This window comes from Podarcis muralis, chromosome Z (assembly GCF_964188315.1).
Source record: "Podarcis muralis chromosome Z, rPodMur119.hap1.1, whole genome shotgun sequence".
Taxonomy (NCBI): Eukaryota; Metazoa; Chordata; class Lepidosauria; order Squamata; family Lacertidae; genus Podarcis; species Podarcis muralis.
Window position 1 is genome coordinate 13,529,078 of NC_135673.1, and position 142,711 is coordinate 13,671,788.

At 45.3% G+C, this 142,711-nt stretch overlaps 5 protein-coding genes across 17 annotated transcripts in view; 3 read left to right on the forward strand and 2 right to left on the reverse strand.

Annotated features, from left to right (window-relative positions):
• SLC2A6 (solute carrier family 2 member 6) overlaps nt 1-8,681 on the forward strand; it is a 15,594-nt gene extending 6,913 nt beyond the window's left edge. The window contains exons 5-10 of the mRNA XM_077922328.1: nt 1,302-1,513; nt 3,495-3,647; nt 4,724-4,832; nt 5,502-5,675; nt 6,405-6,550; nt 7,939-8,681. Of these exons, the coding sequence (XP_077778454.1) occupies nt 1,302-1,513; nt 3,495-3,647; nt 4,724-4,832; nt 5,502-5,675; nt 6,405-6,550; nt 7,939-8,079 (935 nt within the window). The 3' untranslated portion in view covers nt 8,080-8,681. The remainder of the gene's footprint in view (nt 1-1,301; nt 1,514-3,494; nt 3,648-4,723; nt 4,833-5,501; nt 5,676-6,404; nt 6,551-7,938) is intronic.
• A 1,384-nt stretch (nt 8,682-10,065) lies between these two features.
• Nucleotides 10,066-22,744, reverse strand: CACFD1 (calcium channel flower domain containing 1). Its single transcript, XM_028715351.2, has 5 exons — nt 22,437-22,744; nt 18,482-18,554; nt 15,366-15,491; nt 13,828-13,935; nt 10,066-13,701 (listed from the first exon to the last, which is right to left on the reverse strand). Exons 1-5 carry the CDS (start codon nt 22,570-22,572, stop codon nt 13,605-13,607), a joined length of 540 nt encoding a protein of 179 aa, XP_028571184.1. The 5' UTR covers nt 22,573-22,744; the 3' UTR covers nt 10,066-13,604.
• A 2,067-nt stretch (nt 22,745-24,811) lies between these two features.
• ADAMTS13 (ADAM metallopeptidase with thrombospondin type 1 motif 13) lies at nt 24,812-61,359 on the reverse strand. Of its 11 annotated transcripts, none has more exons than XM_077922780.1 (32): nt 61,176-61,357; nt 59,270-59,336; nt 58,556-58,839; nt 57,730-57,871; nt 57,010-57,149; nt 55,420-55,503; nt 53,609-53,721; nt 52,720-52,866; nt 50,486-50,620; nt 47,770-47,920; nt 47,123-47,227; nt 46,681-46,832; nt 46,109-46,172; nt 44,456-44,585; nt 44,182-44,330; nt 42,335-42,455; nt 41,170-41,250; nt 39,571-39,752; nt 39,284-39,419; nt 38,396-38,525; nt 36,876-37,055; nt 36,103-36,292; nt 34,665-34,782; nt 33,519-33,648; nt 33,068-33,247; nt 32,695-32,877; nt 31,780-31,984; nt 30,239-30,575; nt 29,415-29,561; nt 28,315-28,491; nt 26,906-27,108; nt 24,812-25,493 (listed from the first exon to the last, which is right to left on the reverse strand). In XM_077922780.1, the coding sequence occupies exons 1-32, from the start codon at nt 61,248-61,250 to the stop codon at nt 25,341-25,343; spliced, it is 4,791 nt and encodes a 1,596-aa protein (XP_077778906.1). In that variant the 5' UTR covers nt 61,251-61,357; the 3' UTR covers nt 24,812-25,340. The 11 variants fall into 11 exon arrangements, 9 of the variants coding, with proteins under 9 accessions (XP_077778906.1, XP_028571035.2, XP_028571036.2 ...); XM_028715202.2 differs by having other exon boundaries at nt 53,597-53,721; XM_028715203.2 differs by having other exon boundaries at nt 26,924-27,108; nt 53,597-53,721; nt 61,176-61,355.
• An 18,790-nt stretch (nt 61,360-80,149) lies between these two features.
• Nucleotides 80,150-88,258, forward strand: LOC114589280 (telomeric repeat-binding factor 2-like). The gene is given in 10 exon segments (XM_077922664.1): nt 80,150-81,460; nt 83,042-83,256; nt 83,846-83,863; nt 83,865-83,948; nt 84,305-84,451; nt 84,943-85,331; nt 85,528-85,703; nt 85,757-85,909; nt 87,148-87,227; nt 88,049-88,258. Coding segments are annotated over 10 exon segments (1,746 nt in total). The 5' UTR covers nt 80,150-81,159; the 3' UTR covers nt 88,232-88,258.
• Nucleotides 88,259-96,520: 8,262 nt separating this feature from the next.
• Nucleotides 96,521-142,711, forward strand: part of LAMC3 (laminin subunit gamma 3) — a 65,333-nt gene continuing 19,142 nt past the window's right edge. Inside the window, exons 1-15 of one of the 3 annotated variants that reach the window (XM_077922583.1) lie at nt 96,521-97,006; nt 106,261-106,565; nt 110,141-110,271; nt 111,228-111,394; nt 111,715-111,903; nt 112,671-112,788; nt 114,154-114,252; nt 114,899-115,035; nt 119,174-119,287; nt 120,257-120,458; nt 121,776-121,888; nt 122,910-123,128; nt 138,545-138,733; nt 139,640-139,885; nt 141,487-141,640. In XM_077922583.1, the coding sequence (XP_077778709.1) occupies nt 96,634-97,006; nt 106,261-106,565; nt 110,141-110,271; nt 111,228-111,394; nt 111,715-111,903; nt 112,671-112,788; nt 114,154-114,252; nt 114,899-115,035; nt 119,174-119,287; nt 120,257-120,458; nt 121,776-121,888; nt 122,910-123,128; nt 138,545-138,733; nt 139,640-139,885; nt 141,487-141,640 (2,756 nt within the window). In that variant the 5' untranslated portion in view covers nt 96,521-96,633. The other 2 variants (XM_077922584.1, XM_077922585.1) reach the window with 2 other exon arrangements.

Genomic DNA, 142,711 nt, shown 5'->3' on the forward strand with positions numbered 1-142,711 from the left:
TAATAGTCAGTAGCTCCAGGTAGGGCTGTGAAAGACTCCAGAGGAGAGGAGAGTGCCCTTGATCTTGGGTGCTGCTTGCGGGCTACCCATTGGGGCATCGGGTTGGCAACTGTGAGAACAGTATGCTGGACTAGAAGGGCCATTGGCCTGATCCACCAGGCTCTTATTCCTTTGTCTGAAACTCTTGGAGAACTGCTGCAGTCAGTACAAACAGTAATGAGCTAGATCAACCTTTCTCAACCTGTGTGTCTCCAGATGTTGTTTAACTACAACTCCCATCACCTCTAGCTAGCAAGGCCAGAGCTCAGGGATGATGGGAGTTGTAGTCCAACAACATCTGGGGACCCACAGGTTGAGAACCGCTGAGCTAGATGGACCAATGGGCTGACTCAACATAAGGTGGTTTCTTATATTCCTGGAAAGGGCCATAGCACCATAACAGAGCATCTGCTTTGCGTGCCATGTTCAGTCCCCAGCTTCTCCAGTTAAGGCTAGGAGAGACCTGCATCTGAAACCTTTCGAGGTCTGTTGCCATCCAGTGCAGGCATTACTGAGCTAGATGAACCAATGGTTGGAGTCACGAAAGGCACTTCCTGTTGGAATCAGATAGATTTGAACCCTGGCCTCCCAGGTCGTAGTCCAACTCTTCAACCATTGCAGCACACAGGCTCTTCAGGTTATTCTTTCAGGGGCCAGGCAACCTTTTCTGTAAATGTTCAGGTTGACATTCAAGAGGCAAGGACTGCGTAACGCAAGAGCCAGGAAGTGCCCACGGAAGACCAAACACACTGGACAGGATTGGGGAGCCGATAATGTCTCAGTCAGGCTCTTGGTTGCAAAACCCGAGATCGAAACAACAGATTGGGTAGAGATAATGCAGTCGCTCAGGGCGCCTGCCAATTAAGTCAGAACATGTAAGGTTTTTGAATCAGCCTGCCTGGTAAAGGAATGGAGAGAGAAAGGGGATCCAGCAGTAATGTTGTAGGCCTTCCCAAGATGATAAAAAGGACCGGAATTACCGTACATTTAAGCTGTTGTGCCCAAAGCTGGGGCAATCACCATGGTGTCTTCCAGCTGATAATGGACTACAACGGGCATGGGTAATCTTTGGCCCTCCAGATACTCTTGAACTATATCAGCCCCAGTCAGCATGGCCAACAGCCAGGGATGATGGGAGCAGTAATTCAGCAACATCTGGAGGCCCAAAGGTTCCCCAAGTGTGGACTACACCATCTCTGAACATGGGGAATAGAGGGGTATGGTTGTTTATTACTGTTGCAGCTGTCCTCTTCCCACTGCAGGCCTCGTTGTTCCCTGGCGCTGGATGGCGGTGGCTGGACAGGTGCCCGTCCTTCTCATGATCGTACTGCTGTCTTTCATGCCTGACTCACCTCGTTTTCTGGTCTCCAAGGGGAAGGAGGATAAGGCCCTCGATGCCCTGGTATGGCTGAGAGGAGCAAATGCAGAGTACTGGTGGGAATACGAGCGAATCAAGGAAAGCTTCAGTGAGCAGGTGTGCAATGGAAGGATGGGCGAACATGTCAATTTCAGTTCCTTTGTTCCAGTCGTAAATTCAGTTCTCCACATTTTCACATCCTTTTGCAACTTACAAAAAAAAAAAAGCTCCTGTGAAAATTTGTCAGCATTTTTGTGTGAATTTCTCTTACTGTACACATTTTTTTTATGAAATGTTGCCTAATCCCCCCCCCCCTTTTTGGCAAGGCCAATTTTCTCTAATTCAATGCATTTTTGAACCAATTTTCACCCATATATGCATTTTTATGGATGCTTTGCCTGGCATTTTCATTTTTATACATCTTTCTTGGCTGAAGTGGAGCACTGCAAAATTTGGCAAAGTGTGAATTTTGAAGGAGGGCTGTGTTTTAGTTTGTACAGTGGTACCTCAGTTTCAGAACAGCCCTGTTTACGAACTATTCGGTTTATGAACTCCGCAAAACTGGAAGTAGTGTCCCGGTTTGCAAACTTTACCTCGGTCTAAGAATGGAAGCCGAATCGTGGAAGGGCGCCAGCTGCAGGAGGCCTCATTAGGGAGAGAGCACCTTGGTTTAAGAACAGTTTCGGTTTAAGAACAGACTTCCAGAATGGATTAAGTTCGTAAACTGAGGTACCACTGTATATTGTTTTGGAAACAGTGAACTTGGTAACCAAACCAAATTTCTCTCACTTGCTGTACTTTTCCGGGTATAACACGCCCCCGTGTATAAGATGCCCCCTATTTTGGGGGACTAAAAATTAAGAAAATCCCATGTCTCCGCTAGGCACTACCCATGTGTAAGACAACCCCCTATTTCTAAACATAATTTTTCAGTAAAAAACATAGTTTTATACATGGAAAAGTACAGTACTTAATCCAACCCAAGAGGATTATGACCAGGGGCAGGTCAGTGGCCCATTTTAGAATCTGCAGTCTGGCAGATTCCTTTGCAAAGTGGCCTGGAGTTTTAAAGCTACAATTACTTAACATGGTAGTCGTATTGCACACTCTCCCCAGGGGTGTCTTAGCCATAAAGGCTTGTGGTGTGGGGCTCTACAGCACCAAGTTCTGGAGGGTGCAAGGGAAGAGGCAGAGGCTGGACGTGGCGCCTCCCAACATCAGCTCGCCGCCCTCACCTGCCTCCGCCATGCCGCGCCACACCAGGAGCCTCCGCCCCGCCGGAGGAGCTGCCCTCCAGCCACTGCCTGCCTAGAAGGAAACGTGGGGGTGGGGGCAGCGGAGGGATCCTTGCACCATGGTGCCAGATATGCTTAAGACGACCCTGGCTCCCCTGGACTGTCTTCCCCACCTTTGAAGCTATTGAAATAGCCTGCCGAGCTGCCTACGCTTGCTGGGGCTGGTGGGAATTGTAGTTCAAAACATCTAGTAATATTAATAATAATAATAATTTATTATTTATACCCCGCCCATCTGGCTGGGCTTCCCCAGCCACTCTGGGCAGCTTCCAAAAAAATATTAAAATACTGTAATACATCAAACATTAAAAGCTTCCCTAAACAGGGCTGCCTTCAGATGTCTTCTAAAAGTCTGGTAATTGTTGTTCTCTTTGACATCTGGTGGGAGGGCGTTCCACAGGGAGGGCGCCACTACCGAGAGGGCACGAGGTTGGCCAAGTCTAGAATATACCCCTGAATGGAAATAGTTTCCCACAGCAATTCCTCCTCTGTTCATCTGGAAGGGAACGAATCCTCAAGTGCGATGTGAATCTGTCTTCTTCTTGATGTAGAACAGGTGTGATGAGCCATTGACCCTTCAGGTGCTGCTGAACTGCAACTCCCAGGGGAGAATGGTACTTCAGCACTTTCTGGAAGGCCAAAGGCTCCCTACACAGAGGAGCAATTGTCTATCGAAAGGGAGAGCCAAGCAAAAGGGAAGGCACCATTCCATTCCTTGGAGGCCATTCCACAAAATCCTGACCTTGTTCCTGGATGTGTGTGAAATGGGTCTGTCTGAGTCGTTTGTATCCATATTTCCTTAGAACAGACCAGTTTCTTGGAGAGAGATCAAGCAGCCCTACATCTGGAAACCGCTGGCTATCACCTTGTTGATGAGGTTCCTGCAGCAGCTCTCAGGGGTTACCCCCATTCTTGTATACTTGCAGGTGATATTTAACAGCACAGAGGTCATATTGGTAAGCTAGCCACTTATCCAAAATTCTCCTCAGGACCTGTCCCCACCCCCATTCCACCCACTGCCTTCCTTTTTTGGCTTCCACTGAAGTATCCTGCGAACTCTCATTTGTGAAGGGGCCTCCTAATAACAGTTCCCAGGATGCTTTGGGGGAAGCCATGACTGCTTAAAGTAGTAAGAGAGTGATTTAAATTTATGGAGCAGATGTAATTTAGTCTTTAAAGCATGCCTTCCAACGTTCCTCAGATGAAAGGAGAGACATTCTGTTCTACATCAGTATCACTGCCCAAGGGGAGGGTGTTTCCCCATGTTTTTATTAAAGTTTTTCATTATACAGATAGCCCCTGCCCCGCAACTCACCTGACCATTACCTATGCTGATGGGCTGATGGGAGTTCTAATTTAACAGCATTGAGGGAATCAAATACCAAATCAGCCTACAGAAGTGAGGGCGCTGCTTGTTCACTGTGTGTTTAGTTTCTACCATTGTGGCACAATGGTTAGAGTGTTGGACCAGGACCTGGGAGACCAGGGTTCGAATCCTGACTCAGCCATGAAGCTGCTTGAGTGACCTTGCGCCAGTCACCATCTCTCTGCCTAATTTACCTCACAGGATTTTTGTGAGGATGAATTGGGGAGGAGGGAAACGATGTACACCACCTTGAGAAAAGGCAGCATATAGAGGTGATAAATAAAATAAAATACCTTTACAACCTGTACGTTCCCCACACCCCAGCACCAAACTAGACATTAAGCTAAATGTGGCATTTGGAATCACCATAAAAAATTGCTCCTCATCCACATCCGCTATTGATTAAGAAAAAATATAATATCATTCTTAGTTTATTAAATTCGTTCTCGTAACAGAAAAAAAAACAACTCTCATTTTCCTCAGGCTTACAACCTAAACAGACACGAGAAAAAGGGGAAATGGGTTGGGGGCGGGGGAGGATTTATTATCATGTCCAGTTTGGCCAGTTATCTCCTGTTCGCTGTGTGTGTCTGTTTTAAGAAAATGTTGACTCGGGGAAGAAGGAGCCTCAGATACGCTAAATTGTTTCTCCTTTTACCTTTGCAGGAGCCGCAATATGATGCTGTTATCGTGGGGGCCGTACGCTTAGCATCAGTGGCAGTTGCCACCTTCTCAATGGACAAAGTCGGAAGGAAGGTTCTTCTGTGTATCTCAGGTGCAGGTTTTGTCCACTCTTATTACACCCCACCTGGTGCATCTATAGATCTATTTTGCAGAGTCAAAACCAGCTTTGGGGAATTGTTTGGCTCAATCATTGGGGGGTGGGGGAGAGAGGGGCGGGGAGAGAGAAAGTATTAAATTGAAAGCACTGAACATGTGGGGTGCGGGTGGGCATTCTCTCCCCATCACCCCCCAAACCAGATACCCAATAAAGTAAAATGGGCCGCTGGTGCTTTGCAGCATTTGCCTTTGCCAGCCTAGGCCACATTCATACCACACATTTAAACCACTATGATACCACTTTAAACAGTCATGGTTTGCACACAAGAATTCTGGGAGCTGTAGTTAAGGGTACTGAAAGCTGTTAAGGAAACCCCTTATGGCCTTCACAGAGCTACAATTCTGGAGTTACTTCTGAAGAGAGATTGGTCATTAAACTACACTAGGGATGGTAGGTGTAGTTCAGCAACATCCATGGGGTAGGCCAAAGTTCTCCTACCCCAAGCACTTTACAGGGGGGAAAACCCAGTAGGTTCTTAGCCACAGGGCCATCTCCCTAGAATGTCAGGATCCAGAGACTGGGTGTGAAATAATGAGCAGGTTGAGGAAATTCCCAGACATAAAAAACCTCACATCTCACACTGTTGTTCTTCTTTTTTGACAGCCATCATTATGCTTGCCTCAAACTTGACTTTGGGCTTCTACATCCACTTCATACCTCAATATTCCCATAATTCAGCAATTATGGTTAACAGTAGTAGCCACGAGGGCCTGGCTACCAGCTGGATAAGTGGCCTCACCGTCATCCCTCTGATCGCCACCATGGTCTTCATTGTAGGTATGTTATTGTCAAGAACAGGAAGCCACCCAGATACCCTCTGAATGTTTTAAGCAGTAGCTTGATGTGGCTTATTATTATTGCAAATTAAATTTATATACCATCCTTCAACTGAGGATCACAGGGCATTTATAGTATAAAATTATGCAAGGTGTGGAGAATGTGGAAAGAGAGGAACTTTTCTCTTGTCTGTCATAATGCTGGAATTCATGGACATCCAGTGAAGCCGAACGTTGGAAGATGCAGGAGAGATCAGAGAAACACAGTAAGATAATTTAACTATGGAATTCACAAGAGGCAATGATGACCACCGGCTTGGATGACTTTAAATGAGTACTGTACAAATTCATGGAGGAAGAGGAGCCTGTCAATGACTACCAGTCATGATGGAAGTGTATTACCTCCAGTACCTGTCACTGAGGAACATGAGTTGGGAGAATGCTGTTGTGCTCAGAACCTGTTTGTTGGCTTCCCTTTGGGGTATGTGGTTGGCCACTATAACAACAGGATACTGGATTAGATGGGCCTTTGCTCTGAGCCAGCAGGGCTCTCCTTATGCCAAAGCTTCCCTACACCTGCTATTATAGAACAGAACTAAATCAAAATTGACATTTATAGCTGTTTTGGTTTGCCACACTAACATGTTTGAGGAAGGACTAGTCATTAAGCTTTGCCTGAGGCCTCACCTCTTCCAGGTTTTTCATAGGGGCTCCTCTTTCCTGTCTCTAGGTTATGCCATCGGTTGGGGCCCCATCACCTGGCTGCTGATGGCTGAGATTCTCCCACTGAAGGCCCGAGGGACAGTGTCTGGGCTGTGTGTGCTTGTGAGCTGGTTGACTGCCTTTGTCTTGACAAAAGTCTTTCTGTTGGTTAAGGTAAGTAGAGGAAGAAGAGCAGGGTCATCTTACTCATAGGTGAAAGGGGTGCGGGGCACTCAGGCGCGGGCTCTCAGGGGCGCCAGGCCGAGAGTCTGGGGCCGAGATTTGGAGTCCGGGGATTGGGAAGAGCCGACAGCCGCTGCCGAGTGGAGCAGAGCCCGTCAGAGCGGGCAAGCGAGGTGCTGAGGCAGCCGGCTGACTCCACTCTCCTGCGTGCCTGGGATTGGTGGGCCGTCAAGAGGCCCGCCCAGAGCACGCTGCTCACACAAGGCGCCTGGCTTCACTCAGTCACCGCCACCTCGGGCTCGACTGTTGTTGTGCTGGGCTCTCCTTGCCCACCCCTCCCCCCAGGCGCCTGGCCCCAGCCTTGCTCTGCCGCCGCTGCCGCCTCAGGCTCCTCTGTTACTGCTGAGGTGGCCGGCCCAGCCAGCTCTGCTGTGTGCACCTCGCCAGCCCGCCCTAAAAAATGTCAGCAACTTTGGGGTCCCCCCCTAAAAAAGGTCGACTTGGGGGGGCGCCAGGTGGATCTTTGGACCCCAGCGCTGCATATGCTTAAGACGGCCCTGAAGAAGAGACTTCATACATGTTGCAAGATATGCCACAGAAAGGGGCTGTGTACGCACCCCCATTCACCTTCAGTGCAGCCCCACCACAATCTGTATCTATCGTGTCATTTCTTATGGAATATTATGGTTTGATGTGTTTTCCCCACAAACCCAGCTTCAGGTGAAACTGAGAAAAAGGACCTAGCGGTGTTTTAAGCTGGTAACATTTACACAGTCCTAACCTGCTTTAACAGTCTGACCCCTGATCCTGGGAACCTTTAGCACCCTTAACAAACTACAGTGGTACCTCGGGTTAAGTACTTAATTCGTTCCGGAGGTCCGTGCTTAACCTGAAACTGTTCTTAACCTGAAGCACTACTTTAGCTAATGGGGCCTCCCACTGCTGCCGCGCCACCAGAGCACGATTTCTGTTCTTACCCTGAAGCAAAGTTCTTAACCTGAAGCACTATTTCTGGGTTAGCGGAGTCTGTAACCTGAAGCGTCTGTAACCTGAAGTGTATGTAACCTGAGGTACCACTGTACAACCCACAGAATCCTTTGGAGGAAACCATGACTGTTTAAAGTGGCATCATAGCACCACCATGGCGCATAGTGGTGTGAATGAAGCCAAAGTTTCAGTACCCTCACCAGGGTCTAGAGCAGGGTTGGGAAATGTTTTTTTTTTACCACAGGGGCCACATATGACTAGTGGGCAAGGCCACAGTCAAAAGTGGGAGCAGCATCTAGGAAATAGATTTAATGCATAAATAAGTACTTTTCACTCTGCCCCATGTCCTCTTTCTCTGCTTGTCCAAAGGATAATTTCTTTTTCTTTTCCAGGCACAGTATGGTCTGGAGGTTCCTTTCTTCTTCTTTGGGGCCATCTGCATAGTGAACCTTATCTTCACGTTTTTCATTCCCGAAACCAAAGGAAGGTCCTTGGAGCAGATTGAATCATACTTCAGGACTGGGCAGAAATAATTTATGGAATCTTTCCACCACCTTAAATGGACTTTCAACATCAATTCAAGTCCTTACAATATAAGCAAATGAGAGACTTTTGAGGCCATGACAGGTTGACCACTGTGACAACTTATTATCCAAGTTTCCCCAGTCCTTAAACTGGGATGGGAGGTGGGGCGGATATAGTGAGATCTTGCTCATATGCATTTATTAATTTCCTTAAAACTGACAGATGCCATGGCAGCTAAGAGGTTGCAATAAACAACAGAAAGTTCTCAGCTGGAACCTTGCCTCAGTCACAAACTTATTAAATGGTTGAAGGCAAGCCACTCTCTCTTTATTAGCTCCCTCCGTCTGCAATATGAAAACAATGATACTGACCTACCTTGCAAGGTTATTGTAAGGGCTGCTATTAGGATGTGTGGGAAGCATTTTGAACATTATAAATCAGGGGCCGCTAACATCTGTGAGCCAGTGAGCATATCTGGAATTTTGAGAAAGTGCCATGGGTGCAATTAGTCATTTGTTCATCCCAGGCTTTTCAATGGACTTCTCCATCACTATTCAAACCACACATTCCATTCCCCCCCCCCTTTTAAAATGGATTTATTTGAACTAGAGCAACTGAGTTCTTTATTTAAGCAAATCTGACATTTCAGTATGTGTTTGAAATCCCTCCTACAAAATATTGGCTAGAGGCACCATTTGTCATTTCCCCATGTGCTCAGCATGGGTCTAGCAGGTTACCTGACAATCACCACACCTATTTTCCTGGTTCATGAGAGACAATGGAAATGGAAAAGAACACTACATTGCTATGGGCCCCAGTCCTTAAGATGTTTAGCCAATAGCATTTAAGAAGTCTGTCAAGGACCCAAATCCCACTGGCAGAAATAAATAGGGGTTTCTTTTCATATCATGGAGAGCAAAGTCAGAAAAGCCATCTGCTCAGAAAACTGAAGTGAGAGGCACAGCTGCAGGAACCAGTTGAAAAAGTTGGCAGCCCCAACGACCACACCATGGAATCCAACGCCAAGCATCAGAATGCATTATGTGCATTAACCACAGGCAGCTTTAGCTTTTTTAACTGCATATTGGTTTCATACTACTTCTAAGGAGAAGAGGAAGCCCCAACTATTAATTGAACTAGATGGAGAATGTTTATGTATTTAAAATGTCAGCAAATGGCATTGCATTCTGTTCCTGTATTTGCAGCCCAAGCACACATACGCATATATTTGCTTTAATAGTGCCATATTTCAAATAATGAATAATTGTTTGGCAAAGAAGAGAGCGCAAGAGGGGAATGGAGAAAAGGGGGAGGGCTTTATGGACTAGGTCAGTGGTGTCCAAACTTTTTTCAAAGAGTGCCAGATTTGATGAAGTGAAGGGCCATGAGGGCCGACCAAAGTTGTCAACCTTTTTTCAGGATTGAAGTTGTTGAGGGTTTTTTAGGATTTTACCCCAGGAAATAAATTGGCACAGGGGCAGGATTAAACCGACTGGCGGGCCAGATTAGGCACCCAAAATTGACTTTGGACATGCCTGGACTAGGTTAAGCTCAACAACTACAGAAGAAGTAGGAGCTTTTCAGTAGTACCAAGACTCCGCACAACCCTCATAGCTGGATGCCTCCCCCTCACTTTTGGTCTTTTGAACATTCATCATCCATGTCAGCATACTTTCAAGCTATCTTCTGGAATCGTGATGGTTAGAACCTGGGGTGATTAAAAAGAAAAGCTATGCAAAGCACCCAATTCTGTACTGGGGAACTTTCAGAAAAAGTGAAACACGTGCAATTTTCATGAGATAGGAAGTAGCTCCTCTAAGTCTGAAATAGCTCTGAAAAGATCAAAAGGGTCAGAAGCTCTTTAATCCACAGGAATCAGCTCTATAGAATGTATCCTGCTTTTTCTGTTTCCAGAGTACATTCTTTAGCAGCAGGAAGCACATACATACACAAACACACACATTCCTCTGTAGTAAGTAGCTTTTGAAACTGAATAACTTATTACCAGAGGTAGAATGGTCTTTTTATTCACTGCATACACAAAAAGAGGATCAGTGACAGGCAGGTTCAGTAAACTGGTGGTTGTCAAGGATTCTACACAGAATAAAAACTGGTTTACTCAGATCAACCCTTTCCCCGTAGACCAGTGATGCAAGCCAGCAGTCTCAGCTTCACAGAAGTGGCCCATCCCATTTTGCCAACTGAGGAGAAACGGGAAGATGCACCCTTGCAGCAGCACCCCCTCAAAGCCTCACTGGAGTTGCATGGTGACTTCTAGCGAAATCTCCCTGGAAGCCACAGCTGCACAACCCCAGCACTAACCCATGGGATTCCACTGCCTAAGCTGGGCTGCTTCATTTGCCTCATGGGCCCTAAAGCTTCACATCCTTGAAAAGGAGGAGGCCACCTGCCCATGGTTGCTTATCCTGTAGGCCAGAGATAACCAGCCAGTTGCCTTCCAGAATCTTACTTCCAGAATCCCTGGCCATTGGCCATGTTGGCAGGGGCTGATGGGAATTGTAGTCCATGAACATCTAGGGGACATACTCTACACAAAACCCTCCCCTAGTGCGTCATATAATTCACGAGACAGGCGTAAGGACTTCTTCACACAGAACATAGTTGAGCTATGGATTTTACTCCAGAGAGTTGTTCTGTGAGGGGCACCAAGCAAAGATGGCTTTAAAATGGGTTAGGACAAATTTGTGAAGGGTAATAAGGCTACTGGCCACAGCCGCTATGATGTTGTTGTTGTTAATTGAATTTATATACCACCCTATACCTGCAGCTCTCAAGGCGGTTTACATCCTGCCTCTAAGTGCCAGTTACTGGGAATCACAAGTGAGGAGAGTGCTGTTGTGCTTGGGTCTGTCTTGTGAGCTTCCCACAGGCACCTGGTTGTTCACTATAAGACCAGGATGCTGACATAGATGGGCCTTTGGTCTGATCCAGCACAGCTCTTGCTGAGGCCCCTTAACAGCAGGGGTGGAGAACCTCAGGTTCAGGGGCCAGCTGTGGCCCTCCAGGCCTCTCTAGCCAGCCTTCAGAAAGCTCCCCAAGCCACACCCTTCAGCAGCTCTGCATCACATCCTCAGGTGGTTTTGCCAGGCTGAAATGTGTCCCAGGGTCCTGAAGGTGCCTCTTGCTTGCTTGCCAGGATGGAGGAAAGTAAGGCGTGTGTGAGTGTGTGTGTGCTGAAACTCGCCTACTGTACAAATGTTACACCTGTCATTTGGCCCACTTTTGCCTCTGGTATGTGGCCCCGAAGGTTGTCAAAAAGGGAATGTGGCCCTCAGGCTGACAAGGGTTCTGTGCCCCTGTACTAGGGTGCATGCACTGTCTTTCAAACAATAGCTTTTCATTCCGCCATTAATTACAAGATAAATTAATTTCAGAAGGGACCCTAGAATTAAATTATTGCATTTTCATCTGCTTGAAAGATGGTGTTGGTGAATACAAGTGGTATGTTTGTTGCATGCTAAAAAAAACACCTGAAGGGAAAAATCAGACAATACTGTGCAATATGCACCCTAGAAACAAGAAAATATTATCCGTTATACAGTACAGTAAAAGAAAAAGAAATTCTTACAATGTAGAATCCAGAGTCTCCAATAATTATTCACAAAAATTAACTACGCCTGAGAAGAGACTGCCTTATTCTTTTATGCTCTTTCAAAATGGCAGTGATCCAGCTTTGTTCAATCTTCAGAGACGGGGTGAGCTTTTTGACAAAGGTCCCTTCCTCTGAAACCTTATCTTTCAACAAGAAACGGGAATCTCTAGCAAAGCATTTCCTCCTAAAGGAAGCCTATAATACCATCACTTCTTGTTGATAATGCATTTGAAAATACTGACCCTTAGCGGTGGGACACAACATTGCATCTGGCAAGTAAGATTCTCACACGCCCTTCTATCAACTACATCTATAGACTTAATTAATTCTTCACACTATTTCTGTGCCCTGCTCAGTTCCCAACTAGCCCCATCTTCCTCTTCCTAAAAAGACAGTGACCTAACACTACTAGACAGAAATTGTTTCCCAGCAAATGAAAGCACCTGTCTCATGTTCTATACCCCAAGAGAACAGATCCCCCACCGGAACAGTTCGAGGAACTCCAAATAAATAATAATAATAATACATTTTTTAATGCTTTCCAAAGCAAATTACAAGGAAAAGGAATAATAAATTAAATTTTAGCTACAGGATATAAATACGGAAAGTGGAATTATCAAGTAGTAAAACAGGTTAAACAGTAGCAAAGAAGATTGCAACTGCATAGCATTTCAGGGCAAGGAAGTTTTTTCCCAGTTATAAAAAGCAGTGACCAGAAACAAAACTGGCCAGCTGCTTGAACCATTTTACAGTATTGCATTATGGAATCTAAGATTTGTGCTTTTTACATGTACAAAAAATGCCTATAATTGCAGCTCAAGGGGACGGGGAAGGGGCTTACCGAGGCCCTTAACTTGAAATGCTTTGAGGTATTGTAAACCAATAATTCTCTCATGCCACCTCTGGCCATCTTTGCTGCAAAGTGAGGGTGACAGTTCTCTCAAGGAAGCAGGGGGTCCTTTGCTAGACTTTGGGATGCAACAATGGCTGCCCTTTCCACCCTTGGAAGCCAGGATCACTCCAAAAAGTTATCCTTTTCCCCCACAGGAAAAGCTAGTCCTCCCCCCGCTCCCACTGCTGAAGAATCCTAAAAGGAAAAATACCAAATGCAAACAAAATAAGGGTTTTCAAGTAATTTCTCTCCTTAATGCATCTCACAAATCAACACACAGTTTGCTCAGTTCTTAAATTACTAAAGAAATGTCAGTTCTAAAATTACTAAAAAAAAAAGGTCTAAAAATTCATCAGGGGAATAATTTTCTGCAATGCGGGGGCGGGGGGGGGGGAGAAACTCTAAAGTAGGAAGACAGCAAGGTCCATCAAGCCCCCAAAGTTTGTAACTCTAAGAGAGAACACCAAATCAGAGACTGGGTTGGTGGCTCAAATATTCAATGCTGAGGTCCTAGAATTCATTTGGTACCACATTTTCCAGCTCCCCAAATAGCTTCCCCATCACCCCAAATGTCAAAATAAAATCAAGGCCCAGAATGTAGCTTCTGATGATCTCAGAAGTACCGTATTGAGCTGCTAAAACTGTATCAAAAGGCTGTTGCAACACAGGCGGCTAAGAGTCCACCACAGTGATGTGACAAATGGGGCTTGTTCACCCTATTTGGTTCCACACCAACCTGAGAAAGGAGCAGGGTGGGAGAAGGGAGGACCCCACATTAAATCCTGCCCCCTTAAAGCTGCAGCATATAAGATTCACAGTGTTGCATAAATGTGTTTTTGTTTTTTAAAAAATGTTCTGGGGACAAAGGAGAAGGTATGTTTTCATTCTGCACTCTCCGGCTTGAAATTAGAAGTTTTGAAAGAGTTTCACAGCACAGGATTCCAAGGCCAGTTTCTAAGGCTGGAGTGAATTCCCAAGCTTTGCTTTTCAATGAGATGGGAATGACTGGCCTCAAAAGAATGGCGATGTCACACGGCCTGTGGTTCGACACTTCCTGTCACCCCTTCTTCGTTTGTTTGCTTCCGTTGCAACTGCTGCATCCTTGCGTACGTGATGGCGTCTCCCCTGCAAAAGGCAAAAGACAGCATAGGAGCTTGGAGTGAGTGGTGGTTTTGACAGGCACAGCACCCAAGACGGACCAGCTGAAACACTGGCTGAAACAGGGAGGGAGGGAAAACTCTTCTCTCTTACTTTTTGCCTAATGCTGAAAGTCCATAAAGCACTCCTGTCGCAAAGGCAATGGCATTGCCTAATAAAGTTGTCAGAGTCAGGCTCAGTATAACTGGGAATATCGCCATCCTGGGGGGAAAGAGAGGAAATTTGTGAAGTTAAGGCAGTGTCGTGCTGCAATCCACTTCAACACAGGATGCCTAGCAAAACAAGGACCCAAATGTGGACCAACCGTTTGCTGGTACAGGATCTTGTGATCTCAGATTTTTCACTTCCAAATGGTCACTGAAATGACCTACTGAAGTGAATGAACCCAAGTTAGGCATACCCATGAATTACAATGCGTTTTAATCACACAACCAGATTTAGGGTACGTTACATACAAACCAGATATTGGAAAGGGGTCTGTGGAGAGGGAAAACATACCCAGCTTCAAGAACCAAAGGCATTCAAGGGGGAAAAGTTTAGAACAATTTGTATATCTGTATTTTAAACATACTGGGTGATGGTCAGTGTCAGACTAGATTCACTGAAAGTTACTGGACAAATGACTGAACAGGTCTACTCCAAATATGAGATATTGCCCATTAACAACTTTTCTAGGAAGCATACGCCAGGCAACACTCATTAACTTAAAAAAAAAAGATTTAAAAGATTTTGGCCACCACATCTGCACCATGCATTTAAAGCTTTATTAGATAAGTTTTAAACAGTCATGGCTTCCCCTCAGAAAAAGAATCCTAAGAATTGTAGTTAGCTGAGAATGTTTAGGAAACCCCCATTCCCCTCACAGAACTACAATTCCCAGAGTTCTTTAATTATCAACCCCTCTTCCCAGGGAGGAGGCCAGCCTCCACTAGGCCTCTTCTTCCTTAACTGTTACTTGAGGGCAGCCATTCCACCCCAGGAAGCCAGGTTCATTTCATCAGCTTTACTTGAGGCCCAGCTTCATCAGGCACCTCCTGACCCTATACAGGACCAGATGGTTAATACAGGACCAACTGTCTAGAAATCTGTGCTTGTGTTTTTTGTTTTCCTCTACCCTCCTTGTCCTTTACCCCTTGTGTGTCATGCGTGTTCTTGTTAGATTGTAAGCTTGTGGGTAGGGACATGTCTTGTTTTGTTTGTATTGCAAGCTGCTCTAGGAACCTTTTTGGCTGAAGAGTAGGATACAAATGTGATATATATATATATATATATATATATATATATATATAATGTGAGAACTCTAGGATAGCTCAGTTGGTAGAGCATGAGACTTTTAACTTCAGGGTTGTGGGTTTGAGCCCCATGTTGGATAAAAGATCCCTGCATTGCAGGGGTTTGAACTAGATGGTTCTCATGGTCCCTTCCAACTCTACAATCCTATGATTCTGTGATTCTTCTCACTAGTCATCGTCACCTTCCAAACTACAAAGAGTATGCTTTGTTGTGTTTATCATGGATTTGTTATGCCAGAGCACTTTAATTGTGCAAACTTAGAGCTCTGGTATGCACTTGAATCCCTCTGGCACAATACTGGTAATCCAGAGACACTCCCAACCCCAAGACACACTTACCCGCAGTAGAAGGCACCTTTCTGCCATGGGCGCAGTTTGTCTGCCCTTGCTGACACAGCGTTTGCAAACTCGATGAACTGGCAGCAGAAGGGGGCCTCGCACAGGAAAAGGACGAAGGCATTCAACCTTTGGGGCAAGAAGTCACACTCAAAACCAGAGAGAACCCACCCCATCCATAATGAAAAGGCCCATCTGGTGAACGCATGAATTTTTTGCTGGATCAGGCCAATGGCCCATCTAGTCCAGCATCCTGTTCTCACAGTGGCCAACCAGTTGCCTCAACAGGAAACCCACAAGCAGAAGCCAAGGACAAGAGCTGTCTCTTCTCCTGTGGCATTGCAAAGAAGCATTGCTTCTTTGGGATTTAAACTTTTTTCTACCCACTTTCTTAATGCCATGCATAATTTTATGAACTTCTACCATGTCAACTGCCTTTTCTCAAAAGTACTAGACACCACAGCCAGTGAAACTCTTAGGCTGCTTTAGGTTCTAAGCTTTTATAACCTTACTGGGGCCAGAGGGCTATTTAGCTAGTACAGTTCGTACCTTGGTTCTCAAACAGAATGCCTTCCGGAATTCCGTTCAACTCACAGAACCGTTCGAAAACCAAGGCGTGGCTTCTGATTGGCTGTAGGAGCGTCCTGCAGCCAATCAGAGGCTGCGGAAGCTGCACCGGACTTTCAGCTTCCGAAACTCGTTCGAAAACTGGAACACTCACCTTTGGGTTTCAATCGTTCGGGAATCGTATTGTTCGGGAGCCAAGGCATTTGAGATCCACTGGAATTGGAATGGGCAAATCTGCCAGTTTTGGTTTCTCTCAATTTCTCATTTTTCTGATTTTAAGTTCAGTTCTCTATGTTTCTACACATGTGCAATATTTTCTTTTGAGAAAAAAAAGTCCACATGAAAAATCACCCCCAAACTTTTTCCTATGTGCACATTTTGTTATGAATTTTTGCCTATTATTATTCATTTCTCTACTGCTTTATACTCTTAATTAAAAAATCTCAAAGCAGCTTAGAACAGACATTGAAACATCAGATAAAACAATCCAGAATAAAACATTACTAAAGAAATTCAAGTATACATTCAAACAATGATATTTAACAGGAAACTAAAATATTATCTTAAAGATTTCAAAACAGAACATTGCAAAAGAAGCCAACTACAGAATGCCCATTTAACGCAGCAATGTTAACAAACAAATTATCTTAAAGATTTCAAAAGAAAACATTAATAATGTCAAATATAAAATGCACATTTAAAACAGCACAACTAGCAAGAGAATAAAAAATTACCTTAAGCATAGAACATATCTGCTGCTGTTGCTGCCAATCCTGCCATTGGTGGTTCATGGCAGGCAGCGGCTGTGGAAGCTCAGGCTCAGTGACCTGGGTCTGGACTAAGAGACAGCCAAGACGGCAATTTCCCCATATACAGTGGTACCTCGGGTTACATACGCTTCAGGTTACAGACTCCACTAACCCAGAAATAGTACCTCGGGTTAAGAACTTTGCTTCAGTATGAGAACAGAAATCGTGCTCCGGCGGCGTGGTGGCAGCAGCAGCAGCGAGAGGCCCTATTAGCTAAAGTGGTGCTTCAAGTTAAGAACAGTTTCAGGTTAAGAACGGACCTCCGGAACGAATTAAGTACTTAACCTGAGGTACCACTGTATAAAGCATTTTTATATGTTACTTTCACTGATCTATGTACTGATAGGCAGACTTTACCTTTGTCTATGCAAATTTGGACACATGAGCTGGCTGGAAAACTGCACTGCAAAATCCAGAGAAGCACAAATTTCAATATTTGGCTGTGTTTCAGTTCTCGTTGTTTCAGAAAGTGTGGGTGTGGTTGGTGTGCCTTTAAATGCAGCCGACCCTCCAGGTACGGTGATTGTTAGCTTGGTCTGACTCAATTATGTTTTCTTGGGTTCTGTGCTTTATTTTACTTCTAGTTTTAAGTGTTTTAAATGTTGTAGTGTTTTAAAAGTTTTCCAGTTTGTAGTGCATTGTTGTTTTAAATCTTCCACCTTGCTTGCCCTGGGGCATTTACTCAGAAAAGTGGCTTTAAAATATTTTCAATTAAAATTGCATAGAATAAACTGGCAGCAGCTCTCTGGGATTTAAGAGCAAGAGACTTCCCAGCCATACCTAGAGATGTTGGGAATTGGACCTGGGACCTTCTGCATGCAAAGCAGATGCTCTACCACTGAGCTATGGCTCTTTCCCTAGAAATAAGGTAAGATTCTAGTCCTCGTGGTTCTGAACAAATGGCCAGTTGACACATGGAATTGCCTAGTCCTCAGTAAGACCCCATGTCCGTCTAGCTCAGAACTGTCTACATTGATTGACAGTGGCTCTCCAGAGTATCAGACATTCCCAGCCCCACCTGGAGATGCCAGGGATTAAGCCTTGCTCTACCAGTAAGCTGTGGCCCTCTCCCAAAGCTACTCTGAACGGTTTTCTATTTTCGGAGCCACAGGGACTCAGCTGCAAATACAGCCATACCTCATGTTACGTTTGCTTCAGGTTGAGCGTTTTCAGGTTGCGTCCTGTGGCGACCCGGAAGTACTGGAAAGGGTTACTTCCAGGTTTCGCCACTCGCGCATGCACAGGTGTGTAAAATGACGTCACACGCATGCGCAGAAGCGGTGAATCGAGACCCGTGCACATGCAGACACACAGGTGCGGATTGCGTTCTGCTCATTTTGCAAACGGGCCTCTGGAACGGATCCCGTTTGCAACCATAGGTACCACTGTATAACGTTTTAAGTGCATTTTAAGTGTATTAAACAAATGTGACACTAGGTGGCACTGGTGAGCTAATGGCAAATTCCATATATACTTTACTACTTTTTTAATTAAAAAAAAGCACTTTCACAGTGTTTTTTATACCTGTGTAGATTCAGCCGGGGGGGGGGGGGGGGCGGGGACTAGCAGGAAGGCCAGAGACTGTGCTGAGTGGGCTGTGCAATGGCCACACATCCCACCAGGACAAATCATTTATTGCCTGCCTCTGCATTTGCAACAGACTTTCATCTCAGCTGGTGTTGACTTGCAGAACCCCGGTACTCGAAACAAATAGTCACCGTAAAGGAAGTCAAGTTTACTTACATCATCCAAACGCCAGCTGCAATGTTGAGAGGGTGGATGGTCACACAGTTAAAGAGGCCAGCAAAGGCACACGCTGAATGGACAAAGCAGGTAGAAAATGTTAAGATCAGCCCTGGTGGGTCAATGCATCCTGTTCTCACAGTGACTGACCTGATTCCTCTGGGAGGCTCCCAATAAGGTCTTGAGTGCAACAGCACACTCTGTCTACTTGCATTTCCCAGCAACTGTTCTGTCTACACTGGTATATACTGGGGTGTATGAGGTGTTAGGGGAGGGGCAGTACCTCTGGCAGGGGAAATAACATGCTACTTCTGGGGTAGCTTGTCCACCTCCCCACCTCCAGCTCTCACCTGTGGCTCCTAGAAGTTGCCAGCATGTGACAGTGGCCACAACCCAGGAGCAGCTTCAACTGGCCAGCTAACCAGGTGAAGGTAGCTGATGGGTCTCAAACGCTTGGTGAGTCAGGGACTTCCCCTGCATGTGAAGACAGGCTCTGGTGGATTGAGTGGATCAGACCAATACTGGGTCCAATAGTCAAGAAGGCGTTTTGCATTCATGTTGTAGAGAGAAGTGAGGGGCAGATGGGGCTCATCAACCTAGGAGAGCCAGTGTGGTGTAGTGGTTAAGAGCAGTAGACTCGTAATCTGGAGAACTGGGTTCGCGTCTCCGCTCTTCCACATGCAGCTGCTGGGTGACCTTGGGCTAGTCACACTTCTCTGAAGTCTCTCAGCCCCACTCACCTCACAGTTTGTTGTGGGGGAGGAAGGAGATTGTTAGCTGCTTTGAGTCTCCTTCGGGTAGTGATAAAGCGGGATATCAAATCCAAACTCTTCTAGGAAGTTAGCCCATCTAGCTGAAGAAAAACTCTGATCCTAAAGCTCCACTGTCTTGTGGGATATCTTCAGGGGGGCGGGAAAGGCTAAGGAGTAAATCCTACACAAATTTGGAGTCCCTAAGATGGATGGATGGCACCTCGCAGTCCTCCTTCTAGCAAATCCTGCAGCCAAGCTGGTGCCAAACATATTGCTCTGCTTTCTTCTGGACCACATCGGCAAGGCTGAGAGGTTTGTAATCTGGGCAACCCAGGACCCCCAAATACTGCCCAGGCTTGCACATCACAGAAGGTCACAGCAGTTTGACTTCACTCCAAGAGGCACACTAACAATGGTATTCACTGCTTCCAGCAGTGGAGGTAGAACATCGGGATCCATACCCTTGTCCTCCACGATTTTGTCTACGAATCTTCTTTTAAAGCCATCCAGGTTGGTTGTCATCACTACATCTTGTGGGAGTGAGTTCCACAGTTCAACCATGGATTGTGAGAAATGAAGCTGCAACATGACATCACATGATGATGATCACAAAATTTTGTGGCTATTCTGAGGACAGGTTCTGACACCGGGGGCTAGTCACCTGCCTAAGGTTACGCTCCGCTTTCATAGCAGAGGAAAAACTTTGATGTGATTCTCCTGGACGTAACCAGACTGGGTTCCGAGAGCTTTGAGAACTGGACATTTGTTCTCTACAAACTCTGACAATGTTTCCAAAACTAATTTTTGTAGGGTTTTTTGGGGGGTGGGGTGGGAGAATTGAGTGCATCTGTGTGCATCTGTTTTCTTTGTGCCATTATTTCTTGTCAACTCAGCTCTGCTGGCCCTTGTTTTTTCATGAGCAGTGTCGCATAATACTGGGATTAAGTTACCTGCTGACGACCGCGAAAGGGGTCTGATGCTGTATCGGATGCAGAGAACCTTGCTGCAAGTTTAATGAGGACCAAATCCCAGGTGGTTCCAAGGCTTATTTTCGGACTGTTCAGGGCATAGTTGCTTTTTTGTGTGGGTGGGGAGGGGCAGGGGGGAGTGCTGCCTTTAAAAGCAGCCAAAGGTCTGAGAATTTTAGCAGGTGAAACTTTCCCTAACAAGTGGGGAGGAGAAGCAGAGAGTGGAACCCAGCCAAATTCTACTATAGCCAGAGCCAGCTCACCCATGAAGCTAGGAGAATAGTGGCTGGGACAATGAATGTGAATTTTTGTACAGTAGGCCAGATTCTACAGCCTCACACACCCCTCTCTAACCTCCATATGTAGACATGTAGGAAGCATTATCAGAGTTCAAGGGGAAAAACTCTCCTCGATATTTGTTTGAAGGGGACCCTGTGTGTGCCGCAGTTTCAGCACCCAGCCTCCGCCGGAGTGCTTGGCCTCCTTCTGAGGACATGAAGTTGCACATGAATCGTGCCTGTGATGTCGGGCCCCCTCAATCTTGGGGGCAACCTGGTGCCTTGGCTCAAGGAGGGGTCAACACTTGGCTGGTGAGGGATGTTGCATGAAGAGAGATCCAAGGAACAGAAAGAGTAGCCTGGGGGTCAGGAATACCAGCTTGACGAAAGATTACTCAACAAGTTTAAACATAGGGAGCAAAGTACAGCAGCAGCAAAGTTCAACCCCGCTATCAGGTGTGCCCTAAACCATGAGTAAGAAATCACATCACAGAGAAGCAACTGGGAACAGGTATCCAGGGCTGGGTGCAACAAGGAAGAAGTTCTTTCAAGTCGTAAGCAAGTGTCTCAGGCACTGTCCCCAACTTAATCAGCCTTTGCAAAACGCTTTTTAAAAACACTGACTTCTACAAAGGTAAACTCTGCTTAGAAATGCAAACATACCAGAGAACGAGCAAATGGGCTCTGCAACAAAATGGTACAGCACAGAGTGCTCCTGTACCCAGTTGGCTGGGCAGCCATGCCCTCCATTCCATTCTTGAATGAAGAGAGGGTGAATGAAGAGTTTCATTCCATCTATCTGTTTTTATTTATTTGAATGTTTCCAGGCCACCTTTTAGAGCAACACTCTTGCAAGGCAGCTTACAGCAAACACAAAATGCAATATTACATTTCGATTAAAAACAAAAACAAATCAAGAACCAGTCAAACCAGGTCCCTTAACTAACCCACAGGCTAGCAAAGGGCCATTGTAGTGAATGAAAACAAACTTAATATTAGAAAAAAGCCAGCAACAAAACTAAAACAAAAGTTTCAGGCCAGTTGCCCTATTAAATCTTTCAAGGAAAAAGATCCTGGAAATGTGTGGTTTCTATATAAAAAGTCCAGCTGCACTGATGGCAGACATATGCAAATAACTTGAAAGGGTGTGTCACAAGCATGGAGTCACCACCAATAAGGTCCCAGTTCTCATGCCTCTGCCTCACAGAGCTACAATTCCAGTGTGGTTTAATAGTTGATCCCTCTTCACAGGGAACTCAGGGAACTGTAGCTCTGTGAAGGGAATAGGAGGTCATCTAACAACTCTCAGCAACCTTAGCAAACTACAGTTCCCAGGAGAGAGACCACTGGCTGAGCTTAGACTAGTTGTTGTCTCCCAGCCTCACCTACCTCACAGGGTTGTTGCGAGGATAAAATGGGGAGGGGGAGAGCCTTGAGCTCCTTTGAGAAAAGGTGGGATATTAATATATATATTTTTTAAAAAACCAATGAAGTGACTCTGAGTAACTCAATCAAACACCAAAATGAAATGCAGAAATACAAACATTTGCTAATGCAAAATAGGCACTACCCTGTTGCACTTTTGATCTGTTTTGCATATTGCACACCCTGATGTAGGTATTTATTTACCTACTAACTATATTTAAACGAAGGCAGTAAAGAGGTTAGTCCTCTTGACAGCTCACAACAGAAGAGTGACAAAACATGTTTTTTTATATAAAAAAAAACCCCACCCCAAAAACATGTGTACAAAAAGTTTGTAGTGCTATTCCCCCGCCCCCTACAGGAGAGAAAATTAAAGCAAAAATCCCCAAAGACACAAAATCAGCCAGTCGGTGCAAAGCAAGCCCCCAGCATAGGTGGCAAATTGGGTCTTGAGACTGCTCTGGAGGTGCGGGGATAGGGGAATCACTGGAGGAAAAAACTGTGGGGTGGGAGGAGTAAAGGAAATACTCACAGATGCCCCCAATGATGCCAGCCAGTCTGCATAACCACTTGTACCACCAGGTCATCCCATCGTCATCATCGGTGGAAGACGGGGTAGCAGCAGCAGTAGCTGCATCTGACTGAGGCTGCTCTTCATGGGAATTCATCCTGCCTTTGGGTATGTGTGTTAAACGACAGGTAAATCCACCTTTCTCCTCTGCTGCTTGCCGCTGTAATTTCTCCCCCGCCCCCAGCACTGGGCAGGATCCTAGTCCTCAGCGCATCGCTGTACACCCACTGCCCACCCACTGTCCCTTTAAAAGCAGCTCCAGCTGACAATGGAGACAGCCCCGCCCACCCCAACCAGCTATCTCCCCCCAAGCGTCTCCCTTTGTATTGCATTCTGGGTCCCCTCCTCCTCTGCAAGAGGATGAAGTGGGAGGGGCTGTCTACATCTCTCATCCATAGACTTAAGGAGGGGAAAGTAGACTGACCTTTGTTTGTTAAGGGCTGCAACTCCCTTGTTAATTTTGAAGCCACTTAATAAAACTGCCTCCAAGTGTTCCTATTTTCCAGGGGTGTCCTTGATTTAAAGAAGCTGCCCCAATTTCTGACTTGATTCCAGAATGTCCCACTTTTCCTTAGGATGTCCGTGTTTTCATTGGAGAAATGTTGGAGGGTATGGAGTTATCTGACCCCCGAGTCGTCTGAAGGCAATCCTGTATAGGGGTGGTTTTTGTTTCGTTTTTTGGTAAATGTTTAATGTTTTATTATGTTTATATATACAGTGGTACCTCAGGTTACATACTGTTCAGGTTACAGACTCTGCTAACCCAGAAATAGTGCTTCAGGTTAAGAACTTTGCTTCAGGATGAGAACAGAAATCGTGCTCCGGTGGTGCAGCGGCAGCGGGAGGCCCCTTTAGCTAAAGTGGTGCTTAATCCGAGGTACCACTGTATATATTGGAAGCTGCCCAGAGTGGCTGGGGCAACCCAGTCAGAGGTATGGAGTATGTTCCTACAGTGTTGGAGGGTATGCTATAGGAAACTGGTAGCTGAGAGATCTCACACCCCTTTAAAAAAAAAGAAAAAGAAAGGGGGAGGAATAGCAGCAAATACATAACGATGTTTATGCTCTTTCTAAGATGTGATGCTGAATTTTCATGTGAAGTTGAATTTTGAAACATGTTAAAATCTTGCCTCTCAGTGCAAATGGAAGGAGATGCTGGTGCGGTGTGATGGTTAGAGCAGAGCTTTCCAAACTGTGTGTCACAACACTTTAGTGTGTCGGCTGCAGTGTGTAAGTGTGTCACGCGAATGCTCCCGCCACGCTCCTCTAGGGGCTGGAAAGGTTTAACCTCTGGTTTGCTAGTAAAACTGAATTACTGTGTCACGAAATGATGCATTTCTAAAAAGTGTGTCACCAACATGAAAAGCTTGGAAAGCTCTGGGTTAGAGTGCTGAACTAGGATATGGAAGTTTTCAAATACCCATTCAGCCATGAAGCTCACTGGGTGACTTTTGGGGCAGTTAATTCTCTTAACCTAACCTCTGCCTCACAGGCTGGTTGTAAGCAATGCTTTTTTTCCAGGGGGTACTCAAGGGTACCTGCACCTCTTTTTCTAGATAAAAAGGACTGGTTGTGAGGATAATGGGAAAAAGAGAACTATTTACACCACCTCACATGGGTACAGCCAGACTTTATGTTGGGGGGGGGCAGAACCAAGTTGTCTGCAATGCAATTGGTCGGTTAGTTAAGCATTTTTATTTGTTTACTTGGTTTAGGGGGCAGCGCCCCCCCCCCGCTACACCCATGCCACCTCAGTTTTAAGAATATTTTTCAGACAGTCTCACTAATCCGCTTCCCAGGGACCACCAGACACACTTTGTTCAGAAGGAGTGTTGGGAGTAAAGCAACACTTGTAATAAGTTGCAGCATTATCAAACTATTTATTCCTTCACTCTGCTGTGTACACACAGAGACTCAAGGCTGTTGCCACTGCTAGTGTTGCTCGCTAATCCCTCCTACCGCCTGCCTGCCCCTCCACCCTCTCACAGCTCCTGTCTCTCTCCATCCCTGCATCCTTCAATTCTTACTGTTTAAAACCACAATTTTAAAACTTCCTTTCTCTTCTGCTCCCTTCCCCCACCCTGACCAGGCAAATCCAGAAGTGTGATGCAGCACTACAAATCCTCCGATGGGAGCTGTATGATGACAGCTTTTGATTTTTAAGTATATAGGAAAATATATACCAAACTCCAACACTATTTGCCTCACATTCAAGAGTTGGAAAACCTGCATTTGCAACTGTGTCTACACATCCTCCAGTGTGCCATGGCCAAGCCTGTATGTGTAGTGAGTGTAGATGCATAACACACACAACTGCAAACATATTTGAACACACTGCATTTTTCAATATACTGTATACACCTCATCTATAAATCACAGGCATTTGGAATAATAATTTCTAGGTAGAGGACAGCAGAGATTGGCCAACTCAGGCTTACATGATACAGTACACAGGTGCAGGGATTATTAATTTCAGGCTAATAACTTTTCAGGTTCACACCCATATAAAGACTTTATTGGCAGATCTCCAAGAGGTATGTGTATGTTGACTTTAGCACATGAGAGGAGCAGGACTAACCCTGCTCAAAAACAACAGCAGCAGCATTTGAAGGAAAAATAATTGAATCGGTGGAGATCCCCACCTGAGACAGTGGCAGAGCCAGGGTGAGTTCAGGCATGAGAAGCCCCTCCCTTCCACAGCAATGGGAACAGGTGCAAAAAAAGAGAAGGGCTCCTGCAACCTCTAAGAGTTTTTCAGTAGATATCACTTTTCATCCCTCTTACAAGACAAACTGTGTTTACTAACTCCCCCTGGCTATATAACCCTTGGATGAACAGTTGCCCTTGAAACAACTTGAGGCTGTGTTTATTTGGGCAAAGTTACCCAGTATTCTGCTTGGAAACCGACGCTGGCAAAGTCTTTGCTGAATTCAATTTCGGCCCTGCTCCCAACTGACTCCCAGTAGAATGGCTGGTTTCCATGGAAAACTGCGGTCTTCATGGCATTGACATCTCGGATCTGAAGAATGGAAGGTCAGGTCAGCCAAAGACCCAGAAACGTGACATCCACAACAGTTCAACTATACTTTGCAGTGCAGAGTTAAACCATGGAACTCACTCCCACAGTAGGCAGTGATGGCCATCAACTTGAGCAACATTAGAAGAGAAGTAGACAAATTTAATGGAAGAGGGGGCTATCAATGGCTACTAGCCATGTTGCCTATGCTCTAACTCCACAGTTGGAGGCAGCAATGCTTCTGAACATCATTTGCTGGAAACCACAGGAGGGGAGAGTGCTCTTGTGCTCGGGTTCTGTTTTCGGGTTTCCCACAGATACCTGGTTGGTCACTGTGAGAACAGGATGCTGGACTAGGTGGGCCATTGGCCTGATACAACAGGCTTTCTTTTATGTTCACAGTGCCTAAGGATTCCTTCATTTCTCCAGTTTTACTTTACGTTCATTTTGATTTGTGCTTATGATGGTATCAGGAGGGTTATACACGACCACACTTTTGCACCTGTAGATGTTTCGAGACGGACCTACTGCTCCATTTCCAGTCAGCACATGTCCCATAAAATTCCTGCTGAAATCATGTAACTTTTCACACCACAAACGTTCTGGTTTATTTATTTATTTTGTCCTACATTTGTTGCATTGGTGGTGGGTTTATCCTGGACTGTTCACACATTCTTCTGCTTTATTGGTTGTTCTGCAATGCTTCCCCAAAATGGAACCACACTATTACTACCTGGAAGGGTAACTCTTCTGCTACAGGGCAACAAATGTGGGATAAAAAATAAACCAGAACATTTGTGGTGTGGAAAGTTACATGATTTCAGGGAAAAAACCAACAACAACCCAAACCTAGTATGGATTCTGGAGGGGTCCCAAGAGTGGCTCTTCCACCATAAATGTCCAGGGTAGAAGCAGCATTTTAATGGAAAAGGAGCAGAGATGGGGGGAGAAAGAAAAAGCAGAAGACAACAACAAAATCTGATTGCATGTTAGAAAATAGCCTCCTGTACAAAGGTAACATTTGCACTCATTGCTCCACACACTTTTGCCTCTGGCTCTGCTCACCATGGGTAAATGGCTCCCAGAAAGTTGTCCAGGAAGGAATGCAACCAATAGGTCAGTGGCGGACTTTCGTAATATGTCGCCCTGAGTGAGAACAAAATCTGGCTTGCCCTTCCCACCTCCCATATTTTTTATTTTCACAATAATTCCTTTTGGTACAGTGGATCTTCTCAGTAGGTACCCATATGAATATAGGTTGTTGTTGTTGTTGGTTTGCACCCCCATGGCTTAGCGCCCTGTGCGGAAGGAACCACCCACACCGCTGTAAATTGAGTGCTGATCAGGTTCCCCACCCTTGCGTCTGATTAATGTTTTGCTTTTATTCTCCTAGTGTGTGACACCTGGACCCTTACTCTGTGCAGTTTTCTCACCGAGATGTAACTGGAGTGTGTTTGGTTGGAGTCAGCTGTTGGGTCCACATATGCAGCGTGAATGGCAATGCGATGCCTTGGAGCCACGTCAACAAATGTCCTGCAAGCCCCTTGTTGTTCCCAGCCTGCCAAAGGCATAGGGGTCACTATTCTCCCACTGGGACCGAACAACTGCACGTCGCAATCTGTGGTTAAGGAAATGGATGCAGAAGAGAGCAATGAGTCCAGGAGTTTGTGGTAGAGTTTTACTTGTGCTTTAAAACTTTAAAAATGTTTTTGAAAGAGAATGCCTAGCTGCCCTGGAAAAATGAAAGCAATCCAGGAACTCTCCTAGACCAGGGGTCAGCAGACTTTTTCAGCAGGGGGCCAGTCCACAGTCCCTCAGACCTTGTGGGGGGCCGGACTATATTTTTTTGTGGGGAAATAAATGAACGACTTCCTATGCCCCACAAATAACCCAGAGATGCATTTTAAATAAAAGCACACATTCTACTCATGTAAAAACACCAGGCAGGCCCCACAAATAACCCAGAGATGCATTTTAAATAAAGGGACACATTCTACTCATGTAAAAACACACTGATTCCTGGACTGTCTGCGGGCCAGATTTAGAAGGCGATTGGACCAGATCCAGCCCCCAGGCCTTAGTTTGCCTACCCATATCCTAGACTATCCCTTCCCAAATGCCTCACTCTGTGAAAGGACCCGCTTTCCCTTCCTCAGAGCAAGGCAGAGACAAAGTAGCAGTGAAAACAGACTGTAGTTGCATTACAAGAACAAAACATTAAAAGCAAGGGAAGTGGTACGCTCCCATGGGTGAGTGCACTGCCCAGTGGTGCGCCCGACCCCTAACACAAGTGCCTGGCCAGGGTGGCCCGTGCACCAACCTATTTTTACACTCTGAAAAAGACACCAGAGGATCCAGCCACAGACCTCATGTCTCTCATGGAAACCTAAGCCCTTCTTAAAAAGGTAAAGGGATCCCTGACCATTAGATCCAGTCGTGACCGACTCTGGGGTTGCAGCGCTCATCTTGCTTTATTGGCCGAGGGAGTCAGTGTTTGTCCACAGACAGCTTCCGGGTCATGTGGCCAGCATTACTAAGCCGCTTCTGGCGAACCAGAGCAGCACACGGAAACGCCGTTTACCTTCCCGCCGGAGCGGTACCTATTTATCTATTTGCACTTTGACGTGCTTTCAAACTGCTAGGTTGGCAGGAGCTGGGACCAAGCAATGGGAGCTCACCCCGTCACGCGGGGATTCGAACCGCTGGCCTTCTGATCAGCAAGCCCTAGGCTCTGTGGTTTAACCCACAGCACCACCCTTAAGCCCTTCTTAGATCTCCCTTTTTCACTTCCAGTGGAGCCAGCTCAGTATGCAACCCAACCTACCTTGATGGTATTTCTTAGCTGCCACTTTGCTGCTGTACCAAAGGGAAACTCCATTCCCAGGACCCAGGCGGCGCTGTCTCACCACCAGTGTGTTGGTCCTGGTGTTTATGGTGGAATGCACCAGCTTCTTACAGCCTGTCCGCCACATCATCCGTGTAGAAAACAACATCACGTCACCTGGAGCAAAAGACAAGGGATGCTGGGGAACATGTCAGACTGATCATCCACAACCATTTTATAAAAAAATGAGATTGTCTGCTGATAGTAGGGAAGGGCAATTAATTCTGTCCATTTTGGTACCTCTCAGTTCCTAATTTTTCCAGTTTTGTGTTCACTGCATTTCTGCATCAGTGTGTAATTTTTAAAAAGGTCCTCATGAACATTTAGCTGCTATTTCTTATAATCTGCTATTTTATCTTTATATGCACATGCTTGTTTGTACTCTTAATTGTAAAAATATTTATAAACCACTATTCATTTTTTAAAAACTGCTATACGTGAAATAATACAATAGGAACCTGGTATAAAGTTAACATCAGAATCAGCTAACTATTCTAGAAATATGTTTTCTTAATCGTCTGTATAAGTCTGACAGAATAGAAAATTTTCCAGCAAGTGCTGAAGCACAAGGTGCCTGCTGAATCTCTATTGGCAGAATATTCCACAATTTTGCTTAATACATGTATATTTTGGCACAGCACCTTTCCCTAATGAAATCCATTTTTGTATGCTATTTTCACTAATATATATATTTATTTATATGTGCACTTCACCCAAAAGCATGTTTCCCTGCACACATTACTTGAGGCTGGAGAACTGCAAAACAGATTTTGAAGGAGGGCTGTGCTTTGGGTCATGCATTGTTTCAGAAAAGGTGAATTATGATAGGTTTGTCTTTCAATGCAAAAATTCAGTTGGATTTCTCTCCCCTCCTGAGCTGTCGGGGACATACATAACTATGCAGGCAGCTGTAATCTCAATTCAGGCCACAGAATAGTGTGGAGAAGCTATTTCAGCCTAGCATCTCCTGGTTGAGTTAAGATTTGAACTGGTGGCTTCCCAGGTCTCATGTCCTCCAATGCTATGAACCAAACACTCACCTGCACTGCAGTTCAGGGAGCTCTCCAGCACTTGGACCCTTAGGACCTCTCCTAAGGGGCGGCCAATGGCAACAATGCAGTCGCTGGCTTGCACACCAGTCATGTTGATGAACCCAGTGGAATTTAGGAACAGCTGCCCACAGGGACCTGCAAAGGAAGAAAGGCAGCAATGCTTCTGAATGCCGTTCCCATTAGTGTATCTGATCAGCAATTGTGAGAAGAGGACTAGCTGGGCCCTTGGACTGATCAGGTAGGCTCTTCTTATGTTCTTAAGAGGGCATAGCTCAGTACCAGAGAACCAGCTTCTCTTACGTTGAAGCCATTATGTCATGCCCTGCAACAGCCATTTTATGAATTTATTATTGTTAAATTATTACCTGCCTTTCTCCTGCAGGTCCCAAGGTGGGTTACAACAATTTGGAATTTATTACTAAGAACACTTAGCAATGATAGGTACACTGTGGGTCCAAAACCACACACAACTCAGGTGTCAACAGCCAGGGTAAAAAAGTACATCTGTACAGCTTTCTCTGGAAGCTGTATAGATCAGAAGCCAGATGGACCTCTGTGGAGAGGGAATTCCAAAACTTAGGGGCTGCCACAGAGAATGCTCTCTTCCAGGCCATCACCACCCCTGAACTTTTGAAGGCTTTTCTGATATTAACACCCAAGAGAGTCTGTAGGGAAAGAGGTGGTCTCTCAAATATGCCCCACCAATCGCACTTCCTCACAAATGTACTTCCTGGCCTAAAAGGGGTTGGCAGCCCCTGTTAAAAGGCGAAATCTAGTGATAATCACACGTAAGTAAATACAAGCTGCGCAACTGTACTCATCAGCGTCCCACAGTATATCCTCAAATCGTTTCATGGAAGGAGCTAGTCCATCAGGCTGTGGAAGGTCCAAAGCTCTATGGTGTGGCTTTTCAGGGCCAATGGTCACTGCAGCCATCAGTTGCTCTGTAGGAGGCGGCAAAGTCCTGAGATCTGTCCTGGAGACCGGACCTGCTGTGGCCTGTTCAAGGCAGGGAGCGACGGAGCAACTTCGCAGCATCACAGGCTTAGGGGAGTGCATGCAAAAGGTGGGGTTCACCCATGCCCCAGTTTCGGGATTGATGCAGAAATCCTGTCGTGTCTGAATACCATTCCCACAAGAGGCAGAACACTGGAGGGAGAAACCCAGAAGCTATTTTTAAATGCACAGTAAGTATTCACAGGTGAGAGGAGCCCTGGAATAATATGGGCAGGAAACACTTTTATACATCACTCCCAACTTTCCCATCATTGGTTTATGACACTTCTATGCTGCCTTTTCCTCAGAGACCACAAGGCAGTACAGATGGCTTTCCCTGTTTTGTGTGAGAAGGGTGGGCTGGGAAAGAATGACTCCCACAAGGGTGGCATTTGGGATTTGAAGCTAGGCTGATCTAGCTCTAGTCGAAGAGTCTAACCCAGGGCTCCCCACAACCAGTTTGGGCTGGAGGTCACATCTGGAAATCTAAGAAAACTGTGGTGGGCACCACAAAATGCCCATTTCACAGAAGAAAAGCTGGTGATACTGAATCTCCCTCTCTAAACAGGCAAAACACTTAACCACTTTCCCAAAAAACAAAGACTAACAAAAAAGCAGGCAATGCCCACAGAACAAGTCCTCACAGTAAAAAATAATAACGAGAGGGGCAGGGGGCCTTGGCAAATGCCAAGGGGGGTTCTTGAGAGCAACCCAGCTCTGTCCTAATTCCAACACATCTCTGAATGCCTGAACCAGGGGTGGGGAACCATTTTTAGCCTGAGATAATAATAATAATAATAATAATAATAATAATAATAATAATAATAATAATAATTTATTATTTATACCCCGCCCATCTGGCTGAGTTTCCCCAGCCACTCTGGGCGGCTCCCAATCAGTGTTAAAAACAGTACAGCGTTACATATTAAAAACTTCCCTGAACAGGGCTGCCTTAAGATGTCTTCTGAATATCAGGTAATTATTTATCTCTTTGACATCTGATGGGAGGGCGTTCCACAGGGCAGGCGCCACTACCGAGAAGGCCCTCTGTCTGGTTCCCTGTAGCCACATTCCCTTCTAGGCAGCCTTCTGAAGGCCACATTCCATGTTGGGGCCAGAGGCATAAGTAGGAGAAGCAATGGATGGAAATTTTGCAGACTCACCCCACCCTGTCTCCATCTTCCATCCAAGCAAGAGGCATTATCAGACTTCAGGGACACATTCTAGCCAGGCAAAAGCACTTGAGATGTGAAGCAAGGCCAATGGGGTGTGTGGCCTGGGAAGAGTTTTGCTGGCCAGATAGAGAGGCCAGGTGACCCCAATGCTTTAGTTCCCCACCCCTGACTGAAAGGTTTACCTGTGTCCATTTGGTGACCCTCCATTCATAAGGGCAGACCCGGATCACACAAGGCACACTGAAGGGGGGCTTCTCTGCTTCTCGGCACTGGCTCTTAGCCAGCTCAATCTCTTGTCCCCCAGAAAGCTGCATGCAAGTCACCAACTGGGTGGCTACCCCAAGTCCACAGGAGGAGGAACACAGACCCATTCTAGTCACTTTCCACCTTCTCAGAGAGAGAGAAGAGAGTTGATCAGTGAGTCAAGTGAACACACACAACTGCCCTCCGCACCATCCCCAGATTTTAACAGGGCCTTCCTATCATTCCACTTTGCACAAAACATTTGGGAATATCAGATTATCTATATCTATCTATACTGCTCTTCATAAATACAGCCCAGAGCAATTTACACACCACATTCAAATTCAATCTAAAACATCTAATCTAAGAAAATTATATGTAGCATTTTACATATAATTTGTTTATGTGTATAATTTGTTTATCTGTTTATGTGTAAAGAGCTGTTGCATGTTTTGGAGCCCTTGACATTTTGTTGTTGTTGTTCTAGTGTCTTCGTCTCAGTCTGAACCATTTGAATATAATTTATGCACAACTAGCAGCCTCGTAGCTGGCATGCCTTGGGAATTCTAAGAAACAAAAGAAAATCATTGAAGATTTGAAAGGTTCAGTCCACCATCTTAATTCAAAATTGCTTTCAACTGTATTCCAATATAGACAAAAACTTGCTCCTTCACCTCAGGAACCATCATGCTAAATTTGGTTGCAATATTCAAATGCACACTGAAAAAACAACTTTCCTAGATATATAGTACAGATAGATAAGCAGTCTATAAATTGGCTAAATAATAACAAAATAATATTTGTGGTGATGAGGAAAAGACTCCAGTTAAATGAATCCACAACTAATGAATGACCTTGGGGGACATGGTTCCAGGTTGCACACTTCCTGCTCTTCAGGGCGAGGCAAACTCTCACAGACCGCGTCTGGTAGAATCTCTTCCTCCGCCTTCTCCCCCATTGCTCGTGCACAGTACAGGACCTTGCGCATCACGCCTCTACCACAACTGGTGCTACACGTGCCCATTTTGTAGGACCACCTGGCAGGTGGAAACAACAGAACCCAGTTGTTGAATCAAAAGCACCCGGGGGCCAACATGTGACTCCCACCCTCAGTTCCACCCACTGTTAACAGGCCAATCCCAGACCTGGCTCTAGAGATTGTGAATTCATCATAAAAGACAAAGAAGGCTCTCCTTGGCCACTGCCCTCAAAACGATTGGCACTTACCTGGCTGGGCATGGCTCCATAGCACATTCTCTGCTGCTAGCTGGCCTGTGTATCCGGCTACATTTCGAGTGAGGAAGAGTCCGGGTTGTGTTCTTGTCTCGCCGGACGCAGCGGACCGAGAGGGGTATCTTTCCTTCACCACAGGTTACAGGGCATGGAGAGAGTTCCTTCACTTCCCAGCTGGAGAGAGCGCAGGAAAGGAGGAGACAGACACAAATCAACTTATTCCATCAACTTCCTTGGGCTTGTGACAAAACCACGGATCCAGTCACCGGTGGCAAGCAGGAATAATCTCCAGGTGACCATCAGGCAAGGAATCGTTTGTAAACGCATGAGTGGATTCTTTTTTCTTTCTTCCGGGCTGCGAATGTGCCTCAAGGGCCTGTGAAAGGAATACAAGGCTAGATCTACAAGATTTATTCATACTTATGCTCATGCTATGCACTTTTACCTTGCTGGACATGGCGTGGGGTTACACAGTTCCAGCTGACTCGCTGGCTTTGGTGCCTGGTTACAACGTTCCTCCTCTGCTTCCTCTCTGGTGTCAAAGACCAGGCAGACATAGCTCAGCCACATCAAGCCTGGAAAGAGAAGTGGCCAGAATGGATTATGTAAAACTCCTTTGTTTCCCGCCAGGAGCCCACTTGATGAGATCCAATTTCTTTTAATTCCTTCTTGCAGGGACACTGGATCTTCCCTCTTTTCAGCTCTCAGCCTGGCAGCAGCCATTCCATCTGGCTGTGAAGCCAGAAGCACAGAAGGGAAGCAGTGCTATTCCATTGGCTCTGCTGAAAGACCAATTGATTTTAGTTCTCTCTCAACTGTCACCTAGTAGCCACCATCCAGTCAGGCTGCAGAAGAGAATAGCTATCAACGTTTCCCTTTTTTTAAGGGAAATTCCCTTTTCCTGAATAGGATTCCTCGCAAGAAAAGGGAAAGGTTGACAGCTATGCAGAGGAGTGGGAAAGAAACAAGAAGCAGGGCTACTCCACCAGTCATCTTTGGCTCCCATACAACTAGTAGTGATCATTCCATTGGACTGCAGCAGAAAAAGAGAATAAAGAGAATAAAGAGAATAACAGAGCTATTCTACTGGCTCTACTAAGACATCAGTTGCATTTGGCTTCGTCTCAACTCTCAGCTGGGCAGCAGCCATCCCATCAGGCTGCAGCAGAGTGAGGGTTGGGACTACATCAGCTCTGCTGAGAGACCAATTCCATTGGGCTTCTCCAGCCTTCAACTGCCATCTAGCCATGGCCTTTGCATTCCATCAGGCATTCCATCTAACATTAAGAACCAGTCCCTGAGCTTGCTTTTTCCTCTTCCCTCCTCATCCCTATTTTCTTTCATGTCACATCACTCAGGATAGACAGTTAGCCTATGGACAGGGATTGTCTTGCTTTATTGATCATATGTAAGCCACTCTGGGAGCTGTTTTGGTTGAAGAGCAGAATGAAAATGCTTTGAAGTCAAACAAACAATTAGTGTAGGATAAGAGTGTTGTCAAGACAAAGCTCCCTTCTGGAAAATGATAATACACAAAATAGTCTTTGATGAGCTCATTAATGCACAAGAAGCACCTAGGAAACCACCTTACCTCCCCCGCAGGTGACAGGGCATGCTCCAGCCAAAGGGCTCCAGACATACACTGAGCGATTTCCAGTCTTATGAGGCCAAAACGGGACCAAGAGCTCTGAGCGGGGCATGTCTTCCTGCTGCAGAAGAGCACAATATCTCATGGCAGGGAAACAAGTTAGGATGTGGAATGTAACATATCTGTCAAGGCTCCCCTTTAGGGAACCCAGGGGACTCCAGTTTTGGCACAGGGATCTTCTCAGCAGCTTCATCGTACTACAGCTCCCAGGCTAATGAAGTATGTAGCGCTGATGCGTCCAGTTTGAGGATGCATCTATGCTACATACTTGACCAGGGGTCAGCAAACGTTTTCAGCAGGGGGCCAGTCCCTCAGACCTTGTGGGGGGCCAGACTATTTTTTTGGGGGGTGGGGAATGAACGAATTCCTATTACCCAAAAATAACCCAGAGATGCATTTGAAATAAAAGGACACATTCTACTCATGTTAAACACACCAATTCCCGGACCATCCGTGGGCCGGATTTAGAAGGCAACTGGGCCAGATCCAGCCCCCAGGCCTTAGTTTGCCTACCTATGTACTTGACCAACTTATTTTAATAGGCTACATTGTCAACACGGTCTCCTCCAGAAAACCATTTCATGTCACAAATATGCTGGGGTTTCTGTCAGTTGCAAAGCTATATTACTCAAGAGTCGATGGAGAGAAAAGCTGAATAAGTGTATCAGACATGGCTTGAGCTGTTAGCATACAGTGGCTACATTCAACTGCAATTGTATCTCCCCCAATATTTCTATTTTCTCTTAAATAATAATAATAATAATAATAATAATAATAATAATAATAATAATAATAATAATTTATTATTTATACCCCGCCCATCTGGCTGAGTTTCCCCAGCCACTCTGGGCGGCTCCCAATCAGTGTTAAAACAGTACAGCGTTACATATTAAAAACTTCCCTGAACAGGGCTGCCTTAAGATGTCTTCTGAATATCAGGTAATTATTTATCTCTTTGACATCTAATGGGAGGGCGTTCCACAGGGCGGGCGCCACTACCGAGAAGGCCCTCTGTCTGGTTCCCTGTAGCCTCACTTCTCGCAATGAGGGAACCGCCAGAAGGCCCTCGGCGCTGGATCTCAGTGTCCGGGCTGAATGATGGGGGTGGAGACGCTCCTTCAGGTATACAGGATTTTGTATGTTCTTTCCACTATTATATGCATTTTTATACACACTTTAATACATGCATATTTTGGTATACGTGGAGAACTGCATTGTCAAACTCGGAGAAGTGCAAATTTTGAACCATGGCTGTGTTTTAGTTTGTATATTGTTTTGAAATGGCAAATTAGGTAGATTTCTCTTCAGACACAAACTAAACTGGGCTTTCCCTGCAACCCTAATTAGACTGACCTTTAGTCTCCTCCTATGCTCTACGTACCGTGTTCCATCCCAAAGGGCAGATGTTCACCATGCAAGACACAAAGGCCAGGGGCTTCTCATCCGCTAGGCACAGGCTGGCATCCACGGTACTTTCCACCCCATCCCAGAGTTGAACGCAAGTCAAATTCACTGGGGCAACCCCCAAGCCACAAATCGCAGAGCACTGGCCTGGCTCTGATTCCTTCCACCTGGATAGGAAGTAACAGCCATTACAGAATGGCCTTGGCCACTTCTGGATTTCTCTGCAACAGATTCTGTATTCACTGTGGGTTCGTGGGTGGAGAGATGGATAAGCTTTCCAAATCTTTCATGGAATATAATGCTATTAATGGCTTCTAACCACAATGGTTCTGTTTTCCCTTCATTTTCTGAGGCAGTCTGCCTCTGCAAGAGGGGAGAGTTGCTGTTGCACTCAGGTCCTGCTTGTGGACTTGCCATTGGAGGAATCAGGTTGGCCACTATAAAAACAGGGTGCTGGACTAAATTTTTTGGTCTGACCAACAGCCAGGCTCTTCCTATGTTCTCCTTGGATTAACTTAGAAATGATCAAAGTTTCCCTGGTGTAGTTGGGCGAGATCAGAAAAAACCCTCAATGTAATTTTGTGAACCAATGAAAAGACTCATGGTTCCAGGTGTATGTGTGTGCCACCACCCATCTTCACCAATCACTGCACACTTCTGCAGTTCTTCCTTGCTCTTCTGAAGAATCACAGGAGGCCAAGACATTGGACAACCCATTGTCCCTTATGGGTGACTTATATGTTTACTTACCTTGGAAGACACATCTCAGTGTTGCAGGACTCGACAGCTGATGGTTTGAGAGCATCCACACATTCTGAATCAGGCAGGGTCACATTCAATCCTCTTTCTTCCTTTGCACAGTAAACCAGTCGCTCCATCACACCACCGCCACAGGGGGCGCTGCAGGGCCCAAAGTACTCTGCTACCCATCTTGGAGAAAACAGGAAGGGCCTGTCACACCCACCCACAGTCATGCAGGAAGTGGCATCAGGAACACAGGAAGCTGCCTTATAACAGAGTCAGAGCTAGGGGTGGGCGATATACCCAGAACTGGTTTGAAGTCCGTATCATATCGGTTTCATAATTCTTGACCTGGCAATATATCACAAATCATGATGTGTGCGTGTTTATGTGCTATACAAAAATCACAATGTGGGGAAAGCCAACCAATGCCTCTACAAAGCTTCATCCTTATTTCAGTCACTGGGATGTATTGGTATATCACCAATGTTTAACTGGTGATATATCACAAGGTTGAAAACCAGATATTGCCCAGCCCTGTTCAGAACATTGATTCGAATAGCACAGTAATGTCTTCAGTGACTGGCAGTGGCTCTCTAGGGTTTCAGACGGGTCTCTTCCAGCCCCACCTGGAGATGCCATTGGAGACTGAACCTGGAACCTTTTGCAAGCAAAGCAGATTCTGAGCTGCTGCAGTTTACTTGAAAAGAAAGCAATATTCTAGTCCTTGTGGCTCTGAGTACAGGGGATGAAATAAAAAAGAATGTTGGAAGCTGCCTTGTATGAGTCAGACCACTGGTCTATCTAGCTCAGTAGTGACTCTCCAGCATTCAGGCAGAGAATCTCTCCCAGCCCAAGCTGAAGATGCTGGGGGTTGAACCTGGGACCTTCTGCATGCAAGGAAGATGCTCTTCCTGGGACTCTGTGCCACCTAGTAAGACCATTGCACCACACTTGCCTAGCCAATTCTAGCAACCAAACTGGAATATTAGGACTAGTGGATTCTTGCAGAGTTGGTCTTCTGAGATAGCTTCAATATGTGCACATCTCCTAAATTAACCTATATTTACTGTTAGGACATAACTAACATAGGAAGCTGTCCTATATTGACCCAGACTATTGGTTACCCAGCTCACTGTCTACACTGACAGTTCTTTGGAGTTTCAGAGGATTCTTTTCAGCCCTACCTGAAGATGCTGGAAACTAAATCTGGGACCATCTGCATGGAAACCATGAGCTACAACCCTTTCATAGAAAGTTGCTTTGTACCCAGTCAATCCATTGGTCCACCTAGCTCAATATTCTCTGCTCACGCTGGCAGTGGTTCTCTTGGGATTTCAGGCATCCCCAGCCCTAATAGGATTGAACTTGGAACCTTCTGTATGCAAAGCAGATGTTCTACCACTGATACCCTACTTTAGCCTTTTCAGTGATGGCAGCAATGGGCTATGCAGAGGCTTTTGAAGATGAACATGCGTCACCTGGGCTCTTCCTTTCCCACAAAGAGAACTAGCAGGACCTTTACTCACTGGGGCTGGCAGGGGGCCACAGCACAAGGCTCTTGCCTGGCAGGGGGCCTTGGGGTCTTCTGACAATGTAGGTCATCCGTCATTTCATTCCTTGCCTTGTCAAAACAGGAGTAACTGACCTTCAGAGCACCTGCAAAATATGAAGTGTAAAGGAGATCAGGATTTGCCAGAAGGAAAGAGGGGAGTCAGTGCTGATTGGACAGAACAGCTATAGGTGACAAGACAGACAATATTAAAACAGATGTCCACAACTAACAGGTGAATTATTTTCTATGGGTCTACTCTAAGTAGAACCTAGCTGGATACAACTAATTGCTTTTCAGTACATACTTTGCCGTGTGACGTATGAATCTTTGTACAAATTTAATCCAAAAAAAGCTCATTTTTGTGCACATCTCAACCCCAAGCACACATATTGCCACTTTTTTTTTTTTTTTTTTTGACTCAAGGAATTTGAGAGTGGCAAAACTGGAAAGTTAATGCCTTTTAGCCCTGAGTAGGGTGGATCAGGTTAGTCCACTTAGAACTGTGGACCAAATGAAATTCTCAACCTTCCTCATCCAACCCCTTGCAGGAGACCTGAGGCTATAACACCCAGTGGTGTCAATTGGGAGCGGTGGGGTGTGCAAGAAGACCAAGAGGAGGTGGAGCCATAGCCAATGACAATAACCCTTGCAACTAAGGAGGAAGCTGACAGGCAGGGCCTGTGGACTAGATTTAAATAAGAAGGTAGACAGAGGTTTTGGTGAGACAGTGTTCCACTTGCCCCAGTGCACCTTTTCTAAATCAGCACCCTGGAGAGCAATCCCACCTCTGCGCTCAAATAACTTCATCACAGAAATGTCCCATTCACAATTGAGTGTGGAGCCAGAAAACAATGTGCCTCACCTTCCCCACAGCTCACGGAGCAGGGGCCAAGCTGGGGTACCCATGAATGTACCTCTTTCTCACTTGGTCTGAAGTAGCTGAAGGCAATGTCTGGGCTAGTGGCAGCCCCATACTCCTTCCCATATTTCCTATAAACCTAGAAGGGAAAAGGAACCAGGGTTTGAATGGCATCCAGAGATCAACCAATGGCTTGGCTGATTTCAATGGGTTTAAGCAGGGAGTGGGAAAACTCAGGCCTACAGGCCAAATGGCCTGCCAGCCCTCTCTATCAGGCTGTAGCGTGTTACCTGTATTTCTATGTCCTCCTGCGTTGGCCCATTCACATGAATCTCCTCCAAGCTTGGCAGGTTCTCCACAGTGAGAAAGACCTTGTATTCTATCCGATTGTCTTCCAGGGCCGAGGGATATGTGATGTTGAAAGAGATTCTGCCTTTCCCTGCCACTACATACTGCCCTTGTACCTTCACACCTAGAAGGAGGCAACAGCAATGTGTCACCACAAGGGATGGGAGATACCCGCTTTTCAACATTGTGATGTTATCACCAGCAAAACATCGCAGTAGAGTAATATATCATGTTGTCTGAAAATGAGGAGGAAGGAGGACTTCAAAGCAGATTTAACTGGCTCAGTACAGTAGCCAGCCAGCCCTCCATAGTCATTCCTCCTTTGCTGCGCTAATGGCGCAGCATATACCGACAGCATCGCCTCGCCTCAGCGCCTCTTGCCACCCTGAAGCAGGTGCACCAGCTCCCTCCTAGCCTACCCCATGGGCCTTGCTGCACCTCACGGAGCACCTGACATTGCCGACGCCCCAGCCAGCCCCGCTACCTCCATCTTGCGGGCAGCAGATTGAGGGGAAACTGGTGCCACTGTCAAGCCACCATGAAGGCCCAGAGGTGAGGAAGAGGAGCCAGTGCTGCTCCCCATGTGCTCCCACCACAGGGACTCAAAGGACGTGGCCCTGCCTTCGCTTCCCAGCACCCAGTGTGAGGCAGAAGGAAGGAGGCAGCTTGCTTGCTTGGCTGGAGAAGCGATGGCACTGGCAGGCGAGAGAGCCTCCCCCCCCTCCCCCCCCCCCCCCGTCTGAGGAGAGCTAAGGACTGAGAAGGCCATGTGTGAAACGTTGGCGACACCTGCTGGCCTTCATTGTATATTGCCTAGCTTAAAACTGAAATTGTCACCGCTATGACCCGTTTCAAACCCAGTTTCGGGCAATGTTTGCCCAGCCCTATTCTCCACATCTAATTGGTACAGCTTTTGCTGTGAATATAAGCATATTAAAAATGGAGCTTTGCGAAAGCATGGCTTAGTAGGCACACTCCCAAGACATTTGTTTTTGGATTGGTTTTTGGTTAAAGGAAACGGGTGGTTGCTACATTGGAATATTGGGGTTCCCACAAAATGATGGGTTTGTTGAGCATTCATCCTGATTTCCTTGGGCAAAGTTTATGCAGAGGCCAGACAACGTACCCTATTAACTGAGCTGCTGTTCAAAATTGTCTGCGGGGAGGTTATACATCAAATGAGAGCATTCATCCTGATTTTCTTGTGTGGTGTTTATTCATTTATTCTACTTTTTAATGCATTTCCCCTAACTTTCATTACCACAAAAAGTCATATTTTTCTTTTAAAAAGTGAATTTGTTGTGCTAGAGCAACAGAGCACTTTAATCCACTTTAATTACGCAAATGTATATTTCTGGTTTGGGACTGATTTCCCCCTGCAAAATGTTTGCATTCTCGAGGAAATCTCGTATGGGTTTGCTTTAGAAATTATTGAGGTTGGTTGTGGTAATCTTAAAGCAACTTTACTATCTGTAGTTTTGTCTTATATGTTTAAAGGATTTCAGTTGTTTTTTTTTAAAAAGCTGCATTACTAAACTCACCCAAATGCGTGAACAGTGGGTTCTGGTTGACCACATGGACCATGGTGGTGTTAGGAGGGAGCCTCAAAAATGTAACGTACTCTGGAAGGGGGACAAAAGAGAAGGGAGAAACGGGGCACATTTATACCAAAGAAGATCCAAGAAAGGAAAAACGAGAGGCAGGAGAAGATGTCTGCAGCTAAAAATGTGTGGGATTGAGGCACAACCAGGCAAAGTGAAAATTCCATTTAAAAATAGAAGCAGAAATTGCTGGTGCTTATTTGCTTGGCCTGTGTTTAGAATGTAAATCAATCCAGCAAATACCAATTGGTAATTGGTGGTGTTTTCAGTCTGCAAAGGATGTGTAATTGATTACTTGCTTTCATGCACCCTCAGTTTAAATTGTGCTTCCTTTGTATTTAAATGAATGATGAGGAAATTATTATGTTGTTCATTGCATTAAATTTTTAACTTACATGTGATATGATAATAATGTAATAATTTATTATTTATACCCTGCCCATATGGCTGAGTTTCCCCAGTCACTCTGGGCAGTTATATGGAAATTATTATTTAACTTACATGAAATAGCAGAAAGCAAGGCAAATAATATATTATCTGGTGGAAACCGAACTGCAGGGGCAAGGAAACAGTGCTGGTTGGGATAATAATAATAATAATAATAATAATAATAATAATAATAATAAATTCTATTTATATCCCGCCCTCCCCAGCCGAAGCCGGGCTCAGGGCAGCTAACAACAATCAAATAATCAAACAGTCAAATAATCACACATTCTAAAAATATTTCATTATAAAAATTAAGAACAGCTCAGAATGGAAGTTGCTGCTTTTTTACAGCCCCAGCCATGTGACATTCAAAACTATGCCAAAGCTATGCCAAAAGATTTCAGCATCCCAGTGCAAAATTTGGTTTTAAATTTTTTACTTTTAATCACTGAACTAAACTTAGATCCAAGCAAAAATTCAGTTTGCAAATTCAGTTTTGAGATAACCTGATTTCTTCCCCATCCCTACCAGGAGCCACTCACTATATTTCGGCTTAACCTACCTTCCAGGCTTGTTATGAATGTAATGAAGAAAACAGTGTGCTCCATTCTTGGAGGAAAAAGAATAATGAAAATGTAACAATTAGAAAAGAAAAGGAGAAGGAGCAGTGCTATACCTCTGGATTTTCCTTCCGCGTAAGAGTCCTTCACACCGAAGCAGGTAGTGTTGTCTCCACCACATACTCGGCACATATCCATCCTCTTCACAGAATCCATCCTACCGTCACAACCAAACATCTGGGCAAAAAAGAAGGAAAGCTGCTTCAGTTGCGCCCAGGGGATGATGGAGCCACAACTGGCTTAATGCAGTGATAGGATATGATTAAGGTCCCCAGCATGGTGCCCACGGACACCATAGGGCCCTCAGTCCATCACCCCTTAGTTTCTGCCCCTCCTTCTCCCTCCCCCAAAATGAGTTGTTTGGACTTTGGGGAGTGTTGTCTATTGCGGGGGAGTTGCTTGCCTGTTTTTTTAATATATTTTTACTTATTGGGGGAGTTGCAGGTTTTTTGGGGGGGGTCTTTTTTGGGGGGTGTTCTAAGCATTGCCATTCCCCCTCCCCCAAGAAATGGATATTCTGTGCAGCCCACTGCAGTTTACTAGATAAGAAGAGTGAAAGGCCTATCTAGTCCAATGTCCTGTTCTCACAGTGGCCAGTGGAAGAACCACTACAGTGGCAGAGCTTCTGCTTTGCACACTGAAGGTCTTAGGTTCTATCTCTGGCATTTCCAGGTAAAGCTGGGGGGAGAACTTGGTCTGAAATCCAGGAGAGTGCTACCAGTCAGTGTAGACAATACTAAGCTGGATGGACAAAGGGGTTGACATGGAATAAGGCAGCTTCCTGTGTTCCTAAGGTCCCTTTCTCTTCTGTGCAACTGGATGATGGGGAAAACAGGGAGGCATATTTTTTTAAAAAATGTATTTTTATTAAAGATTTTCTTGATTTACAGGAGTATGTGTAATGTCTCTCTCTCGTATTTTTTCCATGTAACATTTTTACAAATCAGTTTCATTTGTTGAGACATTAGGAAGAAAAGGGGGAGGGGGAGGGGGAAGATGGGTGGGGATGGGGTCGGGTGGCAATGTTTCTATTTTACTTAATGTATGTAGGGTTTGGTGTCAGCGTTGCTTGTGCAGGTTCTCTGCTGTTCACTTGTGTTCCTTTGGTGGTGAGAGAGGTTGGGGTTGGCCTAGGGTGTGGTTGTTCATTTGTGGTTGGCTGTGGTGGTCTTTGTTTTCATGTGTAAGTGGGGTAGGTGGGTGTTTTGGATCAGGTTAGCTATATTGATTTGTATGCTGTTGGTGGATTTTTGTCATTGTCTTGTTGGGCTGTGTATGTGATAAAGGGGAGCCATACCGAGGTAAAGGTTTCTTCTTCTGTTTGTCCCCGTGTCATTTTCAGTTTATTGGTTAATTTTTCTAGTAAGGCTGTTTACAGCGAAGCATAATTTTCCTTTCAGCCTTGCTCCTGTGCCTTTAACAGCAGCCAAGAAAACTAAACTGAGTGTGTTTAACAGGTTGCTTCTTTTAACGGGTTATTGCTCAGTTCCTCCCCGTAGGATTCCCACTGGGGCATCTGAAAGAACAAGATGCTGGACTGGATGAGTCACTGGGATAATCCAGCAGGGCTATTCTTAAATTCTTATGTTCAATAACAAATCCTTGTTTTCTGATTTTATGTTACGCCTTCAGCTCTTAATCTTTGGAAAGCATATTTTTATGCAGGGAGCAACTAATGTCAAATGAATCATAATAATTACATAAATGCACAAGCAAGGCTTTTCCTGTCCTGGAGATACATTATAGGGAAAGCTTCACTGGGCTGAGTCACTGAGGAGACAAACTAAGAATGGGTGCAAGACAGAAAAAGGCACAGGATAAAAAACAACAACTCCAGGACCTGCCTGCCTTAATGAAGTGCCAGATGTTCTCTGGCACACCTCTGCATGGCTATTGTCCTTACCCTGCAGCTGCCCATCACACACAGGCCAACTGCTGTCTCTTCTGCAGGGCTGCTCAGCTCACACCTTGTTCCATCTGTGAATCGATCCCCTCGGCTCACCATGAAATTCTTCCCAGATGCCCTACACATGTGTTTGCACATGGCGTCTCCTGTGATGGGTAGAAAGTACATAAGAGTTTTAGTGTGACAATGAATTTACCGTAAATGGTTTTTGAGAAAATGTTAGAACTCCCCTCCCCACCACCTTTTCATAAAACTCCCAAATTTGGATTACCTTTGGTGTAGCCAACAGCCGACACCCACTTATAGAAGGATGGGAACTCAAGGCTGAGGTAAAGTGGCTTCATATCTGTCAAAGCACATTGTTCATCCATGAAACCCACCTGGGTTGTCGTTGGGCAGGGCTGTAGAAGAGGAGACAGATCAAATGGCTGAGATCAAACATGCCAGTTCCTATCACCATGACAGCTGGGCTGCCCTTTGCTTTGGGGGAACAAGTAAATGGCTCATTCTTCTAACCACAAGTTGGAGTTGGAGGCAAGTCCTGCTCATTTAAATGGAGCTTAATTCCAAGCAGGGGCTTTTAAGGAATGAATATCATGTCCCAAACCTGAATTTGTGGAGATAGAATCAAAAGAGAGGCAGTGCTTTTAGAGATGGATTGGCAGGTGGGAAGATGGGGTACTTAACCCTTCCTGTGTCCACCAACTATACTTCAATTTAAGCAAGTACACACATACTGTATTCTAATTCTAGTTGCTAATACTCTTATGCAAGGGACCCTGACAGTTAAGTCCAGTCGCGAACAACCCTGGGGTTGCAGCGCTCATCTCGCTTTACTGGCTGAGGGAGCTGGCATTTGTCCGCAGATAGTTTTTCTGGGTCAAGTGGGCAGCATCACTAAGCTGCTTCTGGCAAACCAGAGCAGCGCATGGAAACGCCATTTACCTTCCCGCTGGAGCAGTACCTATTTATCTACTTTGATGTGCTTTCAAACAGCTAGGTTGGCAGGAGCTGAGACTGAACAACAGGAGCTCACCCTGTCGCTGGGATTTGAACCGCTGACCTTCCGATCGGCAAGCCCTAGGCTCAGTGGTTTACACCACAGCACCACCCGCGTCCCGTATGCAAGGGACCACAGCCATGCAATTCCATTATGTAGCCTTTTTCTACCTTAAGACCATCCATTACTATCTGGAGCATGTTCTTTCTCTGTTTAGGGAAGCTTTTAATGTTTAATAGAATATTTTATTTTAATATTTAGTTGGAAGCCGCCCAGAGTGGCTGGGGAAACCCAGCCAGATGGGCAGGGTATATTATTATTATTATTATTATTATTATTATTATTATTATTATTATTGCAACCTCTATACATGCTCCATTGGGAAGAGCTGTATGGCTCAGGGGTGGACAGTCATGTAGAACTGGGAAAGGCTTTTGCCTGAAACCCTAGAGAGTTGCTACCAAAGAGTGTATTGACAATAAGGAGTTAGCTGGACCAATGGTCTGACTTGGTATCAGGCAGCTTTCTGTGCACCTGAGATTTTCTCTACAGCTTGAGGACTAGAAACTTGACACAAAACTAGGAATTAGAGGTCCACATCTGTGGATGCTGAACTAGCCTCCTCACCAATGTAGGAAGAACCTGCTGGATCAGACCAGTTGCTTATTTAGTCCAGCATCCTGTTCTCTACAGCGGCCAACCAGATGCTTATGGGAAGCACGCTAGTGGGATCTAAGTGCAACAGCATTCTCCCCTCCTGTGATTTTCTAGAAACTGGCATAACTGGTACATTCCACATGTCCATGGAATCATGGAAGACAACACAGAGCCTATGTATATGAAGAGTGTCCTGCTATTTACAAAATGAAAAGCTGCCAGGGCTTTTTAAACAGAGGACAGAAGCAAAAATGGCTGCCTGCCTACCTGTTCATTACACATCTTGGCTTGCAAGTCTGCTCCCTCACACTGACGTCCACCAAAAGCAGGTCTGGAAGGAAAGGACACCTTTGTATGTGTGGCAGGAGGAGAGAGGATCTTAATCACACCCACACTGTACATTTAAAGCAAGTCTTGACCCCAATCCTGGGAACTGTAGTTTCTTAAGGGTGCTGGGAATTGTAGCTCCATGGGGATTCTTTGCATTGGGTGAGTGAAATATGCTTTAAATGCATGGTGTGTGACCCATCAGATCCCAGTTTCTGAAGCGAAGCTGCTCTCTGAGCATAGACAAGATGCTGGTCAGCACAGACCCAGGACACACCTGGCCATCAAGCAGCTTTGCCCAGGAGTCACGGAAGGACCTATGAATATGCACTGCGCTACTAAGCAGACATTTACACATCTCGTTTCAATTAAGTGCCGCAGAGGCTGTCCCACTGGGGCGAATGGAGCTTTGCCCCACCATCCTCAGTCCCCTTGCATCCAACTCTCTCCCAGGTTCTATGGCTCCCTTTGAACACAGTCCCCCCCAAAAAACACTGCTTAGACTTACTCACCTGGGGTTGTTGCACTGTCGCCGCCTGGCCACGACTCCCCCACCACAGCTCCGGGAGCAGGCAGTAAAGGCAGTCCAAGTAGACCACTTCCCATGGACCGCTGCAATAGGAATCAGTTCTTCCAAAGATCTACAGCGGCCTTTGGAGCACCACTGGAAGTGAGAACAGCACGGCCATCAAGCACCAGGACAGCAGCACAACTAAGGCCATGGAGGTGTGAACCCAGAAGGGCCACAGAGAAGCTAAGCAAAATGCATGTAGCTGGACTCTCAACTCCCATCACCCATGACCACAACATCTGGAGGACTACAGGTTCCTTAGACTGATGGGACTCCCATCAGTTCAAGGCAGCCTGGCCAACATTCAGGGAGCTAGACATCTAGAAGGCCACAATGTCCTAATCCCCATTCTACTGCCGTTTCATATCAGAAGACCCATTTACCTTGTTGATTCCACATTCAGTGCCATCCAGGAGGGGAATGAGGATCCGAGTGCAGCTGGATTGGTCGGCTGGATTAGTGTGGCAAGAAAGAACTTTGCACATGTCCTAGAAATAGGAGAAGGGGGGCAGGAAGATAGGTACCCTGCTGCTTTATTGGCTATTATTTATTTGACTTAGGGAAAACATGGGAGTGGGGGGTGTAAGGGAAACCACTCCCACAGCCTCAGCACACTGCCATAACACTGGCCTACCTTGCTGGGGTGTTGTCCAATATGACAAAGATAACGTACATGACATGCTTTGAACATGTTAAAACGCAAAGTGAATCTGAGAGCCAGTGTGGTGGTGTGTCAGATTAGGATCTGGAAGACCAGGGTTCAAATCCCCTTCTCAGCCACAAAGCTCAATAGCTGATCTTACGCCACTTACCATCTCTCAGCCTGTCCTACACCACAGAACTGTTGCAAGGATAAAATATGGGGTGGGGGGAGGACGGGCATGAAGGGAGGAGTGGAATGTATGACACCTTGAGCTTTTTGAAGAAAAGATGAGATAAAAATGCAATACGTAACTGAATTGGAAATGCTATGATTATTACTATTTGCATGTAATATCAGCAGGACCCAGCAGATAAATGTAATACATACAATGTCGTGCCTGGAGAAAGTGCAAGCTGTAGCTCCGCCCCCAAAGGCCGTTTTGCACTGCTCATCCACCCCATAATAAAGGCCTGGCTTCCCTCCTGGGATATTGTCCTTGAGGTCTGGCAAGTCATTTGTGCAGCTTGCTTGGCCTGTACTGGGGAAAAACCAAGACAGAAAAATTGCTTGTGGATTAGCTTCAAGGAGTGCCAACTGTTATTAAATGCGTAGCCCACCAATGATCTCTTACAAATACCAATGGGTTCCATCGTAGTCCAGATGCTAGGGCAGGGCTATGCAGATAGAAGAGGTGGAGTCACGAGTGGTGGCCTGTTTTGCTGCTTGAAGCAGAAGGGAAAGTGTTGCCTGGTTGCTGCTGTACTTGCTTCTCTGCCCGCCCTGCTACCTCCACCACTGGTGGAAAAGCGGTCCCTGTATCTGCACCAATTTGCATGAATCTTGCTGAAATCAAAATGGGATATTGCCTTTGGGGGCTTCAACTACCTCAGTCCGCTTAATGGTCGAGCCACTCTGGGCGGGGTCATGTAGCTAGGAGATAACTCAACTCTCAGATGAAGGAGATGGGGCTATGCAGATAAGTCTTACCTCAGCTCTCACTGGCTGTCATTGAGTTCTATGGGGCTGAGCAAAGCCACTCCGGGAGAGGCTGTTTATAATATGCAGATGAAGTGGGATGGGCTATTCAGATAGGAGCTGGCTGAGCTCTCAGGGAGTGCAGTTTAGTATTTGCAGATGAAGGAAGTGGGGCTATGAAGTTCAGATAGGAGCTGGCTGAGCTATCAGGGAGTGCAGTTTAGTGTTTGCAGATGAAGGAAGTGGGGCTATGAAATTGAAGGCTGACTCAGCTTTCAGTGGCTTCCACTGACTTCTATACACTGGCGAAGGAAGAGGAGTGCGGGGGGAGCGCACTGTCCGTGGCAGAGCGATCCCTGCAGGGTGTCATCGCGGCTGCCCCTCCCCCCGCCCACGCTGGGCGCCATGCCCCTGCAGGCGGTGTGCCCCACCCCCAGGACGCGTGCCAGCCCCGCCCCCGCCTGCTCTCCGCCCCCCCCCCCCCCCCTGCCAGAGCATGAAGCTCCGGCACTGCTTCTATATGAATCATTAACTTGCCCTGGGGCTTTGCTATTGATGAGTTAGTAAGATTATAGTAATAATAATAAAAAAAGGATGGAAAAGGAAGATTCCCTTATAGCAGGAGATATTTACCCAGTTTTATTTCCCCACACCCTGTGGAGAACAGATCCTGAAATACAGCGGTACCTCGGGTTACATACGCTTCAGGTTACATACGCTTCAGGTTACAGACTCCACCAACCCAGAAATAGTGCCTCGGGTTAAGAACTTTGCTTCAGGATGAGAACAGAAATCGCGTGGCAGTGCAGCAGCAGTGGGAGGCCCTATTAGCTAAAGTGGTGCTTCAGGTTAAGAACAGTTTCAGGTTAAGAACAGACCTCCGGAACGAATTAAGTACGTAACCAGAGGTACCACTGTAACTTCTCCATGTCTATATGTAAAGGACCCCTGGACAGTTAAGTCCAGTCAAAGACGACTATGGGGTTGCGGCACTCATCTCGCTTCAGGCCGAGGGAACAAGTGTTTGTACACCAACAGCTTTCCGGGTCATGGGGCCAGCATGACTAAAAGCATGGTATGCTTTTGAACTGCTAGGTTGGCAGAAGCTGGGACAAAGCAACGGGAGCTCACCCCATCACGCAGATTCAAACCGCCAACCTTCTGATCGGCAAGCCCAAGAGGCTCAGTGGTTTAGACCAGTGTTTCCCAACCTTGTGCCTCCAGCTGTTTTTGAACTACAACTCCCATCATCCCTGACTAGCAAGACCAGTGGCAAGGGATGATGGGAATTGTAGTCCAAAAACAGCTGGAGGCACAAGGTTGGGAAACACTGGTTTAGACCACAGCGCTAGTGGTGGTCTTCCTGTATATAGACTGATGTGATCCCAGAATCCCATTCTTAAAATGATCTATAAAAAGTGTATGTGACTTCTCTTGCCTGGTGTTTTGTTCCCATTAACTGTGTGCCCAGGACCAAGTGAAGGATGGTCCATTAGGAGGTGCCCTAGGGACACGGGTGGCGCTGTGGGTTAAAGCCTCAGCGCCTAGGGTTTGCCGATCGAAAGGTCGGCAGTTTGAATCCCCGCGGCGGGGTGCGCTCCCGTTGTTCGGTCCCAGCGCCTGCCAACCTAGCAGTTCGAAAGCACCCATGGGTGCAAGTAGATAAATAGGGACCGCTTACCAGCGGGAAGGCAAACGGCGTTCCGTGTGCTGTGCTGGCTCGCCAGATGCAGCTTGTCACACTGGCCACGTGACCCGGAAGTGTCTGCAGACAGCGCTGACTCTCGGCCTATAGAGTGAGATGAGCGCACAACCCTAGAGTCTGTCAAGACTGGCCGGTACGGGCAGGGGTACCTTTACCTTTACCTTTAGGGCACAGCCCTGCCAATCTCAGTCTTCCCATCCTCCGGCATATCCCACCTGCCTGCCTTCTTACTTACAATCATTCCAGGGGGTGGGAGCACTCAGCAGGGCGGATTATGGGGGGAAAACAAAAATTAGTTGGCTCTGCCTGATGTTGGCTGGCTCTCCCTACTGTTGTGCTCCTACCAGTCCCAAGGAACACCGATCCACCACTGCCCAAGAGGTTGCAAAAGACATGGTCCGAAGGGCCCCTTGGCCCTTTTACCTGACAAAGGCTAAGAACTGCTCTCTGCTACAGGCGGACCAGGTCAAATCCACACTGTTGTGGCCACCTTCAGAGCCCATGATGTGCCCATCGCCTGCACATCGGTTCCCTTCTCCATCATGCTGGATCCCAAAGCTGCAATGAAAATAAAAAGGGAAGGAATGAAAGGAAGGAAGTGTGAATAGGTGTGTGTGTATGTGTGTGAGAAAGAGAGAGAGAGAGAATGAGAGAATGAATCTGAACTTAAATTCTGTGGTTTATTACTGCAAATCATGGCATGAACCTTGCTTGACCCTTGTACCTGCCTTATCACAAACATATTCTAAAAGCCAGGCAGGAAGACATCCTGACGCCAGTTGCCACTAAAGTCTGTTCAACACCTGAATGAATGGCATCAAGTTAATGGTGAGATAATTTTAAGGCAGCAGGTAGAAAAAAAGGATGGCCAGGTTTAGTCAATTGCTTACTTGGAACATATTCTTTCAACCTTTTGTTTTAAGCAAAACACAGAGAGTGGGAAGCAGGCAAGAAACTGAGATAAGATCAATAGCACAATAACTCTGGAAATTTAGGAATTGTTCATCTCAAGCCCCCCCCCTTCTCCACTAGAGGGCTTTGGGTGAATTTAAAATTCCCTAGATTTTCAAGTTAGATAGCTCTCATAGCTCCAACAGCAAGGAACTTACTCAGCGCTCCCATGCCTGCTTTGCTTTAAGGTTGGGTGTACTCCGCCCCCCCCCCCCCCGCCTTGCTCTCTGCTTTACTTTCAGTGTGAGTTCTATAGCAAAATTCTCACTTTTCTAGGTTTTTAAAAACAATTGGGGAATCTTTTACTCTTCAGATCAAGGTGTGGACATATGAAAGAATTTGCTGCCAGCTGAATAGTAATTTTGCTGTCTGAAGTAGCATTTATATATTCTGTCACTTTCATTTCATATAACAAACCAAGCTTTATTCTTTTGTGCAAGAACTTCTATGGGTATAGGTTTAAGGGTAAAACACACATTCGTAAATGGACACACATTATAACTCCAGCAAAAGAGCCCAAATCTCTCTGTAATGTGTGTATGAATACATGTGAGTGCTGGATATGTACGTGGGTACAGACAGATGCTTGTAACTCCCCCCCCCCAACCCCCAGTTTTTCCAGGTTGAAGACAGATCATGCACTCTGGCTGTATTCACACCATATATTAAAATAAAGTGTTCATTCTATTAAGTTGTAGGTGGACATAGCAGTCAGCCTGCTTTTATAAGCAGCCGGCTGTCAACATTGTAACAACAACCCAGGGTTTCCCGCCTAAATTAACTTACGTGGACCTGAGTGAAAACTATATACGTACACAATACCCCTGGTGGCCAGGGTGAGAACTTCAATAGATAACACATTCTTTGCTGTTTGAATTGTATTGCATGGTTTTAAATTAGAAAAGTGAAATAAAAGCACCCAGAAGCATAGCTGTCAACTTTCAGATTTGAAAATAAGGGATCAGCAGCATCACCTGTCCCAGGGACAGTCTACGGCAGTGTTCCCCAACCTTGGGTCTCCAGCTGTTTTCGGACTACAATTCCCATCATCCTTGACCACTGGTCTTGCTAGCGCGGGATGATGGGAGTTGTAATCCAAAAACAGCTGGAGACCCAAGGTTGGGGAACACTGGTCTACGGGATATCTAACAATCCGGGATAGCAGCAGGAAGCAGCGGGAAATGGTGCTGAAATAAGGGAATTTCCCGCAAAAAAAGGGAAGGTTGACAGCTATGCCCAGAAATCACAGAAAAAATATCAGAGGCTGTATACAAACAAAGCACAAAGCAGTTTATTCCTTGCAGAGCTACATTTCCAGGCACCCTCAGCAAACAACAGCTCCCAAGATTCTTTGAGCAAAGTCATGTGTTTTAAATGTGTTTTGGATGCGCTTTAAATGTATGCCGGGGATTTGCCCTTAGCTCTGTATGTTCCCTCAAAACACAAGAGGACTTCCAGCCTTCATTACATATCTTTAGGCACCGGGCAAAAACATTTCTCTAAAACCAGGCCTTTGGCTGATTAAACATTCTATGGCCTTTTCAATGCATTTATGAAAGGGGGGGTTATTGATTTGTTTTTGATCATGCATTTTGTGTTTTCATTTGGTATTTTTAATGTTGTGAACTGCCCTGTGATCTTCGGATGAAGGGTTGTATACAAGTTCAATAAATAACAATGGTGAGATTAATTCCTTGCCCACTGACCTGTGACCGATCTCGTGGGCAATGGTAACTCCCAGACCAAATCCAGTGTCCTCGGTGATGATGCAGCTCCATGAACTGGAACAGGCCCCGCCCAGCTGAGTGACACCACGCACTTGCTTGTTTCCATCAGGTAATTCCAGGTCAAATCTAAAGCAAAACAGGTAAAGAGGAAGAACACTAGAACAATGGGGGGGAAGCTCCTCCAGAATGTGTTTTGTGGGAGTGCAAGTGCATACTGGAAAATTTAGGTGTGCACAATCAAAGTGGGATTAAAGAACTCTGTTGCCCTAGCGTAACAAATCTACTTTTAAACAAAGTTTGACTTTTTTGAAGTTAGGAAAGTGGGGGGGGGGGGATGCATTGAAAAGTGCAGCGTTAAGAAATGACTAATGGAAAGACATATAAACTTCCTGCAAGCAAATCAAGATGGATGTTCAATAAAGACAGGCATTGTCTAACCTCTGTGTAAGTTTTGTGCAAGCAGATCAGGGCAATTGCTCAGTAAATATGTTGTCTCGAGGAGCCCAGGCAGATGGAGAGATAGGAAACCAGTGGCTCTCCCCATGCTGTTGGACTACGATTCCCATTATCCCCTTTCCACTAGCTGTATTGGCTGGGGCTGATGGGACTTAAGAGTCTGGAGGGCCACAGTTTTTTCTGTCCCTGGACAAGGCTATCAAGAGCTGCTTTGCAGTCCCATGGGCATTGTAAGACCTACTGAACTGCTAAGTTCCAGCACTGGGTGCTCTCACACCATCCATGTAGGGACCATGTGCTCACGGGAGAGGTTCAGGCAAGCAAAACTTGGAACACACTGGGCCTATGGTCCACCTTCCATTACACATCACTCAAAGAAAGGAGAGAGAGCTTAATTTACCTGGTCACGTACAGAACTAGATCTGCATGGTGAGGATCCGAATCATTCTCAGGGTTGACTTTCCCAGCCCATTTGCAAATGCTGATGATTGAGGAAGTGATGTTGGTAGAGATGTTGATGCCTTCCTAGAGAGAGGGTGTTCACTGAGGCCACTTTATTCTCAGGGGTGCCCTTGTAAAACTCAGCAGGGAGGAGGATGGGCACAAATGAGAATTAGTTGTCTCTGGTTCTCAACGGCTATGGCTCTGCTTGTCATGGACTGGGGCTCCATCTACTGTTTGGGCTCCTTGCCTCCCCCTACCCATCCCAATGGCCAACAACCACCCAATTAGGGACGTCATTCGTGAGTTGGATTCATTTCATTTACCATTCACGAGTTATTGATCCTATCTTGGCCCACGGCCCACTTTAATATTGTAATGTAAGTGCTAGTTTGTTCCTGCGTGACGAGGGTTCTGGATCTGAGTGTACACAGATCCATATGAGCTTAATAGGCCAGGAGGTTCCCAGTAGGGCGCGCTACTGATAAAAGTCCCTAGAACCTGATGCATTTAGGAGACGGACTCACTGTGCGAGAGGTCCCTACGGAGGGTGTCATGCGTCAGGGTCAACTAAAACCTGGAGCTGACTAGGGCTGGGTGATACCTGCTTTTCAACATTGTGATGTATCACCAGCCAAACATTAATAATAATAATTTTTATTTATACCCCGCCCTCCCCAGCCAAGGCCGGGCTCAGAGCGGCTTACAAGCAATAATAAAAACAAGTTGAATGATTACAACTTAAAAACAAAATTAAAATACAACATTAAAATATTGAAACATTAAAATATTAAAATGTAGCCTCCTCGCAGGAGGAGAAGGAAAAGAAAAAAGAGAGGGAGGGAATCAAATTGGCGCCAAGCCAAAGGCCAGGCAAAACAACTCTGTCTTACAGGCCCTGCAGAAAGAAATCAGATCCTGCAGGGCCCTGGTCTCATGAGGCAGAGCGTTCCACATTGTGATATAGTGATATATATATAATGATGTCTGAAAATGAAGAGGAAGGAGGACTTCAAAGTGGTTTGAACTATCTCAGTACAGTAGTCAGCCAGCCCTCCACAGCCATTCCTCCTTTGTACCACATTGTAGTTTCTATCTGCACTGGCAGGACAGCATATACCGACAGTATCACCTCACCTCAGCACCTCTCATTGCCCCCAAGCAGACGCATTGGTTCCCTTCTAGTCTTCCTCACTGCTTCATGCTGCGCCTCATGGTGCCAGCGCTACAACCAGTCCCACAACCTCCATCTTTCGGGCAGCCGCTTGAGGGGAAATGGGCACCGCCGCTACCACCAAACCACCATGAAGGCCTAGGCCTGGAGGTGAGGAAGAGGAGCTAGCACTGCTCTTGCCGCTGCTCCCTGCGTGCTGCCTCCTCAGGGGCTCAAAGGACTCGGCCATGCCTCCGCTTCCCAGCGCCAAGTGTGAGGCAGAAAGGAGGAGGCAGCCCACTTGTTTGGCTGGAGAAGGGATGGCGCTGGCAGGCAAGCGCGCAGGTGGGCGAGCGAGTGAGTGACCACTCCTGTATCTATGGGGATGGCTGGGCAGTGGAGGGAGGGAGGGAGGAGGCCTCAGGTGGCCTTGCATGGCTCTCTGAGGAGAGCTGAGGACTGAGGAGGCCATGCATGAAACACTGGTGACACCTGCTGGCTTTCACAGTATATTGCCTTGCCTAAACTCGTGAATTTGTCACTGTGATGCAGGTTTCAAAACCATTTTCGGGTGATTAATCGATACATCGCCCATGCCTAGAGCCAACACGGTCTTCATTTATTTATACCTCAGGTTCAGTGAGGACAATCATTTGGACTAGGTGAACCCTGAACTGTGCTCCCAGTGACGCATCTCGAAGAAGCTCTGCTCCCTGTTGAGAAAAAGAAAGAAAGCTTAAGGCAAGGGTGGGGAACATGTGGCTCTCTTAGATATTGTAGGACTACAGCTCCCATCAGCCCCAGCATAGCCAACCATCACAGATGGAAGTTTTAATCTAACTTTACATGGAGGGCTACAAGTCCCTGGTTTAAGACAAAGCTATGAGCATATCAACAGCTGTAGATGAATCACAGTGCAGAACACAAGCCATTTCAACTTGTTCTGTGAAGCTTTGGAAGGAAAGGGCCACCTTTTAAACACTGTTTTTTTGCATTCTCTGTTGCAATAAATGTGAGAGCTAAAACAGTCTCAGAAACGCTGTTACATGCTCGGAAAAAGTCAGAAGCCCAAGGCAGTACAAGTTCCTCAACTATGTTTATTCAACATTTGTCAGTGACAACAGTTCACTCATAGGAACACAAGAACCAAACTGACTGGACGATAATAATGCCAAGCATGAACTGACCATTGACCGTTGACCGTTGACAGTTGACAGTTGAAAGGGCATGTGCTTACTTGCCATTAGAACGTTTGTCTACCAGCGCTTATATGATTGGTTAGAACGTGCCTTGTAACATAAAATGTGTTAAACCTAATACATAACAAACGCTTAACTGAATGGAACCTCCAGATCCAGGGGCAAACTATCTCTGGATTCCAGTTGCTGGGGGGAAAGGAGGAAGAGCAAAGGAGGAGGCTTGGCTTTTTGGAAGCCCATGGCTGGCCAACAATGGAAGTGAAAAAAAGGTAAAGGTAAAGGTACCCCTGCCCATACGGGCCAGTCTTGACAGACTCTAGGGTTGTGCGCCCATCTCACTCAAGAGGGGCCAGCGCTGTCCAGAGACACTTCCGGGTCACGTGGCCAGCGTGACAAAGCTGCATCTGGCGAGCCAGCGCAGCACACGGAACGCCGTTTACCTTCCCGCTAGTAAGTGGTCCCTATTTATCTACTTGCACCCGAGGGTGCTTTCGAACTGCTAGGTTGGCAGGCGCTGGGACTGAGCGACAGGAGCGCACCCCGCCGCGGGGATTCGAACCGCCGACCTTTCGATCGGCAAGTCCTAGGCGCTGAGGCTTTAACCCACAGCGCCACCCGCGTCCCATGGAAGTGAAACAGAGTGCTAAAATAAAACAAATGTTTGGTCTGATGAAGCAGGGGTTTTACTGTGGGTGGAGGGGAGGAAGCAAACCTCCAGCGCTATCAGGATGTTGGCAGAGTTTGCTAGATGTTATTGATGTATAGATATCATTGCGTTACTCCTATTTTTTGTGCTCTAGCTACTAGTGTGTTCATGCCCTGCTTGCAAACTTCTTGTTAGGGCATCAGGCTGGCCCTTGGGATCTGAGAATCCTGCTCTTAGATAAGCTTTTCGCCTGATCCAGCAGGACCTTTTAAAAAATTTTAGTGTAGCATCACATAAAAGATACAAACTGCCACAGGAAAAGAAGGGAGAGAGAGGAAAAAAAACCACCTGCATACAGCCAGAGAGCAACTCACAATGTTCACGTTGGTGAGGATGTACCTCTCGGTATCTTCTTTGTGGAAGTGAAAGACATCTGGGCCCACCACAACCAAAAGCTCCAAGTGTTTCACGTCCCCTTCAGCCCCTCTGCGGTATCGGGACGGGAACCTCCGCCCTGCAATAGCACACAGACTGAACCCCTCGAGAGCTTCTGCCAGCCAGTAAATAGTACTGAGCTATTTGGACCAGTGCTCAGAGCCGATATGAGGCTGCTTCCTTTGTTCTCCTAATATACACATTGTTTACACAGTTTTCTCTGATATAATCCAGTTAATAATAATAATAATAATAATAATAATAATAATAATAATAATAATAATTTATTATTTATACTCCCGCCCATCTGGCTGGGTTTCCCCTGCCACTCTGGGAGGCTTTCAGCAAAATATTAAAATACAATAATTCATCAAATATTAAAAGCTTCCCTAAACAGGGCTGCCTTCAGATCTATGGATGTCATTATCGCTAACGTATTTCATACATACTATATGTGATTTTAAAAGTGTTACTTGGCTGGAGACCTGCATTGCGAATTTCAGGGGGTGCCTGCATTTTGACTTGCATATTGTTTCAGAGGACAGGTAGGTTCACCTTTACTGTACTGAATTTCTTCCCCATTCCTACTCTGAACAACATAGACTGACACGCAGACCAGACCCCCTGGTTCTTGACAAGGCTCTGACAAAAATGCCTACCTGTCTGTGTTGTTTTGTTGTTCTGTTGGGTCCTTAAGATGATGTGAGGTTTGGGAAGGAGTGGGCCCATCAGCAGCCCTTGGTCTTGTCTTCTAACTGGCTTAATGTGAATTTTAGCACCATGGACAATGACAAATCCTTGCTACGGGGAGGTAAAAACATAAGAAAGTAAGAAGAATCTCCTTGACCAGGCCAAAGGCCCATCTAGTCCAGCATCCGCCTCTCACAGTGGCCTGCAGGAAACACTCTCCCTTAGGGCAGACTCTAGCAACTGGTATTCGGAAGTACTGTTGCCTCAGCTGTGGAGGCAGAGCCACTGAAAGCCTTATCCTCCGTGAGTTTCTCCAGTCCTCTTTTAAACCATCCAAATTGGTAGCCATCACTGCCTACTCTGGGAATGAGTTCCATAGTTTAACTATGTGATATGATTATTAAATTAAAATTATATTCTTCCCTAGCTGTCAAAGAAGTCCAGGCTGGCAAACCAAAAACCCACCCCAAAAAGTAATACATCTCAATTAACGACATTAAAAAAACATTGTAAAATATATAGAAACAATCACATATCCTCACAGTTAATAATTTCAAAGTTGCCAGAAACAGTATCTATCAGCCAGATGCATTTCACAAATGGAGAACCACCACCGAGAAGGCCCTGTCCCAGGTCAGCACCAACTTGGTAACCCCCAAAGGCAACATCACCAACAGGGCCTCCACTGCCAATCTTGGAGCTCAAGCTGATGTATTTAGATACTTTCAGAAATGTGACATTTGCCTGCCTCGTGGGGGATCTTTGCTTTCTAAAACATTCTGAGACTAAACTCACCAGCTGCCCTTCACAATATGTCATTCGGCCTTCTGCACCTGGAGGACTGAGGACCTGTCCCCCAGCAAAACAGTTGCCCCAGAAACGGCGTAGCAAACTGTTGGATGAGCTCAGCCTTCGGTTGCTCACGAAGGAAGTGGAAAAGAGGGCTTGGTCATCAGGGAATTTGAAGGCAAAGACTTCCCCTGAGGCTCTGAATGAGCAAAGTTGGGTTTTGCAAGATGTCCGTCCAGCATGGCCCTCTTCACAGGAGCAAGTCAGGTATACCACTTTGAACTCTGGCACTGTGGAAATTGGGAGTGGAAACACCTGGCATTAATAAAAGCAATAGATATTGATGAAGAATTCAAACAAGTGCAGTGATTCTTTAACCAGGTCTTTGGCTGACTGACATTCAAATGCTCTTTTACAATGTGTGTGTGTGTGAGGGGGGGTGCTATTTGGTTTTTGTTTCATTTTGATTGTGTATTTTGTTGTGATTTTATCCTGTGAACTGTCCTGAGACCCGTGTGTATAGGGTGGTATACAAATTTTAATAATCATACACACACACGCGCACACACACACACTCAGCGTCCCCTCTTCCCTCCAAACCCAGGTTACAAAGTTGGTAGCCAATAGAAGGCTTCCCCCCTGCAATTGCAGAGCAGACAACCTATTTGAACCCAGACTGGGCTTGCTAAATCAAAAGCAGGGTAGTAGTTAACTTCTTACCTTCAAAAATTGAATTGGTGCCAAAATATGAGGAAGTGTCATGAGTTTCCAAAGAATCCAGAAACGTCTGCAAGGGGCGAGAGGGCAGGGAGAGAGTCAGAAACTATGAATGTGTGGACCTGACTCTTGGCTTGATGGGATGCCCTTTGAAGAAGTGGAGTTGGATGATAGAGCAGCCCCTCCAATGCAGACAGGGAACCTGGGTACCATGAGGGGTAAACCAGAGGGGCCTTCTTCAGATGACAGCCTGCCTGATGAAACTGCAATACGGAGGGTCCCAATCTGAAATATACTCAGAGTCGCAAAGTGCTTTCATGCTCTTTATTCAGCTCATAGTGGTGAGGAGGAATGAATGAAAGTCCCCTCAAAGTATCTGCTTTATATACATTATTTACACAATGGGCTGCACATGATTGGCTAATTCTGGAATTCTACTGTAAGCCAATCAGGTTGTGGATTCACTTATATCTGGAGCATGATTGGGTGGTTCCTGCTGCATTGTTCCAGGACCAATCAGACTGCTGCATTCTGAATCCTATTGTTCTAGGACCAATCAGACTGCTGCAATTTGGATCCTATTGTTCTAGGACCAATCAGACTGCTGCCGTTTGGATCCTATTCAACTCAGTACATAACACAATCCCTACCCACCCTCCTAAGTTGGGTGTATTTGAGGGCCATTTTTAAAAGCAAGAAAGTGTAGTCACATATTTGGAATGAAAGATGTGTGTGTGCTGCTTAAGAGATGGCTAGTTTGTGTGTCATTGATTGTGATTTTAAAGCAGGACTTGGGAACCCATAGTTGTCAAGAGGATAGGGACTGGTCTGGCATGTCCCTATATTATCTGACAGTTGTCTCCTTAACGGCTACCTTTGTGAACAGGCCTTTGTGTAACTAAAGAGGTCAAATACAGGTACCGTGTTGACATAGAAACTAAATAGCCAGGACCCTTAACAAAAAAAATAGCCCAGCTCTAAAAGGAGCCAAGTGTCAGGAGCCTTTACCCCAAAAGGCACCCCTAACATTCTAAGTAAGCTTGTGTTGCTTGTAAAAGGTTTATTTAAACCCCCCCCCCCATAATCCCTTGCAAATCTTTTATATTTTTGGTGTATTTTTCTTTTTGTAAATCTACCAAAGAATAAAATCAAATAAAGATTAAGGTGTTTTTTTCCAGGAAGGTGGAAGGCGTGTGTGCTGTGTCCCATTGGTGAAGTGGTGATGGCACCCACCCTTCTTCTGATAGGAAATGCTGGGGGGTGGGGGGGTGGAATGGGGATTTGAGGAGGGTCACTTGGGAGGTGGGGAGAAATGTCCCTATTTTCATCTGAGGAGTATTGGAGAGCGTGCCAGAACCTCTGCTGACATTGGCTGTAAATAAAAACTGCAGTTGAAAGGACTTGTGCTTGAACTTTCTACTCCTCCCACCCTCTTGTTTTTTCCTTGTGTGCTGTGTGTGTTTTTAGATTGTGATACTTGAGGGCTGGGGCCATCTTAGTGTTTATCTTTGTAAGCTGCTCTGACAAGTCTGTTGTTAAAGAGGTCCAAGTGCCATAATAAATAAATTTTAAGTGTCTTGTTCAGAGACAACACTACAGCAATACATTCCCCCTTCACCCACTGCAATGATCTGGGCTTATATATTTTTTCAACCTAGTATCTGACTGAGTGCTTCTTTCCATGCATGAAACTAGCCACACAAAAACTGCTGACTAGATGGTGCCATTCATAGAGGTGCGGGAGCAGGGAGCAGGCTCAAAGCTGAGGAGGGCAAATTAATGGAGGTTTACCACTGAACTACCCCACAGTTTTATTTAAAGAGCTGGATCAACTCCATCAAGAATTTCTTTTGCAGGAGGAAACGAACTCTTTCCCTTGCAGTCCTGTTTTTCTAGAGGTCAAACTTACCCGTTGGGTTCTTGACAGCCAGCAAACTCCCAAGGGGAACACTGCACAAAATACCACCCAGGTATTTAGGGTCATGATGATACCAGCAGGATCTACAATGTACACCTCGGAGCAAGTGAGAAACTCTGGGCTTCCTTTTGGCCTTTTCGTGTCATGGAGCAGAATCAACAAACGGCAGAGAGTTTAAACAAGTGAGGTGGGGAATTTCAGGGGAAAGGGTATTTTTCTGCTGCAGCTGGGGGCTCTGCCAAAGGAGCTGAAGGGCGGAGGAAGGCTTGTGCAATGTTTGCACAGACTAGCCTCAGCCAAACAATCAGTGATGGAAATAGGAGCTTTGGGATGGGTTATTTTGAAAATGCACACACAGCAAAACAAGACAGAAAAGAGAAGCCCAGGAGTGCAGGGGGATGGAAGAGGCATTTGTTCTACTTTCAAGCAGATTCCCGGTTTGTGTCAACCAGGAATGGAAGGCTCTTGTCAATTTTGGTCATTTCAGTTTCTCATTTTTCCAATCTTTAATCAAGTTCTCCATATTTATGAAGCAGTTTGCAAACTTTTAAAACCCCTCACAAAAATTCTACAGCACTGTGGTGTCAATTTCTTGTATTAAAACACATATTTCTCTGCAGTTTTGACTAGTGTAAACATTTTTGCAAGCATTTTTTCCTAATGTTTCTGTGTTATTTTCACTAATACATTCATCTTTATGCACATTTCCCATCCACCCTTCTCCAGTGAGAGATGGTGAGGCTGGGGCTCCTCACCTTTGCAGTTCATCTACACAGGACTGAAAACTAATTTGAGGTAGCCTCAGTGAAAATTGAAACAGGGCAGTTTTTTATTCTGGATTAGATAACTCAGGACAATTTTGTCTCTCTGGTTTCATATATCATAGACTCCAGTTCTCCACACTGCTGGTAGAACCTATGAATTTGTTCTCAGACTTTGGGGGGGACATTACACCTTACTCCCCTCCCCCCGTATGCTGTGCTAGCAAGAAATACACACACACACACACACACACACGAAATTTATTTTTATCCTTCCAATCATTCTGAAACTATATATTAAGATGGGGAGACATTTAACAAAGCTGGGGTGAATAATGAAAAGAAAAGCTCTGTTAGGATACAAGAAAAGGGATTACCGGTAAATTCAGGAGACATGTGGGATGCATAAAATGAGACTGTGTGTGGACCCTAGGGCCAATGGTTGTCCACATTTCATTTACAGCTTTCAAGAGAACAGCCTGTACTTTGAGTTGGGCTCCGCAATTGAGGCATCAAAAATGTTCTTCTGAGTTGGCCTTTTGAAGGCTTCTAGGCCTAGTTCCTACAACAACTGATGAGGTGGTAAACTCTAGGCTCTACCATTTTGGATGGTAGTTGGGGCTCATGGGACAGAATACACTTCAATATTAAAAACAAAGCCCCAGTGTAGAAAACTGAGTGTTGAAAGAAGAGTTTTAGCCTAGTTTAAATAGGCTGGGAGGATAGGATTTTTTCCCCTTCCAATTTATCCTTTTCAAAAATGTAGGTTTTGCCCCTACAGTTATAGGGAATATGACCAACTGCTGTGTAAAGGGAGCCCGTGATAACAGTCGGGTACCACCAGGAAGAGTGAATTTATTTCTCTTTCTACCCCCTTCCTCCCTGAGTAGTTCTTATTCTACACTTCCATCTTACATGATGGCATCATAATAGTCTCCTTCCTCACAAGTTCCATGGTTGTCATAGAGATGGCAATAAATTATTTTGCATCATCATAATCATTCTGTTGAATCTTCCTGTTTTCAAGAACTCTGAGCAGTTCCTATTCTGCACTGGGATGCTAGGATATTAGATTGTGGGGTGTTAAGTTTCCATGCATGGAGCAGTCTGCACAATATTGCTCAAGTGTAAGGGGGATTCTGATGAACAGAACTCCCTATTCTAAGTGGAATGGGGAATTAATGAATATTCAACACTCCTGTACCTGTGTCTCCTTGGCTGCCTGGGATACCATGTGCACATATGAACTGGACTCTAAACAAGAAATGGTGTGACTATGTGAGGAAATGATGACGACCATATGTTTGGAACAGGAGTGGGAAACCTGATTTTAAGAAATTGTAGTAAATTAAATTAATTTGGTTTGATTTATAATAATTTGGAAAATATTTTTTTTAAAAAAAATGGTAAAAAGGTAGGACCTATTTTTATTGTATATTCCTCCTGAGGTAGTTAATGCTTCTTCCAGTCCATTATTCCTGTTCTTCTTTTTACATAGTACTATGCTATTTCAGTAATCAAAAAAATCTGAGGGGCTGCAAAATTCAGAAGATCCACTTGGAGGCTCCAAATATTAGCTTCAAAAGGTTACCAAAGTTTGCACATTTTATCCTTCTTGGGGAGGATAAACCTTATGCGATCAAGGCTTTAATCAGGTGTATTTGTGTGGCGGCAGTAAATAAAGGGAGAGTAGGTTTCTTCTGCTCTCTATTTATTTACTTCCCCAACACCTCCTGACACCAGAGTTCTGCTTAAGCCCATGCAACAGCAGGAAGCCCTTTCTGCCTCACCTCCCCCTCTCCCATGTTGCTGAGACTTGCTTGGCAGCCACCACTATTCCAATGAAAAAAGTAAACTGGTGTTATTTACAGAGTTAAAAATAAATAAACTTGTCTTGTTTTCTAAGCCTCTTTCCTCTCTTCTCCCCTCCTGTGTGTGTGTTTCTGTGCCCACTCCTCTCTTTTAGGGAACGTTCCATCACCTTACCTTTGATATTTATGCTATTCATTAGTTCTACAGCTTTTATTTTAGATAAAAGCTGCTAATTTAAGAATTATGTGTCCATTCGCCTCTACATAGCTCCGTGCCTATTTCAGACTTGCTGTTATAGCGGTATAGCATGATGTTTAGCTGATGAAATATCACAATGTTGAAAAGCAGACATCTCCCATCCCTGGATGGAGTACATTTCCTTTATCACCTATGTTTATGTAGGATGCTCGTTTCAGTCTGTCAATCTTCCTGCCTTTTCAAGTATCTGTACCTCATTTGTGACATAATATATTACATGCAGGACTTGCTTTTGTTTTAGGTATGTTCCTCCAGAGGTTCTTAACTGTTTCCAGTCCATCATTCCAGTTCTGCTTTATACATAGTGCTATGCTATTTCAGTCAGCCAAAAATCTGAGGTGTTCCAAAATTCAGAAGATCCACTTGGGGGTGCCAAATATTGGCCTTCCAGAGGCACCCTTTTTAGGAAAGATTTCAAAGTGCATCCATGGAGGGCGGTGCTAGGTACTTGCTTGCCCAGGTTTGGGCAGGACAGAAGGGCTCTAGGACACTGCCAGAGCCTTGGACTTCCCTACGCAGAACCAGAGCGCTGCTCAGGTCGCTCAGCCAAGGTGGCACAAAATTGAGAAGATCCATATTGTCTGCCTTTGGAAGGGTGGCACAAGGGTTCTGGGGTGCTGCCACTATCCCACTAAACCTTATGAGATTGCAGTGGGGGGGAGGTAAATAAATGTAGAGTGGAATTCCTCTATTTATTTACTTCCCTAAACTGGGGTTATGTAAAAAAAAAAAAAAAACTTGTCCCAGTTGTTTATTATTATTTTTTTACATTGAATTTTTATTCATATTTGCACATATATACAGAAAAAACATAAACAAAAAATCCACCACATACCTTATACAAATTATATCCACTTCACCAATCATAAATAAAATACATAACTGAGTTAGTCTCAACCAAGCCTTGGACTTCCCTCCTCTCCTTTGGTAAGTATCGAATAAATTATATAATCGCATACTTTTTAACTCTTTTACATAGGCCTTTCCCGCTGTTAGAGTTATTTCAACCCCGCCAGTGTCACCTGAGATTTAGATTCCATATACATTAAATATTTCTTCCAATTATCATGAAATTTCTGTTCGTCTTGGTCCCTTAATCTTCCTGATATTCTATCAAGCTCCGCATAATTTATCATTTTAACCTGCCAGTCACTTATATTGGGTATTACTTCTGATTTCCAATTTTGTGCTAACATAATTTTTGCAGCTGTTGTAGCATATAGAAACAAGATCTTGTCTTCTTTTTTAATTTCTTTACCGACCATTCCTAACAAAAAAGCTTCTGGCTTTTTGGGAAATGTATATTTCAAGATTTTTTTAAGTTCATTATAAACCAATTCCCAAAAGCCTCTCACTTTGCAACACGACCACCACATATGGTAGAGGTCACCTTCTGCCTCTCTACATTTCCAGCATCTTTTATCCTTCAATTTATAAATCTTCGCTAATTTCACTGGTGTGTGATACCACCTGTAGATCATTTTCCACAGGTTTTCCTTTAGTGCCGTGCATGCCGTAAATCTCATATTCTTGTTCCATAGTTCCAGCCACCTCTCAAAATCAATGTTATATCCAATGTCTATCGCCCACTTAGTCATGGCCTCCTTCACCTCCCCATCTTTTGTATACCATCTTTTGTTTTGTTCTTACCTTCTATAACTTCTACATTAAATTTAGATTTTTTATCTTCAAATCCTACTTTCTTTTTGTCCTCTTTTAGCAGGTCATTTACTTGGTGGTATTGTAACCACCCTGTAAATAAATTTTTGATCTCTTCATATGGTCTAAGTTTAATCCCTTGATCTGTCTTCCAAGTTAGTTCTTCATAGGTGGCATTCTTCCCTTCCATGTTTATTTTTTTTTATAGTTAACACCTCTATTGGTGAAATCCACCAAGGTGTCTTCCTTTCCAATATATTTTTATTTCTTTCCCATACTTGGAATAGTGGTCCCCTAAAAATATGATTTAGAAAGCCTCTATGAACTTTCACCTTTTCGTACCACAGGTACGAGTGCCACCCGTACCTGTTATCGAAACCTTCCAAGTCCAAGATGTCCCTATTTTCCAATCTTATCCAATCCTTCAGCCACAATAAACACGCCGCTTCATAATATAAACTTAGATCCGGTAGAGAGAATCCCCCTCTTTCTTTTTTGTCCACCAATATTTTCATTTTTATTCGTGGTCTTTTGCCTTGCCAGATGTATCTCGCTAAGGCCCTTTGCCACTCTTTACACTGCTTTAGACCTTTTAGTACCGGAATGGTTTGGAACAAAAATAACATTCTGGGGAGAACGTTCATTTTGATAACCGCTATCCTCCCCAGAAAAGATAACCTCAATCTCTCCCAGATTTCAATATCTTTCTTAATATTCTTCCAAGTGACTTCATAATTATCCTTATATAGGTTAATATTTTTCGCTGATATCCACACTCCAAGGTATTTCACTTTCTTTGCTGTCATAATTCCTGTCTTTTGTTCTAGTTCTACAATATCTTCCTTAGTTAGATTTTTAGTCAACATTTTAGTCTTATTTTTATTAATCTTGAGGCCTGACACCGCTCCAAACACTTCAAATTTTTGCAAGGCTTCTTTCATACTATTTTTCGGGTCTTCTAGAGTTAATACAATATCATCCGCGAAAGCTTTTATCTTATGTTCTTTAGTCCCTACCTTAATCCCTTTCACTTCCGCTGCCTCTCTCAGTCTCTTAGTAAGTACTTCAAGTACTGTTATAAATAACAGAGGAGACAGGGGGCAGCCTTGTCTAGTCCCTTTAGATATGTCAAAAAATTCTGATGTCGAGTTATTTATTATTAGCTTAGCTTTTTGTTCATTATAGATAGCTTCTATACCTTTTCTAAATCTTTCACCCAGCCCCATCATTTTTAGATTTTCTGTCAGGAAGCACCAGGAAACGTTATCGAAGGCCTTTTCGGCATCAATGAAAATCAAAGCGGCTTGTTTGTCTATTCTGGTTTCCAAATATTCAATGATATCTATCACATTTCTTACGTTGTCCTTCAATTGTCTCCCTGGAAGGAAGCCCGTTTGATCTTTATGGATTCTGTTATTTAATACTTTTTTAAATCTTTCTGCCATTACATCCGCAAACAGTTTATAATCGTTATTTAATAATGAAATCGGCCTATAGTTTTTCACCTCTAATACATCCACATCTTTTTTAGGAATTAATGTAATATAGGCTTCCTTCCAGGTGTTCGGGGTCTTCCGTTCTTTTAAAGTATTGTTCATCACTTCACATAGGGTTGGGCTTATTTGATCACTTAATACTTTATAATATTTAGCTGACAGACCATCTGGCCCCGGCGCTTTACCAATTTTCATCTTTGATATTGCCTTCCTTACCTCCTCCTCTGTAATCAGCTGATTTAGTAATTCTTTTTCTTCGGTTGATATCTGTTGTAAATGATGTTCTTTCAGATAGCGTTCTATATCATAGCCTGTCTCCTTACCTCTTCTATATAAATCCTTATAGTATTTCTGAAACAACCTTTTTATTTCATTTGGGTCTTCCACTATCTTGTCTCCATCCCTTATCCTACAGATCATATTTTGTTTTTTCCTTTCTCTTAGTTGCCAGGCCAAATATTTCCCTATTTTATTAGCAGATTCAAAACTCTTCTGTTTCAACATTTTAACTTTCCACTCAATCTCCTGGTTTACTATCATAGAAAATTGGGCTTGTAATAACTTTATATTTTGTTTTATAATCTCATCACCTGGCTTAATAGTTAATTGTCTTTCATTCTCCATTAACTGTACTAAAATCTCCTCCTTTTTCTCTTTGTCTTTTCTTTGATGGCTGTTTTTCTGAATTAGAAAGCCCCTCATGACGGCTTTCCCTGCGTCCCAAACCGTTTCTAAAGCTGTCCCTTTATTTAAATTCCACTTGAAGTTCTCTTCAATTGTTTCTTTTGCCTTAATCACTATCTTTTGATCATTAAATAGAGATTCGTTCATTCTCCATCTAAGTACTCTAGCCTCTTTACCCTTTAACTCTAAATATACTGGGTTATGATCAGATATATTCTGTGGGAGAATTTCAGATTTGATTAAGTTCTGTATCAATTCCTTGTCCCAGTTGTTTAAGCCTCTTTCCTCCCTTCTCCCCTCATGTTTGTTAGGGAATATTCTCTCATCTTACCTTTGATATCTATGCTGCAAATCATTCTACAGATTTTTTTTTTGTTTTTAGGGAAATGGTGATAATATTCAATTTTCATGTACTGTAATATAAAATAACAGTTGTAACAATATTTAAAGGGTAAGAAAACATTACAAGTTTTAGTCCCCTCAGTAGTAGCAGTTGCCAGCACAGGACCCTGTTCACATTTACATAGATCCATCGGGGGCGGTATTTAAGTAGGGACTTGGGGAACAGCTGAATTCCCTTACCTTTTTTATTAATTTTTTTTTTGTCTGGGAGGACTAGAATGGATATACACCCAATGCTTGATCATTCAGATCATTGTCTGCTTGAATTTATTAACCACATCTTACTTTTAGGTACTGGGCAGGGAAGGTGGCAATCCGACTAGGGCTGCAATAAACAAACAAAATGTTTCATGGTGAGTTCCTCCACTTTATTCTAGAAAAAATGCTCTGGTTCTATCCTTATTTCAGACATGCTGTTGTATTGGTATATCGCAATGTTTAGGTAGTGACATATCACAATGTTGAAAAGCAGACATCGCCCAGCCTCGTTGTATCACCATTTTAGGAAAGATTACAAAGTGCATCCATTTTGTGTAGCCTTTGGAAGGGCGGCGCTAGGGCTCTGGAATGCCAGAGCCCTGGCACCACCTTCCCAAAGCCGGAAATATAGTACTTGCTTGTGCAGCATTGCGGAGGAGGGAGCTGCTCAAGAACACTGCAGTTTCCTTCCCAGAGCCAGAGTTGTGGCAGTATCCCTGGCAATTTTTCTGCCCAGGGCACCCAGACTCTACCTTTGGAAGGGTGGCAAAAGGGCTCTGGGATGCTGCCAGAGCCCCTGACACCAAGTAAACCTCATGAGATTGCAGCTTTGCACTTGTGTGGAGTGGGGGTGGGGAGAGAATAGATAAATAGAGGGTGGGATTCCTCTGCATTCTATTTATTTACTTCCCAAAACTTGGGTTATTTTCAAAAAAATTAACCTACCTCAGTTGTTTGAGGCTCTTTCCTCCCTTCTCCCCTTCTTTGGGGGCATGTGTCTCTGTGTCTCCTTCCTGGCTGTTAGGGAACCTTCTTGAATCTTAGCTTTGATACCTATGGTACTAATAAGTTTTACAGGTTAAATTTTAGAGAAGAGATGATAATTTTAGGATTATCTGCAGTATAAGATAACAGTTGTAACAATATACTAAAGGTAAGAATTTTTTATATATAAAGGTTAGACCCCTATGCAGTAGCAGTTGCCAACAGATCACCCCGTTTGCCTCTACATAGTTCCATCCTTATTTCAGACATGGTGTTATATTGGTGGTATATAGTGATGTTAATTAGTGACATATCATGCTGTTCAAAAGTAAACATCGCACTGCTCTTTTCCGTTCTGACCTATGCTTATGTAAGATGCTCATTTCAGTCTGTCAATACATTGCGTATAGAACCTGCTTTTGTTGTAGGATATATTCCTCTGGAGGTACTTTACACTATTTTCAGTCAGTTTTTACATAGTGCTAGGCTATTGCAGTCATTCCAAAATGTGAGGTGATGAAAAATTCAGAAGATCCAATTAGGGGCGCCAAAAATATTGGACATGCACAGGCTGCCATTTTTGGAATGATTACAAAGTGCATCTATTTTGTGCGGCTGTGGGAGGCCGGCACTAGGGCTTTGGGAGGCGCCGCAGCCCTGGCACTGCTTTCCTGAAGCCAGAATTTAGTAAGGACTTGCCCACACAAAAGTGAGAAGATGCATACTTGAGAAGATCTACTTGGGGGCACCAAATATTGGCCTCCCAGAGGGTGCCATGTTAGGAAAGATTACAAAGTGTATTCATTTTGTATAGCTTTTGGGAGGGTGGTGCTAGGGTGGCCCCGCCTTCCCAAAACGGGAAGTCTAGTACTTGTTTCTGCAGCATTGCGGAGAAGAGAGGTGCACTGCCAGAGCCCTGCAGTTTCCTTCCCAGAACCAGATCAGTGCCTGCAGTGCCTGCAGCCTTTTCTGCCTCCCCTCCCAAAAGCCTGGCATGTTACTGTGGCTCACATGGCAGCCTCCACTACTCTGGTAAAAAAATAAACTGGAGTAATTTAATGCTGAGTTTAAAACAATAAAAATAAATCTTGCTCTGTTTAAGCCTTTTTCCTCCTGTTGCCCCACAAACAATCTGCGTCTCCCTCATCTCTGTTAGGGAACTTTCTGTCACCTTACCTTTCACATCTATGCTGCTGATTTCTTCTACAGCTTTTTTTTAAAAGGTATTATTTTAAAAATTATTGGTAATATAAAATCACAGTTGTAACAATTTCTTAAGTGTAAGTTAAAATGAATAAGTTTTAGACCCCTAAGTAGTATGAGTTGCTGGCATGTAACCCTGTTCGTTCTACATATCTCCGTTCATATTTCAGACACAGACATGGTGCTGTATTGGTATATATTGCGATGACATATCACAATGTTGAAAAGCAAGACATCGCTCAGCCCTCCTTGCAAAATTGAGAAGATCCTCTTGGGGGCGCCAAATTGGCCGCCATTTTAGGAAAGATTAAAAACTGGGTCCATTTTGTGTGGCTGTTGGAAGAGGGCGGCGCTTGAGGTGCTTCTAAGGGCCTGGCACCGCCATATTGAAGCCGGAAGCCTATTAAGGGCTTGCCCACACAAAGGTGAGAAGATGCATACTTGAGAATATCCACTTGGGGGCGCCAAATCCTAGCTTCCCACAGGCCGCAGCCATATTAGGAAAGATTACAAGGTGCATCCATTTTGTGTGGCTGTTGGAATGCGATGCTAGGGCTCTTGGAGGCTGCTGCAGCCCTGGCACTGCCTTCCTGAAGCTGGAAGTCTAGTAACTGCTTGTCCAGTTTTGAGAAGAAATGAAGGGCTCTAGGAGGTTGCCAGAGCCCTGCAGTTTCCTTCCCAGAGCCAGACTGCAGCCTGTAGTTTTTATGCAAAAGGCACCCTGCCAAGGTGACACAAAATTTGGTTGGCTCTTGCAAGAGGAGGAAGCCTTTTCTGCCTCCCCCCCCCAAGCCTGGCATGTTACTGTGGCGTGCATGGCAGCCTCCACTACTCTGATGGAAAAATAAACGGGGGTTGTTTAATTTGGGGTTTAAACCTCTTTCCTCCCTTTGCCCCCCCCCCCAATCTGTCTCCTTCATCTCTGTTAGGGAACATTCTCTCATCTTATCTTTGACAACTGTGCTGCTGATTTCTTCCACAGATTTTATTTTAGAGAAAAGGTGCAGATTTAAGAAATATTGGTAATATGAAATCACAGTTGTAATAATTTCTTAAGTGTAAGTAAAAATAAATACGTTTTAGACCCCTGACTAATATGAGTTGCCGGCACGTAACTCTGTTCGTTCTACATATCTCCGTTCATATTTCAGATATGGACATGGTGCTGTATTGGTATATATTGCGATGACATATCACAATGTTGAAAAGCAAGACATCGCTCAGCCCTCCTTGCAAAATTGAGAAGATCCTCTTGGGGGCGCCAAATTGGCCGCCATTTTAGGAAAGATTAAAAACTGGGTCCATTTTGTGTGGCTGTTGGAAGAGGGCGGCGCTTGAGGTGCTTCTAAGGGCCTGGCACTGCCATATTGAAGCCGGAAGCCTATTAAGGGCTTGCCCACACAAAGGTGGGAAGATGCATAATTGAGAATATCCACTTGGGGCGGCAAAGCTTCCCATAGACTGCAGCCATTTTAAGAAAGATTACAAAGTGCAACCATTTTGTGTGGCTGTTGGAATGCGATGCTAGGGCTCTTGGAGGCTGCTGCAGCCCTGGCACTGCCTTCCTGAAGCTGGAAGTCTAGTAACTGCTTGCCCAGTTTTGGGAAGCAGGGAAGGGCTCTAGGGTACTGCCAGAGCCCTCCAGTTTTCTTCCCAGAGCCAAATCGGAGCCTGCAGTTTTTAAGCAAGAGTCACCCTGCCTAGGTGGCACAAAATTTGGTGCTGTTGCATGAGCAGGAAGCCTTTTCTGCCTCCCCTCCCCCAAGCCTGGCATGTTACTGTGGCTCGCTTGGCAGCCTCCACTACTCTGGTATTTAATGCTGAGTTTAAAACAATAAAAATAATTCTTGCCCTATTTAAGCCTCTTTCTTCCTGTTGCCCCCCCCCCCCATCTGTGTCTCCCTTATCTCTGTTAGCGAATTTTCTCTCACCTTACCTTTGACATCTACGCTGATAATTTCTTCTACAGCTTTTATTTTAGAGAGAATGTATTATTTTAAAAATTATTGGTAATATAAAATCACAGTTGTAACAATTTCTTAAGCGTAATTTAAAATGAATAAGTTTTAGACCCCTAAGTAGTATGAGTTGCCGGCACGTAACTCTGTTTGTCTCTACATATCTCCGTTCATATTTCAGACACAGACATGGTGCTGTATTGGTATATATTGCGATGACATATCACAATGTTGAAAAGCAAGATATCGCTCAGCCCTCCTTGCAAAATTGAGAAGATCCTCTTGGGGGCGCCAAATTGGCCGCCATTTTAGGAAAGATTACAAAGTGCATCCATTTTGTGTGGCTGTTGGAAGAGGGCGGCGCTTGAGGTGCTTCCAAGGGCCTGGCACCACCATACTGAAGCCGGAAGCCTATTAAGGGCTTGCCCACACAAACGTGAGAAGATGCATACTTGAGAAGATCTACTTGGGGCGGCAAAGCTTCCCATAGACTGCAGCCATTTTAGGAAAGATTACAAAGTGCATCCATTTTGTGTGGCTGTTGGAGGGCGGTGCTAGAGCCCTGGCACCACCTCCCGAAAGTGGAAAGTCCAGTAAGTGCTTGCCTAGCTGTGGGAAGGAGGGAAGGGCTCTAGGGTGCTGCCAGAGCCCTGGAGTTCCCTTCCAAGAGCCAGAGCAGTATGGGCAGTTTTTCTGCACAGGGTGCCCAGCTGAGGTGGCACAAAATTTTAAGGATCCTTTTTATCTGCCCTTGGAAGGGCAACACAAGGACTCTGGGAAACTGCCAGAGCCCGAACAGCATCTTCCCACAGCTGAGTAAAACAAATGCGATTGCAGCTTTGCTGTAGTGCAGAGCTTTCCAAACTGTGTGTCGCAATGCGTAAGTGTGTCCTGCCACCCAAACACTCGCTCCCCTTTTTCCTGGGGGGTGGAAAGGGATTCATTTAACCTGTAGTTTGCTACTGTGTCTCAAAATGATGTATGTCTAAAAAGTGTGTCCCAGACATGAAAACTTTGGAAATCTCTGTGTGTTTGTGTGTGTGTGCGCGCGCTCTATTTATTTACTTCCCTAAACTGGGGTTATTTCAAAAAATAACCCTTGCCTGGTTTTTTAAGCCTCATTCCTCACTTGTCCCCTTCCTTCTGTGTGTCTCCCTTGTGCCTCTTAGGAAATATTCTCCCAGTTTAACTTTGATATCCAGGCTACTAATTACTTACACAGGTTTGATTTTAGAGAAAAAGTCTGAATTTTAAAATTATCTGTACCATAAAATAAAGGTTGTAACAATATGTTAAAGGTAAGTACGATTTTATGAATTTTAGATCCCTAAGTAATAGCAGTTCCCAGCACATCATCCCTTCCATTCACCTCTGCATAGTCCCATCCTTATTTTAACCAGTGTTTAGTCGTGTCCGACTCTTCGTGACCCCATGGACCAGAGCACGCCAGGCACTCCTGTCTTCCACTGCCTCCCGCAATTTGGTCAAACCCATGTTGGTAGCTTCGAGAACACTGTGCAACCATCTCATCCTCTGCCGTCCCCTTCTCCTTGTGCCCTCAATCTTTCCCAATATCAGGGTCTTTTCCAGGGAGTCTTCTCATGAGGTGGCCAAAGTATTAGAGCCTCAGTTTCAGGATCTGTCCTTCCAGTGAGCACTCAGGGCTGATTTCCTTAAGAATGGATAGGTTTGATCTTCTTGCAGTCCGTGGGCAGTGTGTTGCATCAGTATATTGCCATGTTTAACTAGTGACATATCATTATGTTGAAATCGCTCAGCCCTAGTTGCAAAATTAGGAAGTTCCACTTGGGGGCAGCGATTTCAGGAAAGATTCTGGGATGCTGCCAAAGTCCTGGCACTGCCTTCCTGAAGCTGGAAGCCTTGTAAGGGCTTGCCCACACAAAGGTGAGAAGATCCACTTGAGGGTGCCAAATATTGGCCTCCCAGAGGCTGCCACTCATATAGGACCTGTTACACGTAGGACCTGCATTCGTTGTAGGGTATATTCCTCTGGAGGTACTTTTACATAGTGCTATGCTATAGCAGTTATTCAAGATCTGAGGTGCTGCAAAATTTAGAAGATCCACTTGGGGGCACCAAAAATATTGGTCTAACATAGCCCGCCATTTTAGGAAAGATTACAAAGTGCGTCCATTTTGTGTGGCTGTTGGAGGGTGGCACAGAGCCATGCACCGCCTTTCCAAAGTCGGAAGTCTATAAAGTTATTGCCCATCTTTGGGGAGGAGTGAACGGCTCTAGGACCCTGCCAGAGCTGACACAGAAAACCTCACACATACACTATGTAAATGAATTAAAGTTTACTACCTTCTTCTTTCCCCCTCCCAATCTATCTCTCCACCCCTCCTCCCGCACCTTATAATTGTATTTATTCTGAATAAATATTGCATGCACCTCAACTAACAAAACAAAACAAAACAAAACACGAGGGGGAGGACACACTACTGTACTAGGCTCCGAAATTATTCATGGAAGTGTTCAAAATGATGAGTTTAAATCTCACACCTCCAAACTTATTACAATGCCTTTCAACTAATCCATTTGATTCACAAACCAAAGGGCAAATATAGAAATTTCAGATCCGGTATAAAAATCATATCATTGTGGGATGACTTTGTGGTCCAGGAGACCATTGAAATCAGTTTCTGCATAAATTAGGGAATCCTCATTAAAACTTCTGCTTAGGTGGCGCTATACACTGGTCATGCTATCCGGAATATTGAAGGAAGCTGATCCTAATTTTCGGAGGGGTTGCACAGTCAAAGCTACATATTTCCATATGTGGTGGTTTTGTGACATCACCAAACCTTTTCGGGGTTGTGTCTTCAAAGAAATAGCTTGTTACATAACAAAACAATTAAATCAACCAATCTCGTTTATTGGCATAGAAAAAGTGCATCATATACATGGATCAGAACACAATACAGTTAACGAAACATAGTAGAAGATAGTTTAGGACAAACCTGTCCAGACATTGTGAGGTTCATAGCATCACTCAAAAATATTTCCACTTTATCCACAATCTACAATTGTTCAGCAGATACGACACCCTGGAAGAATCAGTGCAATAAATCCCCTCCTTCAATAAGGGGCCCAAATACTTATCATATATTTTTGCACAGAATGGGAAATAAAACAAAACGTGTGTGATGGATTCGACCTGTTTTGTGCCGAAAGGGCAGTATTGTATCTTTCAGAGTAGGGGTTTTTCTAAAATCTACCTTGCAAAACTGCAGCTAGTAAGACGTTGAATCTTGCGAGGGAAATTGTAAAGCTGGTGTAAATATGGCATGTCCTGGCCCAAATGAGGGTGGAATTATAGATAACAAAACAATTGAAATGTCTCCTGCACTAGCACTACTTGGGCTTATGATCCCACCCGCTCAAGACTACCCTAATACAGTGGTACCTAAGGTTAAGAACTTAATTCATTCTGGAGGACCGTTCTTAACCTGAAACTGTTCTTAACCTGAAGCACCACTTTAGCTAATGGGGCCTCCTGCCGCCATACCACCGCCATGCAATTTCTGTTCTCATCCTGAAGCAAAGTTCTTAAACCAAGGTACTATTTCTGGGCTAGCGGAGTCTGTAACCTGAAGCGTCTGTAACCTGAAGCGTATGTAACCCGAGGTACCACCGTAATTAGCCATTATGTTGACAGCTGGCTATATGGAGATAGCCAGATGTTGGAAAACTGGTGTTGGGATGAACACTGATTCTTGGTGTACCAGAGTATGGTTAATAATAATAATAATAATAATAATAATAATAATAATAATAGGACATGCCCATTTGGCTGGGTTTCCCCAGCCACTCTGGGAGGCTTCCAGGAGGATATAAAAGCATAATAAATCATCAAATAAAAAAACTTCCCAATACAGGACTGCTTTCAGAGGACTTCTAAAAATTGTGTAGTTCTTTATCTCCTTTACATCTGAAGGGAGGGCATTCCACAGGGAGGGTGCTACCGCTGAGAAGGCCCTTTGCCAGGTTCCCTGTAACTTCACTTCCCACAGTGAGGAAACCGCCAGAAGACCCTAGGAGGACCTCAGTGTCCGGGATGAATGATGGGGCTGGAAACGCTCCTTCAGTCACATTGGCAGAGAAACAACATGTCAGGGCCAAGTGGCAAACACAATCCCTATTCCTTTCATAACATAGGGCAAATGTTTATTGAACACATATCTTGTTCTGACTGTGGCAGGAATCCACCCAACACTCATGGGAAAATGTGGCATGATTTTTTTGGAGCAATCAAATGCAACTTTATTACATAGCATGACAAAAGTCTGTAATTTTATCAGGACAAGTTATTTGTTGTTTACTGTTGGAAATTGTTTTCTCAAAATGTATCTTCTGTACCATGAAAAACAAATGAAAACATTATTTAAAAGAAAGAAAGAAATCTAACTGTGAAATGTAAAGAAAAAGGCTTAGAGAAAACTCAGTCAAGTTAATTCACAGATGGCAGATGGCATCTAAACACCCTTAAGACATTTACATAGACAAAACATATTTGCCAGCATACTGGAGAGATGCAGAGCAACTGGTACAACATTCCCTATAAGGTGGACATTATGGGGAGGAATATTCACTGAAGCCTCCTGCCAACCTAGCAGTTTGAAAGCACGTCAAAGTGCAAGTCGATAAATAGGTACCATTCCCGCGGGAAGGTAAACGGCATTTCCGTGCACTGCTCTGGTTCACCAGAAGCGGCTTAGTCATGCTGGCCACATGACCCGGAAGCTGTACGCCGGCTCCCAAGGCCAGTAAAGCGAGATGAGCGCCGCAACCCCAGCCAGGACTGGACCTAATGGTCAGGGGTCCCTTTACCTATTCATTGAAGCAATATTAGAAATCAGAAAGTGCTGTGTAATCAAAGTTTGGGTTATTAACAATTTTTAAGGAAGACCAACTTGCTTTCTTATATAAGGATCATTATTTTCCTTCTGGTGGCCACACTATTACTTATAACACAGAATTGGAAGAAACATCTGCATATCACACCATGGAGAGAGAATGTAAGAACAATTACCCTAACTGAAAAACTAATGAAGAGGGTACATGCATTGAACAATACAGCTGATGCAGACATTTTATTTGGTATCTCACCATAAAATATTCAAATGAACATCGTGATGACAGGCAGCCACCGACCACACACATGGACGTATGGCAAAATCTTATATATACCGTATTTTTCGCTCTATAACACGCACCCGACCATAACACGCACATAGTTTTTAGAGGAGGAAAATCCGTAGGCATGCCACCCGTAGGCATTTCCTCCATAACACACACAGACATTTCCCCTTACTTTCTAGGAGGAAAAAAAGTGAGTGTTATGGTGCAAAAAATATGGTATATGGTAAGTCTTCTGTTCAGGGGTGGGAGGATGGAGAATGAGGAAAACTTACTGTTTTGTTTATACATTTTTGAAATCATTTAAAAATTATTATTTTTAATAAAATAATAGTTCGCTACTGTTTGTTGAGGATAGTCAAATTACAATGGAATAAAAAGAACCGGCTCCCTCGGCCTGTAAAGCGAGATGAGTGCCGCAATCCCAGAGTTGTCTGCGACTGGACTTAACGGTCATGGGTCCTTTGCCTTTTTTCTTTTTTTACTAAAGCCCTGTCTCTTCGAGTCTTCGTTCCAGATGTCCAAGCAGTGAAATGACTTCCTTTATTGTAGAACCATCAATCCCTCTTAATTCATTTATTTCAGGAGTAGGAACTCTACCAATACATCAGTAGATGCTGGCCAATCCGCAGGTATCTCTCTACTCTGAATTAACATAAGCCCCACTATGTGTAAGTCTCCAGATTTCCCAACAAATAATTAACACAGATCTAGATCTGTACTCTGTTGAATCTATTTTGATACCAATATGTTGGGCCTCCTTGGTTTGTAGCTCTTGGACAGGGTTGCTATATTCCGAAAGGTAAAAACCAGGACACCATGAAAGTTGTTGAGCATTTTTTAGCGGAAACGCCAAAATAAACCCACGACAGTAGTCCTGGAATAGGGCTCATTCTCTCTCTCTCTCTCTCTCTCTCTCTCTCTCAGGAGTTAGCATACTTATGAAAGAGATACTTATGTATTTTTGCACAATGCCCAGAAACACCTTAAGCCACCCACGCCTTGCTCCTTTTGTGTAAACACCTTTGCCTGTGGACTAGGAACTCCTTCCCGACGCCTGCCTGATTTTGACAAGGCTGCCTAGGATCCTACGATGCTGACGCAGCTCCAGCTGGCACTACGTTCCCAGAGAGCCAGGCTTCCTGGCACAGCGGAGATCTGGCCTGGAGGGAGGAGTCTCGGGAGGAAAGGTAGCGGCAGGGCACAGCATTTTTTGCGTTTCCTAAAACACCCCCCGGTTGCTATTTTCGTATCCCGTGTGTGTGTGTACGGGAAAATCCGGACATATGTCAGCCGCGCTCTCGGGCTGCTTTACTCTTGATACATATCTATATTTCCTCTTTTCCCACTCCCCCCCGCCCCCCCCCCCGAAAGCGCTCTCAAGAACTCAGTTGGAGCAATCAGCGAGGACCTGAGTAAGGAGCACGCCATCCCATTCTTACCTAATGTTGAGATATCATAATATGGAATTATGGAATTGGTTCATGCTCTGTCCAAGCAAACTAAAAATGGTGAGCAGGGTTTGGGGTTGGGGTTGTCCTCATATAGTCCTTCTGTTTTTTTTCCTTCCTTTCTTTCAATGACCAATGTATGAATACAATCTGCTGGAGCAACCCTTTGCCAACAAATATCCAACAGGAAGATTTGGAGGTGCCAAGAGTCCAGTGACAGGAGTCCTCTGTCAAATGTCCAAACCCCAAGGGACCCGAAAAACTTTTATGTCTTGAACCATCATGTGATCTTTGGATGAAAGGCTGTATTTAGAAAATTAATTAATTAATTAATTAATTAATTAATTAATTAATTAAAGTAGTAATAAACTGCAATCAAATCCGGAACAGTCTGGAATCTGGAAAAAAACATATGGATCAAAAGGTATGGAAGGAAAAATGCCTGACCAAGAATCAGCAGTAAAGGGGTAGATAAAAATGGATTGCCTGTTTCCTCCCCATCCCTATTCCGTCTTGGTCAGCTAGGAAAACCTCTCTGTAATGTTTCTACCCCTTGTAAAAGTTGTTCCTAACCTAATGTTATCTAAATGTTATAAATAATGTTATCTAAATACAGTGGTACCTCGGGTTAAGAACTTAATTCGATCCAGAGGTCCGTTCTTAACCTGAAACTGTTCTTAACCTGAGGTACCACTTTAGCTAATGGGGCCTCCCGCTGCCGCCGCGCCACCACCCCACGATTTCTGCTCTCATCCTGAAGCAACGTACTATTTCTGGGCTAGCGGAGTCTGTAACCTGACGCGTCTGTAACCCGAGGTACCACTGTACTGAGTGTACCTGAAGAAGTGTGCATGCGCGCTAAAGATCATACCAATAACAAACTTAGTTGGTCTCTAAGGCGCTACTGGAAGGATTTCTTTTCTTTTCTTTCGACTACGGTAGACCAACACGGCAACTAAATATCAACTAAATATCAACTAAATATCTACCAGCAACTAAATATCAACTAAATATCTACCTGCAACTAAATATCAACTAAATATCTACCTGCAACTAAATATCAGGGGCATGGAGGTGTGGTTCCGCTGGGGATATATGAGTGCAGAGGCGGAGCTGGTACCCAGAGCAGCGCACATGCTGTGCACCCGGGGGTGGGGCGATCGTCCCAGAGGGGCGGAGTGGCGAGCACGGGGGCGGCACCGCCTGCCGCGACAGTCCCACGGGGGCGGTGCCACTCGCGGCGAGCATCCTAGGGGGGCCCGGCGGCGATGTCACCCCCACCTCAGGGATGATACCGGGGGCGCATTCCCTTCCTTAGCCAGTGCCCTCGTGCTCCGTCCCATAGCTGTCAACCTTTCCTTTTTTTTTTTGCGGGAAATTCCCTTATTTGAGCGCCGTTTCCCGCCCTTTCCCGCTGCTATCCCGGATTGTTCGATATTCCGTAGACTGTCCCCGGGACAGGTGAGGCTGCTGATCCCTTATTTTCAAATCCGAAAGTTGACAGCTATTTTGCTGATCCCTTATTTTCGAGGCTGCTATGCTCCGTCCTCTATCCTCCCCAAGTCTGATTTCTCTGTCTGATGTCTGTGGGAAGCTGCCCGGCTGCCCCCTTGATTTAATAGACTTGCAGAGTTGCAAGGGTTCCTCAAGGATCATCAAGTCCAACCCTTTGAAATGCAGGATTTGCTCCTCCAGAGGAGGAAAGAGTATTTGGAAAATCAATGTGGAGGGGAGGGCAACCTTTATTGGGTAGCCTCAGGCAAGCCTTGCCCTAGCCTACTTCCCAGGGCTGTCTTGAAACTCCACTCCTGACTCTCAGGAAGAGAAAGGGCAGTATAGCAAACCACACAAAGCAAATCTCCAGGGTGTGACGTTTCTGTAGACCGAGTGGAAGAGGCAGGGAAGATGATTCTCAGTACAGGACTAAGTGGATGCCCAAATTGAAGATGGGGAACACTGTTGGAAGACCTGGACATGGAGGAAGGAATTCGTTTCCTTTAAGGGCTCAAATCACCACGTGTAGGATTTCCCTGGGCAAGCAGCGCGCTGCCCATCGCCTTCCCTTCCACCCTCTGCGCTTTGGGGGCCTCCAGGCAGAGGAGCGAGCCAAGAGCCCCGCTGGGACCGGGATGCGCTGAGACTCCAGGGTCCCGGGCTCTGAGCCAGCGATGCTCTCGGCGGCCCCCCCCCCCGACGCCCTCCTGCCTCGCCCACCGACCACGTCAGGGGCAGGAATCCTTAAAGGGTGCAACTTGCGCTACGCCCCCTTCCCGGCGTGTTGGCGCACGGTAGGAGGGACGATGGAGGAGGGTGGCTGCGGAGCGCCCGAAGGAGCCGCGGAGGCTCGCGAAAAGGCCCTCGAGGAGGCGGTGAACCGCTGGACGGTCCCCTTCTACGTCCACCAGGCCCTTCAGGCTTTCCGGGCCGGCCGCAGCCGGGACTTTCGCCAGCTGCGGGACGTCGTCTATGGTGAGGAGACCAGCTAGTTTTACGAAAGGGGCATTTGGGGAAGATTGGCGCTGGGTGAAAGAATTCTCAAGGTACAGTGGTACCTCGGGGACTTAATTCGTTCCGGAGGTCCGTGCTTAACCTGAAACTGTTCTTAACCTGAAGCACCACTTGAGCTAATGGGGCCTCCCCCAGCCGCCGCGCCGCCGGAGCACAATTTCTGTTCTCATCCTGAAGCAACGTTCTTAACCTGAAGCACTATTTCTGGGTTAGCGGAGTCTGTAACCTGAAGCGTATGTAACCCGAGGTACCACTGTACTTCCTGCTGAGGAACATGAATGTAAATAACTAATAATAATAATAATAATTTTATCATTTATACCCCGCCCATGTGGCTGGGTTTCCTCAGCCGCTCTGGACGGCTCACAGCATACAGTAAATCAGAACATACTAAAACATCAAACATTAAAATATATTGCCTAATAGCCCCGGTTCCACTTATGTCACTATTACGTATTTAATAGTCACATTTAATAGTCACATTTAATAGTCATTAGGTGTTTTCATTTAAGAAAGAGTGAACCTAAAGCAACTTAAAATATAATACAATCTATATCCCTGGAATGTTTGTCATTTGCCTTTAGAAATTAAGGGAACCGATTTTAAAAGAAAAGGCACAACGTACAACTAACCAAGAGCACAGAACCCAAAAGGAAGGTCTGAAAACAGCCAGTTGTGATTCTCAGCAAGATGGTTAGGATACATGCCCCCTTAAATGAATGCCTCCTAAAGCCCATCACAGATGGTCACGAGAAGAGTGAGGATCCCCCCACCCACCCTTAGCCTCCTAAGTACAGTGGTACCTCGATTTATGAACTTAATCCATTCTGGAAGTCCGTTCTTAAACCGAAATGGTTCTTAAACCGAGGTGCACCTTCCCTAATGAGACCTTGAGCCGCCGGTGCCCTTCCACCATTCATATTCCGTTCTTAGACTGAGGTAAAGTTCTCAAACTGAGACACTATTTCCAGTTTTGTGGAGTTCATAAACCAAATTGTTCTTAAACAGGACTGTTCTTAAACCGAGGTACCACTGTACCTGAAAACTTCAGCGCCCTCTTGAAATCTATTTCAAATTGGAGAATGTTGATGCGTATATTAAGAGAATGAGTTTAATGAGTTTTGGGTATGGCCTGTAGTTGAGTGTGATGGTTTCCAGAAGCCAACCGCTAGGAATGGCCTAGCACCTTTGGAATATAGTTTTAAGAAGCTCAACTACTTTACCACCCATTTTCTTACAGTAATTATTTCTGTATGTCTGTAAATAAAATCTGTACATACTGCATTTCTGCCCTACAAAACAGGAGCCCCAACAAAATATCTGACCACAAAGATGAAGACACTAGAAAGCCATGTGTTTGTGTATATATGGATACTCCTGGGCCAAAGGGCATGTTGGGATGAAGTTGGCTGTCTGTATATGGTCAGGGGTATAAGGTATGGGACAGGGCTTTGGTGCCCTGGCCCAAGCCTCATTACACCTGATTTGCTGAACTATCTGATTTTGCTCAGTGACTGTTTGGACTGTCTTGTTCTTCTCCAGCTGTGCTTGCACGGCCCCTAGCAGAAGAGAAATGTATTGGCATTCAGCTGCAGATGGTGCAGTTTCTGTCTAAGATTGATGAAGATTGGACCATTGATCCCGAGACCAAGTTAATGCCTCTTGAAGATGCCCTTGTTATTTTGGATAAGATGAAGGACGAACTGGACTTAAACAGTGAGGTAGCAGAAGAGATAAGACAAAAGATAAAGGAAGCGGTAAGTGTTAGCATTTCCTCTTCTGTAGGCACTGATGACTGTTTCTCAGCCTAGTTAGAAAGTCTGAGGACAGCTGTCTTTAAGTTTCAAAATGCAGTATATTTCAGAAGGGGTTTAATTAAGGTTCTAATTCAATGCCAGGATTAACTCTTCCCTATTTTTCTCCATGCTTAAATTAAGCTTTTCAATAAGTTCACAAAAGTTAGTAGAAGCAAGGAGGCAAGATTCCTATAAGGTGGGATGAAATGAGAGAGAAATATATGCTCAAAGGTGCCTGAGTTTATTGGAACTCAGCATGTTTTCCTTCTTCCGGAAATCCAGGGTAATCCAGGAAAAATTGGCTTCTTGACTGACTCTCCTAAGACATACATTATTCCAATGTTGTTAGCCTACAGATATTTAAGTAGCTTGCCTTACTTGAATGTAAAAATAATTTTCTTGAATAAGTGATCTAATATTACACAATGAAAACCCACTGAGTTGAAAATGTAAAGCAGATCTAGAAAACTGCCGGGGAGTTGCTCCCAAACAGTAGGAACATTCCCCCAAAGTCTTCCTTGCAAACCATTATTTTGTCTTTCTTCTTCAGGCTGTCATAACCAGCATAAAAAAACAAAAAATATGGACAAGCCAGAATGATCTTGAATAAACACATGACAAAGGACCCAAGTTCCCAGGTGAGCTTTCAGCAGGTATGAGTTCATGTTGCAATTGTTGTTGTTGAAATGTGCCTCTTGTAGGGTCATTTCACTACAAAGCAGAGTCATGGTTTGTCCTTCCCACATTCTCCAATTCAGTGAGTGTCTTAAATACTTAGGAGTTTATTTTCCTCTTTACGTAATGAGAAAAATTATATCTGCAAGCAGCACATGTTGCTACCGATTGTGCTCTAGCCATCATTACTTTCATGCATTAGTGACATTACCTAGACTGCTCTTGTGGTTTGGCTTGCTTTGTTTAAACGTCTAATGACTGCAAAAATTGCTTTTATCTCTGCCCTGCGCTGCAATTTGCTTGCAAGTTCTGAAAAACATTTCCCTTTTCTTAGAAAATGAGGTCAATGTTGCAGAGAATCATCCAAAGGAAAAACTTAAGTCATCCAGCCATCTTGAACTTCTCTGACAAAGTTTTCCAGCAGAGAATCCTTCTGTCTTTAGAAAGCTGCTGGAGTGCCCCTGAGCCCTTTCTCCTAGAGGTAAGCAAGGGCATGGGGGTTGTTTGATTGTTGTAGTAGTGGGAGGACTATAGCTCAGTAGCCGAGCATCTGCTTTGCATGCAGAGGGTCCCAAGTTCAATCCCTGACATCTCTAGCTAGGACTGGGAATGTCCCCTGCTTGGAACCCTGGAGAGCCACTGTCACTCAACGTGTGGTGATGGAAAACTATGTGAGCCAGCTTTTTCCTTGGACTAACTATTATGTGTTTGGGAAATATTTTTGTGAAGAGCAAAGTGCCCCACTGCAGAACAGAACAGGGCTGCAATGTCACATTAGACATATATCAAGCTTGTAACCTGACAATGTTTTGGACTAGCAATACCCAACAGCTCCAGCATCCTGAGGCTGTGCTGCCTGGGGCTTAGGGGAGTTGTAGGTAAAGCATCTTCAGGGCACCAGCTTGGGCATGGCTGCTCTATAGAAGTAGAAAAAGAAAAAGAAAGTAACTGTGTTCACACTCTCTGTTTAAGATTGCAAAAATGGATTTGGACGATCAGATGGAGACCGGGCTCAATCCTTTGGAAATGGCCAGCAAGGGGGAAATGGTGGAAGAAACCTCAGAGTTGGCAGCAGCAGCAGATAAGCCTGAATCTGTGGGAAGATCTGATGAGACTTTGGAAGAGCCCAGGCCTGAGGGAGGGCTTAGCAATACAGTGGAAGAAGAGCCAAAGTCTCTGGAGGGAGGCCGTGAGACAGTTGCAAGGCTTTTGATGGAGGCAAAGGGAGCTGTTTTGGAAGTTGCTAAAGTGGTTGATGAGTGCCAGGCAGCTTCAAAGCCAGAAGAAGAAACCAGTGGAGCTGCAGAGCCTGCTCTAGTTGCTGATGCCACTGTCTCAGCAGCTTCCAGTGACACGGACAGGTTAGCAGCCTATGGCCTCTTCCAGTTTTGACTCCTTGGCCATGCTGGGCAGCTCTTTTGCCATACAACTTCTGGCTCTCAGCACTCCAACTCAAATTGCACCTGCTGCCAGGGGAGCAAGGTCTTTGGGGTGAGGTCAGCAACATAAACTGGCAAAACTTGTGGAGCAACCTGCTGAGGTTTCTTTCTTTTGCAGATGCTCGCCTCAGAGGATGGCCTCGCATCCATGTTTGGCTTCTGATTTCCACGCAGCCAAGTGCCAAAGGGAGGAGGAGAACCATGCTGCCTCCAGGCCACACCCTAGTGAATGCTCAGGGTCCCTAAGCACACTGATTATGGGGCCAGAGAGCGGGAACCCCCCAACTTGGTTATGTGTGACATTAACTGATGCAGCTCAGTCCTGTCCCATCTCCTTGTGGGGTAAGTCTTTCCTCACTTGTGTTTCCCTGTTCCATTCAGATTAGCTAAGAGGAGACTAATTTGTCCAGATCAGAATGAAGAAGAGGATCTCCCAGGTGGTGAAGAGGTTCATAGGGACCGGGACCGGCCAGAGACCACCAGAGACCCCCGACACCTGGGTAAGCAGCAACTGTTTGAATCTGCTTGCTCGGGTTTGGGTGCTTGGCATGATCAAGGTTTCTTTGCCCCAAGGCTGCTATTGCAGAAATATAGCAAAGCTACTCTCAAAAGAGCAAAGCGGCCAAGCAGCTGAGGCTCTCCTCTGAATGTCAGAATGCCAGAAGCTTGGAGTTCCCATTGTCTGCTCCATAGATTTGGAACCTGGTGAAGCAGCTAGTATCCTGTACACAGTAAGCAGAGGGGTTTTGGGGTACAGCTCTTGGCTCAAAAAAGTAAAACATTTGGACTGCCTGCTCCAAGTGCACAGCAGCAGCACGGACAAAATCATTGCCTTTTGCCTCAGACTGGCTTCTTGTTCTGCAGGATGCTCAACCATGGCTCTGTGCACATATCTTGAAGAGCAAAAAAGAGGACAGCCTGAGCCAGGGAAAGAAGCGCACCCATGTGCCTCTTTTCCCAGCTTGGGCTGGCAGCAGCAGTGGTGAATAGAGTCGGCCAAGCTTTCATTTACCGTATATACTTGAGTATAATCCGACTTTTTCAGCACATTTTTTATGCTGAAAAAGCCCCCCTTGGCTTATAATCGAGTGCGGTGGTGGCGGAGGGATGAGTGGCCCGAAAAGAGCCCTTTCTAGCCGCTGGTCCCACCCGCCTCTTGCAAGGGCAGGCACAGGAGCTGGGGTTGGGAGAGGTGCTGCGCTGTGCCTCTCCTAATCACGGCTCCTATGCCTGCTCTTGCGAGCGGCAGAGGTGGCGGCAGAGGGACAAGCGGCCCGAAAGGAGCCCTTTCAGGCTGCTCCTTTCTCCTCCTCCGCCTTTGCCGCTGTTGGCGGTGGAGGAACAAGCAGCCCGAAAGCAGCCCTTTTGGGCTGATTGTTCTTCTTCCACCGCTGCCGTCACCACCAGTTTTGTTGTGTGGTGAACCGGCTTATACTTGAGTCAATAAGTTTTCCCAGTTTTATGTGCTGTAATTAGGTGCCTCAGCTTATATTCGGGTCGGCTTATACTCGAGTATATACGGTAATAAAAGAGGACATATCTGGCATGTCTGGCAACCCCAACGTAGTTTCATCAGTAGTTGGCTGCCTACGCATCATGCTGCCAAGGGCTGGGTAGAAATTGACCACTACCCTGGATTTCTGATGAGGGACAGTAGTGGTAAAACCTCCCAATTACTGAGCCAGTAGCAATAACCAGCTTACTGAGTGGTTCCATGCATCCTGAATTTGTGTTTCAGAATCGAAGGGAAAAAGCAGCAGCAGCAGCAGCAGCAGCAGCAGCAGCAGCAGCACTTCCGCCTTGGGTTCTAAAAAGAAGGTAACCAAGCCTACACCCAGTCTGGAGCTGAGCACACCAGTGAGGACAGATAGGTCTGCCTTGATAAGACCCCTCTAAATGGAGGCCAGTTGATGAGGACCCCCTCTCCCAAATGAAGTAACTGATGAAATCCCCATTAATGGGAACATAGGAAGCTGCCATATGCTGAATCCTGGTCCATCTAGCTCATTATTGCTTTCAGGCAAGGTGTCTCTTTCGCAGCTCTGCCTGGATATGTCACAGGTTTGAAGCTGGGATCTTCTGCGTGTTCAACCACGGGACTAAGGGGCATCTCCTAGTTAACTAATCAAGGGCAGTGAGGGCCAGACTTGGCCCTCCAGCTGTTTTGGGAGTACAATTCCCATCATCCCTGACCACTGGTCCTGTTAGCTAGGGATAATGGGAGTTGTAATCCCAAAACAGCCGGAGGGCCAAGTTTGGCCATCACTGATCAAGAGTCTTGGATACCCAGATGTTTCCAAGAAGCCTGGGCAATCTCAGTACGTCATATCTGCTATCTTTGATAGCCTCTTGAACCACACTGTAAGGTGGCTGAATTTTATTACCCACATTTTGCAGAAGGAGAACTAAGTGTGGAGAGTGTGCCATCAAGTTGGGTTTAATCTCTCGAAAAATGGGCCAGATTTTTGCCTGCTGTGAGTCACTGGGCTACAGCCCATGTCAGCGGTAATCCTCTGTTAGCAACAGCCATGGAGCCATCTCCAGAGGGTGGGGTATCTGTCGTTCTGTCATGGGGGCAGGGGGCAAGTCTTGCAGCACTTGATGGTTGCTCACGAGAGCCTGTGCCCTCTTCTTTCTAGATCTGGACTTCAGAGGAGTCTCAGTGGATTAAGGAAGGTGTGAAGAAGTTTGGGGAAGGGAGGTGGAAAGCCATCTGCCAGGCATTCCCCTTTAAGAACCGGACGGCTGTGGCGATCAAGGACCGATGGCGGACGATGAAGAATCAGGGCCTCTTGGGGAATGACCTGGAAGCAAGTGGCTGAGCTTCAACGCTATGTGGACATAGGGTGGGCCAGGAGGCTGGTCACTGTGTATTGCATTGGGCCAGGAGGCTGGTCACTGCAATCTCTTAGCATCCCTCTGCTTTCTCACATAGGATCTGCCCCTCCCTGAAACTACAGATCCAGCCAACAGAACTTGAATAATATACACCGTATTCTATCCACAAACAGGACAACACCATCTTATATTCTCAGGATAGGCAAACATTCTTATTTACTTTTGGAATCAACTAACTTCAATTAGTATTAATAACATACTGTATAAAATCCCACCACACTGCACCAAAGTGATGAGGTCTTTAGATACTACTTTTTGTTTTTGTTTTTTTGTTTGTTTTGTATCTTGGAACACTGTTAAAATAAAAAGATCTGGAGTGAATTCAATTGTGTTCTTTATTATTGTTGTTAGATGTATGTGAACCAGGGACCAAACAACCTGTATACAGGAACAAGTCCACCATAAATGTATATTTGTCCCCTTAGCATCATATCCACACCAATATTAGGGGCTTATAGCTGATGTGATGTTGGGATGGAGTCCTATACCATCTGTGGAAGATTTTAAGTGAAAGTTCTTTAATATTTGCAGACAGACTTGAAGGGTTTGTTCATCCATATGCCTTTCCAAATTGAGTCTTCCGTTGTTACTTTTAGATCATTTTCCCATATTGATTTTAGGCTAGATGAGTCCCCAAATTGGTTCTATATTAAGTGAACATAAATTTTTGATACTATTTCCTGGGTATCCCCATTATCTAGTGGCACCTTGGATCACTCAAAAGAAGTTGCATGTAGTTTAACTTATCAGAATCTTTAGTAAATGTTTAATGTGTAGAATTTGAAGCCTGTTTAAAGTTAATTCCCATTTTTACACTTACACTTAAAGTTACTGGTCTTACTCCTGTAAAAAAAATCACAGTCTGAAATAACCCAATTTTACCCTGTTCCTTATTTTAGCTTTTCAAGTATAATCTTTCAGACTGGCAAATGCCTGCAGAGCACTGAGCAGTGAACAACCTGGGGAGATTCGACTTCCATTTTTCCCATATCCTCAATTTAGTTTGTAAATATGGGTTATTCATTTGGGCAGTAATTTTAAGGATTAAGGTTTTTGAAAGATAAAGCACATAGCAGACCTAGGCCTATTTGTTTTTCTTCTAGCTGATCCATTTCTTACCATCCTTCATAATCATGAAACCTAGCTGTGTCTATTGGAATGCATCATGGTATACCGAGAGGTTTGGTAAACCTCAACCACCTTCATTAAAAATAAAAAAATAAAAATAAGATTTCATGGGCAACCTTGAAGACTTAACTTGAAATATGAAACAATTTTAGTTTGCCATTTGGAAGTTGGAGAAAAGTAGGGAGGACCCGAAAGAGGAACAGAAAACAAGGAATTAACATGATATGTACTGCTGCAAGAGCCTAAAATGGAAACTGTAAATTTGTTCCACTTTTAAAAGTCCGTGTTTATTTTTAAAATAATGGGATAACTCAGTTTAGATTCATGGTTCATGATTTTTAGAATTGGCACACCCAAGTCTCTAAATGCAGAGCAGCACATTGGTGTATTAAGAATATGACAGGTGTGTATTTGAATCAGTGGTGGAAGACTGAAAAACATCAGCATTGATTTTCCAATGTTTACTTTTAAACCTGCCACTTCAGAAAAGGATGTTAATTCTTCCTTTAATGCACAGGCTGACCCCTTAGGGCCTTTCATCATCACAACAATATCTGCATACATTGTCAACAGATGCTCTTTGCCCTCTCTCGAATATCCTTTTACATTTGGATTAAGACATAAGATATTAGTGAATGGTTCAAGAGAGAAGGTGAGGAGCAGTGGGGACAAGGGACAACCTTGTTTTGCCCCCCTCCAGATTGCAATTGCTGAGGAGTCTGTTATTGTTAGGGCAGCTGAATTATTTGAATAGAGTTTAGCTATTGCTATAATAAGGTGATTGCCTAGTTGTCATGTCTGCAAAATGTTAAGAGATAACAGAATTCCAGACCATCAAAGGCTTTGTAAATATAATAATAATAATAATAATAATAATAATAATAATAATAATAATTTATAATATATTATTTATACCCCGCCCAGCTAGCTGGGCGCCCACTCTGGGCGGCTTCCAACAAAACATTAAAATACAATAATTCATCAGATATTAAAAACTTCCCTAAACATGGCTGCCTTCAAATGTCTTCGAAAGGTCTGGTAGTTGTTGTTCTCTTTGACATTTGGTGGGAGGGCGTTCTACAGGGCAGGTGCCACTACCGAGAAAGCCCTCTGTCTGTTCCCTGTAACTTTGCTTCTCGCAGTGAGGGAACCGCCAGAAGGCCCTCAGAGCTGGACTTCAGTGTCTGGACAGAACAATGGGGATATACAGGGGTATACAGGAGTGCCTAAGGAACATAAAGCCAAGAAGAATGGTTTGGTGAGGCACTGTGAATCACATTCAACAAATGGTCTTCTGGTTTAATCCTGCCCCTGTGGCCATCTATCTCCTGGGGTAAAATCCTAAAAGCTCAACAACCTCAATTCTAAAAATGCTCAACAACTTGGGGGTAAAATCATAAAAAAGCTCAACAACTGCAAAACTGCAACTGGTCGGCCCTCACACATGTTTACTCCATCAAATCTGGCCCTCTTTGGGCAACCCTAGGCGTATATTTCGGCTATATGGATTAAATTTCTAAGTACTACTTTTTAATGTGCAACTTCAATGGAGAAGAATATAATCTGGTAATTGGCCTGTATGAACACACCTGTGCTTTATCTCTGCCTGGCCTTAGTAGGACAGCTATTCTGGATCAACTATGTATCAGTGACTGATTCCTCTTGCCAGATGGATAAATAAAGTTGACAAATATAAAGTGTGAGTAGGTCTCTGTATTTCTTAAAAAATGATTTGCCAAGCCCATCGGGTCAATGCCTCTTATTATACAGTACTTCAGTTTGTTAACAGCTTGATCAATTCTTCTGCAGAATGTTATCTTTTGTGGCGCTTTCTTTGTTAAAGGTTTGATACCACGTCTTTTCACTATTATTATTATGATTATTATTATTATTTTAGGTAAAGGGTTATTTTGGTTATATAAAACTCTATAAACATATTTATAAAACTCCATAAACATATTGCTAATCTGATTTTAGTCATGAGTGAAAGTGCCATATTTAAGGTGCATATTTAAGGTACTGTAATTGTTTATGTAAATTGCTTTCTTTTGCTAGTTGTTCTCCCATTAGGACAGACTGTTCCTATCACCACTGTTTTTCCTGTTCCTTTTTTTAGCTGGTGGGACTGGCCACAGGCGGAGCTAGCTGCTGTGCACCTGGGGGTGGGGCAAGCGTCCCACGGGGGTGGGATGGCAATGTCACCTCCCTCAGGGATGACACCTGGGGCAAACCGCACCCCCTGCAACCCCCTTCCTCCACCAGTGACAGAGGGAGATGATGGCCCTGCTACTAACCCATCACAAAAACCATCTACAAGTCAAAAGGGTAACTGAGCATCAAGTTGCCAGGGCAACGTGTGTGTGATGTCACACTGGGGAAAAAGTTGTTATTTTACACGGAGGGTTTTGGACAAGGTGTTGTAGGAACAAGGAGGAGCAAATCATAAGACCTCCGTAGAGGGGTTGAAGGTCAGGACCACCTTGGCAGGCTGGCTGAAGGAAGGGTGGGACAGAGGCATGGAGATGTATTGGAGTCCAGTGCTGCTTCTCCTCCCCACCTCCCTGCCCGCAAGTGAGCCAGATTCTCTCTGGTATCACTGTTCCTCATGAACAAAGATCAACACCCAGCATCCGTATCAGCATTGGTGGCATCCATCCCCCGGTCACCTGGTCGAACATAAATTGATTTCACCTTCTCCTCCCAGGCCAGGGGATGGAGTTTACGGGCATGACAGCAGGCGGCCAGCAGCCCGTGCAGCCTGCACAGACCATGAAACCTAGGGAAGAAGAGGGGAAATAGTCAGGAAATGGATTCTGGTTACTTCCTTGATACTCTCGATCTCTGGACTGAATTTGGGGCACCTGGCAGCTGAACTTGCTTTCAGAAACCTCTAATGGAGAGTGCAGCATACAGTTGAACCCACTGAGGAAGGCATCTTGTCCAAAGTCCCTCCAAAACTGGGAGATGCCCTTCTTGTGATGATGCCCACAAAGGAGAAGGCAAGCCATTTCCCTCAAAGCATCTAAGGTGGCCCTGAGGACAATCTTTAAAAATTAATCTAACCATGACAAGGTTCCCTATGTTTCTAAATCTTGAGGGATAGCAAAAGAAGCAGAATGCAGAAAGAATTAAGAATCCTACTTACACTTTAGATGAAGAGTGTCTCTTCTTTGTGTTAGAAAACATTTTTGCTTACTCACAAACTACCTCTTCTCGCCTGAACTATCCTCAAATAGTTTCTCTTCCCAAAGTCCTCATCCCAAAGTCACTCAGCAGAGGGACGTGTCACAATGGAGGACATGACACCGTTACTTTAGCTACTTTGCTTAACAATGGGCATTGTTCCCCTTAATATTTATTTTTCAAATATATCTTTCGGTAGGTTAAGCAGTCTTATTTCATTTATTTAGAAAAGATCTAGAGCTGGCTCCATCCAGCACGGTGCATTTCTGGAAAGGACAGGAAACACCACACATACACACTTTTCAACATGGTGGGGTCACCAATGGAAAACACTTCTGGCCTAGATTACGCCTGCTGTCTCTCACTTAATAGTTAAAAATAACCCTTCTCAACACCCTGTAGTAATCTGTCCAGTATTATGACTTCACCTTTAGGCCTCCTTAGGCTGCAAGGAAGTGAAATGTTATGAGTTTGTGGGTGCCAGACTCACCTGAGTTTCTGGGTGCCAGACACTGAAGCTCTGGACACTGAACATCTGGGGAATTGATAAGCCTTGTTTAAATGTACCCAGTGCTTTTTTCTGGGGGGACGAAGGGGTATGCATGAATCTATCGGGAGAAGAAACTTAAAATTTTAAAACTGAGAGGTAGTATTTCAATATGAGTAGGAAAATTACTATTTTTCATCATCACAGCCGGCAAAGAAGTGTAAAGTTATTGAGGACTCTGTAAAAATAAAAGATGTTGTGTAATATGAGGTAATGCATGTTCTTTGTACTTTTGTCTATTTACTGTATTTATTTCCCCTGATTTGAACTATAAAATGGTGATTTTCCTGATTCAAAATGAGAGTACCCCTAATCATTTATTTAGAAAAAAAGGACAGGACTAAAGCATTTACCATTTCAAAGGAATGACCAGGCTACACAGAAAATGCAATCAAGTAAGGCATTATCAAGTATCCTGACAGGAGAGAGGCAACACTCTCTCTCAAATTTCTGCTGGAGACCGTCACCTTCTGTGATGCATGTATGATGTTTTGGGGGGTGGTCTTGGGCTACAGGGTGGGCAATTTCAAAAGTCTTTATAGGGGCTTGCGCACCATTGTTCTGAGTCTTTCCTACCTCCATGGAAGGAGGGTAGGAAACTGTTGCAACAGAAAATAAAGATCAGCCTTGCTTTCTATGGATCTTGCCTCCTCCATCCATTCATCTTTAACGGATCATGGACTTGGGGGACTCAGTTCCTTGGGGAGTTGGGCAGCAAAACCCAACCCTATTTCTTTCTATAACAGGCCCGCACACCAATGGGTGTTCTACAGGGATGTTCTCTTTGAGGAAGGGTAGAGAAACCCCCAATTTAACATTCTTCAGCAAAACCTGGCTCTTTTATCTCCCTGACAAAATAGGCACTCACTAATCAATCATCCACCTACCTGCTGCCCAGCACTCTCCTGCCTGAGCTGACAGAGATGGTCTCAGGGGCTGTGCTGAGGAATCCCAGAATGCTGGTTTTGAGGGACTTCAACATCCATGCAGAGGTGACCGGCTCCCTGCTATACTCTAGAGCTTAGAATGAGAAAACAGGCTGGAAGACAGCTTGAACGCAAGTGGGGGGAAACTCTGGTTGTATGCAATTGAATATTGGTGAGGGCTCATCATTGAGCCTACCTAGTGGCAGTGAAGACAGCAAAGAAGCTTTACTCTTCTGCCTCCTTTGCATCCTCATTGTGCTGTCCAGCAGAGCTTTCCCAGGTAGTATGGAGCCTGCTACAGTCTGGCCCGAAGGAGGTGGCAGAACGAATGGCAGCTTGCTGTGACTTGTTTGCAAGGCATTTTGAGGATAAAATTGCTTGCATTCACCAGGATCTTGACTCCACTGTTAAAAAAAGGTAAAGGTACCCCTGCCCGTACGGGCCAGTCTTGACAGACTCTGGGGTTGTGCGCCCATCTCACTCAAGAGGCCGGGGGCCAGCGCTGTCCGCAGACACTTCCGGGTCACGTGGCCAGCGTGACATCGCTGCTCTGGTGAGCCAGAGCCGCACACGGAAACGCCGTTTACCTTCCCGCCAGTAAGCGGTCCCTATTTATCTACTTGCACCCGGGGGTGCTTTCGAACTGCTAGGTTGGCAGGCGCTGGGACCGAACGACGGGAGCGCACCCCGCCACGGGGATTCGAACCGCCGACCTTTCGATCGGCAAGCCCTAGGCGCTGAGGCTTTTACCCACAGCGCCACCCGCGTCCCTGACTCCACTGTTACAGTAGATTAATCTCAAGGGGCCTTGGTGGATTAACATTCTATGTCCCTTTAAATATGCTTGTGGGAGTGGGGCTTATAGGTTTTCTTTGGTGTTTTTTCTTGTTTTTATTATGTTTATTATTATTACATTAAGCAGTCATGTCTTCCCCCAAATAATTCTGGGAGCTCTAGTTTTTTTACATGTGCTGTGAGTTGTTAGGAGAGCCTTAATTGCCCTCCAAGAGTTACAATCTCAGAGTAGTATAAACAATCAATCCTTCTTCCCAGGGAACTCTGAGAATTGTAGCTCTGTGAGAGGAATAGCGGCCTCCTAATGACTCTCAGCACCTGTAGCAAACTACAGCTCTCAGAATTCTTTAGGGAAAGCCATGACTGTTTAAATTGCTATCATTGCTGTTATAAGTAATAAAACTGCTCCTTTCCCCTTATGGGGTACCCAAGAGCCCATACAGAGTCCTGTTGTAGGTTCTCTATCGGTAGGAGAAAATAACAGAGACCAACCAGAGAATATTGAGAAGCAAAGCAGCTAGTAAGCCTGATCTTTATTAACTGTTGCAACAGGGTGCCCCTTTCACACACAGGAGAAGGAGGAGGACCCAGAACCAAGGTATGTCCACCCTTATATAGACATTTTAAATTGCCCGGCCTGGAGTCCAAGACCACCCCCAGAAACATCATACATACATCACAGAAGAGGTGTAGCCCAAGACCACCCCCCCAGATATATTAAATAGTGGGTGGACATAGCAGATGACACAGAGATTTCTCCAAGTAGTTCCTTATAAGTAAGCTGGAACTGAACTGAACAGCAAACCGTTCAGCCGGCCTGCTTTTATAGGCAGTCGACTGTCAACATTGTAACAACAACAACCCAGGGTTTCCCGCCTAAATTAACTGACGTGGACCTGAGTGAAAACTATATACATGATACCCCTGGTGGCCCAATACATAACAAGATGCATCTTACCTACATCACAGAACAGTCAGTCTACAGCAGAAATCTGAGTGCGTTGTTTATCTCCTGTCTGGCAAGTTACCTGATTGCATTATCTGGATTTTGGCCTCTCTTTTGTTATTATAACTACTTAATTCCTGAATCTAGGTCACAGGTCACAGGCTCACACCCTGTTCATATCTTGATTGTGCCCTGAAGACAGGATTTCTGAGGAAAGAGACAATGGGGAGGTTTCCCACTTTGACCTGGCAGAGAAATCTTTGAGGTCAATTTGTTCAGGACCTAATCTGTGGGGTTTCAGACATGTAGTTTATATATACAGTTATGAACATTTTTTAATAATATGAACTTAAAATTCTTATAACAATAGCACTTTAAATTTATGGTGTGAATGTGGCCTTGGAAAGTTGCTAGTACCATAAGATGTGCTGCCTCAATGAAGGGATTTATCTGAGCACAATAAAAGATTTTGGTTCTTTAGGGGCCTTTTCTCTAAGTGTCCTCCCTCCAAAACAAACAAACAAACAAACAAACAAACAAACAAACAAACAAACATCCAGTCCCCTTCTCTCTTTCTTTGATCCTGAGAATTTTGGGAGGCCATTTTCACCCAGCCCTACAAAATAACCTTTGGATGTGGAGTGTGACGTTTCCATCTCCGTCCACAAGATGGAACTGGGAGAGAGAAGATCTGTGGGATTCTCTCTGCTCAGTCAGAGGAGGAGCAGGAGGGAATTGTGAGCGGCTCTTTAGAGCCTGGGATTGTGTAAAGACATTTCAGTGGCTTCTTTGAGACTGATCATGGCTGGGGTTATCTGGTGTCTGGCTTTGGTTTGGCTGGGCCTGCATCTGACCATGGGGGCCATGGATTCATGCTATGATGCCCATGGACGGGCACAGCGCTGTATGCCCATCTTTGAGAATGCCGCATTTGGGAGGCTTGCGCAGGTGTCCAACACATGTGGCTCCCCACCAGAGGATTACTGTCTCCAGATGGGAACACGAGACTCCACCACACTCTGCCACCGCTGTGATGCCGGCAGCGATGTGCTCCACCACAACGCCACCTACCTGACAGACTTCCATAGCCAGGAAGAGCCCACGTGGTGGCAGAGCCAGTCCATGGCCTTTGAGGTTCAGCACCCCAACTCAGTCAATATCACCCTTCACCTGGGTAAGTTAGAGTGACCTTGTTTTTCTCCCTTTTCCCCTCTCCCCTGCAAACTGCAGAAATTATTTTTTAAGATGCAGCCGCCAAACGGTACATTGAAAGCACATTTTCACCTCCCAAAACCCCTGGGAACTGTTGTTTATCCTTCACAGAACTAGAACTCCCAGCACCCTTAAACTACTGTTCCCAAGTTTCTTGGGTGGATGGGTGCTTTAAATGAATGATGTGTACACAGCCTTAATTCAGCATCACATGCAGGCAGGCTGGCAGGATGAAATTCAGGGATGAGTGGGGTGATCTCTCCTACCTATATCTGAAAGGGTGAAACCCTCCTCAGCCACTTTACCTTATTGTTTTTATCTTGGGGTCTCAGCATTTAACCTTTTATTTCTGTTAGGTTAGGGTAATGGAATTATTTAGAAAATCAACTTGCAACAAGCTTCTAAAGTTTCTATTTTAATTCAAATAAACTACCCCATATGTGCCCACTTGATAGCTGCTGTAAGTGGAACTGGCACTTTTAGAATTGCCACATAATGTTCATTCTGTGGCTGCAAGGAATGGGATCTTTTAAGGCCTCCTTTGCACTATACATTTCATTGAGTTTCACACCACTTCAAACAGAATCCTGGAAAATGTAAATTGTTAATAGAGCTGTGTTTTGTTAGGAAACCCCCTTTTCCCTCCCAGAGCAACAATATCCAGAGTGGTTTAACAGCCAAGCACTCTTCCCATGGAACTCGGGGAATTGTAGCTCTGGGAGGGGAATAGGGAGGTCTCCTAACATCACTCAGCACCCTTAAGAAACTACAGCTCCCAGGATTATTTGGCTTTTAAAGCACTATTATACTCCTTGAAATCTGTAGTGCAAATGGGGCTCTAACTCCCTGCCTATGGATGTCAGGTGTGTATCCTTGAATGTTTTTAGCACCTGCTAAAAGTCTTTCGGAGGTTCGAATCCCATTGCTCAGTCCCTGCTCCTGCCAACCTAGCAGTTCAAAAGTGCAAGTACATAGGCTCTATTTCTGTTTTGGAATGCATGTGTTCATGTTGCAACATGTGAACATTGGAAGAGTTTGTGGTATGGTACCAGTGACCCATCTAGTGCACTATCCTGTTCTCACAGTGGCCAACCAGACGCCTCTGGGAAGCCTGCAGCCAGAACACTATTTTCCCTAGCGATTCCCAGCACTTACGATTCAGAGACATTATACAATAAGGTCTTAGAAGTAAACTATGGATAATATTGTAGAGATTAAGACCTAAACCATATTTTAACTGCTGCCATAACTGTTTTGTTTATTGTTATATTTATTGTTAACTTAAACTGAATTTTATTGTGTTTCTGATTTGTTTAGTACGGTATGTGAGTCTGGTCTGGGACCGTAATAAATTCAGTTCAAATTCAGAGGCATATTGCTTCCACCTGTGACAGTGGACAATAGTCAGCCTGAAAAATTAGCAAGTAATTGAAGTGCTCCTTAAAATAATTGTTGTTGTTGCAACTGAAGTGCTCCGTAAAATAATAGCTGTTGCTGCTGTTGTTGTTAATTTATATACCAGTTTATTCCCTGACAGGGACTCAAGGTGGCCTACAAATAAAAAAGAGCTAAAAAAATGTGTGTGGTCCAAAAGAATTCTAGTGAAAAAGCTTGAAAAATAGCAATAATCAATCAAATAGAAACCCATTGTTATATACGGAGCTTATCTCTGACAAAATAATAATTCCTCTCTGCTAAGATGGAGATGGAGAACCTGTGCTGCCCTCCCTCCACACATTACTAGACTCCAGCTCCCATCAGCCCCAGACAGCATGGCCAATAGTCAGGGATGACGGACACTAAAGTCCAGTAACATCTGGAGGTCCACAGGTTCCCTATTACCGTGCTAAGGTCTTACCACCTTTCCCAATATTAACTGACTTGTATATATTGCTATTTCTGGGATACTAGAATTTGTTAGTGAATGTTAGCAATAAATGAATATTGGGCATATTGAAGGGAAGATAACCGCTGCAGCAATTCCCCTGAAAAGTGCCACACATGGAAAATCCTGGGTTTAGCCTAAGCAAACTAGTCTGGATGGGCTGGTTGAATGTAAACCATTATGAAACCAGGGCCAAGCATCCACACATCAAAGAAGGTGTCTGGGTCTGCACAAAACAGGAGTTGCAAAGGTAATGGGGAGGGGCCTGAATAGCAGTTGGCATCCATCTGTCTCGAGAGACAATGGAGTGTACCTCCAGGGATGAAGTCAAATGGCTGTGTTAGAAGCACCGAAGTGACCTCCCTGGGGTGCAAGCCTGGGCAGTGTGTATTGAGGTCCTGAACTGCCTAGATGAGAAGACCACCCTCTTAAAGGTAAAGGGACCCCTGACCATTAGGACCAGTCGTGGCTGACTCTGGGGTTGTGGCGCTCATCTCGCTTTATTGGCCGAGGGAGCCGGCGGCGTACAGCTTCCGGGTCATGTGGCTGGCATGACTAAGCCGCTTCTGGCAAACCAGAGCAGCGTACGGAAATGCCGTTTACCTTCCCACTGGAGCGGTACCTATTTATCTACTTGCACTTTGGCATGCTTTCGAACTGCTACGTTGGCAGGAGCAGGGACCGAGCAACGGGAGCTCACCCTGTCGCGGGGATTCGAACTGCCAACCTTCTGATCGGCAAGTTCTAGGCTCTGTGGTTTAACCCACAGCACCATCAGCGTCCCTAACCACCCTCTTAGCCTTGCCCTAATGCCATACAAGAATATAGAAAAAGGGTGGGGGGAGCTGACAGGAGGTGGTGCAATTGGCTATGTATTCTGGGAAGGTGAAGAAGAAAAAAAGACAGGACACCATCCAGGAGCAGGAGGGCATCAGCTATTAGGACTGGCTGGGGAGCAAGAATAAAGGGGTGGTGCTTAGGATGGCTCTGTCTGCAGTGCTGGGCTGCTATGAAGGACAAATGTCTCTTGAGATGACAATGCTGTAAGATATGCACCCCACCTTAATCTAAACTCAGGTGTAAAGATAAAGGTAAAAGGACCCCTGACCATTAGGTCCAGTCATGGCCAGCTCTGGGGTTGCGGCGCTAATCTCGCTTTACTGGCCAAGGGAACCGGTATACAGCTTCTGGGTCGTGTGGCCAGCATGACTAAGCCACTTCTGCCGAACCAGAGCGGCGCACGGAAACTGCTCCGGGCTGCTGAGACTGCCGCTGCTGCGTTTCCCGGGGACATTTGATGAAATCCGGGGACATTCCAGGGATGGAATTTTCCAGGGACTTATTCACAAATCTGGGGACTGTCCCCGGGAAACAGAGACGTCTGGTAACCCTAATTATAACTCCCACATAAGTGGGGGGATGACTGTATAGTTACTATATATTTGGTAACTATAGCAATAGCAACACACATACCATCTTGGTGCCTCGCTAGCTTTGAGCAATTTCATTATATCCTTATATCCTGTTGCCCTCCCAAATCTTGGCTCCATTGCAATTATGGAATGATCTCTGATGACTGCTAAACAAATAAGCAGTAACTGCTCTAGCCTGAATCTCTGAGGACAAAATTTTATGTGTGTGTCTATTTAGCATGGTCTATGTTTTGGGGGGGCTGTACTGTTGCCCTTCCCAGATAGCAAAACTGGAGGGGGTGGGTGGAGGGTTGGAGGTTCAAGCGATGGCCATCGAGTCCCAAGAGAAGAGAGGCCCTTCAGGCCAAGAGAGTTTGGAACAGTCTGCTTCTGAAACAGGTCACTCCTTTCCCAACCCCCTGTGAATGCGCCCACATCTGTTACAAATTGACAGGATGTTTGGACTGGCCATTCTACTTAGGATGAAAGGAGCTGGCCTAGCTCCAGTCTCTGACACCTCGGTTAAACCAGACTTTCCCCCGCTTGACCCAGTACTGTGTTTCAAGGAAAAGACAATATGTGTTTTAGAGACAGCTTCTCTAAAAGCCCTTAGAGATGACATGACATGGGAGGACGGGGACAGGAATGTGACTATGGTCATACCTCGGGTTGAATATGCTTCGAGTTGAGCATGTTTGAGTTGCGCTCCGCGGCAACCCGGAAGTAATGGAGCGCATTATTTCCGGGTTTCGCCACTTCCGCACGCGCAGACACTCAAAATGACGTCACGCGCATGCGCAGAAGCGGCAAAAAGCGACACGCATGTGTGCAGACGTGCCGTCGCTAGTTACATTTGCTTCTAGATGCGAACGGGGCTCCGGAACGGATCCCATTCATATCTAGAGGTACCACTGTACTAGGAACAAGCTAGTGTCCACTGAAGCAGAACTTGGTTGCCATTTGTTTCTGTTATTCCTCCCTCACAGAAAATCTGTTCCCAGAGGCCACATTTACACCATACATTTACCGCTTTAAACAGAAACAGCTTCCCAAAAAAGATTACGTGAGCTATAGTTTGTTAAAAGTGCTGAGAATCTTAAGGTGACCCCTGTTCCCCTCACAGAGTTAGAATTTCCCTGTGAAAAGGGATTGACTGTTAAACCACTCAGGGAATTGTAGCAGCAAATTGTTTGGGCTTGCCCTGGAGGAACCTGTGGCCCTCTGAGTGTTGCTTGCTTCCAACTCCCATGAGCTCCCACCAACATGGTCAATGGTGAGGGATGATAGGAGTTACAGCCTGGCAACATCTTAGTGTAGGACTGTAGGCAATCTATGAGAGATTGCAATTCCCGCAGGCTCTGTTGGAGAAGTACACATTGTCCTAGCTGAAGAACAACACATTTTCCGGCAACCGGAGCAAATTGCAGTTGAGTCTAACAGTGGCAAAGTAAATACCATTGCTATTTTTAAACAGGATGTTGAAAACTCACCCAAACACACTACCGCCTCCACAAAGGAAAGCCGGCACCTCTATCCCCTGCTAATAGGCTTCTCAGAGTCATCTGTGGACCACTGATACAACGAGGATGCTGAATTCGATGGCGCGATCCAGACCAGCAAAAAATCCTTACCTTCTTCCGAAGGAATCATTAATATATGGTCATTAATAAACAGTAGTATTTAGATAATATTTGGAGTATTGAAGGGGAGATTCCAGGCCAGTGAAAAAATACAGGCTAAGCTCTTTTTCCAGGTCAGGGCCTCACCCAGGATAGAGGCAGTTGACAAGAAGTGTTGATGGCCCATCCCTGAGAACACCTTGGGTCTGTGGTTACTGGGGCGGAGAAAGGTTTGGGATTGAAAATAAGAGAGGAGGCAGACTGTGCTGTGAGATGGCAATGCTGTAAGATCTGCAGCTCCTTCATCTAAACTCAGCTGTAAATATGTGTATTTATGTGGGGGTTACGTTCTGAACCTCCGTATGCATACGTGAAATTGCATAAAATGGGGAGCACCTGGAGAGTCCTCCTGGCTCCCGAGAAGACCCATCCCAGAGCCCACAGAGGACAAGCCAGTGGCTTGCAGTTGCTACTGCTCTACCCCCCACATCAGCTGTTAGGTAGAAGGTCTCAGCAAAGCCCTGCTGTGGCACTGGCTCCTGAAGAGACCCTCTACAGCAACCTAAGAGGACGTCCTCTTTGGGCTCTGGAGAAAGTCTCTTCATGAGCCAAGAGGACCCTTCAGGGTGCAATTACAGGATTCACTTCCAGAATTCTGGCACGGCATATGTGCACAGTCACATGCAAACAGTGCATGTGTAAATGGGAACTTGCCTGTAATTAAGCCATATTTCTTATAGACACTACAGCCTCCTCCACATCTTGATTCTCAACAGAAACACAACCCTAGATGAGAGCCTGAAACCCGCTGTAATTGTGTGTACCTCTCAGCAGAGATTGGGGTCTTCGCTTCAATGTTCCAAATATTATCTAAATACTACCGTTAATTAATTTCCACCATTCACTAACATACTGTGGACCCCTAGATCTATTTCAAAATTCAGCTATTAACCATGAGAGCTAAGGATCAAACTTTGGAAGCAGAATGCATCTAAATACTAGATGCTGAGGGGTGTGGACACAATGTTTGTTTTAAATACTAACAGCAGCCTTGTTGCTCAGAAATCCCAACAAACTCCTTCCAATCAGTTCTGTTTTGAAATCTGTGGTTAAAATCAGTGCAGTTTTGAGGACCACCTGCTTCTTTTTCTGCACGAGTCACTGTTCTTGTTGGGCTCAGAAAATTGACTCATGCAGAGACACAATTCCACTGCATGAGTGGATCAGGAATCCATCAAGCAGGTCTGATTGTGCATCTTCAGTTGTGCATGGGCCAACTGAAAGAACAGTGTAGTAGGCCAGTGGGATCACTTCCTCAGTGACTTAATGCTTAGCACCAGTGTTTTTCTTCTAGAAAAAGAGGTACTGGTACTGCATACCCTTCAGTATCTCCAGAAAAAAACTCACTCCTTAGCACTCACAAGAGCCTTCAATTGCTCATTGTTTTTGACGCAGAAACGCCTACAACAGACATCTCCCCCTCATGTGTTCCAGGGTTACTTGCCAATCCCCTACCCTGCCCAAGTGAGGGGCACAGAAAGTCTGTTGGTGGATTCAAAATCTCTTCTTTTACTTGCTAATCAATGACAGATGCTGACGTCTACCCTTGCAGTAGCCGTTGGATAACTCAACACATGCCTGCAAGGTTCTTGCATTGTCCCAGCTCCTTCACAGACATTTTTCATATGGGTGCAATTAAGTGTTTGTTTTCCCCACCCCTTAGTCCCAGAATAATTGCCTTTTCTCAACATTTTGGATTCATTAGGGTCTCAAATGAGGCTAGCGGATTGTGCCGTCTTTTTTCATCGCAAATAATTTTGCAGCGGGGAAGTGGCTCTTCACTGGTTGCATTCTTTCCCTTGCGGCTGACAAAAGATTTGGTGGTTGTTGTCTTTTTATAAAAAAATAAATAATATGAACGCAGGATGAAGGAACTGAGAAATCCTGTTTCTGCTCACCACAAGGGGAAACAGACACTGTGTCACCTTCTTTCCAACCCAAAAAATGGCTAGCAGTGCACATGTTGATCTAATTCTTGAGGACTATTTTCGGCAGGCTGGCGTCACTGTGCAGCACCCTCAGGCTCTGACGCAGTCCCTTAAAAGGTCACTGAAACTTAGAGGGGGAAATGTCTGTCCCTGAAAGGAAAAGTGAAGTGGATAGGTAGCAGGGAAATTTAGAGGTCCCCGCGAACCAACAGTGGGAATGAAAGGAATTAGTGGTTGAGCTGCGACCTGGCGTCGGTGGCTTTGGCCTTTCACCTGCCGCTATATGTTGTTGTTGTTGTTTAGTCGTTTAGTCATGTCCAACTCTTCATGACCCCATGGACCAGAGCACGCCAGGCACTCCAGGCACTACATACTTCCCACCAAATATTTTCCACTGAAAGAATAAGGCCCCACTCTGCACTATACATTTAAAGCACTATAGTATCACTTTAAACCATGGGTAGGCAAACTAAGGCTCGGGGGCCAGATCCTGACCCAATCACCTTCTAAATCCGGCCCACAGACGGTCCGGGAATCAGCGTGTTTTTACATGAGTAGAATGTATCCTTTTATTTAAAATGCATCTCTGGGCTATTTGTGGGGTCTGCCTGGTGTTTTTACATGAGTAGAATGTTTGCTTTTACAGTGGTACCTTGGGTTACATACACTTCAGGTTACATATGCTTCAGGTTACAGACTCTGCTAACCCAGAAATAGTACCTCGGGTTAAGAACTTTGCTTCAGGATGAGAACAGAAATCGTGCTCCGGGGGCGTGGCGGCAGCAGGAGGCCCCATTAGCTAAAGTGGTGCTTCAGGTTAAGAACAGTTTCAGGTTAGGACGGACCTCCGGAACGAATTAAATACATAACCCGAGGTACCACTGTATTTAAAATGCATCTCTGGGTTATTTGTGGGGCATGGGAATTGGTTCATCCCCCCCCCCCCAAAAAAAAATATATATAGTGCGGCCCCCCACAAGGTCTGAGGGACAGCAGACTGGCCCACCACTGAAAAAGTTTGCTGACCCCTGCTTTAAACAGCCATGGCTTCCTCCCACCCACCAAATATTCCTGGGAACTGTAGCTTGTTCTGTGTGGTGAGAGTTGTTAGAAGAACGCTACTCCTCTCAAAGCTACAATTCCTAGAGTTCCCTGTGAAGATGGATTGGGTTTTGATACCCAGAACATAAAGTCAATTCACATGAGGTGACAGTAAGACCTCTGAAGCCCAACCAGCAGTACCCCACATTAACAGGAACAAGCATTCTACAACATGTCAAAGAATCCTTTGGGAAGTTCTGAGTTTCCTCAGCAGATGAACTGATGCGGGCAAGGGTGTAACTATTTTTTGTTTTTGTTGTTTTAAACCCACTGATTGCTGTAACTGCATTATGGCCCTTAATGATTTAATCCGTTCCAGCTGCTTTTTCCATCTTTTGCTGACACGGAACAGCCCTGATGCCACTGCGCCACGATGCTTTCTGTGGATGAAAGACCTTTGCTTGTTGATTTAGGGCAGAAGAAGGAGAAGAAGAAATAAACATTCACATTTAGATCCAAGAGATAGCGGGGAAAGTGGAACTCTCTGTGTTTTATTCCAAGAACACTAGATGGTCCTGCCGAGACATAGGGATGCTGGAGAAAATTGATTCAGTTCACAGTTAAAGGCAAACTGGCCATAATTTGTACTAACCGTAACTTAGCCATCCTTCAAAATGCTCAAAATCTTGCATTGCAGTTCTCAAACCAAGTTATGGACACAAAAAAACGTGAGGGTCATGTGTGCAGGAAAATGCATAGATTAGTAAAAATATATTTTTATAATGCATTATTTTAAGGGAAATTTATTGCAAAAGTGTGTACATTAGGCAAAATTGTATACAGACAAGTGTATTAGGAAATTTTCTCCCTAAGATGCTGGTGAATTTTCATGGGGACTTGTTAAAAAAAAAAAGATATTCACAAAATGATGTGGAAATGTGGAGAAATGAGTTTAAGACTGGAAAAACAAGAAACTGAAATTGACAGATTCTCCTATTCCCAGCTGATAGGTTTTCCAGGAAAGGAATGAGCAGAATGTTTATAAGCAAGGTAATTTTTTTTTAGAAGAGACAATAGGGCACATCAACAAAAAGGCTGTAGCATGGAGTGTTCCCTGTTCAGGGACAGGGTGATGACTGGCCAAATAACAAATCTCCCCTAGGGATGAGGAGAATTTATCACTTTAACAAAAAGAGCCCATCCAAAGATAACAGTGATTAAAGTGGAGCACTTAAGAATACTTGACCATTCTTTATTTTCTCCCCTTTTAGGAAAATCTTATGAAATCACCTATGTGAGGTTGAAATTTCACACCAGCCGCCCAGAGAGCTTTGCCATCTATAAGCGGAGCCATTCTAACAGCCCCTGGATCCCTTACCAGTATTACAGCGCCTCGTGTGAGAAGACATACAGGAAGCCAGAAGGACAGTTCTTGCGGCCTGGCCAAGATGAGCGGGTGGCGCTCTGTACAGACGAGTTCAGCGACATTTCCCCACTGAGTGGGGGAAATGTGGCTTTCTCCACCCTTGAAGGCCGGCCTAGTGCCTACAGCTTTGACCAGAGTCCCATTCTCCAGGTACAAATCTCTGGGTGGGTGGTCCCTTAACACAAGGACAACGGCCTGGTAGTGTCATCAGGAAACACTGCAGAACAAACTACAGTGGTACCTCGGGTTACAGACGCTTCGGGTTACAGACTCCGCTAACCCAGAAATAGTACCTCGGGTTAAGAACTTTGCTTCAGGATGAGAACAGAAATTGGGCGGCAGCGGTGTGGTGGCAGTGGGAGGCCCCATTAGCTAAAGTGGTACTGAAGGAGGAGAGGACAGGTTAGGATACCCTAAAACCTGTGTAGTCACCCCGCCCCCCAACCAGGCAGGCCTCAAGCCTCAAGCCTTTTCAAAATTACTTTCTCACTCCCACTTCCCTCCCCCGGGCACAATGCTCTTCCCACCCGTCAAAAAGGCCTGAAAAGGCTACAGTACCTCAGGTTAAGAACAGTTTCAGGTTAAGAACAGACCTCCAGAACGAATTAAGTTCTTAACCCGAGGTACCACTGTAGAATAAATCCACCAGAAAGGCACTATGATTTTGTGAAGAACATGTTGCAGAATTTGCCTGCAATAAAAGACCAGCCTGGAGGGGCCTGGCATCTGGAAGGCCACAGGTTCCCCAATCTTGGAACTGTGTTTCAGTTTAACCTCACCCACCCATGCAGGCAGGGTGAGGCAAAACAGGAAGGTGCCGGCCTACCGGTGCAGCTCCCCACAAACCTCCCTTACCTTGGTCAGGCAGCAGTGCCCACAGTGCGATGGTGCTTTCCAGCAAGATTTTGCGGTATGCAGGAGTTATTGCGAGATTTTGGTGAGACCCTGAGAGGCCTTGCCAGAACCTGCTACTGCCACTTTAGGCTCTCTTTAGGTTCTGCTGCCTGAAGTGGCTGCCTCAGTCTGCCCCATAGGTGGACTGGCCCTGCACCTAGGAAGTCCGTTGGTTTCAGTTGGCCACAGCAGTTGTTTTCAGTCAGTGTGCCATGGCAACCTGGGTGCCTTGAAAAATGCTCAGTTGCCGTGAGCAACACTGGCCTCTGATCCTCCCCCCCCCCCATGCCCTCTCACATCTCTGTCTCCCAAAGACTTTCACAGCTGTTTGTTTCATCCCCAGCCACACGCTCCCCTGGCAAATGGTACCTCTGGGGCTGGCCAGGGGGTACTGGTTGCCAGGAGCTAAGGTGACCTTGGAGAAGCAAGCAAGCAAGCGTTTGCTGTGTGCAAGGCCTGCCTGGGAGCTGAGTGCCTGGTGCTGAAGGGGAGCCTTTCTGCCATGCAGGCCTGGCAGTGCCTGCTGCTGCCATTGCTGTCCCCCAAGGTACTGGCCTCACATTCACCTTTGGCCAGTCTCTGTTGGGCCACTAAAGCTGGGGGCATCCTTGTCCCAGGCCCCGGTGGGGCAACGTGAGGAGGCACCTCTTTTGGGTACAGGAGGGGTAGCAGCTGTCCAGGGGACTCCCAAGAAGAGGGGAGAGGAGAGGAGGCTGAGGGAACAGTCCACAAGGGAAAGTGTTTGAAAAGGGGTGAGGGGTTGCTGGCTCCTCAGGCAAGGGGTGACATAACTGGGCTCATAAGCCCCTCAGGGGTGTCACAGAAAGAATGTAATTGGTCACGGGTGCTGTGGACTGAAAAAGACTGTACCTCTGGGGTACAGTCCATTGGGACTGGTAGGGTGGAAGGCAGGGAGACCAACAGTAGGTGGAGCCAGAGAGCCAGTGGCAAGCAAATCCAGCCCATTCTAGTTTTGTCCCTGTCCTCCTCCCTGGTGAGTGCTGAGACTAAGCAGAATGGAACTGAAATAAATAAATAAATAGTCCAGTAGTTGGTCTCTAAGGTGCTACTGGACAATTTTTTAATTTTTATTTATTTATTTTGACTGCGTCAGACCAACATGGCCGCCTCCCTGAATCCAGAATGGAACTGACAGCCACTGACACCTTCTAAATGGTTTGTTCAAGAAATATAACCCATGTAGGAATGTGGCCTTTGAACTCTAAAAAGCCTCTGCCCTTCTGCTCTTCATCAATCAGATGTCCTGCACCCCTACTATTTCCTTACTTTCTCACTTACTATAATTCATTTCTTAATCCAAGGATCACAGGGAAGTTTACAATATAAAAACACAAAAATATATAAAATAGTAACAAACAAAAACTGTTATGTACTAAGCTTGAATCCTAGAACAATAGGCAAGAAAGATCCTAGAATGCAACAACAGATTGGCCTGCAGGAAAAGACCAATCAGGCTCCAGGAGGGAAGCAGAATCAGCCAATCAGACAGGACTCATTGTGTAAATAATGTATATAAAAACCTGAGGTTTGGGGAGCAATTGAATCACTGTTTTACAAGCTGCAATAAAGAGCATGAAATCACTACAGGACTCAGAGTATATTTCAAAAACAATACCCCGTCTGCTGTTCTTGTCTCCACCCTTCAAAGTCCCAGGCTCCTCCTCTTCTCTTAGAATCTGAGCCTTTGCAAACATTCTTGTTGGTCAGTGCTTTCTCCCCTAGGAGGTACAGTGGTGCCTCACAAGACGAAAATAATCCGTTCTGCGAGTCTCTTCGTCTAGCGGTTTTTTCGTCTTGCGAAGCAACCCTATTAGCGGCTTAGCGGCTTAGCGGCTATTAAAGGCTTAGCGGCTTAGCGGCTAAAAGGCTATTAGCGGCTTAGCGGCTACAGTGGTGCCTCATAAGACGAAAAGAATCCGTTCCGCGATTCTCTTCATCTTGTGGTTTTTTCGTCTTGCGAAGCAAGCCCATTAGCGGATTAGCGCTATTAGCGGCTTAGCGGGCTTAGCGGATCAGCTGATTAGTGGCTTAGCGGATCAGCTGATAGGCGGCTTAGCGGATCTGCTGTTAAGCGGCTTAGCGGATCAGCTGATAAGCGGCTTAGCGATCAGCTGATAAGCGGCTTAGCGGATCAGCTGATAAGCGGCTTAGCGATCAGCTGTTAAGCAGTTTAGCGGATCAGCTGATAAGTGGCTTAGCGATCAGCTGTTAAGCGGCTTAGCGGCATAGCGGATCAGCTGATAAGCGGCTTAGCAGCTTGGGAAAAAGGGGGAGGGAAGGAAAAAAACCCTGCAGGAACTTCCAAGACATTTTCGTCTTGCGAAGCAAGCCCATAGGAAATTCGTTTTGCGAAGCACCTCCAAAACGGAAAACCCTTTCGTCTAGCGGGTTTTCTGTCTTGCGAGGCATTCGACTTGCGGGGCACCACTGTATTAAAGGCTTAGCGGCTTAGCGGCTATTAAAGGGTTAGCGGCTTAGCGGCTAAGAAAAAGGGGGGGAGCGAAAAAAATCGCAAGACTCGCAAGACGTTTCCGTCTTGCGAAGCAAGCCCATAGGGGAAATCGTCTTGCGAAGCGCATCGAAAAACGGAAAACCCTTTCGTCTAGCGGGTTTTTCGTCTTGCGAGGCATTCGTCTTGCGGGGCACCACTGTACTTAAGGGTAGGCAGTACCGGCACGTTGTTGTTGTTAAAAAGTGTGGCACTTACTGTAACAACTTCATGGTGAGTACCAACACCTATTTTTTATAGGGAAAAAGCATACATTTCGGTCCCAGTGGATTGTCAATACTGATCCTGTGTAATTCTGTAGGAGTGGGTGACCGGGACGGATTTGAAGATTTCTTTGGACCGGCTAAATACCTTTGGGGATGACATCTTCAAGGATCCCAAGGTGCTGCAGTCTTACTACTATGCCATCTCAGACTTCTCCGTAGGGGGCAGGTAAGGTGGGCGGAAAGAAGAAAAGGACAATCATAAAGGGTAGGTTTTTTTATTGGGAAGGGGTGATTGCTCTCTGGGAAAAAGGAAAGTGTTGCCAACCTTAAATCATGACTTCCTGCTGTCTTACGAATCCCCGCTTCTTAAGGCTCAAGTGTAAAATCCTAACCCAAGGACCACTACCCTTTTTTGGGCATGAGGGGTCACCACATCTGGAAATCAAAGAAATTCTCCTGGGTCCCAGCAAATGGCTATTTTACAATTTCCTGGAGATAACAGGAATTGAACCTGGGACCTTCTGCATGCAAATCATGCTTTACTGTAGTTCATACAGTGTTTCAAATGAGGCCGGATAAGGATTGCTGGTTAAAGAAGCAAAACATGTGTCCTTTGGGTGGAGGGAGAGATAAATAGCGGTGGGGAAATCATGGTCCCAAATGTTTCCCCATTCTACCTCCCCCGTTCCTGGTTTTCTTTCTGCCCATTTCCGCTGCAGTGTTAAGAAAACACACTAGAGAAAAAGGAGGATGGGAGGGTGAGGGTGGTCTTATGAAAGCACAGCAAGGACCACACTGGTTTTATCTGTCTTGATTCTTTCTCCCAAGCAGCTGGGATTTGTTTTCTTCTGAACAGGCCACCCTCAGAGACTCCAAGCACAGCGAGTCCTGGGATTAGGGGTCAGGGATAAGCCCTGGATAAAAGAGGTGAAGGGTGCTATGGACTTGATTTGTGTTCTATCTCTCAAACTTTGCTTAGCATATGTGTTCCCTTGAGGAGAAGAATGTATTTTCCTCATTTTCAGCAAAGGTGCATTCAGGACAGACGAGGGGTCTGGAGCGCAGAGAATGTTGTTGGGTTTGTTTTTGTTTTAAATAGCCTACCCTGCTTTGGAGAAGTTCCTAACTGAAGAGGTGAATAATACTGAAAGGGTCAGTTGTCCATGTTTGGGTCTCTCCTAGGTGCAAGTGTAATGGCCATGCTAGTGAATGCATCCCAAATGAAGAGGATCAGTTGGTTTGCCTCTGCCAGCACAACACCACTGGGGTAGACTGCGAGTTGTGCCAGCCGTTTTATCAGGACCGCCCATGGGCACGGGGCACCGCTGAGGCTGCCAACGAGTGTCTCCGTAAGTGGCATGTTGGAGTCTGGCAACTGTGGTCATTTCCAGCATAAGGAATAGCCTCAGAGCAGAAGGACCACCTATAGTTCCGGGTTCCTTTCCCCCTCGGAAAATTTATTTCAGTGGGTCAACTCTTGAGTATGTTGGAGAGCACCCATTATTATTATTATTATTATTATTATTATTATTATTATTAATCTACAGTGCAATCAGGATACCGTAAGCAAAAATAAAACAGAGAAGTCTCTGCCCCCAAGGCAATAAAAGTTAAGACAATAAGTTCTGGCAAAACAATCTTGTGTTTGTTTGGGTTTTTTTGTGCCCAGCATGCAACTGTAGCGGCCGATCAGATGAGTGCTTTTATGACTGGGAGTTATACCGACGCACTGGGCACGGTGGCCACTGCCGAAATTGCCAGGACAACACGGACGGCCCGCACTGTGAGCGCTGCCGCCAGAATTTCTACCGCTGGGATACCCAGGCGGCATGCCAGCCCTGCAGCTGCAACCCAGCAGGTAGGCAGATTGGGGAGGCAGTATGAAGGGTAGGGGGGCAGGAAGGGGGAAGTGACATAAAACTCCTAGCTATCTTCTTTGACTGGTAGCACATGAATATATATAGAGAGAGGGAGAGAGAGAGAGAGTTTTTAATACAAGATTGTTCACAACAGAGACTCCACCCACATATTATTATGCCACTTTAAACAGCCATGGCTCTCCCCTCCACCCCAAGCATCCTTTGTTCAGGGAGGTGAGAGTTGTTAGGAAACCCACCATTCCCCTCACAGAGCTAAAATTCTCAGAGTGGTTTAGCAATCAGCTGCTCTCCCCAGCTTCCTCCCTGGCATCTCCAGGTGGGGCTGGAAATGCCCTTGCCTGAAACCCTGGAAGAAGAAGAAGAAGAAGAAGAAGAAGAAGAAGAAGAAGAAGAAGAAGAGTAGTTTTGATTTGATATCCCGCTTTATCACTACCCTAAGGAGTCTCAAAGCGGCTAACATTCTCCTTTCCCTTCCTCCTCCACAACAAACACTCTGTGAGGTGAGTGAGGCTGAGAGACTTCAGAGAAGTGTGACTGGCCCAAGGTCACCCAGCAGCTGCATGTGGAGAAGCAGGGAAGCGAACCCGGTTCACCAGATTACGAGTCCACTGCTCTTAACCACTACACCACAATGGAGAGCTACTGCCAGTCAATGTAGATAATCCTGAGCTATATGGAGCCAATGGTCTGACTCAGTATAAATCGGATTCCTCAGTTCCTTTGTTGACACTTTATATCTTCCCAGGTTCATTGAATCCCCAGTGTGACAGCTCAGGGGCCTGTGAATGCAAAGCAACAGTGGCAGGCTGGAAGTGTGAGCGTTGCCGAGATGGATTCCATTCCCTCAGTGAAGGCGGGTGCAGGTGAGAGGAGGAGGAATAGTATCCCCCTGGAACTGTGGCAGGGGCAGGACTAGCTCTACCGTTAGGCAAAGTGAGGTGGCCACTTCAGGTGGTAGAAGCTGGGATTCCTCCTGGGCCCCAAGCCATTGTCACTCTTCAGCATACTCCTCTCCACCTGTTCCCATTCTTCTGAGCTGATGCTAGGAATGGTGAAGAAATTCAATTTTGTTTGCATTTCAGTGGGAAGGTGCACTTCTCAAATCAATACACAAAGCGAAACATGGCTACCTTTCAAAATTAACTTCTCAGAGTGTTTTGATTTGATTCTCCAACCAAAGTGCATGTATTAGGAAAATATGCACATAGAAACGCATTTACTGGGGCAAAATAACATACAAAGTGCACTACATTAGAAGAAATTGTTTGCAAAAATGCATATGTTAACAAATTTCTTGACTGTTTTTACATATACTAGGTGCTGTGCCCTTGTTCACTCCTGTCACCAGCCCTCCTGCCATTCCACCCACATTGACCCCCTACAACTGCGCCTTCCCTCTCCATGCAATTATGAATCCTCTGATGGGGATTATGTAATGACAGTCTTACATTTTTATGTACCGTATTTTTCGTCCCATAGGACGCTCCGTCCCATAGGACGCACCTATATTTTTGGGGGGGAAATAAAGGAATTTCCCCCCCTTTATTTCCCCCCCAAAACCAGGTCAGGGAAACCGAACCAGGTCGAGGAACAGCGGGATGGCGGCGCTGCGCCTCCTTGCTGTCCTCCAAGCTTGTGGGGCTGGCCAATGTCTGCCCGGCACGCGGAGCGCTCTGCTTCAGGGTGCTGTTCGCGCCGGGCGGCAGGCTGCTATCCGCAGCGTGGGGAGCGCACCGACCCCTCTCGCTCTCCAAGCTTCAGCGAAAGCCTGCATTCGCCCCATAGGACGCACACACATTTCCCCTTCATTTTTGGAGGGGAAAAAGTGCGTCCTATAGGGCGAAAAATACGGTATATAGGAAGATATAAAACCTATAATTGCTGCAGAATTGTGGATAACTGAATTTAAGATGGGGGGGGGGAGAGGGAGAAACCAAAACTGACACATTTGTCCATCCCTAGCGGGCAGCAACGCTTTCTTGTTGCAGGGTTGGCTGCCTCCCCTAGTTCCCTTCTTTCAACACTTCTCAGATGTTGTCTGGGAAAGTCCCCTTACTGAGAGAGCAGGCAAAGAGGCAGCCAGGCCAGGCCACACACCCCAGCAGCCAGGATGCATGTGGATACCTTGCTCTGGTCACATCGCACATGCTGGAATTGGCGCTGCTGTACTGCAGCCTTCGTTTGAGTGACACAACTTACCGGTATGTGTCATTGGCCTCCTTTTTCAGACCTTGCGCTTGTGATGCAGCTGGCAGTGTAGGAACATGTGACCCTAACACAGGACACTGCAGGTGCAAAGAGAAGGTAGAAGGGTACCTGTGCAACAGGTGAGTAATCTTAATCTCCTTCCTCTCTTCCTTTCCCTCTGTTGTTCCTAGCCCTGTGCAAACATAAGACTGTAACCTCCTCAGAGGAGGGATCTGTCTTTTTTATTGATGAGAATAAAAGCACCTCCAGATATTGCTAAACTACAGCTCCCATTAGCCCCAGCAATCATGGCCAATGGCTAGGGATCAGAGGAGTTTTAGTTCTGTAACATCTGGTGGGCCAAAATTTCTCTGCACCTGATTTTAAAAACAAACAAACAAGCAAGCAAGCAAGCAAGCAAGCAAGCAAGCAAGCAAGCAAGCAAGCAAGCAGGCACTGTGTCATGAGCCTGAATATGGGGAGCAGCCAAGACTCTCAAAGAACACAAGAAGAGTCTGTCTGGATCAGATCTGCCCCATCTGGCTAGTATCCTGTTCTCACGGTGACTAACCAGATATCCCAATGGGAAGCCCACAAGTACAACCTGAGCGTCCTCCCCACCTGTGATTCCCAGCAACTGAAGTTCAAAGGCATACTGCCTCCAACAGTGGAGGGAGAATTTAGCCGCTGTGGGTGGTAGCCTTATCTTCCATGGATAAAGATACACTGTCAATAAAAATTGGTCTGCTCCATGAAGCTGACTGACATATGCTCTTTCTTGTCCAGGTGCCAACCTGGTAGCTTCAATCTACAGCTCCACAACCCTACTGGCTGCACCAGCTGCTTCTGCTATGGCCATTCAACAGCGTGCACAGTGGCCCAGGGGTATGAGGTTCACAATATCATCTCCGACTTCAGCCAAGGTAGTTGGGGAACTTTTCTATATGGGTATATCAGCACACTACAACGTTATGTTGGGCTTATAGCACTTTTAACAGCTGCAGTTTCCTTGATATCATTCTGGGAGTTGTAGTTTAGTGAAAGTGGTAGGATTTCTGTTGAAGTTCCCTAGGCTCCATTCAACCCAACTATATCCCAGGGCTCCCAGGAGAGACAGAAAAACAGTTAAAGCAGTAGAAGTCCATAGTGTAAAGTGCACAAGGGCATCACATGTTTATGCAAAATAGCAACAAATAAATAAATAGCTGTAGAAGAAAACTAAAGGATTAAAATCTGTACGGGCAGTTTGTGTAGGGGTTGCGTTCAAAGTCAATACACATGGCAGTGGTCATGCTTAAGCCCCTTCTGAGCCCGCCCAGTTCTCGGGCCAAAAGTGGTGTATGCATTAGCACTTGCACATCACTACTAGTTTTTACAAGTTTTTACTGAGACAGGTGTGAATTAGGGTAACACAGATTGGCAGTTTTGAAAAGGCAGCCTTCCTGTCTGTGGGTGGAGTCAGTGCGAGGCATAGGACTCTCTAGAGCAGGGATGTAGGGTTGCTATATTTCAAATATGGCAATATTTGCCAAAGTTGTTGAGCTTCTTTTAGTTTTGCCCAAAGTTGTTGAGCTCAAAATCTCAAAAAAAAGAATTTTTTGAGCTGTTTTTAAGGAAATCCACAAAAAACCCGAGACTTCCAACATTGGTTGCCATACATCCAGATCTTCCCAGACATTTCAGCGGTTTCCGCCCAGACACTGCTTCCGACTGCAGTATTCTGGCTATGTCTGGGAAATTCCGGACGTAGGGCAACCCTAAGGTAAGGTTGCCAGACGTCCCCGTTTCCCAGGGACAGCCCCCGGATTTACAAATCAGTCCCCTGACAAAATCCATCTATCTAATAGGAAGTTGAAAAGTGTCCCCGGATTCATTGAAAAAAATCTGGTAACCTTACCTAAGGGATAGCCAAAGTGATGCCTTGCAGGTGTTGTTGGACTATAGTTCCCATCATCCCTGGCTATTAGGCATGCTAGTTGGGGATGATGGGAGCTGGAATCCCACACAAGCCGTAGGACAAATTGGCTACCCCTACTCTAGAGCAGGAAGAAGCAACCATTTTGCAATTGCTGCATTTTAGCAATTGAAAATCACATACCCCTGTCAGTCTTGCTATGAATCGCTCAGATATCTGCCACTGCATCCCAGTTCACTTACTAATCTCTAAAGCAGCTGCCCCATTGAGCATGCTGCTCAGAGTGAGGAGCCAACCCTGAAGCAACTGTTCTATAAATCCAGCTAGGCCCCTATTGGCTCCCCAGATTGCCTAAGTGTGGCTGGACTGTTGAGCTGCAGTACCCAAATCTGGCCATTATTTGGGTGGCACTGTAGAGCATCGGGGACCAGGCAAATAGCTCACTGTACAGTGGTACCTTGGTTTACAAACATAATCCATTCCCAAGGTCTGGTTGTAAACCAAAACAGGTTGTAACCCAAGGCGTGCTTTCGCCAATGGGTTGTAATAATTGGTTGTAATAATAATAAAGGGTTGTAATCCAAAAAAAGGGACATGCACTTCCAGGTTTGACGTGGTTGTAATCCAAAACAGTTGTAATCCAAAGCAGTTGTAAACCAAGGTAGCACTGTATGTGAAAGCCTCCCCAATGGCACAGCATCAATGGCTCAGCAACTTCAAGATAAGGAAAAAGCAGCTGTGTAAACCCAGCACTCATAATTTATTTAATTCTGAGCTGTATCTGGCTGAGTTATAGCTTTCTGTTTGGCCAGTGGAGAGACATGTGGGCGAGTACACAGCTGGTGACCCAAAGTAAACCCAATGGAGCATATGAGGCCTTCTGTCTCCTGTTCTCCCTTTGCACAGCGGGGGTTTATTCTGCACTGGCTGAAGGCCTCTGTGTGAACCTAGCTTGGACTCTGTGTGAACCTATCAAGTAGCTCGCTCAGTCGCCATCCAGCATCCAAGATGGCGCTGAAGCAAGTTCATAGACCTCTCTCTTGTGTGTGAAAGATCACCCTTTGGTGAGCAGCCCAAGGAACGCCCATTATAGAACCTGTCAAAACCCACAGGGCCCAGTGGTCAAGGGGCTCCTGCTCCGATGGAAAACCTGTGTGAATTATTCTGTGCATAGCTGTTAACGTAATAATCTGAACATGCTATTACTGTCTGCCGGGCCAGGCTACCCATGAGGTGAGGTGGTGCAGTTGCCTCTGGTAGCAGATCCAGCCTCCAGGGAGCACACCACAAACCACTGCCTGCTGCCACTCATTCCTTTCTGGTCTCATTTTACTTCCCCACTGCCTTCGGGTAGGGGGAGCTATGAAGGCGGAGTCAGGAGCATTTTCTGTTGTGCCTCAAGTGGCAGAATGTCCTGGGCCGGCCCTGACAGTCTTTGTGTGTATGTGTTTTATTTAATTGTAGATGTTTATTTCTTTACTATTTGGTGGATTTTTTATTGATAGGGTTGCCAAATGTCCTCCTTTTCCAGGAAACGTTCTCTTTTTCATGGGTAGAGTCGTCATAGCGATCCATAGTTAAAAATAGAAGTTGACAAATGTGTCCTCTTCAAAATATGGCAACCTTTATTCTTGTAATCTATTAGTACTTCTTCTTCTTCTTCTACTACTACTACTAAAATACTAATACTAATACTATTATTACAATTTATTACCCACTCTTCACCCTAAGGTCCCAGGGCAGGTTACAACAATTACAACAATATTAAAAACAGTTAAAACAAGTTACAGTCACAGAAATAAGGTGGATCCTACAGATATATATCTCAAGTGTCAAAATCTGGGGTAAAGAGGTGTGTCTTATCATTTATCACAAGTTGCATAAGCTGCCAGATGCATCTCTATGGGAAGAGAGTTCCACAGCTATGGGGCTGCCACAGACAAATTGACAATTAAGTGGTGTATAAAAAAGGTAAAGGTACCCCTGCCCATACGGGCCAGTCTTGACAGACTCTAGGGTTCTGCGCCCATCTCACTCAAGAGGCCGGGGGCCAGCGCTGTCCGGAGACACTTCCGGGTCACGTGGCCAGTGTGACGAAGCTGCTCTGGCGAGCCAGAGCCGCACACGGAAACGCCGTTTACCTTCCCGCTATAAAGCGGTCCCTATTTATCTACTTGCACTTAGGGGTGCTTTCGAACTGCTAGGTGGGCAGGAGCTGGGACCAAAAGACGGGAGCTCACCCCACCGCGGGGATTCAAACCGCCGACCATACGATCGGCAAGTCCTAGGCACTGAGGTTTTACCCACAGCGCCACCCGCGTCCCTTAAGTGGTGTATACATCAATCAAATAATTAACTGATTAACAATATGTTTTTAAAAACACCCAAATAGGGATGGCATGAAATACCCATCGTATTGGAATCTGTTCCAATTATTTTTAAAATGGAAGGTGAAGCAACACATTTCGTTGTAATGCCTTTCCTTGGTTCATATAGCTTGCCTTTATACCATAACATTTCTTAGTGTCTGGAATCCAGATGCTTTCTCCCCATGGCTATCGTGGTGCAAAGTAACAATTGGTTTGGGGTTTTTTTTTTTTCATTCTTCCAGAGCTCCAGTTCCTGTTTCAACATGAATAGCTCATGAGACTCTCAGTCGCAGGGTTGTGGGTTCGAGCCCCACGTTGGGTGAAAGATGCATTGCAGGAGGTTGGACTAGATGACGCTTGTGGTCCCTTCCAACTCTACAATTCTTTGATTCTATGTAGTTATAGGGTGAAATTTCATCAGGCCTCCATGAGCAAGAATGGCGAAAGAAGGGAAGGATATTATTTGAGTGCCTGCTTTACACACAGAAGGTCCCAGATTCAGCTCCCAGTGGCATCTCCAGGTAGGGCTGGGAATGAAATCCTGGAGAGCCGCTTCCCGTCAGTGCAGACAATACTGAGCTAGATAGAGTAAAGGGTCTCGCTCTGTATAAGGCAGCTTCCTATGTTCCTGTTGGAAGGGCTGTAGCTCATCTGTCTTGCATGTAGAAGATCCTAGGTTCAACCTTGTAGGCAAAAGCGAGCTAAATTGCAAGGTCAGCCAGACTTGCTTTGTCACTCTTTTTCTCTCTTTGCTTGTGTTTTGTTGTTTTTTACCAGGACTCGATGGCTGGAAAGCAGTAAATCCAAGTGGGCAGGAGGTCCCCCTCCGCTGGACTAGAGGAGAGATTTTCCTGGAGCAAGAGGAGGAGGAGGCTGATTTTATAGCGCCAGGTATAGTATCTGCAAAGCAGGAAGTGATGAAAATTCCTTCTCCCAAGGCTGCTAGCTCCTCCCATTGCAGTTTATCATAATGACCCTAGGTCCAAATGGCCCTCTGGAAGGAATTTGCCCTTGGGGCCAGTCCCAAAAGCACATAGCAAGCTGGTCACTCGATGCTCACTGTTCTGCAAGAGTAGCTTGTGGTGCCAGTATCATTCCAGCTTGAGGTCATCACTTTGACTATGTCAGGGACCAGGAGTCAGATTCCTCATCAATGGGTGATGGAGGCAAAGGTGCGGAACCCAAAGTGTTCAATCCACGCTTTAATGGAAGCCTATCTAATTTACACTTCACAGAACAATACCATCAAGGCTATCGTTTGAAATTCACACTTTGCCAAATTTTCTGATGCAGGTTCTGCAGCCAAAAGACATGTGTGTTACAGGGGAAAGTGTACCTAAGAATGCATATTTTTCTGAAAAACAACATCAAAAAATGCATTCCCTTATGGAAAATTGCTTGCAAATCATGTATTTATTGGGCAAAAATGTGTACAGCGTTGACAGATGCTGACAATTTTTTGCAATGTTTTTAAATAATAATAATAAATCACAAACAGCTGGTGGAAAAGTGGCAAACTGAACTTAAAATTGGAAAACTGAAAAACTGATAGAAACCGAAATAGAGATATTTGTTCATCCAGCCCCAGTATAGTGTATTGGTTAGAGCGTCAGCCTAGGATCTCTGAGTCGAGGTTTCAAATCCCCTCTTGGCCATTAAGCTGTCAGGGAGATAGTTGCCAGTTGCTATCTCTCAGCCTAACCTATCCCACGGGGTTATTGTGGAGGATGAAATGGGAAGAGACAAGAACCACGTACACCACCTTGAGCTGCTTGGAGGAAAAGATGGGATATAAATGCAATGTGATAAATAAACTATCTAACTTTTGCCTTTCCTCTGAATTTCCCTCTCAATCCTTAGAGAGGTTCCTGGGTGACCAGCGGCTTAGTTACGGGCAGACCCTCTCCGTGTTCTTCCGCATAGCAAGCACCACACCTGACTTCCATTCTTTCCCCATTGGGCTGGTTTTGGAGGGGGATGGCATCTCAGTGTCAGCCAGTTATGCCGATACAGAAGACAGCAGAAATGGCACACACTGTGAAGAGCACATGATAGCGTTCAGGTATCTTTTTCTCTACCATTCTTCCTCACCTGTTCCTATCACAAGCCAAGGTGTTTTGATCTAACAGCCTTTTAAAAATTCTCAAGCATGCAAACAGTAAATTGTAAAAATTCTCAAGCATGCATTGTGGTGATCAAATGAAAAGTAAAGAGAGGTTCAAGAGAGAATCACGGTCACCCAATTTAAAAAGTTTTATTTTGCTCATGTGAATATATATGTGTGATATTTGTTGTGATATGTAACTAGGGTAGCCAAGCTGGTTTCCTCCAGATTTTTATGAACTGCAGCTCTCATCACTCCCAGCCAGCATGGCCAATGGTCAGGAATCATGGGAGTTGTAGTCCTAAACACCTGGGAGGCACCACATTGCTCATGGTGGTGCTTTCTAGATTTAAAAATGTTATATTTTTATATACATATATTGTTCCATGCCACCCCGATCTCTTAGTGGTGCAAGGGGTTCCAGGTGCTTACCCGAAGTGTATTTCCTTTGTAAATTAGGCATAGCAAAGACTGCAGTGTCTTTATGATACATGGTTTCTTTACACATATATACAACCTGAGCCTACAGTGTACAGAGCATTCACATCACAAGATTCTTTGCTCCTCTCTTAGGAGCAGCAGGCTTAGGTCTACAAACAGGAACCAGCCATGGTGCCTCTCCCTTTGTTACAGCCAACCCACCAAGAGTTTTGGCAGGCCACCCTCTCCTCCGCTTTTCAAACCCCTTGCAAAGTGCTTACATCTTCTAAGCTGAAATCCTAAACCTGAAATCCTGAAATCCTGAACCTGTTCTGAGCTGCTAGCAACAGCTGTATTTGCAGCGGAGGAGTGAAATGCTAGCATGTTTTTCCCCTCCTCATTTTTATCATCACAGCAACCCAGGCTGTGACTGGCAACAAGTCACCCTGCAGCTGAGGAGAGTGTTGAAGCCTGGTCTCTCAGGTCCTAATGTAGCACTCTTAACTAAATAGTAATATTAATAAGTTATTGTTAGGTGCTCCTATAACCAGCTCATTTTTTGTTTGAGCTTTGAGGAGCATATAAAGAAATAAATACAACCAACACAGGGCAGGGCAGTGCACTTTATTACTTTTCAGTTAATTCTAGTCAATTTTTAGTTGGCATCAGAGAGATTTGATTTGTGATCCATTAAAACTTTGGCCACTAAATGGTCAAGTGCTCAGGTCTGACAAGGGAGCAAACAGAAGTCGGATAAGTGTCATTTCACTGGGGGGTGATAAGGCCATTGTTAAAGCTCTCATCCTGCTTCCCCATGAGCCCTTTTGTGTGCTTCCAATCCTGTATTACTCAAAGGCTTCACGAGGCTGAGGAAGAAATGCAACCAGCTCTGTCGGCTTTCCAGTTCCAGCGCCTGCTCTCCAACCTGACAGCGCTTCGGATCCAGGCCAAAAGCAGTTATGGACCAGGTAAGTCATTTGAAAACCTGCTATGTGTAGTTGGTCCCTGGTGTAGGCAGTCATGTAAAATGTGCAATTCCTCAAGACCTGTGGTTTTAAGTGAGCTTGAATTTGAATAAGAGCATAAGAAGAGCCTGGCTTGTTCCAGACCAGAGACCCATTTAGTCCAGTGTCCTTACAATTGCCAACCAGGCATCCATTATGGGAAGTCTGTGAAAGCAGAACCTTTCTCTCCCCTCTTGTGATTCCCAGAAACTGGTATTCAGAGGCATACTGCCTCCCAAAATGGAGGTAGAACATAGCCATTGTGGATAGTTTGTCTAATCTGGTACGCCTCTCCTGGTATGCCCCACAGAGGACCTTAAGGTCCACAAATAACAACACTTTGGTGGTCCCAAGCCGCAAGGTGGCCTGGGAGGGCGGGGTATAAATAATAATAATAATAATAATAATAATAATAATAATAATAATAATGATTATCCTGTTTTAAAGCCATCCAGCATATAGGTTGGTGGCTTCTACTGCATCTTGGATGCATGGAGAGGGGAAGGAAAAATAAGAGTATTGGAAGGCTGAGAACCTAAGAAAAGCCCTGCTGGATCAGACAAATGGTCCATTTAGTCCAGCATCCTATTCTCACACTTAGCCAACCAGATGCCCTATGGGAAGCCCAAAAGCAGGACCTGAATGTAACAGTAACTCACCCCATTCATGGTTACCAGCAACTAGCATTCAGAGACAGACTACCTTCAACACTGGAAGTAGAACATAGGGAAGGGGCTGTAGCTCACTGATAAATATCTGCTTTGCATGCAGAAGGTTGCAGGTTCAGTCCCTGGCGTCTCCATGTAGGGCTAGGAGAGATCTTAACCCTGGAGAGCTGCTGCCAGTCAGCATAAGCAAGAATGGGCTAGATGGACCGAAGGATCTGATGGTGTAAAGGAGCTGCCTGTGTTGCTAGCACAGCCACCATGACTAGGTGTGCAACTGAGTCTTTTCCTCCCTCTGGGTCTCCCTTCTTTCCCCTCAGGTAGGATTCTCCTGAAGGAAGTCCAGCTTACGTCAGCTCACCCAGGCCTCTCTCAGCCTGCCCTGTGGGTCGAAGAATGTATATGCCCGCAAGGATACGTTGGCCAGTTCTGTGAGTCCTGCGCTCCTGGCTTCAAGAGGGAGGTGCCATTCGGTGGCCCCTTGGTCAGTTGTGTTCCCTGCTCTTGCAACCAACATGGCAGCTGTGATCCTGACACAGGTCAGTCCTCTCTCTCTCTCTCTCTCTCTCTCTCTCTTTCTGTCTCTGCCATCCTGTTTGGTATAGTGGTTAGAGTGTCAGACAAGGACCTGGGAGACCAGGGTTCAAATCCCCACTCAGCCATGAAGCTCACTAGGTGTGATTTTGGGTTGGTCACAGTCTCTCAGCCTAAACTATCTCACAAGGTTGTGGTGGGGATTAAATGAGAAGTGGGGAGAACCATGTGCACCAACTCAAGCTCTTTGGAGAAAAAGGTGTGATAGAAATGCAATGAATAAATAAATAAGAATCAATAATTTCTCACATTTGTATTACTTACTTCAGTTTATGAATCGTTTCTGATAAAATATCCCAAAAGCAATTGAAGAGTAAATGAATTTTCACGATGACTCCTTTTTTGTTGCAAACTGATGTGGAAATGTGGTGAGCTGAACTTAAGAAGGGAAAAATTAGAAAAATTTGCAGATTCACCTACCCCTAGTCCCCATACTGCAGGAACATCATTTAAAAGTACCGTATTCCCCCCCCCCCACGGCGCACCGGCCCATAGGGCGCACCTAGTATTTTGGGGGGGAAATAAAGGGGGGAAAATTATTTTTCCCCCAGGCACGGGGCTGGGGCGGGGGAAGCCCAAGGTTCCCCAGACCCCATTCCCCAGAACAGGCTGCTCTCCGCAAGCCGTGGGAGCACTCCCACGGCTTGCTGAGAGCTACCCGAAGCCTGGGCGCGACTACTCAGCGCGCCCAGGCTTCGGGATAGAAGCAGCTCTGCACAAGCCGTGGGAGGGCTCCCGCGGCTTGCGCAGAGCTACCCGAAGCCCAGGCGCGACTGCTCAGCGCGCCCAGGCTTCGGGATAGAAGCAGCTCTGTGCAAGCCGTGGGAGGGCTCCCGCGGCTTGCGCAGAGCTACCCGAAGCCCAGGCGCGACTGCTCAGCGCGCCCAGGCTTCGGGATAGAAGCAGCTCTGTGCAAGCCGTGGGAGGGCTCCCGCGGCTTGCGCAGAGCTACCCGAAGCCCAGGCGCGACTGCTCAGCGCGCCCAGGCTTCGGGATAGAAGCAGCTCTGCGCAAGCCGTGGGAGGGCTCCTGCGGCTTGTGCAGAGCTACCCGCAGCCCAGGCACGACTGCTCAGCGCGCCCAGGCTTGGAGATGCAGGCAGCTCTCCGCAAGCCGTGGGAGCCCGGTGGGAACTCTTGCGGGCTCCCAAGGCTTGCGCAGAGCTACCCGCAGCCCAGGCACGACTGCTCAGCGCGCCCAGGCTTGGAGATGCAGGCAGCTCTCCGCAAGCCGTGGGAGCCCGGTGGGAACTCTCGCGGGCTCCCAAGGCTTGCGGATAGCTTCCTGAAGCCTGCATTCACCCCATAAGACGCACACACATTTCCACTTCATTTTTGGAGGGGGGAAAGTGTGTCCTATAGGGCGAAAAATACGGTACTCCCAGGATTTCTCCAGTACAGTCATACCTCGGGTTGAATGTGCTTCAAGTTGAGTGCGTTCGGGTTGTGTTGCGCGGCTACCCGGAAGTAACGGAGCGCGTTGTGCAAGCACTCAAAATGACATCACGTGCATGCGCGGAAGTGGTGAAACGTGACTTCCGCACGCGTAGACTCGCCGTCGCGCCATTGTGTCTTATGTTCCATTCAGGATGTGAACGGGGCTCCGGAACGGATCCCGTTCACATCCTGAGGTACAGTTGTACAAAGTTAACATGGACAGTAACATTCAGACTGAAAGGAAAATATCACTGGACATGTCCACACAGTGACCAAGTTAACCCAGTCCAGGTATGGCTGTTGTGTGTGATTCTACAAACCACACACACATGTGCTTAGAGGCTGCCAGCATCTGGCTCGTGCTCTGTTACTGCAACATATGGGCTGCTTCATGGGACATGACTGAGATGCACAAAGGCTTGTATTGCTCCTTTTTATATTAAAAAAATAGGAAAATTCTTAACAAGTTCCTTTGTTTTACCAAATGGAAACAGCACAACGCTTTGCTGTCTTCTCCCACCCCCGCCTTTTTTTTACTGAGGAATTCCACTGCGTCTGGTCTCCTCCTTTCTGGTTCCACGCAATCCTTGGATGCAATTCCAGGGCTTTGATCTTGCAGCTCTAATTTCCTTCAATCAAGCTGTGCGTCCGTCAGATAGGCTCTTGCCAGTCATTTGATTTCTTCCAGCCCTGCCACATCCACCCTCTTCTTCCTTGCCCCCATTTGCCCGGCTCTGTTTGCAACTCCGTTTCCCAGAGCAAACTCCAAGCCAGCCAACACAGCCTTGTTCCCATCTTGTGTTGCTTGCTATACTGGTTAGATGCACCTTTGCAGGAAATTGTGAACTGAGCGTGTTCAGTGGGTGTAGAACACGAGTGAATGGTGGGTGGTGGTGTAAATGAAATGGATTATCTTGGTAGAGAACATAGGTGACTGAACCCCTGAATAGAAGCTCCTAGACATGTTGGGAAATCCTGCTGCAAAACAGGAGCGGAAATTGCCACAATGTGCTTGTTCATCAAAGTTCAGAAATTAAAACCAAGCAAGCAAATATGAGCACTGTTGTTTCCATAAATGCTACAAAAATAATTATGTGATTGTATGCATTGCTTTTTTTTGGGACGCGGGTGGCGCTGTGGGTAAAAGCCTCAGCGCCAATCCCCGTGGCGGGGTGCGCTCCCGTTGTTCGGTCCCAGCGCCTGCCAACCTAGCAGTTCGAAAGCACCCCCGGGTGCAAGTAGATAAATAGGGACCGCTTATTAGCGGGAAGGTAAACGGCGTTTCCGTGTGTGGCTCTGGCTCGCCAGAGCAGCGATGTCACGCTGGCCACGTGACCCGGAAGTGTCTCCGGACAGCGCTGGCCCCCGGACCTCTTGAGTGAGATGGGCGCACAACCCCACAGTCTGTCAAGACTGGCCCGTATGGGCAGGGGTACCTATGCATTGCTTTTAACATTTCCTTCCACTAAAATCAAGTAAAATATTTATTGTTACGGTCAGCAACTAGCATCAAGGAAACAAAATAGAAATCACATAAGACACATTATCCAAATGCGTTATCATGTAAATCAATCACATAACTAATCTTGTTTGTTTCAGTTGTAGTGGCTAGTGAAGTGAATGAAATAGGCTCTAGTGGAACTTGAACTGTGGGGAAATGGAAACAGCACTGATTTCAGTGAATGGTGGATGGGATGGAAACTGCTACCTCCTTACATCCCTAAGAGGACTTCATGCTGCAACATTTTCTTGCAGCTCCTGCTACTATAAATGATAGCTACTGCTGATCCAAAAACTTTACTGTTTTTGTGGCAGTTCCCCCACAGTATTTGCCATCACTTGGAACCTTTTCTTATGGCTTACCAAATTTCAAAAATTAATAATGGCAATTGTGTTTACAGTTGTGACATATCACTCCTAACCACATGCAAAAGTGTGTTGCTCTACACTCTTTTCTTCTACCAATTCTCTTTTGATTTCGTATTGGAAACAGCTTTTCTGTCTACGTGGAGCGGTCTCTAAGAAAGGGCATTTTGAATCTACAGACACGGCCCTTCATAATCAGAGGTTCTCTGGCTATGCTCTATTTGAAGTTTAAGACCTTTGCAAGTCACCTGCATCCCATTTTGAAGCTTGCATTTATTTCTTTATGCTGTCTCCACTTTTTATGGGCTAAAACTGCTGATGGTTAACAGAAAACCAAGCAGCATGGAAATGATGAGCCGGTGTGATTTATTGGTGGTTGAAACTATTTAAGCAGGCTTACTAGCAACAGGCATCCTTTCTCCAGTTCCAGGAAGCTGTTTTCTTGTGTAATGCCCATTCATGTCAATGGAGCTTATTCAACAGAAATACCTGATGGTTTATGTGCAGATAAAACAGGGGTGAGAAATCTAGGACCTGGGGCTCAAATGCAGCCCTCCAAACCTTTTTGTTTGGGCTAGGGCTGGGTGATACCAGACCCTCCAAGTGTCCCTATTTTCCAGGGATGTCCCTGATTTTGAGAAGAGGGGGGAAATCTTAGATTGTTCAAGTCTGCAGGAGAGAGAGTAAAGAAAGATAAATTTGTACCGTCTTGAACCTGGGAACGGGCTGCCAAGAAGACAGACGTTTTGGGAAAGTTCATTGACTGTGAATAAAACGTACGTTGACAGATAGTTAAATAAGAGAAACATATTGATTCCAATGTTTCCTTTTGCACTTAAAAGGAACAAAATATTTGAAAAACGAAAGTAATTTTGTTGCTGGATCTGCTTTTAAAAGGACGGATACAAATAGAAATTGTTTCCCCTAGAGGGAGCTTTTGAAACTGTTGTTGGAGTGGACCTGGGGAACTCTACAGCTGTAGAGATTAAAGATCGTGAGAACTAGACATTGACCTTGAACAAGACCTTGAACAGAAGAAGCCTTAGTGATTGCTTTTTGCAAAACAAGTGCCTTATTGGAACAGCTTCATGAGAAGATGGATTTGATGACTACTGCAATTGATAATTTTGGACAAACAGTGAACACCTACTGTAGTGGTTTGGAGTTACTCATGCGTAAACCAACCCCGTTTGGGTGCTTGGTTGCCTGGTTAAATCCTTCGGACTGCACAGCCCATCTCCGCTTGACTGCCTCAGTCACTGGCAGAATCTGTCTGTGGGCGTTTCTTAAACCTCTGCCAGCATAAAAGCTGTTTGACACCTAATCATCTCCGCCTCTCATTGCGCGGGAGTCTCCTGTGCAGTGTGGGCGTGGGTAGCGGAGTGCCTGGGCTCTCTTCACTGACTTCCAGGGAAGAATCCCGGAGCCCTTCCACCTCCTCTCCCCCTTGCTCTCCTGGACTCTTGGTGTAACGCGTATTTCCTTCCCCTTCCACCGAGCTGAGTCTCCCCCTTGTGCTAGGACCTTCACCTGCAGAGTCTGAGACCCTCTCCTTCTCCCGTGTCTCTGATGTCAGTTCCCTGACACCTACATAGAACCTTCTCAGGAACTGACCCAGGAATCTGCTTTGACAGGGCAAGCTGCGGAGAAGACAAAGGAGGAGGTTGTTGTTGAACCTCAAGTAATACAAGTAATACAAGTGGAGAGAGCCGCGGCCTTGCAGGAACATAAGCTGTTGTTTCTGATGACCGAATCTGGAGTGAGCCAGACTTGGAGATATGGAATCCCGTCTGGATTGGAGATGGGAAGTTGGATAGATCCCCCTATGCAGGGATGTTCTGGCTTTTGGGATCTGGTTTTGGGCCAGGGGGAGACTGGAGTTGTGGGGGCCTTTAACTTTGGAGGGACATTGAAGCATGCTTTGAAATATCTTTTGGATTTTAGTGCTGACCATGGAGAATGGGCTGACCTGTCGAGAAGGGATAAAGACATTGTTAGGTTGGAGTCTCCCCGAGATCTACTCCTCAATGACAAAGGAAGGAAATTAAGAACAAGATCAGCAGAAGACAAAGTAAAGTGCAGGTATAAATATGAAGAAGATTTGCAGAAGGGACATGGAAAAGAGTTAAGAGCCTCGGACAGAAGATCACCAGGTTGATGGACTAGATGGAATAGATAGAAAGGACTGACAGAACCTGAGACCAGGAAGAAGAGACGGTGGATGAAGATTGGAAGAAAGTTTAAAAATTCATTTAGAGAAATATTGTAAAAGTAATGAGTGTTAGAAAAAATGTTGGAATGAAACTATTTGGCTTTAGTAGAAATGCTATAAGGAGTTATGTACAAATAAGTTTTTAAATTTTAGGGCTTTTTATGATAAGATAAGGTTAAAATAAAATAAGACAACCAAAGGACAGAATATAGTGAAAGATGGAAAGGATTTGCTGAGATAATTAATAATTAGAATACAAAAAAGGGAGGTGTGAGGAGGTTGATGAAACAAGTTAATGAAAGATAAAGATATGGGAATATTGGATTTGTTTTTAATTTTTTTTTTTGCTTTTGTTTTTGATTTTGATGTATTGTGTGTTTTGTACTCTTTTTTCTTTTTATTGACTTGTATTGTTTAATTCCTTTTTTCTCTCTTTTCTTTTTCCTTTTTTTCTGTAATTCTAAATTCTCAATAAATATCATCTTTTAAAAAAAAAGATGTTCATTTTAGTCTGTCAATCTCCTTGGCTATTCAGATAGCAGAATCTCATATATGATATAATATGTTGCATGTAAGACCTGCTTTTGTTGTAAGGTATGTTTCTCCAGAGGTACTTAATGCTGTTTTGAGACCATTATTCCTATTCTCGTTGTTGTTTTTTTACATAGTACTATGCTATTTCATCCAAAAATACTTGCAAAGATCCACTTGATGGCGCCAAATATTGGCCACGCAGAGAATGCCATTTTAAGAGTGATTACAAAGTGCATCCATTTTGTGTGGCTTTTGGAAGGGCGGCGCTAGAGCTCTGGGTGATGCCAGAGCCCTGGCACCGCCTTCCCAAAGCCGGAAATCTAGTACTTGATTGCCCATCTTTGGGAAAGAGATAAGGGCTCTAGGACCCTGCCAAAGCTTGAATATTCCTTTCCAGAGCCAGACATCACCCAGCCCTAGTTGCAGCACTTTTCCTTTCTGACCTATGTTTATGTAGGATGCTTATTTTAGTCTGTTAATCTCTATGCATTTTCAAGTAGCGGAATGTCATATATGCCATAATACATTGGATGCAGGACCTGCTTTGGTTGTAGGGTATATTCCTCCTGAGGTACTTAAAAGTGTTTCTAGTCCATTATTCCTGTTCTCCTCCTTTTTACATAGTTCTATGCTATTTTAGTCATTCAGAAATCTGATGTGCTGCAAAATTGACAAGCTCCACTTGGGGGCGCCAAAAAGCTGCTGTCTTTTTAGGAAAGATTAAAAAGTGCATCAGTGTTGTGCGGCCTTGGGAGGGTGGCACTAGGGCTCTGGAGGCAGCCCTGGCAATGCCTTCCTGAAGCCGGAAGTCTAGTAAGTGCTTGCCCACACAAAAGTGAGAAGATGCATGTTTGAGAAGATCCATTTGGGGGCGCCTATACTAGCCTCCCAGAGGTCTCCATTTTAGGGAAGATTACAAAGTGCTTCCATTTTGTGTGGCTGTTGGAGGGCGGCACAAAGCCCTGGCACCGCCTTCCAAAAGCCAGAAGTTTAGTAAGTGCTTGCCCAGTTTTAGGAACCAGGGAAGGGCTCTAGGAAGATGCCAGAGCCTGGTTTTCCTGCACAGGGTGTCACACCAAGGTGGCACAATATTGTACCTGCAGTTTTTATGCACAGGGCACCCAGCCTAGATGGCACAAAATCTGAGGCTCTTGCAAGAGCACAAAGCCCTTTCTGCCTCCCTTGCCAAAAGCCTGGCAGGTTGCTGTGGCTCACATGGCAGCCTCCACTATTGTAATAGAAAAATAAACGGGGGTTATTTAATTGTGAGTTTAAACCTCTTTCCTCCCTTTGCCTCCCCCCCATTTGTGTCTATCTCATCTCTATTAGGGAACATTCTCTCATCTTATCTTTGACATCTGTGCTGCTGATTTCTTCCACAGATTTTATTTTAGAGAAAAGGTGCAGATTTAAGAAATATTGGAAATATGAAATCACAGTTGTAACAATTTCTTAAGTGTAAGTTAAAATGAATAAGTTTTAGACCCCTAAGTAGTATGAGTTGCTGGCATGTAACCCTGTTCGTTCTACATATCTCCGTTCATATTTCAGACACAGAAATGGTGTTCTATTGGTATACATTGCGATGACATATCACAATGTTGAAAAGCAAGACATCGCTCAGCCCTCCTTGCAAAATTGAGAAGATCCTCTTGGGGGCGCCAAATTGGCCGCCATTTTAGGAAAGATTAAAAACTGGGTCCATTTTGTGTGGCTGTTGGAAGAGGGCGGCGCTTGAGGTGCTTCCAAGGGCCTGGCACTGCCATATTGAAGCCGGAAGCCTATTAAGGGCTTGCCCACACAAAGGTGGGAAGATGCATAATTGAGAATATCCACTTGGGGCGGCAAAGCTTCCCATAGACTGCAGCCATTTTAAGAAAGATTACAAAGTGCAACCATTTTGTGTGGCTGTTGGAATGCGATGCTAGGGCTCTTGGAGGCTGCTGCAGCCCTGGCACTGCCTTCCTGAAGCTGGAAGTCTAGTAACTGCTTGCCCAGTTTTGGGAAGCAGGGAAGGGCTCTAGGGTACTGCCAGAGCCCTCCAGTTTTCTTCCCAGAGCCAAATCGGAGCCTGCAGTTTTTAAGCAAGAGTCACCCTGCCTAGGTGGCACAAAATTTGGTGCTGTTGCATGAGCAGGAAGCCTTTTCTGCCTCCCCTCCCCCAAGCCTGGCATGTTACTGTGGCTCGCTTGGCAGCCTCCACTACTCTGGTATTTAATGCTGAGTTTAAAACAATAAAAATAATTCTTGCCCTATTTAAGCCTCTTTCTTCCTGTTGTCCCCCCCCAAAAAATCTGTGTCTCCCTCATCTATGTTAGGGAGCTTTCTCTCACCTTACCTTTGACATCTAAGCTGATAATTTTTTCTACAGCTTTTATTTTAGAGAGAATGTATAATTTTAGAAATTATTGGTAATATAAAATCACAGTTGTAACAATTTCTTAAGCGTAAGTTAAAATGAATAAGTTTTAGACCCCTAACTAATATGAGTTGCCGGCACGTAACCCTGTTCGTCTCTACATATCTCCGTTCATATTTCAGACACAGACATGGTGCTGTATTGGTATATATTGCGATGACATATCACAATGTTGAAAAGCAAGATATCGCTCAGCCCTCCTTGCAAAATTGAGAAGATCCTCTTGGGGGCGCCAAATACTGGCCTCCCATTGGCTGCCATTTTAGGAAAGATTACAAAGTGCATCCATTTTGTGTGGCTGTTGGAAGAGGGCGGCGCTAAGGATGGGATGCTTCCAAAGGCCTGGCACTGCCATACTGAAGCCGGAAGCCTAGTAAGGGCTTGCCCACACAAAGGTGAGAAGATCCACTTGGGGGCGCCAAATCCTAGCTTCCCAAAGGCAGCAGCCATATTAGGAAAGATTACAAGGTGCATCCATTTTGTGTGGCTGTTGGAGGGCGGTGCTAGGGGTGCTTCCAAAGGCCTGGCACTGCCATACTGAAGCCAGAAGCCTATTAAGGACTTGCCCACACAAAGGTGAGAAGATGCATTCTTGATAAGATCCACTTGGGGGCGCCAAATCCTAGCTTCCCACAGGCCGCAGCCATATTAGGAAAGATTACAAGGTGCATCCATTTTGTGTGGCTTTTGGGAGGGCGGTGCTAGGGGTGCTTCCAAAGGCCTGGCACCACCATACTGAAGCCAGAAGACTATTAAGGGCTTGCCCACACAACAGTGAGAAGATGCATTCTTGAGAAGATCCACTTGGGGGCACCAAAGCTTCCCATAGACCGCAGCCATTTTAGGAAAGATTACAAAGTGCATCCATTTTGTGTGGCTGTTGGAGGGCGGTGCTAGAGCCCTGGCTCCACCTCCCGAAAGTGGAAAGTCCAGTAAGTGCTTGCCTAGCTGTGGGAAGGAGGGAAGGGCTCTAGGGTGCTGCCAGAGCCTTGGAGTTCCCTTCCAAGAGCCAGAGCAGTATGGGCAGTTTTTCTGCACAGGGTGCCCAGCTGAGGTGGCACAAAATTTTAAGGATCCTTTTTATCTGCCCTTGGAATGGCAACACAAGGACTCTGGGAAACTGCCAGAGCCGGAACAGAACCTTCCCACAGCTGAGTAAAACAAATGCGATTGCAGCTTTGCTGTAGTGCAGAGCTTTCCAAACTGTGTGTCGCAATGCGTAAGTGTGTCCTGCCACCCAAATACTCGCCCCCCTTTTTCCTGGGGGGTGGAAAGGGATTCATTTAACCTGCAGTTTGCTAGGAAAACTGAATTACTGTGTCTCAAAATGATGTATGCCTAAAAGTGAGTCCCAGGCATGAAAACTTTGGAAAGCTCTGCTTGTATGTGTGTGTGTGTGTGCGCGTGTGTGCACGTGCTCTATTTATTTACTTCCCTAAATGGGGGTTATTTCAAAAAATAAACCTTGCTCTGTTTTTTAAGCCTCATTCCTCCCTTGTCCCCTTCCTTCTGTGTGTCTCCCATATGTCTGTTGGGAAATGTTCTCCCACTTTAACTTTGATATCTAGGCTACTAATTGCCTGCACAGGTTTGATTGTAGAGAAAAGGAGCAAATTTTAAAATTATCTGCGCTATAAAATAACGGTTGTAACAATATGTTAAAGGTAAGTACGAGTTTATGAAATTTAGACCCCCTAGGTAATAGCCGTTCCCAGAATATCATCCCGTTCATTTGCTTCTACATAGTTTCATCCTTATTTTAGACATTGTGTTACATCCGTATATTGCGATGTTTAGCTGGTGACATATCACAATGTTGAAATCGCCCAGCCTTCATTGCAATATTAAGAAGTTCCACTTGGGGCCGCCAAATGTTGGGCTGCCAGAGGCTGCCATTTTAGGAAAGATTACAAAGTGCATCCATTTTGTGTGGCTGTTGGAAGAGGGCGGCGCTAAGGCTGGGATGCTTCCAAAGGCCTGGCACTGCCATACTGAAGCCGGAAGCCTAGTAAGGGCTTGCCCACACAAAGGTGAGAAGATGCATTCTTGAGAAGATCCACTTGGGGCGCCAAATCTTAGCTTCCCACAGGCAGCAGCCATATTAGGAAAGATTACAAGGTGCATCCATTTTGTGTGGCTGTTGGAGGGCGGTGCTAGGGGAGCTTCCAAGGGCCTGGCACCGCCATATTGAAGCCGGAAGCCTATTAAGGGCTTGCCCACACAAAGGTGAGAAGATGCATTCTTGAGAAGATCCACTTGGGGGCACCAAATCCTAGCTTCACACAGGCCGCAGCCATATTAGGAAAGATTACAAGGTGCATCCATTTTGTGTGGCTTTTGGGAGGGCGGTGCTAGGGGTGCTTCCAAAGGCCTGGCACCACCATACTGAAGCCGGAAACCTATTAAGGGCTTGCCCACACAAAGGTGAGAAGATGCATTCTTGAGAAGATCCACCTGGGGGCGCCAAATACTATCCTAGCTTCCCACAGGCCGCAGCCATTTTAGGAAAGATTACAAAGTGCATCCATTTTGTGTGGCTTTTGGGAGGGCGGTGCTAGAGCCCTGGCACCACCTTCCAAAAGCCTGAAGTCTGGTAAGTGCTTGCCCAGGTTTGGGAAAGAGAGAAGGGCTCTGGGACCCTGCCAGAGCCTGGTTTTCCTGTGCAGGGTGCCATGCCAGGGTGGTACAAAATTGGAAAAATCCATAATTGAGACAATCCAATTGGAGGGGGCAGCATATTTTGACTTTGAAAGAAGTTAGTCATCCCCCTCCATGTTCCTGACGCTTGCTTTTCTAGTAGAAGAATAAACTAGGATTATTTATTGCTGATTTAAAATTAATATTAAAAAACCTTCCTTTGTTGTTGAAGCCTGTTTCCTCTCCTCTCCCCTTCTGTGTATGCTGGTGTGTCTTTTATTTTAGACCAAAGGTGATAATTTAAAAAATACTGTTGTATCACGATGTTTAGCTGGTGACATATCACAATGTTGACATCGCCCAGCCCTCGTTGCAGCCCTTTAACTTTCTGACCTACTGGACTCGGCCCCAGACACACTGACCAGATGTTTGGAAGCTGTGGCTGGATGGTTACGTGGGAGCCAGTTGAAACTAAATCCTTCGAAGACAGAGGTCCTCTGGCTGGGACGGGGCGATATGGGATTGGGGGGGCAACTCCCATCTCTTGCGGGGGCGCAATTAGTGCCAGCACCGTCCGTTAAGAGTTTGGGTGTAATCTTCGACACCTCCCTTTCCATGGAGGCGCAGATTGCAGCTATAACAAAGGCAGCATTTTTCCATCTCCGCCAAGCTAAGCAGTTGGCTCCTTACCTCTCTCGCCCTGACCTAGCCACTGTGATCCATGCGACGGTCATCTCCAGACTGGATTATTGTAACTTGCTCTACATGGGGCTGCCCTTGAGACTGACCCAGAAACTCCAGCGGGTGCAGAATGCCGCGGCGAGACTCATTATGGGGTCTTCGCTGCGAGATCATATCCATCCGGTATTATACCAGCTGCACTGGCTCCCGGTGGAGTACAGGATCAGGTTTAAGGTGCTGGTTTTAACCTTTAAAGCCCTATATGGCCTAGGACCCTCGTACCTACGGGACCGCCTCTCCTGGTATGCCCCACAGAGAAACTTACGGTCTTCAAATAAAAACATCTTGAAGGTCCCAGGCCACAGAGAAGTTAGGCTGGCCTCAACTAGAGCCAGGGCTTTTTCGGCTCTGGCTCTGATCTGGTGGAACACACTGTCACAAGAGACCAAGGCCCTGCGGGACTTGACATCTTTCCGCAGGGCCTGCAAGACAGAGCTGTTCCACCAGGCCTTTGGCCAGGGCACAGCCTGACTCCCTCCCTCGGCAATCTTCGCGGAGCTCTGGCCCAATGGTTGCTAGTGGCTTGAATTAATTAATTTTTATAATGAATGATTTTAGAATGTTGTTTATGTTGTACTTTTGTACTGTTTTATTGTTGTTAGCCGCCCTGAGCCCGGCTTCGGCTGGGGAGGGCGGGATATAAATAAAATTTATTATTATTATTATTATTATTATTATTATTATTATTATTATTATTATTTCAGTCTGTCAATATCTGTGCCTTTTCAAGTAGCAGAACCTCATATAGGATATAATACATTGCACGTAGGACCTGCTTTAGTTGTAGGGTATATTCATCCTGAGATACTTAAAAGTGTTTCCAGCCCATTACTATTCCTGTTCTGCTTTTTAGATAGTGCTATGCTATTTTAGTCCTCCTAAAAATGAAGGTGGTGCAAAATTAAGAAGATCCACTTGGAGGTGCCAAATATTGCCTTGCATAGGCTGCAATGATTATGTGGCTGTGGGGAGGGCAGTGCTGGGGCTCTGTGGGGCTCTGTAGGGACTCTGTGGGGACTTTCCCATCTTTGGGATGGAGGGAAGGACTCTAGGGTACTGCCAGAGTCTTGACAGTTTTCCTTCACAGGGCACTGAGTGAAAGCGGCACAAATTGGGAAGATCCATAATTGAGAATATCTATTTGGGAGCACCAAATATTGGCTTCAAAGGATTACCGAAGTCTGGTCTATTTTTTCCATCTTGGGGAGGGCGGCACAAAAGCCTCTTGTTTAAGTCTCTTTCCTCCCCGCTCCCCTTCTGTGTGTGCTGGTGTGTCTGTGTCTCTCTCCTCTCTGTTAGGGAACATTATCTCACCTTACCTTTGATACACATGCTACTAGTATCTTCTACAACTTTTATTTTAAGTGAAAGGTGCTAATTTCAAAATTATCGGTAAAATAAAATCACAGTTGTAGCCCTTGCTGCAAGTCTTTTCCTTTCTGACCTATGTTTATGTGGGATACTCATTTTAGCCTGTCATTCTCAGAACCTCATATATCATATAACACATTGCATGTAGTACCTGCTTTGGTTGTAGGTTATATTCCTCCATTATTTTTGTTCTCCTTTTTACATAGTTTTACATTTCAGTCATAAAATCTGAGGTGTCACAAAATTGAGAAGATCCACTTGGGGGCGCCATATATTAGCCTTGTGCAGGCTGCAAGGATTACTGTAGGAGTGTGGCATGAGGGCTACTACATGCTTGCCCAGTGTTAGGAAGGAGACTGCCAGAGCCCTGGACTTTCCTTCCCACACCCAGAGTTCTGGGAATATTAATCATTGAGAATATCTATTTGGGGGCGCCAACTATTGGCTTTCGAAAGATTACCAAAGTCTGTCCGGTTTATCCATCACAAGGCAGCACAAGAGGGCAGCACAAGACTCTGGCATCCACAGCTAGTCCAATGGAAAAATAAACTGGGAGTATTTACTTCTGAGCTAAAAGTAATTGAAATAAAACTTGCCCTGTTTTTTAAGCCTCTTTCCTCCTTTATCCTCTTCTCTCTCTGTGTGTCTCCCTCCGGTCTATTAGGGAACATTCTGCCAACTTACTTTTGATATTTATGCCTCTAATTACTTCTACAGCTTTTATTTTAGAGAAAAGATGATTATCTAAAAATCACCTGTTCTGTAAAATAATAGTTGTAACAATATGTTAAAGGTAAGTACGATTTTATAAGTTTTAGACACCAAAGTAGTAGTGGTTGCCAGCACATTATGCTGTTCACCTGTACACAATTCCATCCTTATTTAAGACAACATATCACAACGTTGAAAACTATACATTACCCTGCCCTAGTCTGGACCTTGGAGCTCTCCACAGGCCACACAACCCTCACTGGCCCTGCTTCACACCCTCCTTGAGCTTTTTTGCCTGGTTGGAATGTATCATTTGCTTGCCTGGAGGGAGATGTGTGTGTGTTTGTATGTTTCTGTGTGTAGAAACTAGCTTCCTAAAGTAAAAAAATTAAATGCACTGCTGTGTCCACCTTTGCCTCTGGCCCTGCCCACCACTGGCATGTGGTTCCCAGAAGGTTGCCCAGAAGGAGTGTCTCCACCCCCACCGTTCAGCCTATTTAGCCTGGACACTGTGGTCCACCTCCTAGGGTCTTCTGGCAGTTCCCTCACTGCCAGAAGTGAAGCTATGGGGAACCAGGCAGAGGGCCTTCTTGGTAGTGGCACCCACTCTGCAGAACACCCTCTCTTCAGATGTCAAGGAGATGAGTAACTATGTAACCTTTAGAAGACATCTGTATAGGGAAGCTTTTTAAAGTTCAATGTTTTATATATACTGGAAGCCACCCAGAGTGGTTGGGGCGACCCAGTCAAATGGGCAGGTACAAATAACAACAACAAGAATTATTATTATCATTAGCCTCACGCTAGCCCAGCTTCTATTTGAACGTTAAATGGTTTTGCTGATTTCCGTGTGTGTGCTTTATTTATTATTTTATCTGTTTTATTGATAATTTTATTATGTCCACCAGTTAGATCGCTGAATCAGAAAGCTCTCTGTTTCTACTTTGTTTTTATATTTTGTTTTAAGGACCATCCCTCTTTGTACACCACTTTGACGTGTTTAACATAAAGTGATTTATACATTTTGGAAATAAAACAAGAAGAATGTTTGGGACAGGCCCCGGACAGCTAACTGTTCATTCAATATTTCTAGGACTTCCAAAAATAAATAACTTCCATGTGAGACAACACACCGACCACACCTCCATTTTTCAATTTCAAATGAGGGCTGCGCCATTGAGCAGACCAAGGAGATTAGTTGGTTAAAGTACAAATATAAAATGTAGATATATTTAATTCAGATATCTGAACTGGACCCCTGGTCAGTAAGAGAACACCAGCCTAGATGGACTACCTGCCCAACCCAAAATGGCCGTTATATTGTTCTTACAAAAAAAACAAAAACCATGATTACATTTAGGGAAAGCAAGCAGTTGTTTTTCCTTTTCTCCTATCTTAACTCCTGATGGCTTGTCCTGTTCCTTTTCCCACCAGGCCTCTGCCAATGTCTCCACAACACAGAGGGGCCTTCCTGTGAGCGTTGTGCTGCTGGTTTCCATGGCAACCCCTTCACTGGCCGCTTTGATGACTGTAAGCCTTGCCCTTGCCCTGGCCAGACGCCTTGCCTGGCTCTCCCACAGAGCGGAGAGGTGGTCTGTACCCACTGCCCACTGGGACAAAGAGGTGCGTATAACTATTGGGGCTGTGCTCATATGTTAAACCAGTGGTTGCCAATCTGCCAATCTGTGGGGTTTTTTTTGCTGGTGACCATGAAGCCTCTGATTCCTGCTCCACAAACTGCTCCCTTGGTCCTGAGGTGGGTGCCTTATTTCCCCTTGAAAAGTAAATAGATGCTCTTTCCCACTTCCTCCTTTAGCTCTCTCTGCTTTTCAAGGCACCTCTGAGAATCTCAGTTCTTCTTGGGGGTTTTTTAAGTGCAAGTTGCTGGTCCTTATGGCTATGGGACTAAATCTGGGGATATATTTCTGCCTTTGCTCTCTCCCATTCTCCTCTGTCACTCTGTCTTTGTTCGAATGAACCTCTATGTTTATTTTAAACATTGACTCATGGAATCAGCAACAAACATTTTATACCTCTGTGTCATTTGCAATTAGTGACAGAAAATCAATTTCAGAAGGAAAAGGAACATACAATTTTGTCTTTATGGCTTATAGGGAAGTTTGGATTCATGTCAATGATGACAAACACCAGAGCAGAGTGAAATAATTCTCCCGCTTGAGTTAATAATGGCAGATGGGCTGCTGCTGTAATGGTTCCTAGGAGACCAACAAGTGATATTTTCCAGTCAGTTGAAGATGGATTGAAAGAGGAATTAGTAATCTTAGTGAATGCATAGTGAATGCAGCCATCCCACAGAACAGGATGAACAAGTTATATTCCTATTGTTCCAAAAACCTACCAACTCTACTCAGCCAGAAAGCACCTGCGTTACATGTGTACGCTTTGGAAAGTGATACCTTTTGCAAACTGCTTTCAGCTCTCTTAGGAACTGCAGTACCATCTGCAGTCTCTTTTGGCGGGACTTGTTGACAAAACCTGGTTCTCCCTACCTCTGATGTTCTTCTCTAGGGAGACTCTGTGAGCTGTGCGATGATGGCTTTTTCGGCGACCCCCTGGGAAGGAATGGTCCAGTCCGACCTTGCAGCCCCTGTGAATGCAACGGCAACATGGACCCCAATGCCGTGGGCAACTGTGATCCTGTCTCAGGCCAGTGTCTCCGCTGCTTATACAACACAGCAGGAGGACACTGTGAGAGGTGTCAGGAAGGCTTCTATGGAGATCCACTAGCCACCAACCATGCTGTGAAGTGTACACGTGAGTACAGGCCTTCCACTCATCCTGAGAGCTGCTTGGAAACCTTTTGGTCCAGCAGCATGCAGAAGTTTAAAAAAGTATTCCAGGGGTTCCAGCCTCTTACCCAAAGTCCATTTTTCCTTTTGGAATGAGGCACAGTGGAGACTGTAGTGTTTTTATGATATTTACACATATATACTACCTGAGCCTACGATGGAGGGGTTCACAGCATCAACACCCCAAAAGGGTCTTGTTTCTCCTACAGTTGCAGCCTTGGATTCAAACAGAAATCAAACATTGCTCTCAAATGTTGCTCTGTCTCTCTCTCTCCAGCTTGCTGCTTTACTTCTAGGTCACATCACTGCAAATGTTCAACTCCCAACTTTGCTCTTGATTTTGGTCATTAACATAGATAAAGAAAGGAGTCTATATTTCTTGGAAAGTATCTCTTTTCATTATGCCTTTATCACCCTCCTGTGTCTGGAGAGATGCTCTGACATTGGCGTAGTTCAGATATTATTTCCCCATTTTTAAAAGAAAGAGGGGGCCCTGTGTCCTGCCCACTTCCACGTGGGCTTATTGGCGCGACACCTTCAGTGACTCTCCCATAACATGGAAGCCGCAAAATATGGAAACTGAGAATTCTTTCAGGCTGCATCCAGTCTTCCTGGATTTCCTGTGCTAAATGGAAATTGTAGCAAGAGCAGTGGGCCCTGTTGCTAACGTTGGTGTCCTGGTGAATGTCCAGCCTTGCTGCCTTCTGGAGCTAATCCTCTTTAAACAAATTGATGTTTCTGGACACTTCAAAGGCAACTAAAAAGGAAAAATAATCATAAAATTATGGTTTCCACAAAATCATAAATTACAACACAGGTGGGAAACCTCAGACAACACTATCTTAATCATTTTTAAAGGAGTGTTTTTGCCTGGCCTGGATAGAGAGGGATGTAAATGTGTGTAGAAACAACCCTATTGTAAAAAGGTAAAATTTGCATTCATTGCCCCACCTTTTTTTGCTTCTGGCCCTGGCCACTTCTATGAAGCGGCTCTAGAACAATTGCATATAAGGACATATCCTGTTTTGGGGGGCCAACATGCCCATCCAGGCGGATTTTTACATTTTAATGGAAATGTCCGGGTTTGGGGTTTATTTTATTTTGTTTTTTGGTTTTTTTGGGGGGCATGCACATGCTTGGGAGGGCACTGTGCCCCAGAAGCGCCACAGTGTAGTGAGGCCATCGCAGCAAAGAGCAAAGATCAGGTAGGAGCTGGGGTCCCACCTCCACTTGGCCTGGCAGTGGCTCAGCCTCGGTCTGCTCTGCATGCCGTGGCCCACTGCCAGGATGGAGTATCCATTTGTATCTGGCCCTTGGAATGTTGAATGCAATAGAATGTGGCCCTAAGGCCAAAAGAAGCTCCCCACCCAGGTTTAAAACAATAAAAACTATTTATTTTTTAAAAAACAAAAAAGCCAGCATAATGGAAAATTTAGATTTTAAATGCACACAACAAATATGGGTTGCTTGTTGAATGGGGGGCCTGGGTTGTGTCAAGACCAGTAGGTTTAGCCCACCAAGTATTTAAGTGTAAGAATGCATTTTCCCTCCTCTCATCCTTCCTAGCCTGCAAGTGTAACCCTGGAGGCTCTACCAACGGAGCAGCGACTTGTGATGATGTCACCGGTCAGTGCATCTGCCTCCCGCATGTGACTGGGCGGGACTGCAGCCAATGCCAAGCAGGTTATTATGACCTCCAGCCAAGAAAGGGTTGCAAAAGGTAATCAAGTGGAGTGGGTGGGAAGGAAGGAAAGGGTGGGGGAGAAAATGATTTTTAGAGAAAAATCAGGCAGGGAATATGTAATATAGGAGGAACCTGGCTTATATTGAGTTAAACCATTTGGTCCATCTAGCTCAATATTGTCTACACTGACTGGCAGCAGCTCTCCAGTATTGCAAGCAGGTTTTTCTCCTTGCCCTACCTGGAGAAGCCAGAGGCTGAACCTGTGACCTTCTGCATGCAAAGCAGATGCTCTTCCTCTGAGCTACAGCCTCTTCCCGTAGCCTAGTCTGTGGTTAAACATATTCTGATTACTTTTGTGCTGCTGATTGGAGTTCAATATTGTGACAAATATGCCCTAGTTATGGAGCTGAACAACCTCGTCATACATACTTGCTAAGATTTCTTGCTATGGCACTGAACTTTGTCTTTTATTGATAATTATAGTATTTGTTGTACTTTCCTTAAAGGTTTTTCCCATTTTGGGGTTGTTGTTTTTTCAAAATTACTGTACTAATCGATTGTAAATGAAACCTCACAGATATTTACAAAACAAAACTTAATTAAATTTATACACCACTTGACTGTAAATAGAACCTCAGTGTTTTATTGATAATTTTAATTTTTTATAAAAAATTAAAATTATCAGCAAAACACTGAGGTTCTATTTACAGTCAAGTGGTGTATAAATTTAATTAATTAGGGCAGGCAGGCAGTCCCATAGTTTTAACACCACATAGGATGCCCGGTATCTTTTCTGAGCCAACTTAACCAATCTTAACAGTGTGTGGTTGAGAAGGACCTGGAAGCAAATCTTAGTGCAGAGCAATGGTTCTCAAAGTTTTCCTCTGGGTCATATTTTCAGAATAAACATTTGCTTGTACCACTTCTATTTTTATTGATAAGAAATACATTGGAAAACAAAAAGAAACAACTCGTAACATTGTTGGATTTTGAAAAGCTATCTTTCCATATTCTGCAAATAAATAAAAATAATATTGTGATGGCATAATCTACCCTACTACCTTGAGATGTTTGTTATTTTCCTTTGATTGTCCTTGAATCTTCCCG

Bases quoted from the DNA above. Each gene is read 5' to 3' on its own strand.
- CACFD1 (XM_028715351.2), bottom strand. From the start codon at position 22,572: ATGAATTCCCATGAAGAGCAGCCTCAGTCAGATGCAGCTACTGCTGCT. The intron at 15,492-18,481 runs GTAAGTAAACTT...CTTGCCCCAAAG, and splicing joins GCAGCTGGCGTTTGGATGAT to GTTGAATGCCTTCGTCCTTT. The intron at 13,702-13,827 runs GTAAGAGAGAAG...TGCCTTTTGCAG, and splicing joins CTTTCAGCATTAGGCAAAAA to GGGAGACGCCATCACGTACG.
- ADAMTS13 (XM_028715202.2), bottom strand. From the start codon at position 61,250: ATGACCCTAAATACCTGGGTGGTATTTTGTGCAGTGTTCCCCTTGGGA. The intron at 42,456-44,181 runs GTAAGGACAATA...TTTTTTGCCCAG, and splicing joins GTGTGATGGGCAGCTGCAGG to ATGTTTGGTTGTGACGGTAG. The intron at 28,492-29,414 runs GTGAGTGTTTGG...CTTTTGCTCCAG, and splicing joins CTCCCTGAACTGCAGTGCAG to GTGACGTGATGTTGTTTTCT.